At 40.1% G+C, this 135,755-nt stretch overlaps 1 long non-coding RNA gene across 1 annotated transcript; it reads left to right on the top strand.

The window, feature by feature from the left end:
• The first annotated feature begins 24,080 nt into the window (after positions 1-24,080).
• Positions 24,081-84,590, top strand: LOC132380315 (uncharacterized). The gene is made up of 3 exons (XR_009507731.1): positions 24,081-24,171; positions 79,096-79,148; positions 83,626-84,590. It is a non-coding gene; the product is annotated as an uncharacterized LOC132380315 (long non-coding RNA).
• Positions 84,591-135,755: the final 51,165 nt, after the last annotated feature.

Genomic DNA, 135,755 nt, shown 5'->3' with positions numbered 1-135,755 from the left:
AGATGAGAATTCAGGGAAGCTTAGATGAGTACAACTGGAGAAACACGAAATTTGAAAGGCGCGGGATTGCCGGATATGACAACTAAAGGGAGGAGAAATTTGAAATTGAGTGGGAATTTTAAAATGGAGACATTACTAGACTGGATATCAATGTAGGCCAGTGAGCATGGCTGACAGGTGAATAGGGCTTGGTGAAGTCAATGCAACGTTATATGACCGTATGCTTCCGTAGCACAGAACACAGGCAGGCACAAGTAGAATGCTGGGTTGGACTCGTTACATCTCATGAACATGACAAGCAACAGAAAAACAGAGCAGGTTTTAACCACACACTGAAAATGTTAGATACCTTGGAAAACTGCAATGTATACAAAAACTGGTTAGCTAGCATTTTTGTAGACTGTCTTTCTCATGCACTATGTACACTGAGTGTGAGATATTAATCTTGATACCCGTTGCTTCTTTTAGCATTTCAATGTACTGAAAAGCTGATGTCAAAATCAGATTTGGACATCATCTGAAATACCAATGTTTTCCTTGTTAATTATGGTATTTTTCTGTCGAGTGGGTGAGTATTTATTCTTTTCCATTTGAGTAGCTATTTCTGACACTGAACATATAGTGCAGAGGCATTCTAAACAGATAGTGTTTGTACACAGGATGAAGTATTTGCTGTGGAATTCAGTACTAATTACCAGATCCAGAGAGATTCAGGTATCTGCAATCAGTTTGTTGTTATTAATGTTTGAGAAATTAATATATTGCTAAACAGAATTTCCTTTCTGGAAGTGATTTTTAAATATTAAAACTTACACACAACTGGATCTCTCAGTGGCAGGCTGTCCATGGTTAAACTAACCTTCAGAGATACAAATTTTTTTATTGGTTTGTTTAGCCTCAGGATCAAGCAAAATATTTTTCTAGGACTGTTTCCCCAGTTGTTAACAGGTAAGCACATTTAAATCTGGGACCTGCCCTTGTCCAAAGATAACTTTGATTCTGTATTAAGGTCTGTATTCCTCAAGTGGGATGAACAAGAAATCTTTTTAGAACTTGGTCATCCAAGTATTGTGTGAGAGATGCATTTATATAATACTGTTAACAAATGCAAGGCATCTCACAGTGATAATTAGCTAATGAAGTAATTTAAAAAGAACATTTGGACACAGTAATATTGTTAAAGATTTGGCAGCATTTTTAAGCAGAAGTTTGCACAGGAAGCATTTTAACACTGTCAAGACAAGGGTCTAGAAACTGCCCTGTGCCTCAAAAGCTGTGTTATAGCATTCACGTGTTTTATGCACAGACCCTTCACAGCATTATTCAAAGGCCAAAAACTGTCCCATTGTAGGTTAGCCAAGGAACTCAGATAAGGCTGAAGTAACACATTACGATTTACAGATTTACAGTCGACGGAAATATTGTTGAGGATGTGGAATGCAGGGCAGGCAGGGAGGTATAGTGTCTTTTGGCAAGAATTGTGACTGAAAGAATTGGATCAGGATGTCGACAGGAAAGAAAAGTTGTTAGCAACTGAATTAAAGTTGCAATACTGTGGTACTGGTCACAGCTCAGCTTGGGATCTGATGACAGGGGACCACAAGAATATCTGCATCATTAGCTGGAATGCGCAGCACAAATCTTAAAGCAATCAACCTTCAGGAGGATCACTGTATGTTGGAAACCATGGCCTCAAGCCAGGTTAGGCTGCTCCCTTTTAAATAATACTGAACTAGACTTCACATCGCTTACAAAGGCCTGATTCAATATGAGTAGACTGTATTTCTTGTACAGGGGATTCAGAATGAATTTATCTTTCCACACAAATTGACCAGCAAGTACCCATTGTGTTTTTGATTAAATTGCTTAACGTTGCACACCTAAATGTTCCACTGTGCAAAAGTTAATCATCTAGATCTATTTGCTTTATGTGATGTTGTTAGAGCGATCAATAATAATCAGATCATCAGAACAATTCACCTCCCCTACTTCAAAATAGGGCTGAGAGCAAGTGTGGACTCCATTTAATCTGTAATATGATATTTTGTAGCAAAGCATTCCCTCAGTACCACACTAGTATGTCAACACACAGACTGTGAATCACAACTGTCTGATTCAGGCCTTGTGAGAGACAGAGCTGACACTTCAATCTGATGTATTCCTGTTTTAAACAGGGCCAAATGTACAATATCATATTACTTCATTAGTATTCCTTTGTTGTGTTTGACAGACCTTTCTTGATTACTAAATGAGGTTGTAATGTAAAAGTTTGAATGTTATAATTGAGAATATAACTTGATGGGAATGGTACATTAAATCGGATTGTGCCCCTGGTGAAACTGAGGAATGCCACATAAATGTCTTAGTATTCAATCAAATTTAATTGCATCATAATTGAATAAGCAAATATGTCATAAAAGAATTTAAATATTCATGGAATATACAATTAAATAATTTTTGTCAGCTCCTCCTATATGATTTCAGTGTCCTCAAAACAGTTGTCTAGAAGGTCATTCAGTGCATGGAGCCTGAAACTTCTGCCATTTCATGAGATTGTTTTGACATGATATGCCAGTGTTTCAAGCCGAGAGACATAGTTTATTTCACCGTGCAAGATTCTGTGTGGTACCTTTTTCAATATAGAGAATACTTCCGAGGGAAAAAATATATGGTTAATGACAGAGGCAAGAGATGAAAGATTGTTAGGGCCTTGAAAATCATCTTCATGTCCTCTCTAGCCACAAGAGATTTCCTGGAGGGCTGGTAAGTAGTTAATGTTGTTCCATTATTTAATCCTGGAAATTATGGACCAGTAAATCTCACGTCAGTAGTAGGTTAGTTACTGGAGAAATTCTTAAGGATAGGATTTATGAGCAGTTGGAAAACCATGATCTAATTAGGGACAGTCAGCATGCCATTGTGTGGGGAAGGTAATTTCTTATTAGCTTGATTGAGGTATAGAGGTTTCAAAGAGATGATGAAGGCAATTGATGAAGGTAGAGCAGTGGGTGTTGTCTACATTGATTTTAGTAATATGTTTCATAAAATCTCTCAAGATTAAGTTGCTTGGAATCCACTGGGAATTAGCTGTTTGGATTCAGAATTGGCTTGCCAATAGAAGACAGAAAGTAGGGCACTTATTCTGAATGGAGGTCTGTGACTAGTGCTGTTCCACAGGGATCTGTCCTGAGACCTCTGCTGCTGTTTGCTGTTTGTGGTGTGTATGTATATATATATATATATATATATATATCTATATATAACTTAGATGAAATCACAGAGGGGTGGATTAGTAAGTTTGCAGATGATACAAAGGTTGATGGAGTTGTGGATAGCATAGAAAACTGGCAAATTATACAGCAAGATATAGATCAATTGTATATATGTGTAGACAAATAAAAGATGGAGTTTAATTCTGCCAAGTGTGAAGTATTCCACTACAGGAGATCAAATATAAAGAGACAGGAAACTGTTCGTCGCTGACCTTTAACGGTGTTGATGAGCAGAAGAATCATATGGTGCAAGTTCATAGCATCCAAAAAGTCACTACATAGGCTGATAGAGTGGTGAAGAAGGTATATTTCATGTTTGCTTTTATTAGTCAAGGAAATGAAATCATGAGTCAAGAAGTCATGTTGACATATGTAGTCACGACATATCCAGAGTATTGCATTCATCACTGGAGAGACATAGAGGCGTTGGAAAGGATGCAGAAGACGTTTATCAGAATGCTGCCTGGAATAGAGGGCATGAGCTATTAGGAGAGGTGAGACTGATTTGGGGGTGGGTAGATTCGATAGACGTTCATAAGATTGAGAGGAATAATCTAGGCAGCCAGTATCTTTTTCCCCGGTTTAAGATTACTAATACTGGAGGGCATTTAAGATGAGAGGCAGTAAATTTAAAGTAAATGTGTGGGAAAGTTTTTTTTTTACACAGTATGGTGGGTGCCTAGAATGAACTCCCAGGCTGCTGGTAAAAAGCAAACTTGATAAAGGAGTTCAAGAAATTCCTAGATCAGCTTATGAAAGTGCCTGAAATGGAAGGATGTGAGCATGATGTAGGCAGAATGGGTTTGTTTTGCTGGGCATTTGATTACTAATTTAATTAGTCTGGCAAAACATTTTGGGCCAAAGGGCTGTTTCCAGTGTGTACTGTTCTATGACAGAATTGGGATAGGTTTAACGGTGGAATGACCTATGGCCACTCTGAAAGCAGAGGAAGAGCCCGCTCTGTATGGGAGGTGAGGGGGGAGGAGTGCCAAGTATATACAGGGCTCCCACAAAGCCAGTCTAATGGGAACAATATGGTGATAGGTACTGAGCAGATACTGTTGAAGGAACATAACAATAACAAGTCCCATGCTAACATTGGAGCACTGAAAACAAAACTGAAATCCACTGTCTCTGAGTAAGAAGGATCTGTGAGGAGAAAGTAACAACCAAAAGAGCTGCAGGTGTTGAAAATCTGAAATTAAATGAAGAAAATGAAAATATTGGAAGCACTCGACAGCTCCAGCGGCATCTGTGTAAGGACATAGTTTTTAACTCTATTTCTCTTTTTGTAGATACTCCCTGACCTGCTGTGTGTCTTCAGCACTTACTTGGAGAAGAATTACAGAAAGAGAGGAATAGTTATATACTTTTTTTCCAATATGGTTTGATCTGTAATTTTTAATCACTTTTTAAATGTCCATAGCATTAGTGACATGATTGCTAAGTACACTTGAAGAATAATGAAGAGTTGCAGTTTACTTTGAGTTCAGATCCACATAGAGTTTTAGAGGAACCTTTTTTTTAGTGTTAGCTTGGGACTTAATGTATGTTTGGAACATTTTATCTAATGATGTATTTGAATGAATATGAGCCACTCTACTGATATATTCTTATTACTGACTTATGCTAGTAGCACCTTCCTTTATCACATGAACAGCCATGTCATAATTACCTAGATACTTACCTTGAAGTCGTATAATAGAAGTGTCTGAATAGAATATCTGAAGGATGGTGTCCACACATATTTACCCCCTTTCTGTTTAATTACAGTTATAAGTTCTATTATTATTCCTTGTGATATGTTAAGTGTACTGATTGCAGTTTTTCATGTGCTGCAGGGTATTTCCTCTGCGGCCTGTTAAGTGACTCACCTTTGCATAATTTTTCATAGATACCAGTTATTATAATTATGATTCAAGCATTAAAACATCCTGACTCCAGGTAAAGTGTAACAGGATATGTTCGTACAGACTGAAGGTAACATAATTTTTCCGTTGTATTATTGCTGCAGTATTGTCAGTAATCACTGTTAAAATTACAAATGCATTTCTACACCAGCTTTTGGCATGGTAACAAATTGGTGAGAGGGAACATTTTCCTTCGTTGTTTCTGCAGCTTCATTCAGAGCGAGTCATTCACCAGAGGATCTGGATCAAGCTTCCTCATTGAGGGGATGGAGGCAAGATTGGCAAGGTCTCACTTTCTGGCCTGATGTAGTTGCCCTCAAACTTTGTGTTGATGACGTACCAGATGGTGATTCTGTTGAAGTGCATCATATTCCTAGAGGCTGATCACAACTATTTGGTATGCCAGAGGGCAATTGAAATCTGACCTCCAAACTCTGAATTTTCCAAGAAATCTCCAATTATTTCTACAGTTGTGGGTGCTGTGGAATGAATTATTCAAAGTGCTCTGTTGTGATTAGTGAAGAATTGTATGAGCAGCAAATTAAAATTCTCTATTTCTGGTAATTTGTCCTCCTCCTTTCTTTTCCAAACCTCTTTCTGAGTCCACTCTTCTCCCTTCCCTTCTCCTCATCTGCTCATCATCTCCTTCTGGTGGCCCTCCAACTTCCCTTTCCCCATGGTCCACTCTCCTCTCCTATCATATTCCTCCTCCTTCACCCTTTATTTTTTCTAACTGTTGCCTCCCAGCTTCCCACTTCATTCCCCTCCCCACTCGCCTGGCTTCACCTATCAACTGACAGCTTATACTCCTTCCACCCATCCTCCTGCTTATTCTGGCTTCTGCCCCCTTCCTTTCCAGTCCTGATGATGGGTCTTGGCTTGAAGCATCAATTGTTTACTCCCCTCCATAGATGCTGCCTAAATTGGTGAGTTCCAGCATTCGCAGAATCATTTGTGTTTATGTTTTAAGTGTATTATCGATGAGAGGGGAGGGTAGGAATTGTAGTTCCACCCTCAACTTTTACTTTCAAAAGCCAAAACATTTGGTGGAGGTGGCATTTTGTCCATATTACACTGATTTTGAATTTCTATTTGAACTTTGAATCTGTTAGGCACTTCAACATCCAGAAGACCCAAATGTCATGATTATTATTTGGGACAAAAGAGACTACAGATGTTGGAAACCATGGAAAATACTGGAAAAGTTGGCACAAGTATGTCCCACTCCAACATGTCTGCCCATGGCCAAGATTGAGACAAGATACATATTAAAGTAGTAGCACTTCTTATTGGTCTCCAGTCTGACAGCAGGAGCATCAATTTCTCCAAATTCCAATAACCAGCCTCACCCCGCCCACCACTGCCATCACCCATTCTCTTTCCTCTCAGACAATCTCTGAATTTGCCCATCACCCACACATTTCCCCTCCAGTTCCTCTTTACTTCCGTCCTTCATGTCCCATGGTCCACTCACTGTTAAATTACATCTTCTTCAGTCCTTTGTTACTTCCACCTATCACTTCTCAGATTCTTATATCATTCCCCTCTCCCTCCCTCATCTACCTCTCACAGTCCCCTTCACCTGGATCCACCAATTACCTGCAGCTCTTACTCCACGCCTTCTCCCCACCACTTTAAAATGGCTATCTCCCTTCTTTCAGTCAGCCCAAGATGTTGACTGTCCTTTTCCCTCTATGCAAGCATCAGACCTGCTGAGTTCCTCCAGCAGTTTTGGTGTTATGATTATCAGCATTCCCCTTACCTTTTCCTCTTCCCCTTACCCCTCTTCCAGCAGCTGGTTTGCAAGCAGCCCGAGGACTTTCCGAATCAGCAAAATGCCGAAGTTCTCAGTGAAGTAATGCTGTAGATATGGCCCTGGGGTGTAGCTGAGAACAGCATGATCCCATCTCACAAGCATTGATGAGCCCATGGTCTTTCAGAGCAACCTGCTGACTCCATGGTCAGTTCTTTTCATTGCTTTTTTTTTCATGGATTTTAATCTAAGTTGAAACTCTTGAACTGCCATGTTAAAAACTTAAACAACACTCACAAAATGCTGGTGCAACACAGCAGGCCAGGCAGCATCTATAAGGAGAAGTACTGTCGACGTTTCGGGCCGAGACCCTTCGTCAGGACCAACAACGTCGACAGTGCTTCTCCTTATAGATGCTGCCTGGACTGTTGTGTTGCACCAGCATTTTGTGTGTGCTGTTTGAATTTCCAGCATCTGCAGATTTCCTCGTGTTTGCATGTTAAAAACTTAACCTGGTTATGACCAATCGAGTTGTGATGATACTGGGTTTGCTGACCATGAAGTTCCATACTGAAACAAGGTCCTTAAAGCCCTGTCAAATACAGGTATAATCACTAAAAGGAGGTTATATTGCAACAACCTACTATGGGAAGCAATGTTGAAACTTGATAAAGCACAGGTGAAGCCTCACTTGGAATAATGTGAGCAGGTTTGGGTCCCTTATCTTAGAAAGGATGTGCTCAAACTAGAGAGGTTTCAAAGGAGGTGCACGAAAATGATACCAGGATTGAACGGCTCGTCATATGAAGAGCGTCTGATGGTTCTGGGCCTGTACTCACTGGCATTCAGAAGAATGAGGGGTAACCTCCTTGAAACCTATTGAATGGTGAAAGGCCTTGACAGAGTGGATGTGGAGAGAATGTTTCCAATGGTGAGAGAGTATAAGACTAGAGGAGACAGATCAGAATAGAGTGGCATCTTTTTAGATGAGCATTCTTTTAGACGGAGATGAGGAGGAATTGCTTTAGCCAGAGATTAGGGAATCTGGAATTCTTTGCCACAGGTAGCTGTGGAGGCCAAGTCTTTATGTATGTTTAAGGCAGAGTTTGATGAATTCTTGATTGGTCAATGAATGAAAGGAAATGGGAATAAGGCAGGAGATTGGGGCTGAGAGGAAAATTGGATCAGCCATGATGAATTGGCAGAGCATACTCAACGGGCCAAATGGCCTAATTTTGCTCCTATGTCTCATGGCCTTATAGTCTTCAAAAATTAGTTCACTTCCCTCTTAATCTTCCACACGAGTTCGGTTGCCTATACCTACTTTTTGAGCAGTGGGTGCCCACTCGCTACCAAGTAGATACTTCCAGCTATCAAATGTAGTTTAAATACAGTTCATTTATTTTTAGTGATAAATGTTTAAATACTGACAAACTTAAAGCACATTTAAAATTCACAGAGGATATTCTATCTTTAAACAAAATTCCAAATTAAAAACTTCTAAATTGCAAAAGGTTCCCAAAACACAGGCATAATTCCTATAAGCTGAAAAGACATATCAACAATACAAACAAATTGTTTGTCACGGAAACTGAAGCCAGAGGAATGGATTCTAGTCACCCCATCTTTCTATCATTCCTCTTGCTGTTCCTTAACCAGTCCTAATAAGTAAGAAGTGTTCCCTACATATGTATTTCTGCCACTTGGGTGATTTCACACATAAGTCATATTTCCTCAGACACCCTTTTGACACAAACAGTTTAAATGCTTCTTGGAGACATAGTTCCCAGGCACTGAAGCTAACTTCGCTGAGTACATAAAAGTTCCAACTTATTAATAGATCAGTCTATTGAGATGCCAAGTGATATGCAAGCTAGTATGCAAGTTTGAACTAAATAGTCAGTCTTGTGTGTTTGAAACAGGCCAAATTAAATAATTTATTTATACCGAACATCTTGAGCAACAGTAAGCCCGGTTCTATGACCCAGCATCCTGTTTTCTGTAGACAATACCTTTGTTTGCAAAGCTGCCCTTTCAATTTCAAACAGGTTATTGCTTTCCAATTACCGGACAAACTGAAGACTGGCTCCCAGTTATGGCAAGAAGTGAAACAAAGAATATTAATTGGAGGTTTATCTTACTCAAAAACAACCCTTTGATCTCCAAAAGTGTCAGCTGCTGAGTTTAGAAAGCCGAACTTGGCAGAAAAGAAGAGGCCCCCTGGCTCAGGAAGAGAATATCCATCAGTAAGTAACCACTATACCACCCTATCGTGTTTTATGTGCAATCAATCAATGACAATACCTTTTTTTCACTACAAAATAGTAATTTTGAGCCCTTTGTTCTGACTTTCGGTCTCACGTTAGATCTTTCTGATGCAGAAAACAGTATCTTATGAACTGAGTTCAATGCATAAGCCATTTATTATTGATGAGCTCCTGTAGAATTAACACAGTACCTTGGAAATGAAGTTGGGAAATAATCATTTGAGAAGTTTATGTTTGGGAAATACAATCAATTCAGTTAATTGGAGCAGCCGCTGATTTGGGACAGCTCTTAAAGAAGAAAATCTAATTGAGGAAATAGCCAGGATTCCCTTCACTTACTTGTGGCACAATGCTGCTTAATCGGGACAGGAGACTGCTGCCGAACAGTGTCTAATTATCATCGGGCGGCTGCACTTGTGAGGCCATTAAACACTGCAGAGCAAACAGATGTGTGTGTTTGTGTTATGTTATCCATTTGGGTTGATGGACAATTCAAAAAGAATTGATTTTTGATCACTTTTTAATATTTTAGTTCTACGCAGGAAGGCAATGAGGCAGTCCATTAATTGCACTAGGTGTCTGTTTTCATTTTGTTCATTTATAGTCGATCAAAGAAACATGGCAATCTACATGCTGGGTATATTCCTCCTTTGATAACTAATACACAGTTTTATAGTACTGTAGTAGTATTGGTATTTTTTTAAAAAATTGTTCTGTATTTCATTTAAATTATTAATTTGTTTTTCATATGAATGGTAGTTAAATTTCCATCTTATTGGGGTGGCTGCTGAATTGGGCCAAAATGTACTGGTCCTGCTGTGACCCAATTACTGCAATCCACTATAATTGTTTTCTTTAAATATACTTAGATGGTTCAAATAATCAAAGGGCATTGGGGTAAGGTGAGAGGAGGAAGTACGAAGAGGATCCGATAGGTAAATATTTCACATAAAGAGTACTTGTTACCTGGAATGAGCTGCAAGAGGAATTGGTGGAGGCAGGAATGGCAGCAATTTTTAAAGGGCTTCAGGACGGGTCAGAGAATAGAGGGATATGACATTATTGCAATTAAGTGAGATTAGCATAATGGTCAGCATTGATGCAATGGGCTGAAGGGTTTGCTTCTAAACTGACACTTCTCTGAGTCTATTTGTAACAGCCATGTGGTTGCCGCTTTAGGATAATGCAGCTTTGACAAATTTGATTGGGAATTGATTTGTTTAAAGACCTCTTGTTATTTCTGCTAAAATTGCTGAAAAGTAACTCTCTAAAAACTCAATTAATTTGGTCAAATTTATTCAGTTGTTGTATCAGTGCATCAGAGATTAGAGTACAGGCTATAATTAGACTGGGAACGTGTTGTAAAACAAAATGAGATTGCTTTATCACTAAGGAAGAGCCTCTATATAATTAATGATAGAAGGACCATAGATTAAAAAATGAGTGTCTTATGAAACAGACCAGCGTTTTTTGAAAAGGAACTTAAAACACTAATATATATTCTTCATTTACAAAACATGTGTATTATATTCAAAATAATAAGCAATTTAATTGGGATGTTTATTGTTAGTTCTACAGCCAGCTGGCCATCTCATCCCCCACAATAATTAGCAGGAAGCACATACACCAGATTCTTATCTAAGCTTTCATCCTGAATGGTACCATTGCCAGACCACAGGTCTCTGATCTCCAGCCCATGGCGCAGACTCTATTGGCCCATGGTTCAATACTCTATACACCTCCTTCTCATTCATCCAACTTCATAATTCTAAAATGTTTACTTCCACCTACTCCTCCTCCCAAAATTCAGCTGCACTTTCTCTCCTTTAGGCTGTTGGATCTGACTGCTTAGATTGCTAAATTGATATTTTCTTTGCAGTTTAACAATGATCTGTTTCCATACTGGATGCAGTGACTCTGATTGATGGGTTCACTAAACACTGTCAGGGTAGGACTGTCAAGTCCCCTGGAATATCTCACAATTAAGTTCCATCCACTTAGATCACTTGGACAATACAAACACCTATTTCAGGATGCTGTTCATTGACGACAGCTTAGTGTTTGACACCATCGTACCAACAGTCCTGATCGATAAGCTACAGACCCTGAGCCTCTGTACCTCCCTTTGCAATTGAATCCTCGAACTTCTAATCGGAAGACAACGATCTGTGGAGACTGGTGATAATATCTCTGCCTCACTGACGATCAACACTGGTGCACCTCACGGGTGTGTGCTTAACCCACTGCTCTGCTCTCTCTATACCCATGACTGTGTGGCTAGGCTAAGTATAGCCCAAATACCACCTATAAATTTACTGATGATGCAACCATCTTTGATAGAATCTCAGATAGAGGTGAGAGACCTTACAGAAGTGAGAAATATTAGCCAGCTGAGTGGTGTTGCTGCACTCAATGTCAGTAAGACGAAGGAGCTGTTTTTAGACTTCAGGAAGGCTAAGACAAGGAAACAGAAACCAATTCTCATAGAGGGATCAGAAATGCAGAGAGTGAACAATTTCAAGTTCCTGGATGTCAAGATCTCTGAGGACCTAACCTGGTTCCAACATATTGATGCAGCCAAAAAGAAGGAAAGATAGCAGCTATATTTCATTAGGAATATGAAGAGATTTAGATTGTCACCTAAATCACTCAAAAACTTCTGCAGATATACTGTGGAGAGCATTTTGACAGGCTGCATCACTGCCTGGTATGGGTTGGGGTTGGGGGGATGCTCTGCACTGGACTGAAAGAAGCTACAGAAAGTTATCAGCTCCATCTTGGGTAGTAGCTGCTATAGTATCCAAAACATCTTCAAGGAGCAGTGCCTCTGAAAGATGACATCCATTATTGAGGATCCTCATTACCCAGGGCATGCCCACTTCTCATTGTTACCACCAGGAAGGAGGTACTGAAGCTTGAAGGCACACTGTCAACGATTCAGGACCAACTTCTTCCGCTGTGCTAAATGATTCCTAAATGGACATTGAACCCATGAACGCTCCTTCAATTTTCAATATATTTCTGTTTTTCACTATTTAAATATGTTTCTGTTTTTCACTATTTAAATATGTTATATATGTATATATACTTACTGTAATTGATTTATTATTTTTTTCTTTCTGTATTATCATGGATTGTATTGTTGCTGCTAAGCTAACAAATTTCACAACATATACCAGAAATAATAAACGTGATTCTGATTTTAAATAGTTCTTATAATCCATGTAACAGTTTAATATGCTTCCTAGTGGACACAGTATGTATATGCAAATTCAGTGTGTCTCCTAATGGTTTTATTTGTATAATCCTGAAAGCTTCTCTTGGTGGTTGTATAATTTAAATTTTGGCTGACTCTTATCTTCAAATTCGAATGAAATTTTTCTTAACTATGTAGGATGAAGGAGTTGCGCCATGAGGCAGTGCTATCTTAGTTCTTTTGACTCTCACTTCACTTAGCAGATCTCTTTGCTATTAACTCTTAATAAAATAATTGTGAAACAAGTTTTGTGCCTCTTTCCTAACTTCTGAAAGATCTTTGGTAAAAGCATTAGAATCCAATAAGGCTCAATCCCAAGTGACACTGGTAGATCTCTTCAAATTTATTTTGTATTCTTTACCCAAAAGAGTTTTTGTGTCCAATACGATAAGCCACTTTCTGATATTTTGGGGTTTTCTCAGGGTTATGAACAGTGGAATTAGATGAGACTCTTGTTATTCTTGGTGTCATCCAGTTGTATAAAATATGACACTCAATAAAGATATTGCAACATTTCCTAGTGCCGACATTTGTAGCCCAATCTCTCCTGAAGGGCAATCCTGTTTATTTGTCTAGTACATATTTGTCGCAGTAGTAGCTGACATCCTAGCTTGAATCAGTTTGATGTTCCGCTATTGAACGTTCACAAAGTTCCTGTTTCTTAGCCAAAGCCTTCTACAATACTGTCCCACTCAATATCAAATATAAATTGTTTTGTATCTAAAATCTTCACCAAAATTTATTGCTGTTAGGTTATGTGCATTCAGATTTTGAGGCACATGAGAACACAAGATCATCTCTCCCTTCTGTTTGTTCACAACCTCAAATAATGGTAGTAAAAGCTATAACCAACTAGGTACAACACTCATTTAGTGCATTAGAATGTCTAAATTGGCTATGTGTGGTACCAATACCTAGCACTAGTGCCCAGTTGTGAAGATAAAAATCAAGAAAGTGGCAGAAGCACTGCTGGGGATAAAGAGGCCTCAGTAACTTCATAAATTCAAGAGATTCTCCAGAAGCTGTAAATCCAGAGCAACACACTCAAAATGCTGGAGGAACTCAGCAGCTTATGCAGTATCTGTGGACAGGAATAAACAGTTGATAATAAAGGGTCTCAGTCTGAAATGTCAGCTGTTTATTCTTCTACATCAGGGCTTCCCAAACTGTGGTCCACAGACCCCTCGGTTAATGGTAGGGGTCTATAGCATAAAAAAGGTTGGAAACCCCTGCTTTACACAGATGCTACCTGACCTGCTGAGTTCCTCCAGCATTTTGAGTGTGTTCTTCAGTCTGAGTCATGCTTTAAAGCATTTAGTGCCATTGTTACACCATTGCTGCTGTGGAGGCTGCAGAAACTGTAGCAGAGATTGCACTGAAGATTGAAAGAAAATGCAGGGGGGGGGGGGCATTTGGTTGCTTTCAGTGAGTTTGATCAACTTGGCTTTCATAGTTGTGTACACAGGTCCAAATATGTGTAATCAGTGACCTTGGGTCACTGCAAGGCAAAGGTTCAGCATGCTGGCACAGTCACATGCAGGCTGTGCCTGTGCTATGGATTACGTAGTTAATTTTGGTATGCCAACAATATTGTAGAATTTATATTGATAAATAAAAACCTAGGCAGACAGATGCAAAGAACAATACCCTAATGGGAACCTTGAATGAATTTATCCTTAACAATCTTCCTTAGTGTTTTCTTCTTAATTGCCTGTGAGTTATAACTGGACATTCACACTCGGCAGCCACTTTATTAGGTTTATTCAATTGCCTAATGAGAGAAGCAGAGGAAAGTGGGCAGACTGGTACCTCCTGTACCTGATTTTATGTTCATGCTCTTCTGCACACCACTACTGTAAAATGTGGTTACTTGACTTACTGTAATCTTCCTGTCAGCTTGAACCAGTATAGCCATTCTCCCCTGCCTCTCTCATTAACAAGGAGTTTTTGCTCACAAAACTGCGGCTCACTGAATTTTTTTTTCACGTTATTCTCTATTCACTCTAGAGACTGTAGTGTGTGGAAGTTTCTGATACACTCAAACCACCCCATCTGGCACCAATAATAATTCCATGGTCGAAGTCACTTAGTTCAGAGTTCATTCCCTTTCTGATGTTTGCTCTGAAGAACAACTGAACTTCTTGACCGTCTCTATATTCTTTAATATATTAAGTCACTGTCACATGATTGGCTAATTAAATATCTACATTAATGAGCAGGTGTATCCAAAAAAAATGGCAACCAAATGTAGCAAACAATTTCTCTCAGAAGGCAAGGAAATAATTGAATCAGAATCAGAAATAGGTTTGATTTCACTAGAATGTGTCATGAATTTGTTAACTTTGTGGCAGCAATACAACCCAAAACATGATAAATATAGAAAAAAAATTATAGTAAATATATATAATTAAGGTAAGATATGTAGTACACATACAGAAATTTAAAAAGCAATCATGAGGTAGTGTTCATGGGTTAACTCCTTGTTAATAAGAGAGGCGGGGAGACTGGCTATACTGGTTCGAGCTGACAGGAAGATTACAATAACTCAAATAACCATGTGTTCATAGTCCATTTAGAAGGCAGATGGTAGAGCTGTAAAGGTTGTTCTGAATCATTGAGTGTGTGCCTTCAGACTTCTGTACCTCCTACCAGAGGGTAACAATGAGAACAAGGCATGTCGCGGGTGGTAGGGGTCCTTATTGATGGACACCGCCTTCCTGGAGCACCGCTCCTTGAAGATCTCTTGGACACTGCTGATCTGAGACGTTGCTAGATAATGCTAGAAACACTCAGCAGGTCAGCCCATATGAAAGGAAAACAAAATAGTTACCATTTTAAAACACTTTTACAGACAAAGGGTTCTTATGAAGTATTTCAAACCTGAAGCATTAACGCTAATTCTCAATCCACAGATGCTGACCGACTTGCTGAGCATCTCCAGCATTTTCTGTTTTTGTTCCCGATCTCCACTGTCTAGCTTTTTGGCTTCCATGGATTCAGGTTTGACCAGGGCAAGTATCAGACATATGGTGAGCAATCAATCAGAAGATGTCAGTTTTCACAATAATTGCTAAATCAAGTAGAAATAATTATGAGGTCAAGCTTTTCTAAGAAAGTTTTCTAATACAATCTGTGTATTAACTGAAATAGGTCCAATTTCTAGGCATTTTTCCCTTTTCTTTCAACAAAAATCTATCAGTTACAGTTTTGTGATTTTCAATAAGTGACCTAGCCTCTATGTAGAAGCCTACTTTATGTATTTTATTTTGAGTTACAACGTGGAATAGGCTCTTCTGGCCATTTGAGCTGCATTGCCAGCAACCCCTGACAATCCCTGATTTAACCCTAACCTAATCACGGGACAATTTACAATGATCAATTAACCTACCAACCAGTGCATCTTTGGACTGTGGGAGGAAACCATTGAACCTGGAGAAAGCTCATGCATTCCACAGGGAAAATGTGCAAACTCCTTACAGAGGACGCCAGGATTGAACTCTGAATTCTGACTCCACAAGCTGTAATAGCATCACACTAACTACTACGCTGCTGCGGATTACTAATATAGTATGTTACTAATCAGTTTTGTCTTCTAGTTGTTCTATGTGATAAAGAATATGTAAATTGCAAATAACTACATGATAATTAATGTATTCATTTGTAATTTATGGAGGACCTGCTGAGTTCCTCCAGCATCTTGTGTGTTGCTCTCGATTTCCAGCATCTGCAGAATCTCGAGTTTGTGATCAAAATTAAATATTATTTTCAAGACAAAAGCCTGAAATTCTGACCTGTGGATTGAAAATCCAAATGGTATACTTTTTTAGTGTATGTTCAGCATCATTAATTGTGTTTATTACATGAAAAGGCATCTTGAAGATGATAGCAATTTGTGACCTCTGCACTATATTGAGCATTTAATTCCACATCTTGTAATTATTAATACTGGCCAGGAACAAGCCTCCTCACCTCTACTTTATTACACTTTCCAAATGTATGGTGAATTTGATATAGCAGGCTGAAGAGGCAATTAATGGATGCATGCTGTTTTAGGGAAAGCTCTTATTGCTTCAGAAGAGGATTGATTTGACACAGGGGTGGCTGTGTGGCATAATAATAGAGTTGATGCCTCACAGCTTCCATGGCTCAGGTCCAATCCGAACATGTCTGTGTGCATATTCACTCTGTGACTCCTTAGGTTTCCTCTAATGCTGCAGTTTCCTCCTGCATCCCATGTGCAGTTTACTAGGTTAACTAGTTGCTGTAAATTCTCCCTAGTGTATAGAAAAATGGAAACATTTTGGGAATATAGACAGAATAGAATAGATTAGAGGTGGGTTGGATGTTATATCTCAATATGTTAAGTCCAGAAATATTTATATGAACAGTGCACTAATTTCCCCAAAACTTCTGGTTGTGTTTCTTGAAGTCAGAAGCCTATGACTGCGGAGAAATATATTGGCGAGTAAACCTACACCATCTTAAGCTCAGAGTGCTGCAATGGTAAGAGTATAGTGGTCTTATAGTTGAAATGGAAGGGTATATTCTATAACTTTACAAGAGACTCTTAATGTACGTCAGCTTATCTACAACTAGTCCTGTGGGTTTTGTTGAAAAACACAGATGCAGCTCCTCTGTAACAAGAACAATTGGGCCATAGACAAAAATTACAAAAGAGCATTAACTCCATTTTGGATCAGAAGGTCATGTTGAAACTTTAATCTAATTAATTTTTTTATTGAGGTGCAGCGTGGCATCCTTCTGGCTGTTCAAGCTGCAATGCCCAGCAATCCCTGATTTAACCCTAGCGCTAATCATGGGCAAGTTACAATGACCAATTAATCTACCATCTAGTACATGATTGGACTGTGGGAGGAAACCAGAGCTCCCAAAGGAAACCACACAGTCTCAGAGAGAATGTACAAACTCTTTATGGACAGTGATGGGAATTGTACCCTCAGTAGATTGCTGGCACTGTAAAACACTGTGCTAACCACTATGCTACCATGCTGCCACAATTTTAACTGTGCCTTATTGACTTGCAAGCAAAGTATGCTTTGTGAAGTGCTGAATAGATCATGATTCAGTTAAATAAAGTTTGGTATCCAACAGTAGTCTGTACAGGTGACTGCTTTTGGCAAAACGTCTGACAGCTGATGGAAAGTATGCTGAATGGTGTGTCGTGTGTATTGGAACCAAGACTGCAACCCTCCAGATCATCTTGACATCTTTGGGAATAGAAGATTAATCTCTGGAACGCTATTGCAAGAAATCAAGGACATTAATTAAAGGGACAATATTTTACTTGAGAAGTTTCATTTTTATAACCAGTATTTAAGATTCTTTCTTTTTTATGCTGAAAGAAAAAAATGTATTTTGTATATTTAAGATGAATTGTCATGTGATAACTCCTCAAAATGTTACCATTCGTATTTGGCAAGCATTATTTGGGCACTGAATGAAAGAAGCCATTTGGAATAAGAATACATGGGAACTTTTCCAATGGTAACAAAGCCAAAAATTATCTACTGGTTCAGTTTCCAAGTGTGTAGCCTCATACATATCTTCATGTCCATGCAAAAATTAATGATACAAGAATGTGCCACAAGCACATTCTCATACTCACAAATCTCAGAATGTCTCTCCAAGGCCTGAACTAAACAATTACCACCAGCATATAATCAAAATAATAGCCTTTTGTATCTGGTAGATCATTATATGAGAAGAAAAAGCTATAGAGATATTTTTAATATTAAATATCTGAGTAATTGTAATTATGTTTTGATTAATGCATAGCTTTGTTTTGTATGACCACCTGCTAATCTTCTATTACTTTACATCACTCAAAGTTCTCCCTGTCACAGACATACACTCAGTTGCCATTTTATTAGGTACTTCCTGTACCTAATAAAGTGGCCACTTGGTGTATTGTATGTTCATGGTCTTCTGCTGCAGTAGCCCATCGGCTTCAAAGTTTACAGTGTTGTGCATTCAGAAATGCTTTTCTGCACACCACTGTTGTAACTTGTGATTAGTTGAGTTATTGTTGTCTTCCTGTCAGCTTGAACCAGTCTGACCGTTCTCCTCTGACCTCTCTCATTAATGAGGCATTTTTAGCCACTGAACTGCAGCTTGCTGGTTTTTTTAAATTGTTTTTGAAACCATTTTCTCTAAATTTTAGAGACTGTTGTGCATGAAAATACCAGGAGATTGGCATTTTCTGAGATACTCAAACCACCCCATCTGGCACCAACAAGTACTTCATGGTCAAAATCACTTAGATCACATTTCATTCCCATTCTGTGCATTGCCTGAATAACAGCTGACTCTCTTGACCACGTCTGCAAGCCTAATGCATTGGATTATTGCCACATGAATGGCTGTTTAGATATCTGCATTAACAAGCAGGGATACCTAAAAAAAAAAGTGGCCACTGAGTGTATGTCAAACAAAGCCCCTGTTGTTCCCACTAAGAATCTTATAAATTACAAATACACATCTACACATCCCCATCTGTAAACTTACTCATCAGAACCTTAAAGAACTTTTGTAATTTTGTCAAATAAAACTTAGCTTCCATAAAATCTTGCACACCATTTACACTACATTAAGCTTCTCAACAATTTGCCAACAAGCTATCGTTATTACTTCTGTCTTTTTGTTGTCCTGTTTTTTTGAAGAATGGAGACATGTTTGCAGTTTCCTAATGTGCTGGTATCTTCCATAATTGTACAAGTTTTGCAAAATTTCAGCCGATGGCTCCATTTTCTCTGTCGTTGGTTCCCTTAAACCCCTTGGTGATAGATTATGCTCTGGCATCTTGTGTGCCTTTTGTGACATTAGTTTTTCCAATACCTTGTAAATTGAGACAGTGTTTATTGCATTTTTGTCCCTTTTTGTTTGAAGCTATTTCATTATAAATCTCCAATATATTTGCTATGTCCTCAATTGTGAAAATTGTGTAAATTATTTCTCTAATTTCAGTTTGATTGACTGTAAATGAACAAAATTAAAACAGAAACCTAATGCAGATAAGAGACTGCCTTCGTACAATCTTCCATCCTCCAAATCTTCATTTTCATTGTAACATTCAAATAATTGGCGATACCTTCAAAATTTTCATAGGACTGACTTGTTGAAGTCAGGAAATTATTTTGTGCACATGTCTGGCTGTTCCTGGCATTTCCAAGCCTGAATGCTTGAAACCACAGAGAGCAAAACAAATCAGAGCACCACACCCAAAATTCTGGAGGAACTCATCAGGTCAGGCAGCATCTCTGGAAATGAATGAACAGTTGATGTTTAGGGTCAGGACCCTTCATCAGGACTAATGATATCCTGAAGGACTGAACGCGGCTGAGTTCCCTAAGCGTTTTGTGTTTGGTGCTCTGTATTACAGGCATCGGCAGAATTTCTTCTGTTTAAAAAAATCTTAGTTGTTTTACTGCTTATTTCTCACCAAATATAATGACAAAAATCATTTCTTTCCAGACACCAACACATGCAACTGATGCCATTTAAAAATTGTTAGATCTAAGCACGCTGTAGTGTCTAACAGCGACACAAGTTCACACAACTGATGCTATCAAGAAACTGCTCAGAAACAGTCTGCTGTCCCAATTAAACAGCATAGTGCCCTAAATAAACAAAGGGAATTGCAGCTATTTTCTTGATTAGCATTTGTTCTTTAAGAGTTGTCCCAAATAAATGATTGCCCCAATTAAATAATGGACCAATTAACTGGAAATCACTTACTTATTAAGTTCATCCAACATTTCTTTGTTCCCTACAACGACCTCTCCAGAATCATTTTCCAGCAGTCCGATGTCCACTCTCTCTTCTGTTTTATTCTGAATCAGAATCATGTCTATTATCACCGGCGTATGAGGTGAAGTTTGTTAACATAGCAGCAGCAGCAGTTCAATGCAATACATAATCTAGCAGAGAGAGAAAAAATAAATTAAATGAAGCATAATAATAAACAAGTAAATCAATTACATATTTTGAATAGATTAAAAAACATGCAAAAACAGAAATACTGCATATTAAAAAAAGGGAGGTAGTGTCCAAAGTCTTAATGCCCATTTGGGAATCATATGGCAGAGGGGAAGAAGTTGTTCCTGAATCGCTGAGTGTGTGCCTGTACCTCCTACCTGGTGATAACAGTGAGAAAAGGGCAAGCCCCGGGTGCCGGAGTTCCTTAATAACGGATGCTGCCTTTCTCGGATAGATTCTTTATATATCTGAAAAAAACTTCTGATCTCCTCTTTTATATTATTGATTAGCTTACCATTATATTTCATCTTTTCTCTTGTTATAGTTTTTTAGTTGCCTTCTGCTGGTTTTTAAAAAACTTCCCACTAATATTTGCTATATCATATGCCCTCTCTTTTGCTTTTATGCTGTTGTCAGCCATTATTGCATCATCTTCCCTTCTTTTTCTTTGGAACATACCTATCCTGCACCTTCCAAGTTGCTCCCTGAAACTCAAGCCATTGCTGTTCTTGCATCATTCCTGCTAGTGTCCCTTTCCTATCAAATTTGGCCAACTCCTCTCACGTTCATGTCTTCCTTAACACCACCTTAATACTGATACATCTGACTTTAGATTCTCTCTCTCAAACTGTAGTGTGAATCTTATCATATTATAATCACTGTGTCCTATGGGTTCCTTGATCTTAAACTCACTAATCACACCTGGTTTATTTCACATAATCTAGAATTGTCTTTTCCTTAGTGGGCTCAATAACAAGCTGCGCTAAAAATTGATCTCATAGTCACTCTATAAATTCCCTCTCTTGGAATCCAGCACTACCCTATTTTTTCCATTCTACCTTCATATTGAAATCACCTATGACCATCGTAACATTGTCCTTTTCAAGATTCAAGATTCAAGATTCAAAAACTTTATTGTCATTCCAACCATACATCAGCTCTGCAGGGCAGAATGAGACAGTGTTTCCCAGGGGCAAGTGCAATCATAACATAACAAACGCAACAAATAGTAAACACAACAATAAATAGTAAAACACAACAGCCACATGTCGATTAAAATCAAGTTATAAGTGTCCAGTGCAAGTTAAAAATGTCCCAAGCAGAGTCAGGTAGAGCAGCTATTTAGCAGTCTGACTGCCTGTGGGAGGAAGCTGTTTAGTAGCCTTGTGGTTTTAGTTTTGATGCTCCTGTAATGTTTACCTGATGGCAGAAGAACAAACAGTTTATGGAGAGGGTGTGAGAGGTCTTTAATGATGTACCGTGTCATCTGGAGGCATCAACTCTGAAAGAGGTCTTGGACAGAAGGTAGGGAGACCACAATAACCTTTTTGCATGCCTTTTCTATCTCCCATTGTTATTTGTATCCCACATCATGGCTACTGTCTGGAAGCCTGTAAAAAAACTCTCATCAGGCGCTTTGTGTCAAAAATTATGGAGAGAAGGGTGAAGAATGAGGTTGAGACAGATAATAGATCAACCGTGATGGAATAACAGAGCAGACTCAATGGACTGAATGGCCTCATTCAGTTACTATGCCTTAGGGTGTATTCAGCACAATAATAATTCATTCCTTTCTTTACAATAATACCCCACCTCCTTTCCCCTTTTGCCTATTCTTATGGAACCTAAAATAACTTGGAATATTGATGTCTCTGACCTCATCAGCCAATAGCCATGTTTCTATAAGAGTTATTAGATTTTGCTCACGTTACCTTTTGTACCATCACCAGCTCATCCACTTTGTTATGTGCATTCAGATAAAGAGCAGTAAGCTTTGATTTATTGTACTTTGTATTTTATTTGGGTTCTGTTGCACACCTTTTTTACATTTTCTGGTCTTTCATGTGATGCTTTGATTTTCATTTTCTCCCTCACTATGTTATTGCAGTATTCCCTTGTTTCTTTCTGATTTATTAAACCTCATCACTCAAAGGTGTGAAAAGTCACATAAAAATCAACAACCTCAGTTTCAGCATGGCATTCCTTACTGCAAGTTCATACAGCTGTTAGCATTTAACCTCACTGGTGAGAATTTTTACAATCTGGTCTTAAAGGGATACAGCACAAAGCAAGCAATGTTACAGGGGGATATCATTGCTGAATGATGGGAAGTGGATGGGGAATCATTCTCAGGGGATGTGGGGAACTGGACAGGGTGGTGAAGAGCAGTACGTCACAGGAGAAAGATTTCTTGACGTGTGCCAAGAAACCCAGAAGAATGCTCAAAATCGCTCTCCTCTGGGTTAAACAAATTTTCAAATATCAATATCTTTTTCTTTGTAAATTTGAAAAATAAATGTAAGCTCTTTAATTGGAATTGGCAACAATCATTAGCATTGAAAAATAGATCAGCAACAATATTCATAAAGTCTTGTAATATCTGTCCAGGCCTTCGCTGAGCTAAGAATGCTTGACATATATAAAGTCCTCCATGCAAATTGGCTTCCCATAATATTATTAGATTCAAAAGTATGTACATACATTTGTTCATACAAGCAAGTTTCCTCCCTCTCTCCAGTTTTAGCAAGTTTTCCTTCTTATCAATCTTATGTGAGCTCGATGCTATTTATTACAATACCATGGCGGTATAGCTTTTGTGTATTTTCCAATTTATGGGCAAAATCGACTCATGGATGTCTGTAAAAATGGAATCCATTCATTACCAGAGACAGCCTATAATTCTGATATTGCCTGCTTTGTAGTACTTGCAGCAGAAAGATTTTTGAGAAGTATGATAAAGTGCCATCTGGATCTTTTCACGAAAACATGTTCTTTCAGTTTACTTCCTAAACTCTCCAATTTCTCTGCAGTACCCGATGACAATTGATCACATTTCACCTTTATCGACAGACATTATAATGGGTTTGCACCTTCTCAAGAAAGTTTAATCTGTATGTTGATAAATTAATTCATCGGTATTAAATGTACACTCCTCAGAGCTTTGCAGTCATTCAAATAGGGATTTGTGGAATTGTTATGATGCAACATTTAATAAAGATTTTTTGTTCAAATGCAGTGCCTCTTGCTACATTTGAGAGTAGGAAGGCAAAAATTTAGATTTACCCATGCTGTTCTAAACCGAGATAGTTCTTGGTGACTGGTTTAAAATGAGAATCAAGAACTGAGAACTGTGACACCAAATACAAAATTGTAGTTTTTTTTTCAGGAAAATATGATCAATTTTGTTTTGAACTGTTTTTTTGTGATAAATGTTAAAACAAAAATAGTCTGCAAACAAATGCAACAAAACATAGTTATTTATCAGTATATTTGTGACATTAAATTAGTTGAATGGTATGAGTGTTTTGTATATTTCCTGTGTGGCTTTACCAGCAGTAGTTATTCAAAATACATTTTTAAAACCATACATGCTTCACAGTGAATCAAACATAAAGTTAAAATCCTAAGAGTATTTTGCCCTGAAGCTGGAGCCTGCTTTAAATATTCTGATTAACATTGTATTGCTATCAAGGGACTTGGATTGAGAAATACAGTAAACTGGGGCAAAGTGCTGGTGAATAATGCAGTTAAGAATTAGTTTGAGGCAAAAGACCTTGCCTCAAGCTATAGATGTTTCCCTAGTGCTTTAGTTAAACAGAAAGCCCTGTATCTCTTCAGGGAAGCATTTTCCTTTCCTGTTTTATTTGAGAGAACAATTATGATGAATAAAAACAGAAGTGCAGAACTGACCAGTCTTCGAATTCATTACATACTGAAGGTAAAATTATATAATCTCTTCACATATTGCTATTCACCTTGGTTTAAGCTGATCTCTCTTTTTGTTTATTTGTGGATATATTATAATCATTGAAAGTGCTGTTCCATGACTGAAAGAACATTTTAAATTCAGAAGGGCTATCAAAGGAAACATTAAACATTTATGAAGCTACTATAATAATTATAAACTCAGGTCTTATTAACCTTTTTATTTTGCAACTATTTTAATTGCAATACTTTATATTCATATTGGCGAAGCTTAAATGCCCAATAAATTGAAACTGTAACTCGAGATGTTTCCAGCTTCTTAAGTATACGGACATCATGGATGTTACATGATCATGGCTGTGTAACTTTTTATTTGAGCGCATGTATGTGTGTATATGCACGCAAAGCGAGATGGTGATCTGGTTGAATCTGATGAGGGCCAAGATTTTTTTGGGCACTATTGATTTTCACCAGGTAGGTAATGATCTTTCCTTCATCCTTTGTCTGTACAAAGCCCTCAAGATGGCCAGAGTGGGGTCTTGAAATAGATTATTGGTTTAACCCACCTGCAGTCCAAGTTACCACGTTGTCAAGATTTCATGGATATAACAGGAAAGGCCAGTTTGAGGACTGCTGAGACTCTGCTTGGCAACACAATGCCTATTGGTGTTCATTAAAGAGGCACCTACTTCAATTCTCAGTCTTAGGCGGAATTTATTGCTGAATGTGTGCTGTACTGCCGCACTTTATTGAAGACCTCCCAGAGAACAGGATATACTTTTCCATAGGGATCTTGAGAAGGCTTATTGAACCTATAATGGATCCTAGCAGAACAAGCTGAGGCTCAATTGCCATCTCTTTCTCATAAACAAGAAAATTATGCTCTCTCATGTGTCTGTATAATCCTCTTTTGAAGAAAAAAATTATCAATTCTGCTTTCATCAGCTCAGAGGCACTGAATTCCAGGTTCAAATAAACTACCTTTTCTTCACACTTCCCATATATCTTTTACCCCAAGTTTTAAATCTGTGATCCCATGAACTACAATAGAGGAGGCCACACCCTTGTTTACCATATATATTGGTCTAAATACTCCTACCAAATCTCCAATCAACCTTCTTTCTTCCAGGAAGGTGGCCTTAATTTCTCCAGTTTATCTCACAGTTGATATCAGTCATCTCTTGAACAATTTTCGTGCAGCTCTTCTGAACCTCTTCTAGACCTTCACACCTTCTAAAACATCTGCTGATCAGAATAGTGTGCAATGTACCAGCTGAGACCTAATCGTCTCTTGACACGGACTCAACATAGATTCCCTGCTTTTGTACTGTATGCCTTGTTTGCATTTCTCAGGATCCCATGAGTTTTATTGTCCAGTTTCTCAACATTCCCTGGCAAATTTGAGGATTTATACCCTTACACTGTTGTTCACCCCTTTGACCTTCTATTCCTATTCACCATTTGGATTTGTGCCACTTGGTCTATGTTACATCTGCTTGTTCTTTCTCAAAATGAATATTAAGTTCTCTCTATTAAATTTCATCTGCCACCTATCTGCTTATTCTGCCGACCTGTTTCTGTTTTCCAGCATGATAATGCCTCCTCCTAATTATTTACCATATTTCCCAGGTTTTTTGACATCTACAGATTTAGTCTTTTTACCCTGAACACCATCAGAAAAAGCTGTGATCCTTAGGGAACTGCACTGTCTACCATCGTCCAATCTGAAGAACAACCAGTTAATGTTACTCCCTGCTTCCGTCTTGAAGCTAATTTTCTGTCCCGTATGGATCCACTAATTATATGGACCTCATTTGCTTTCTAGCCTTTTTGCTGGACTTCATCAAATGCCTTCTAAAAATGCATGTAGACAAGATCTACTCCAAGCCCTTCATCATGACCCCTTACAATGATTTGCTTTTTATAAATCCCTAACTAGTTCCACCCTCTTTCATAGTATGCCTAAAGAAGATATTTTGATTCCATTTTATGCTAACTGTTATTCACCCCTTTGACCTTCTTCTTACTTTCCTGTCCAGTTTTATTGTTTACAAAGGAGCTGAAATATATTATATACCCTCCTTTTTAGTGTTATCAATTTTTCTATGCCCTTTAGCATCCAAGGAGCTCCAACTAGCCAACTTAGCCAAGTTCACTCTCATCCCATTGAAGTTAACTCATTCTCTAATTAGGAATTCCATTTTGGATTTCATCTTGTCTCTATCCATTATTAAACTGAACCAAATAATCAATGATTACTGCACCCTGAGTATTCTTCCTTATACACGTGGTCTACTTCACCCATTTTATTTCCTAAAACCATACAATATTTCTTCTTCATTCTTTGTTTGCTGAGTAATTTTCACCAGTTAAGTCTACCATTCACTACAGACTTATATCATCCTGGCTTCCGAACACTTTACTGATAGATCTTCTTTTGTTTAGTAAAAAGCTTTATTCAGAAAAAGCTACCAACGTCTACCAATTCATAAACATTTATCTATGAATATAGATTGAAAGTATTCGATTCTCCTTATTGGCCCACACAACCTCTGCTTTATCTTTTAAGTAGAATACTTACCCATATACATATTTTTGTAAGAACCAAGATGGTTGACCTCCACATTATTAATGAATATAAATGGCGGATTTCAGATAGCTTCTGCTAGAGAAAAAGTTCAGCCTGAGTGGTCGCTTTATGCATGAGAAGGAGGATTGTTATGTCCAGCTTGGTCAGTTGTGTCATCTGCCAAGGCTCTACCTTTATGGATCAACTCCCTCCCTTCATTGTTGTTTTAGCCTAACAATGCTATAATGGTATCTGGAGCCTTGATTTCTTTGGCTTGTTGGATGACGGCTTAAACATCTTGAGAGGGTTTGATATAGGAGATGTTTTGGTACCTTCTGATTATGGATGGAGTAAGTGTGTGTGTGTGTATTAGTGTTTGAATCTAGGTAAAGTGTTGTTAGGCACTACGTTTAGTGATCTATGGCTCACTTTCAGAGGAAATGAAATTTCTTGCAACATTCTTCAACTCTGCAGTCATTCTCAATCCTGGAAGGGATAACCCAACCTACCTTTAAACAATCTTCTCTTAGTTGGCTGTTGTGTGCCTCATAGCATCAGCTCCACTGAAAGGGGTGAACATCATGGGAGAGCAAATGAGATCAGCTCACTCTTGCCTCTGATCCTGATATCCCACCTCTTCAGTCTATCTGGGTCAGTGTTTAAATTGTCCAAATAGCAGATCATACCTTGCATTAAGACCCAGGCCCTGGTGCAGCAAAATACACTGGACCTAGACCATGCAATTCAGTCCGGGTGTAGATTTCGCCGCCCGCATAGAAGCTGTTCTCGACCTCTCTAAATCAGCTCAGCACTAAGAGCGATTCAACTTCACACGTGGGTTAGTTGGATGGGCAGCGAAACTTCTCCTCCCTGAATCGCTCACTCCATCTGCGTTGATTTTGCAATGCATCAGCATGACTCAACTCTTGCATTTGCTTTGCCTTTGCTCATCACTTCATTGTTTGTGGTGAGAGTTTGCCACAATATACTTCAGAAAAGGTGTTATTAGTCAAATTACTTGCCTTTCAAACCGCCAGTAAGCTGTCGTCTTCACTAACCCATCTTAAATGAGAAGATGGCTGCCAACAATGTCTCAAACCCATATAACCCCCACTGTCCTCAATGTTTTTGTGTACCAAAAGAAATAGAATCAATTTCTAGGCATCATTTGTTAGTCCTGTGATCACTTGTTTAAATTTATTAATAACATTTTCATACACACTGAAGTCCTTTGTAATTGTTCCAGTTCTGTTGTCACAATTAGTAGTATCATAGAAGCATCTATCCATTTTTACCTATGCTTTCTCTTCCCTGTCTGAAGTGCATTAACTTTCATAAATCTGGCATGAAGTCCACTGGCTACACTTCAGTCTATTCAGTTAATTAGTCTTATTTTTGTACACTTTTAGTTTCCCTTGCAATAATTATCTCCCTGTGCAGTTTTGTTAAGGGAGAAGCTAGATAAGGAACTTTAATAGGCGTAAATCATTTAAGTACCTGAGAGAAAATAATAGTTTAATGTCAACAATACTGCTAGAAGAGTTTAGATCAGAACATATTTATTAAGTTCCATGTACTTAACAGAGAAATATGATTGCGTCAACATTTGGCCAAAGCAGAGAGCAAACCAATCTATCAAACTGTTTCCTGGACACACTTATACAGTATATTCTACCTCATTCGTTTGCATAATTAACTGAATTGCAAACAAAAAATATATGAAACTCCAGTTAATCTATCTAATTAAAATTTCTTGATCAGATGGTAAATATTACAGTTCAGGATTCGCCATCATTATTGATGATAAGTGATCTTTTGATCTGTTTCACTCTCTGACCTTCCATTGGGAGATTTGCACTCTGGTATTACATGATCTGGTTGTGTGATGGTATTAGGTTTGCTGATCACTAAACTCAATAAAAGCCCTATCAGATATAAATAGCAGGCAACTGTCAATCCCAGGGGGTAATGAGTTTGCGCCTCTGGTGGACTGTGTCCTCTCCAGGGTGCAAGCCTGGGTGGGAAGATTTGAAGAATCGGCTGTTGCCCATGCAGTGGGTTCATCCTCTCCATGTCACCGATATATAGTCCAAGGGAAGGGCAAGCGTCGATACAGCTTGTCACCAGTGTCATCGCAGAGGTTGCCAGAGTGAAGTTGTAAACTGTCTTAGGGACCCAGCTCCGGATTTCTTTCTCGGAGTTTACTCGGCTGCAAGACAGTGGAGGTTTAAAGTCAGAGTTTTCCTTCTCCCAGGTGGACTGCCATCCAAGGCTGACAGGCCCCACCTTCTTGAATAGATATAAATAGCCATGAGTAATCTCACTAAAGGGATGTAACTACCCAATATTTAAAGACTAGTCTACCTCTCTATTTATTTTTCATGGTGAGTTTAGCTGTCACTAACCACTATACCCACTATATACCCACTGGCTGGTGGTGTAGTGCCATCAGCGCTCCCGAGTTCGAATCTGGCTGGCTTCCTTGCGTGCTCTCCATCCATGCCTGGGTTGAGTGCCGAGCTGGCAACTTGACCTCCTAAAAACCTGGTGAGGGATGGACTCCGCCAGGTTTCAGGTGCCCAAGACACGCCACAGGATGAGCAATCACCAAAAAAGATCGGTGCAAACACAGTTACTGTAATTTATCTTCAGTGATATGCATTTAAATCCAAACAACACTCTTAACATACATTTAAAATTCACAGAGTATTACTATCTTAAACATTCTAAATTGCAAACCATTTCCTAAACATAAAGCATTTCTTAAATATAAAGCACACAGGATTTTCCAAACACCAGTACAATTCCTGAAAACTAAAAGGACATACCAAAGATGTTGACAATTAATCATCCATCACAGAAACTGAAGCGAAAGGAATGGATTCGAGTTCATTCTGTGTTTCTTCTTGACTTTCTTTACCCCTTTCCCAATAAGCTTAACTGCACTTTCCATTTGTACCTGCTTTCTCCCACCTGGGTGACTTCACATGCATATGATATTTCCTCAGATATATTTTAACCCAACATTATAAAAGTGTTTTTTTTTTGGGAGACATAGATCACAGCTCCCACAATCAATGCTGTGAAGCTAATTTCCTTGAGTATATCAAATTCCCAACTATAAACACATCAGTTATTGATATGTTAATTGACATGACCCATTGGTCAGCATGCTTCCTTGAACTAAGCCACTTAGAGTCAGATTGTCTGTTTTGAAACAAGCCAAATTAAACAATCCATTGTCTTATACTGACCCCTCAACAGCAATAAAGCAGGTGTAGTTAATTACTAGAGACAGAGCGTCTGTAAAATTCAGAGCTGCTTTGCAAAGCTGTGCTTTTAACTTCAAACTGATTACTGCTTTCCATTTATGTTTTAAGAGCTGAAAACTGACTTCCTTTTACGACCAGAAACTAAATAAACTGTCAGTTGGAAGTTTACCTACATCTGTTTTTGATCCTACGAGTAGCATATATTGGGTTTAGAAAGCCGACATTAGCAAACAACCATGGAGTGAATATTCATCAAAGTGGCACAGTTGTTGGATCATGTAAAATCCCAGTGGGTCATATTAGTAATAAAGGAAAACTACCAGGCTTTGCAACCACTACAGGTTGATCACCCTTTATGCAAAATGCTTGGGGCCAGCAGGGTTTAAGATTTTTCCATAGTTTGGAATACTTGCATATAAATAATGAGCCTGGGGATGGAACCCAAATGTAAGCATTAAATCCATTTACATTACATATACAGCTTATACTGTACAGATATCCTGAAGGTCATTTTATATATTATTTTTAATGATTTTGTGCATGAAACAATAATAAGTACATTGAACCTTCAGAAATGTAAGCTGTCAATACCTTGGTTGCTCAGGTGCACAGCCAATGACTGTTTGGCATCACCATCATTCCTGACTCTGAATCTATGTGCTACTGGTACACACAAATGTACTGATGCAGCTGTTCAGTGTGTTAGATCGTCATCGGCGATGATCTTGGCAAATTATCAATCAATTTCTCTGCTGCTTCATGATCATCATCATCATCATAAGTCTTTAAATAATTCATTCCATGCTTTTTCTTAAATTTCTGCAACCAGCCTGCTGAATATTCACAATTACTTTCAATTTACAGTTTCTTGTGAAAGATCTTTGCTTGTTTCATGATCAGCATTCTGTTAAGTGGTATATGTTCACTATGATACTGATGAATCATAGTGTATTCTTTCAATACACGTTGAGATCTTCAGTTTTTGTTTTATGCAATGTTTTTCTATTTTTCATTAACTTCTGGTCATTACTTTCAGCACAGAACAGTTTGTCCTTCCTCTTTCTTCAGGTTATAGTTGATAGTCATTGCAACACCATACTCTTCTGTCAGATGCTTCACACTTACACCACTGTGAAGATTTTCCAACAACTGGACTTTCTATGTTATATATCAACATATAGGTGTAATGCTTACGCTATCGGCTGCTGTATGTCTAGGGGAAGATTCGTCCACCCGCCAAACTGCACCTCATCGAAGTGTGACAAAGGAGTAGGCAGGGCGTCATCAAAAGCCCCAAGAGGGTCCACTGCTCGCTGCAGCCTCCCCTTTCCCTCGGCCTTCACGGTGATAGCAAACTGACACATGGTTTTCACTCCGGGGCAGGAATGCTCTCCCACTCCTCCTCTGTCTCCGGTTCCCCATGCTCCCGACATGACAAAGCGTCCGTATCAACATTCCTGCTTCCCGGCTGGTACTTCAGGCTGGAAACGTATACCGACAAAGCTGCCAACCACCGATGCCCTGTGGCATCCAGTTTTGCCGCAGTCAGGATATAAGTGAGAGGATTGTTATCCGTTCTCACCTCAAACTTGGTCCTGTATAGGTAGTCGCTCAACGTGTCCACCACCGCCCATTTCAGCGCCAGGAACTCCAACTTGTGAGTGGGATAGATTCTCTCAGAGGGCGACAAACTTCGGCTGACTAACGCCATGGGCCTCAATGTGTTGCCCTGCTCCTGGTACAGGACAGCCCCTAGACCCTCTGAGCTGGCATTAGTGTGCAGCACATAGGGCTTCTGGGGATCGGCAAAAGCCAATGCCGGGGCCTGAGTCAGCACCCTTTTCAGAAATTGGAATGCTTCCTCACGTTTATCATCCCATCTCAATCCAAAAGGCTCTGCCAGGTTCCAGTATCCTCCTGTTTCCTGGCCTCGGTCCTCCTTCTTTTTCTTCCCCACAGGTGGATAGCCACACAATAGCTGGTTCAACGGGTGACTCATTTTAGCATGTCCTTCCACGAATCACCAGTACTACCCACAAAACCCCAAAAACGAGCGTAGGGCACTCACCTTCTGGGGTCTCGGCCAGGTGTGTCTACCTTAGCCAGATCAGTAGCCACTCCCTCTCACGAAATTATGTGGCCAACATAGCCGACCAACGGCTTACAGAACTGGCATTTGTCCAGGGAAAGTTTCAACCCTTTCTCCTTAGACTGGCTTAACACCAGCAGCCTCTCCTCATGTTCCTCGAAAGTAGATCCAAGCACTATCAGATCATCCAGGTACACCAGCACCTCGAGCAGGTTCATATCCCCCACAGTCCTCTCCATGAGCCTCTGGAAGGTGGCTGGGGCCCCTGATACGCCTTGGGGCATTCGTTCAAATTGAAAGAACCCCAGTGGGCAGATAAAGGCCGTCTTCTCTTTATCAGCCTCACTCATCAGGATCTGGTAATATCCACTCCTTAAGTCCAGCACACTGAACCACTTCGCTCCGCTTAGACAGGTCAGCACGTCTTCAACCAGTTCAAGGTCCTATAGTCCACACACATGCTTACCCTTCCGTTCTTCTTCCGGGCCACTACTATTGGGGACGCATACGGGTTTCGGGACTCCGTGATGATCCAGCTTCCTTTAACTTGCACAAGTGCTGCCGCACGTCTTCCACATCTGCAGGGGCCAGTCACCATGACCCCTCTCTGAACGAGGTGTCCTCAGTCACTCGGATGGTATGGCAAGTGCTCTTGGAGCAACCCACATCAAACTCGCCAAGAGAAAAGACATCTTCCAGCTTCAACATCTTCTCCATCAGCTTGCGTTTCCACTCCGGTGGCACAGGAGAATCCCCAAAATTAAAAGCCTCAGCAGTCAGCTTTCCTCTGCTTTCCAATCCTTCCCCCTTAGTGGGCCTCACAGGGGCGCTGGACATTACCATCACCGGGAACAAATGCGCCAGCGGCATCCCTCTCTTAAAGGTGATTTCTCTCTCCGTCGTGTTCCTCACACTCACGGCTATCCGCCTCGCATGTACCACCGCTGGCCTCTGCACTTCGGGCCTCACCAGCACCCCCGCAGGAAATCGTTTCTTCCCTTCGAGATCCTCCAGGGAATCTGGGCATCCCCATCACGAGTGCCACCTCCCCTGGGTGTAACACTTTAGGCCTCGCATGCGTACACCACGCCGTCCCTCGCTTGCACTCAGGATCCAGCCCTTCTTCGAACACCGCCCGAAACACTGGGTGTACCAAGAGAGTCTCCAGAAAGTTCTCCCCTGCCTTCTCCTTACAGGCTCCCAGGAGCCATGGCACAAGAGGGGAGTTACTCCCCACCAGAAGGGCAGTGCCACCTGTTTCCACCAGGCCCAGACAAACCAACACCAACGTCTCAATAACTTCAGACACTCTCACATCGCCCTCCGAGAATTCCAGTCTCACTGACAGGTACCCATCATGTGGATAATCACCCTCACTCACACCCCAAATCTCCAGTGTGTCAAATGGGGTTACTGGCAAGTGCTTTAGATACTTGTTGTAGAATGACCGGTGCAATAAGGTAACCTGCGATCCTGTGCTGAGAATGGCTTTTGCATAAACCCCCTCTATCCATAGGCACACGCTGGAACGGGGCCCCACCAGCCCAGCTGGAATAAAGGCTTGGGCTTTCGGTGGTCCCCTGGCTGATTTCTGGGAACATGTTCCTCCAGAGACTCCAGTCCGTTCCCTCACTGAGTCTCTCCTAAGTTTCCCGACACCTCTCCCTTCTTAGTTGCCGGGGGCTTGCCCTCCATGTGATGCCTTGTCTCTCACATTCCCACTGGAAATGCCCCTCTTTCCCACAGTTAAAGCACATGCTACCTGCCGCCCCTCCTCTCCCGGGACGCCTGCCACTCCCATCAGGGAGTTAAGGGTAGCTGCCAGCTTGGAGGCCTCCCCTCTAGCTGCGGGGGCAGGGCCTGGCCAAGCATTCCCACTCTGACCCCCTCTTACTGGTTACTGGCACCTCCCCTGGGGTCAACTCTAGTTCCTCCTCCAGTGTCTCCTCACCTTCTTCCTCCAGGAGGGAGTGGAGGCCCCACGGCCCCGCCTCCCCCAGGACGCTTACCGTTGCTGGCAATTCCAATGTCATGACGTCAGCACTCATATGAACCAACACCCAGCTAGCCTCCACCTCTTTACCACACCTTCTTGCCACCAGTTCTATCTGCCCCATACCTTTGACCAAACTCAACCCTCGCACTAACACACCTTCTGAAATGCGGAAATCCACCCTGCTTAACACACATGCATAATTCATTGGTGCATCCTCTAACTCGCACCAGTTTACAATCTTATCTCGATCCACCTCTGCACTACTGAACGTGCGCGATTTACACAGCTTACCGAAAATTCAATCTGGGACGAGCACCCCACAAGTGTAACACTTACACGATCGGCTGGGGTGTGTCTAGGGTCAGATTCGTCCACCCGCCAAACCGCGCTTCCCGTATATGTGAATGCTGTGAAATGCACACTAATACAAACTCGCACACCATGTACATTTACAGAATACACTTTATAAATCTTACAAGAACTAAGTGATTAATAGTGATACAATATATATGAAAGAAAAGAAAAGAAAGAAAAGGCATCAGAACTTATCAGGGTTCAGTCAATTAGTGCACATCATTGGAGCTCAACCATTGATCCACTGTCTCGGTCCACGATTCAATCGTCTCCAACCTCCACGACCCGCGCAGCTGGGGCCACCCTCAGTGATTGACCAGCAGCGCCTCCAGCACCTGTCCGCCTTCCTTGCGATCTTCTCCCCGACTCTCCCAAAAATCTGTGTAACAACAGCTCTCAGACCCACAAGAAAGAATAACGTCTATCCCAATTGGTTAACAAATGAATACAATTCTCATTGTCAGTAATTATAACCCAAACAAGCTGCAAGAGAAAGCACTCTCTCACCAGTTAGCAAAACAAAGAAACATTTTTACTTTTAACAAACGTTCCACCTGCAGGGTGTTTGTACATTCTACCCTTGACCGCATTGGTTTCCTCCCACATTGCCAAGATGTACCGGTTGGTAGATTTGTTGGTCATTGTAAGTTGCCCTATGATTAGGCATTGCTAAATATGTGTGTTGCTGGGCAGCGTGACTCACTGGGCTGAAATAGCCCGTTCCATGCTGTATCTCTGCATAAACAAAGAAGCCATTTTGATTAACATATGCAGTACATATGCTTCCTCTTTTTCTTTTATCTATCACCCATAGTAGTAACTGCAGGCTTTTTTGACAATTTTAACAATATCTCCACAGCTTATTGCAGAGAATAAACTCAAAACACATGGTAATCACTCTGAATAATACATGAAGGCTTGGCTCTGATGACTTCTGAAAACACACTGGCGCCAACAGGGCCTCACTCTCAGCATGTGAGGTCACCTCGCAGTACTCTCTGTGGTGCACAGTGACCTGTGCATTACTTGGGAACCTTCCCAGTGTCTTGTGGGATCTTCCATTTGTGGCGTCATATCAATGCTCAAAAGGTTGAATTTTGGTGGTTTTCAGATTTCGGATTTTCAGATGAGGGGAGCTCAACTTGTACTATGAAACTGAATGCAAGTTTGGAATTTTTCACATGCTTTGTTTAACGCAAAAGTCCCAAAGTTGTTGCTAATGAATCTACATTTCCCCAAAGGCCCAGCTATTGCAGCTTTCTCCAATACAATCAAAGAAAATCACAGAGCTGATGAGTGTAAACTATTTATGAACTAGTCCTGCTGTTAAATTCCACAGACAATCCTTATACTGAGCTACAGAGGCACGTGAGGTTTTAATATTGTACTGTGCCATAATTACTGTTTAGCAAAGTATCTGGCATCTAAGAAAACTAATTTTATCTATACTTATTGTAATTTTTCCATGTGCTTCTTAAATAAAAGTTATTTTGAATCTGAAATTCAATGGTTCTTTGTGTTATTTTAGCAGATACTTTGATGTTTATTTAATGCACTTAAAATGTACATTTTGGTTCTAGGTTTTTAAAGTTGTTGAATGCATTTAATGTAATCAGCTATGCATTCAGCTTGAGGACATTGTAGCTTATGGCTACTAGGGATCCTTTAATCTAGCACGTGAAAGGAGTGGGTTTGAAAAGGGGAAGATCTTATCAGAAAGATCACTAGCTCAAGAGTGGGGTTTTTTCTATTGACACAAATGTGCAAGTGATTTGCTTCATGACTGCTAATATGTAACTGGAAGAGAATCCAGCTCAAATCTATTTGGAAAAGATGAATGATGAACTTAGTATATATTTATTTAGAGATACAGTGTAGTACAGGCCCTTCTGACTCAACGAGCACACCACCCAGCAGCCCATCTATTTGAACCTAGCCTAATCACAGGACAATTTACAATGAGCTATTAACCTACTAATCAATACATCTTTGGAATGTGGAAGGAAACCAGAGCACCCAGAGGGCATAAAAACTCCTCTCAAATGACATTGGATTTGAACTCCGAACTCTGACAACCCAAGCTGCAATGGTGTGACACTAACCACTATGCTATTGTGGTGGTGCTCAATGGCATTACCAAGCACAAATATAAATGATAGATAAATAACTCCCCTCAGGGGCTGTTTTTCTATGTATTAGAATGGCTTAGTTGGTGGAAAAATAGTCATTTCTTCACTCTGAATGGAAATTATACACTCAACTTGGTAACCAAAGGTTCTACCTTCTTTTGATCAACTAGTTTGTAATCTCAGTACCACTTTTAATTGGTGATTTGGATTGAAATAAAGTGCATTTAGGAAAACTCTAATCATGAAGAATGACATTCACAACACATTGGATTAACCATAACAATTACTTATGAATTACATCGAGTGATGCTTTAAAGGGCCAGCAATTTGTCTCTATTTCTGCAGATTCTTTATAATTACTCTTGTTATACTTGTTATTTTTATAATTGCACTTTGTATTAGTAATTCTAGATAATATCAGGACTGCCACATTTAATAATATATGAGGGCTTAATGAGGGATATATAATTTATGAATCTTGAGAGTTTGCCAAACTCACTGAGCTCCCTGTGCCATTCAGCAATAGTCTAGGTGGCTGGTGGTGATTACAGTGATGCTAATTCAGCAATCTCTGCCTCATCAATGGATCCATGTGGTAATTGCTTGTTCAATTTTTTGACAAGTATCTGGGGTGGCAATTACCCAATGGAATTGTGGCATGATATAAATAAAAACATGCTCCATTCACAATAAATTATTAAAATTTCTGCACCATATTAATGCTACCTGTCACAGACATACCATTATTACAGTGTAAGTTTGATATCTATTCTCTCCTATCAATCTAGCACTGTGGATTGTGTCATTGGAAAAATGTCAAGTGAGGACCTCCCTACCCTAACATGACATGATGTTATCACAACATACCACAGTTACCACTGCCTTTTGTTGCCCTATAAATTAACTACCTTAGTTTTTTTTTGCTTTTTCCCCAGGATTTATTCCTTATTTTTCTTAAGAATAACTTTTCGCATTTCATCCTACGTATCATTTATCATCTCAGAAAGCTCCTCTCAGCAATGTGATTTCTTCCCCGGGCCAGTCTCCGAGTTTAAAGAGGGTGAAAGGTAATAGTGGCAAGGGATGCAAGAAGTGAGGCTGGAGAACATTTTGTCTGTGATTCTACTCCTCAGGCAGAAAGCTCCCAATGCTCATTTTCCAACATCTGTTGCCACTAATTTATCCCATCTCTTTTTAACCTCATGGAAGAAAACAAAATCTCCTTATTGCTCAGAACTTCACTTTCCATTTCCTAAATGAGAGCCTTTGACTTTCAAATGCAGCCACAGATGTTGATCTTTCTCAACTAAAATACCCAATAAACCTCCATCTTTATTTTCCTCATTCAAATGGTCCTCATTGTGAATGTGAGACAAAGCTGTTTATCCCTAGATCTGCTTAGATATCATCAAGCTCCGTCATTTCTCAACTCTTCAGTCAAAGGCAGACATATTTCTTGATCATACCAAAAGAATTCCTTTCCCCATAGCCCACAATCTTATTGAGACGTACAAAAAAGCTGGATGAATTCAGCAGGTCGGGCAGCATCCGTTGAAAGAAGCAGTCAACGTTTCGGGTCAAGACCCTTCGTCAGGACTAAAGAAGGAGGGGGCAAGAAGCATTAGGTAGCTCTGTTTTTCCTTTCCATTCTCACCTGAATGTGCACAGAGAGCTCATGGTCTTTTATTTTAATCATTAAACTGGAGGCCATCTGATAGCCTATTGCTTTCACTGCCCCCTCCCCCACTAAATTGCATCTTTTCTCTCATTTCATGACCAGAATGAACTGAGTCATTCATTCTTCATTTTCCATGCATAAAGTACCTAACAACATAGACAGCAATATGAGATAAATCTCTCAGGTCCTCATATAGCACCTGTCTATGTCTGCTGCCTCCTGACTTATCTAGTGCCTATTTTGACAGAGTATTGCACAACTTATTTATTTGTTCATTTATTATTTTGGTCAGAATCTGGATGTTGCTGGAGGTAAAATTGCAAGCAGGGTTTTCCTTGTATCTGTTCCCTTTGTTCTTCTCGGTGGGGAATGTTCTGGGTATGATGCTACACATTTGCCACTGCATCAGTGATAGACAGAATAAAAGTTTAGAGTAGTGGATGGATGCCAATTAAAACAGAATGCTTTTTACCTAGATGGTGTTAAGCCTCTTGAGCACTGGGAAGCACATTGGGAAGGCTAGCACTTACTGACCAACCTTGGGTGCCTGTCAGTTAACAGCTGGTGAACCACCATCTTGAATTGCTGCATTGTTGTTAGTTAGGCATTCCTTGGAGTTTGGACCATTCTTCAACCTCCTCAAAATTTACCACATCCATAACTTTGCTTGTGCATGCTTTCTTACTCAGTCATTTTCCCTTTCTTATTCATCTATATCCTTTCCATTGCAGAGATTTTAAAATATTCCCTTGTTTAAATGATCTTATTTTTGTGCCACATTTGTCAAGATGTTCCCACCAACAACCATCCCTTGTCAAACTTTAACTTGTTTTTACTTTATATGGGTTCTTTATATTGTCTGGTGGCGTAGCGGCATCAGCGCTGGAATTCGGGGCAAAAGGTCCGAGTTCGAATCCAGCTGACTCCCGTTAAGAGCTGGTGATTGCTTAAAAAATCTCAGCTGGCAGAAGGAAATTGCTGTTGTAACTTGTCTAGTACACATTACTAGAGCGGCGTGGAAGGAAATCGACCGCTACCTGGAAATAATTCCTCATGCAACATACCTAAACTTATACTTCATAGGAAAAGATGTCTTGTGTGCATCCCTTCTCAGTCCAACTGATGCCAAAAGAAGTCTATCTAGTTTTTGAACTGGTTTGTTCTATTAAGAATTTCTTAGTGGATTATATGCTTGCTTCTAAGATTCACTGACAAAAATTGAAATTCTTGGATAAGAATTCTGATGGAGAATGTAATGGAATATTTGATCTAAATATCTCTTCTGGTGGGGGACCATATTGTAAGCTTTCCATCAGAGTCTATTTCCACCATGTAGCAGGCCACAATGAGAGCTGAGTCAGCTGCCAGCAGAATACTTGGGCTTGATAGTGTAGAAGTCCCACTAAACCCATCCCCACTCCCCCTTGCTACAATGACTCTAGCTAATCTCTACTAAAGGTTTGACAGTCTGGCTGCATAGGAAGATTTCTGTTACCAAGACATCATGGAGCATAATCTACCAGAAGCAAAATTCAGATGGAACAAATGATTTGCTTCATAGAAAAAAATCGGTTACACAACCATCAAGTGGCATGTACAGTATTTTCTCATTTGCTTTCCACTTAGAGGAATAAAGTCAAAACTACTTAGACATGTCTAGTTAACAGTGTTACATCTATAATGTCTCAGTATTATGTATTTTTATATTTGTACATGATACTTAGCATTATTAATGTATCATTATTTCATGATGTGTCAATATATCATACATTTCATCATATATTTGTGAAGCATCTTAGTTGCCTTGCTTCCCAGTGGAAAGGCACTAAGTAGGACCAAGTAGAACATGAATAAACCTGACTCCAAATTGGATTCAGAACATGTACTGTAATACAGTGTGTCTAACCTAATTGCATAATATCAGGGCTGAAAAATGTTGCGTAACCAACCAGATCTATTAATAATGCTAATAAGATTTCACGATGGAACTGGAAAAGTGGAGTCTGAACTGGTGACATTTCAGACAAATTGAAGTGTTAATATATATTTTCTTTCTGACACATTGTAGTCCAGCACCATATGGAAGGATCAGGTAATATGTAAATCAATCAGGATGATAAATGTGGGACTAGGGTAATAAACTCAAATTACTGAAAAATATCAACACAGTGAACTGGGCTGCTGAATGGAGCATATTTTTAAACATTTCTTGCGAACTAAAATTATTAAATTTTGAGAATTGAAATGTCGCTGGATTATCGAAGACTCCGGTGGCTCTTTTTCAAAATATCTTAAAGAGAAAACTCAACTAAGTTGTGGGCCAGTTCAAATATACAAAGATTGCAAAGAATCGGTATGTGAAAAGAAAATCCATTAATTAATTTTGGCATTTAGTGTTAGCATCTTTGTAAGCATCAGATTATTGTTGATTCTACTTAAGATTTCAGCACATTGGGAAGGCTAGCACTTATTGACCAGCCCTAGGTGCCCGTCAGTTACAGGTGGTGAACCACCATCTTGAATTGCTGCAGTGTTGTTAGTCAGGCGTTTCTTGGAGTTTGGATGAAGAAAGACCAGCAAACTGCTTCCAAATCAGGGTAGCATACACTTTGGAGAGAAACCTGCAGGGTTGCTGGCTTTCTACAAGTAGGGTATGCTCCACCTTGTGCTTGACAAGCATATTATATATTTTTGAACTAGCCTACAACTTAGCTGAAATTTCTCTTCAAGATATTTTGGGAAGTGTCAATAGAATCCTGGATAATTTAATGACAAGCACATGATGGAACACTCCCTACTAGTGGTTCTGCAAATTGCTATAAGCTCAGAACCATTCAGGAGAAAACAGACTGCTTAATTGTCATTCCAATAACCAGTGATTGCAGTGGACACCATCCACAAGATATGATGTAGTTGCTCAGACTGGACTTTCTGAATCCTTGACTTCTGTCAGCAAATCAAGAGTATCAGGTGCATGGAAACCCAGTGACCTGCAGTTTCATCTCCAAAGGGACCTGATTTGGAAGCAGATTGTTGTAAAATGGATGAATAGCTTTAAGGTATCAGAAGGTAAGTAACTTCAGTCATATTGGTCAGGTTATTAAAAAAAATCCATCAAAATGTGTGAATGGCAGTGTGATAAAGTAAGATTACAATTAACCTTCTGCTTTAGTCTTGGTAAAAGACTGTAGCTTTTTCTCATGTATCTCTCAGAGGATCCATATATTTGCCATTTTACTACTGATATAATTTCCCACACAATGGATAAGCATTCTTAGTTATACTGCCAGCAAGCTACTCTTCCAAAAGGAAAAGTGTGCAAGTTTTATTAAAATTTCCCATTTATTGCCTGAATAAAATTTTCATTCTTTCATGCATCAGCTCATAGTAGCTCAAAGTACAGTAAATATTTTCTGGCCCTCAACTTGAGCCTGTTGTGGATCTCTTAAATGTTGGAATGAAAGTAGACTAATTAATCGACCTTGGGAATTTCTTACACACTTCTAGAGTTTCTGGAACACAACCTGTTAAAAATAACCTGTTAACAAATCATCCATCATGGTCTTAAAAACTACTGGTTACCCTTGACAAGTTTGGTGAAAGCTTTCAAGAAATTATGCAATTGTAGCTGCTATATTATGTAAGTTTGGAGAAGATGGTTTATGTAGTGGCATTTTACAGACTTGCTATGAGAATTAAAAGAAGTGGTTGAATTTAACTCAAACTGCTGAGTGAAAACTGAGCAAGTATCCATTTAAAATTCCACTAGTTACTTATCCAGCCCGGGGCCACCAAGCTAGTCTAAGTTTTAATCTACATAATTAAACCGGTATTTTAAAAAATGCAGTTGATGTGGATGGCATTCGGTTTTTTTCAAGCATGTGTAACAGGTCTCACTGACATCATTAGGAGTTGACTGCAGCATAATAGGAAATTACAGAGACAATCATGCCAAGCCACCTATTTGGTAAAATGACAGGGACTGATGTTTAAATGCACTTGCACTCTACTAAGCCTTAACTTTTGCTTAACAACCTCAGAACTCTGCCAAAATTTTGATTTTATGTGCATGAAGTCTGTTGCCCTCAGGTATTTATTTTAAAATTCCATGTTTTAAAAATGATTTTATATGATATTTTAAAGTTCTGATACTTTATGTTCCAATATAATCTCATGAATGTGTCACAGTCATAAACTTGTTCTCTTGATATTTGTCTAAAGCTAATTCACAATGTTTTCAGATTCCTGGTTTTATGCCTGTGAAAATCTTTCACCACCAATAACAGATTGATGGTTAGACAACTAATAGGTACTAGAAATTCCCAGTGAACCTTGTGCAAAGAAATGGGCAAAGGAGCAATGAGGAAGGAATCAAGTCTCTTTGGTAAGTGCTCACATAAGCCAAATGTAAACAGTGGAACCCCTGCACCACATAAAGTATTATTTGCACATTCCAAGAGTGTGCTTGCAGATCTCAGCAATATCAGAACCCTCAGAGCTTTGATATCTGGAGTGGAAGTTGGTCAGTCTGGGCCCTGACAGATGACCTTGGAAGAAGAGCTGTGGTAAACTGAAGAAATATTACTTAATGATACTGGTGGCCTGTGATGGTAAGCGATGTCAGGACAGGGCAAACACATGGCTCTGAGAACATTTTTATTCCATACTAAAAGAAAACAATTTTATTTCACTGATAAGTATAAAACCTAAAGCATTGTACGTGATAAGGAACTCTCCTGACAACTTGGCTTCTGTATTCTCTCTATGCATGGCTTTATTAGATAAATATAATGACGAATTAGGGAAAAAAGTTTGGAAGTATGGCCAAACTTGCTTTAGAATGTGTCTACCCCTAAGTTCATTTTGGGTGCGTAGCTAAAGATGGGACTGGAATTAATATCATCTCAGCTTTTGTCGGAAGAATGGAATTAACTTTAATTCTGCCCATCTGATGTTACAATAAAGGAGTTGTTGGCTCAAGAAACAAAACCCAAAACAAATAGACAATGTACTTTCAGTCATAAGCTGTAATATTAGGGGAATTGAAGATACTTTATTTTACATAGAGGGCAGAGAGTTGGAACAAGTCAGGCTGGTGGGTATAATCAATGGAGTGTCCCAAGGCAATCCAAGATCCTGAATTATTTATGATTCATGTTATTGACTTAGAAGAAGGGGCAGAGTTTAGAGTACCCAAGTTTGCTGAGTACATGAAAAGGAGCTATTACATTGATGATATTAGGACACTGCAGATGGATATAGACAGTTTGAGTAAGTGGGCCTAAATTGGTCAATATGGGAAAGAGATTGTTACGAAGAATCTAAAGGATGATCATTATCCAACCGAAGAAAGTTTGTATCACAAGCAGGAGAAAACCTGCAGATGCTGGAATTACAAGCAACACACACAAAGTGTTGGAGAAACTCAACAGGCCAGGCTGCATCTATGGAAGAGAACAGTCAACGTTTCGGCCTCTACCCTTCATTTGGACCAAGGAGATAAATGCAGAGAGCCTTAAGATTTCTTCTGTACACATCACCTGCAGCAAGTGGCTAGAAAAGAAAACGGTATATTGATTTTATTTTTTTACTAAGAGATATAGCACAGTCCAGTCCAATGAGCTACACTGCCCAGCAAACCACTATTTTAACCGTAGCCTAATCACAGGACAATTTACAATGACCAATCAACCTACTAAACAGTATGCCTTTGGAATGTGAGAGAAACTGGGCACCAAGAGGAAACACACACACTGCTGGAGAAAATGTACAAACTCCATACAGAAGGCATCTGAACTGAAATCCTAATAGTCCTAAGCTGTAATATTTTCACACTAACTACTATGCTATAGTGGCACCCCATCAGGACTATTCTATAATGGTAGAGGATTATCATATGAGGACAATATTTTTACAATTTATAATGTACCAATAAGGCCACACTTGGACCTGTAAACAACTTTGGTCTCCTTTTTTATCAATGGATATGCTGACAATCCAGACTGGAAGAGACTAATTCCTAGGATTGTTCTATTGTGATTGGCTAAGGAACTTAAATGTATACTCTCTTGAATTTAGAAGAACGAGAGGTGATTTTATAAAAAGACATTAGATTTTAAGGGTGCAAAACAAGATAGGTGTGGAGTTATTTTCATTTATGGGAGAACATTGAACATTGAAGTTTGGATGTGGCTATTCAGAATTGAGGGCATATGAACTTCTGAGAGTGGGTGGTGTATCTCTGGAGGATTGATTATTGGCGGTAGAAATTGTTTTTGAAAGACCAGGGAACTGTGGTCTTTGCAGAAACTGGTATATAAGAGAAGCTGAGGCCTGGGATCAACCGACTATGATCATATTGAATGGAAGACAGAGTAGGCCTGAGTGACTTAGCGGCCTACTCTGCTATCTTCCTATTTAGAATTCCTTAAGGATGGCTTGGAAGAGTTGAGGAAAGGACATTTATAATATAAATATGGAAATGATTGAAAATCTCAGATGTGATTGTGACAATAGTAGTGAAGGAATGATAAAGTCTTGGAAAACCCTGCCATGGAAGACTTAATAGCACAAGAATATAAACTGAATTAGATTAGACATACAATTAGAGTATGATCTTCTGTGTCTGCTGGCACAGACAGTATGTCATTACTACAGTCGCAAAGGAGAGCATGTAATATAAACAATAATCTATCAACATTACTTAATTATCTTAAGTATTGTTCATGTACCTAAAAAATCACAAGTCACTTCAGCTGAAGTGGAGCAGAAAGGAAATATTGCAGTGCAGGAGGTAAGGGAGTGATAGTTCAGTTCCTGCTGAGCATCTTTGTGCCTAACACTCTTTGATCTAAGAACAAATGAACTAACATACCCCACAATACAAGAATGGGTGATTAATATAATTCTTGGCATTTCACAGCACTGGCAACATCTCCTATTGGCAAGAAGTGCAGTTGACAGAAGCAATGGGATCATGAGGATGATGAGGTCAGAGTGGTTCAAGTCGGGCCCTGCAGAAGAACAGTTGAATGTAATTACTAGGGCTTCCCTGTAGCATCTCTTCCACAAGGACACTGTACCATTGAACCTATTCAAGTAGGCACTGTAGTTAAATATTTGTTGGACCTTAATAAATCTTGTGCTGAGTTCCTTTACTGGCTTCTGGTGCCCTGCAGCCTTTTTTGACTGGTAAAAAGGCTTCCTAAGAACTTCATAGTTTTTCAATAACCCAAACCTGATCATATTGTTTAAAATAACTCAATGTGCCTCAATTAAGCCCAGCGTTATTGCTTTCAGAGATTTTCTATTATGTCCTTCAAGATGTATTCTGCCAGTAGATGCATTCAGTCAGTGATCATTCCTAGCACACGAATTGTTGGTCACCTTTTTATTAACAATAATAGGAAAAACTAGGCAAATCTGCTCAAAGGGAAGGTGCACATTATCTTTTTTTTTGCAGGTGTGAGACACTGAGGTTCAACGAGTGGACATGTTTTCTTGTGGCTAGTACAACTAAACAGCATTTTAGTTTATAATGTTGTACCTTGTAATAAACTTGCGAAAATTTGAATTGTACTGGGATCAGTGCTTACAGTACAGTTTGTCATGTTGATACAATTTAGTGCGCTGACTAACTTTACATAGTAACATTCTTTGCATCATTACGGCTTAGTCAAAGATAATTTGCCAATGTAGGGATGATAACATTAATTTATTAGCTAATACCAGAGTACTTGTTTGGACGTCTGGATGAAGAACCCCTTCTTTAATTATCTGCAATATAAACCTGTCCTGTGATTGGCCACAAGCAGCAAGTCTCTGTCAGTAATAATGCTAGATGGAGTCATTGGTGCTTTGATCTGGTGGCACATCATAAATTTAGATTTTTGCTTGGTAAGAGTATCAGTTAAACAAATCCCTAGTGGGTAAATGGTGTGGTAGAGATCAGTCATGGTCTAACTGAGTGGGAGAGGATCAATGAGAATGTTTTAATGCCCCTATTAAATATTGCATTTTAGATGGAATATTTGCAATATTTTACAGTTTTACATTTCAAGTCTTTGTTGCTTATGCTTACTGTCTCACAATTAAATTTATTGTAATCAGTGTGAAACAAAAAACTACAGCTAAATAATTATTACTATTTCCAGTACCCAATTAAATCTCTCAGGAATTAAGTACACAGGGCTGGAGAGAAATGAGAATTTTATGAAATATTTGCAGCAAAATAAAAGAGCACACGTTTTGTCATTTGTGACTGGACAATGTTTTGTTAGCCGTCCTTCAAGTGAGCTTCATCAGAAATGTTTGGAGCAAGATGCTCATTTGTAGAATGGAACAGAACCAAATTTATAACTGCACGTTAGATAACAAGCTGCTAATTCCAAGTTAGACAGATTACAGCTGCATTTCTTTAAAACTAAACATGGTGATGCAGACTGCTTCTGACAGCAGCCTGGGGCAGATTTGGGATTGCCAGGAATCGATGCTGAAGCAGTTGCTTGAAATAAACATAGATTTTGCAGTACATGGTATCCTTATTTTTTAAACCAATCATTTGTACTTTTGTCACTTACATTTGAGACTTACAATGCATGTTTATTTTAAAGCCTTTTGACTTTCTTGCTTCATTTTGGTTCATTTAAAATGAAAAGGATCTATTATGGCAGAAACTGGATGTATATCTTATGCTATGAATTAGGTCCCATGCAATTATAGCGAGAACTGCAAGTTCAAGGATTACTGAATTTTAATATCTCCCGCTGGCAGTTCATAGTGTTATTGTTGGCAGTAGTAAGGAAGTCTAAGGCTCCAGAACATCTTGTGATCTTGGATGAAGCAGTTTGCATATTTGGTGAATTGTAACAGAAACAATACTGGGGAGGGTTGGTAGTGGTGGTGTGGTAGGGAATTGCTTAAATACATGTTTAAGGTTGAGGTAAATATTTAATAAAATTTCTTTGACATTTCTTTCCACAGCTGTATTCAAATTATTTTAGTAAATATGGCCTGTGTAAAAAAATATAAAAATTGTGATGGAAATGGCAACTGAGTCCTAATTTGTCTCCTTGTTGATGTAATGTCACCATGTTATTGAAAAGCTATGAACATGACGGTGGGAAAAGATAGACAAAACTGATGCTTGAAGTATAAGGCTCTGTGAGGAATGCATAAAACAGAACAGAATCTCTTTTTCATAGAAAACAAAAAGCTGATGCTGATTTATTAGAGGTCTTTAAAGCTATGCTAAAAATTGTCAGATTGGACAGGGAAAAGGTAGTTTTCCTTTTGAGAAAGTCAAGTGGGAGGCCACCTTTTGAAATCAAATGAGGAATTCAGAACAAAACTCAACCTAACGATTAGTGGGAAAGTGGAGTTTATTTCAACAGGGAGTCATTAAGGTGAACCATATCAATGTATGTAAGGGTAGCTAGATGAACGTTTAAGGGAATAACATGTAAGCTGAAGAGTGTTAAGACCTGTTTTTATGATATAAACTGTTTGAGCATAATTTTAATTCGCACTGTGATTTGTATGGTTTGAAGCAAAATTGATTTTTACTTTATGATGAGATCTTTTCCAATCATATACCTCATTTAAGTATATTTGGTACAATAAAAAGGATCAGATTCAAATCTGATCTAGAAATATCTGTTTGACACAACACAATAGTTGAACTAAATTCTGTGATATGTTACTCTTGTACTTCAGAGGTGAAAGAAAGGAAGTGATGGAAGTGCCTTCCAAATATGATCAGACTGCCCACAGCTACCATTGGTTGGTTTTGGACTTAAACACCTCTCAGAATTTTACATCACAGAAGCCAGCTAGTTAGTCCTACAGTATTAGTCCTGTAGACTCATGTTTCTCCCCAAAAGAAGTTTGCTTTCTCTTACAAGTTTACCTACAGAGGGTTATCTTACTGTAAAGGAAGTGATTATTTCATCCCTCCAAATCCTTGCATGCTACCTCAAGGGAGACATGCACCACATCAATTTTCAATGATAGGAAGTTGGACTGCTGAGAGGATGATTGGGGTCTCTCTTCCTCCATCTGAGATAATTATCAGGAGCACTGCATATGCTGGGCCCTTAGTATTGTGAAGGATCCCTCTCATCCATCCTACAATCTCTGACCCTCCCACCATCAGGCAGGAGGTATGAATATAAAGGGATGATTAATAAGCATGCAGATGACCCAAACTAATGATCTAACTGTGAAAGTAAGTCAAAGAGTGGTCACAAGAGTTTGGCTTGAACAAATTTGAAGTGTTGCATTCAGGGAGATTAGGGCCCTAGAGACCCAGGGCTACAAGGGCATGGTTCCCTAAAAGTGGCAACATTGGTAGTCATGATGGTGAAGAAGGCAGCTGGAATGCTTCCTTTGATTGGCATTGAGTGACCGACATGTCATGTTACAATTGTACACTGGTGAGACAATGTTTGGAGTACTGTGGCAGTTCTAGTTGTCTGGTTGTAAGAAGGATGTCATTTGAGCTGGAAAGGGTGCAGAAAAAAATCACAAAGCTGTTGCTGAGACTATATTGTGTAAATTATATAAATCTTAGGGAGCATAGATGAAGTAAACGGTCACAGTCTTTTTCCCAGGGTAAAAGTTAGTGCAATGAAACAGTTATATTTTGAAAAAACACCTTTTTTGGACAGTTATGTGGTTAGGAAAGATTTAGGGATTGGGGCTAAATTCAAGCATGTGAGATTAGCTCAGTTGGATGCCATGACTGGCATGATCAAGGTGGATGGAAGAGCTTGCTTCATGCTGTTGTGGTTCACGTGACTAATGAGAATAGTCTTATGCTGTAGGAAAATATTGCTTGGTTGGTAAAATGGACGAAGTGATATCTGAGTATAAAAGAACAGCCAGACTTTGAACATCTAAGGATCCCTAATGGAACCTGCATGATGAACAACATAGCGAAGGAAGAATGGGATACTAGCCTTGGATTGGATTAAGTAGGTTATGACACAGGTGTATAAAACATTGGTTACGTCACAAGCTGGAATACTGTTTGTAGTTCTGGCTGGCATATTATAGGGAGGATGTGATTGTACTGAATAGGGCACAGAGGAGTTTGAACAGGACATTGCCGGGATAGGATATTTCATTTAAGACTGGATAAGCAGGTTTTACTGTTTCTTGGAGCAGAGGGGGTTAAAGGGAATCCTGATTGAGGAGCGTGGAAAGAATAGCTAACTGTAACTTCTCCCCATTGCAGAAATGCTTGAAAACTTGTGTTTGTGGGTTTATAGGGGAATTTGAGGAAGAATAGTTTCGCCAGAAGAGCATTGGAATCTGAAGCAAATTGCTAAGCTGGCGGTGGAAGTACTCATTCACAAGATTTGCAGAGTATCTAAGTGAATACTTGACAAGTCATTGAAGCAATGGGCCGAGCGTTAGTAAGGGGGATTAGTATAGACAGGCACTTGAAGGTTGACATGAACAAAGTGAGACTCAAAATACGGTATAATTCAATGACTGCATATTGTACCTTTGGGCACTTCTCAGCTCACCTCTGTCAATCACCTACAATCAACTTAGAGATTAAAAATCGATCTCTAAATAATTAAATAATTTTAAAAGCCACCCAAGCATGGCTGTACTTGATAACTCCTCGCCAAGCTTATGTTGCATGTGAGTGGGAATGTCAGCAACTAAGTGAAAAAGTAAAGGGGTTGATCCGGCTACACATCCTGAAATTTGTTCAGTTTTGTAACTCCAGAAAATAATTGGAAGAGAAACATGGGAGCAAGGAATGACCTTGATCTTTCTTTACTTTAGTGTGGCATGCACATGTGATGTGGAGGCGTAAAAGCATATGTCACCTACATATTTTGACAGATAACCCCATAATGAATTACATAACTAAAGAATGCTTAATTAAACCAATTATTTACAATATTACTCAAATATTGCTGATTACTGAAATATTAAATCCACAACACTCCTTCCTGCTTGGGTATAAACTCCAACTCAATGTAGAATGCACCTCAACTCAAATATGTAACGTATTTCTCTCTTGTCTATATATATATATATATATCTCCACATGAATAGGAGGATTTCTTACTTTTGTGGGATAACATCTTTCCTGGGGCATCACTCTGCTTGGCAGGTGAGACATGTGGCCTCCACTGTAGTGGTTGTAGGAGTTCACTCTGGGACTGCAGGAAATGGTTCCTGAGAGCTCTGGAATCCTTTCTTCTCTAACAATTGACTCTGTTCTTCTCAACTAATCAATATCTCATCTTGAAATGACATCAGATGCAACCTCCACCATATAGGTGAGTGGTCCAGTTCTGTCCTCAATCTTTGTAAGTACCCACTTCTGATCACTTCTGTAGTCTCTTGCCAGGGAACCTTTTTTGAGGAGCCTTCAATTTGTATCAGCTGTTTGTCCTGGATACTCCTTGAGCGATTGGGCTTGAGGAGATCCAGATGTGGGTGCAAGGGATGACCCAGAAACACTACAACTTGTGGGTGGCTTGTTGAGGAGTGCGCAGTACTGTGATATGCAAAGAGAAAATTGGCAAACGTCTGATTCAGTGTCAATGTCGTGTGTGTGTTCTGCTGACATTGCTCACAGTGCATTCTTTAGACTCTGGAAAAGAATCTTGTCACCATGCCATTTGTGGAACGGTGCAGATGCACTCTAATATGTCTTATTCCATTCATTTTCAGTAAAGGCTGAAACAGTTCCACAACAATTTGTGGTCCATTGCCACTGACTAAATGTTTTGGAAAACAAGTTCTTCAGATGAGACTTCTCAGCACATCGGCAGTGTTCAAGGATGCAGTGGAGGCTATCGGGAGCACTTCAAACCATTGTGTAGCTGCATCCACTACTTGTTTGTGGTGGAGACAAATCTCAGGGCTGTATACATAATATGTCATTTGATAATAAATGTACTTTGATCTTTGAATCCTTAGTGGAAATCACATTACTTGGTCTTGTTAGTTTTAACATTGTAAATCTCAAAGCTGCTCAGTCCTGTGTCACTCGTCAGTATCAGATTTTTCACCAACAACATGCAGGCTCTTTTTTGAAAATGCAACTTGACTTCTTATCTTTTTCTCTTCCCCGTGAAGTCCATTTATTTTTGTCAGCCCAGCATGCTCTTTGTATGTGTCCTATTTTATTATATTTTCGCCTCTAAACCTGCGTTGGTCTGGTGTACGTGAGCCCCTGTCACAACAGTAACACAACTTGTTCAGCCAGGCAACTTTCTACTTGCTACAATTTTGTTCACACTCACTTTCATTCCTGATTGTGTTAATGTTGTCTGTCTGCTGCTTCCACTGATACAGCTATTTCAGCTGTTCTTTAAAATATTTAAAGGGCTGGGCCTATTCTGTGCTGTAATGTTCTAAGGTTCTATAAGTCATGCTTCAGTTAAGAGCCATTATTGAATGTCTTCGATTCTACTTATGAAACCTAAAGTGTTCTCCTATCATCAATGATTTTTTGATTTTACATTTTCCTGCATTCATGATATCATAAAAGCTAATTTCTACTGGTTTGGTTGGAACTGTTAACAAACTGAATGCTTTTTCATCTATTGCACTCAGTAACACTGGTACTTGCTTTGCATTGGAAACTTAATTTGTTTCAAAATACTGCTCAATTTAATCACAATACATCAGCCAGTTATCTGTTGTGTAATCAAATGCATCTATGTTTCCAATTTAACCAGCTTTTCTACCTATTTATTATTATTATCACCTAGCTCACTGTTTATGAATCCATGAATTTCCTCAATTTTGAGCCTTTTTTTTAAATTTGACCATCTCTCTCCTCTTGGGAAGAGACATGTGCAGGGCTCTTTTTAAAACTCGAATGTCTCTCTCTCCTTGCAAAGAAGAAGAGCTGCACTTCCACAGGTAGATAGTCATTTTGGCTTTGCTGTCACCAGAACTCCAGAAACTAAATGGATGAAAAGAAGATAACTGACAATTTTTTAATCAACAATTTTGCACATCGAAGGAGCATTTAGCTGCATTACAAAGCTTACAACAGTACAGGCATTCATATTTGCAGGGGCATACCCACGTGTGTGGTTTTCACAAGGAGTCTGCATCCTACACTGATCTTCAAAAGCCATCCTCTGGTTCCTGGCACCCAGTCACAATATTATTGCATGTAGTCATTCCTTGCCAGTTGTGCTGTGTTGTAACTAGGATCTTTTTGTATTGGAAATAGTGCAATGAAATTTCATTACTTGTGGAGTATTAAGGACGTTTCTAATCTCATGCTAATGCAGGAGAAACCAAACATGAATGGATTTCCAGGCCTTATAATGGATGAGTGAAGATAATTCCTTACTTCAAGACAGCTACAATAATGGGGTGCAAAGTTTGACTGAAGAGGTGAGGAGTGAATTCCAGTCCATGCTCATACTCAGATGTTAATTCTACAGAAAGTCGGGTGAAGCCTGGAATTCTTTGTCATCCTTGTATACATAAAATATGCTCCAAGCTATAGCATGGAGGTTTTGATATTAATTTTGCACTTTTTGAGTATTTTTCTGGAGGATCCCCAAGTCTCATGGAAGTTCAATGGGAACCAGAGTGATAGGGCTGAGGAAGGGGAAACATAAATAAATCAAAGAGATGATAGAAAGGACAGACAGGAGATGAAGCATAATCACAGCCAGTGGGATGAGTTACAGGGCAATAGAGACGTGGTGCAGTTAAAACAGAAAGCAGCAAACACTTCACTGAAGGTCTTATATTTGAATGCACGCAGCATAAGAAATAAAATAGATGATTTTGAAATTCAGCTACAGATTAGCAAGTTCGATGTTGTGGCCATCTCTGAAACTTGGCTAAAGGATGGCTGCCATTGGGAGCTGAACATCCAAGCATATATGGTGTATTGGAAAGAGGGGGTGGTGTGGCCCTGTGTATAATAATTAATATTAAATTATTAGAAAGAGATGATATAGGATCGGAAGGTGTAGAACCCCTATGGGTTGAGTTAAGAAATGTCAAGGGTAAAAGGACCCTAATGGCAGTTGTATACAGACCTCCAAACAGTGGCCAGGATGTGGATTACAAATTACAACAGGAGATAGAAAAGGCGTGTCAGAAGGGCAATGTCATGATGTTCACTGGGGGGTTTAATATGTAAGTAGATTGGGAAAACCAAGCAGGTTTTTCCTGGACCTCAAGATAGAGAATTTGTAGAATGTCTAAGGGATGGCTTTTTAGAACAGCTTGCTGTTGAGACCACTGGGGGAATCAGCTGTGCTGGATTGGGTGTTGTGCAATGATCCAGAGGTGATAAGAAAGCTTAGGTTAAGGAACCCCTAGGGAACAGTGATCACAATATGATTGAATTCTTTTTGAAATTTGAGAAGAAGAAACTAAATTCCATTGTGTTGGTATTTCAGTGGGATAAAAGAAATTACAATGGCATGAGAGGGGAAATGGCCAAGGTTGACTGGAAAGGGACACTGGCAGGAAGGACAGCAGAGAAGAAATGACTGGAGTTTCTGCAAAAAAGTGCAAGACAGATATATTCCAAATAAGAAGAAATTTTCGAATGGAAGAAGGACACTACTGTGGCTGACAAGTGAAGTCAGAGCCAAATTAAAAGCAAAAGAAAGGGCATACAATGAAGCCAAAGCTAGTGGGAAGATAGAGGATTTAGAAGCTATTAAAAATTTGCAGAAGGAAAAGATGGATTATGAAAGGAACCTGGTGACTAATATACAAAAAGGATACTAAAAGCTTTTTTAAGCATATAAAGGGCAAAAGAGATTTGAGGGAAGATATAGGACCAGTAGAACATGACGCTGGAGATATTGCAATGAAAGATGCAGAGATGGCAGAGGAACTGAATGTGTATTTTACATCAGTCTTCACAGTGGGAAACATCTGCAGTATACTGGACATTCAAGAATGTCCCGGAGATGAAGTTTGTGCAGTGAAAATTATGATTGAGAAGGTGCTCAGGAAGCTTAATGGTGTGAGGGTGGATAAATCTCCTGGACCTGGTGGAATGCACCCTTGGGTTCTGAAGGAAGTAGCCGGAGAGACTGTAGTGGCATTAAAAATGATCTTTCAAGAATTGATAGATTCTGGCATTGTGCTGGATGACTGGAAAATTGCAAAGGTTACTCCACTATTTAAGAAGGGTGGGAGGCAGCAGAAAGGAGATTTTATAGTACCTGGAAGCACATGACAAGATAGGCCAAAGCCAGCATGGTTCCTTCAAATGAAAATCTTGCCTAACTAACCTACTGCAATTTTTTGAGGAAATTACAAGCAGGGTAGACAAAGCAAATGCAGTGGATGTGGTATACTTGGATTTTCAGAAGACCTTTGACAAGGTGCTGCACAGGAGGCTGCTCAGCAAGCTAAGAGCCCGTGGAATTACAGGAAAGTTACTAGCATGAGTGCATCATTGGTTGATCGGCAGACAGCAGAGAATAGGAATAAAGGGATCCTATTTTGACTGACTGCCAGCTACCAGTGCAGTTCCATAGGGGTCGGTGATGGACTAATGCTTTTTATGATGTATATCAATGATTTGGACTATGGGTTTAATGGTTTTGTGGCTAAATTAGCCAGTGATACAAAGATAGGTGGAGGAGTGGATAGTGTTGAGGAAACGAAGAGCTGACAGAGAGACTTAGATAGTTTAGGGGAATGGGTAAAGAAATGGCAAATGAAATATAATGTTGTAAAGTGTACGGTCATGCACTTTGGAGGAAGAGATAAATGAACAGTCTACTATTCAGATGGAGGGAGAATTCAAAATGCAGAGATACAAAGGGACTTGGAAGTCCTTGTGCAAGATACCCTAAAGGTTAACCTCCAGGTTGAGTCGGTGGTGAAGAAGGTGGGCATTCATTTCTAGAAGTATTGAATATAAAAGCAGGGATGTGATGTTGAGGCTCTATGAGGTACTCGTGAGAACACACCTGGAGTATCGTGTGTAGTTTTGGGCTCCTTATTTTAAAAAGGATACACCGACATTGGAGAGGGTTCAGAGAAGATTCACTAGAATGTTTCCAGGAATGAAACGGTTACCGTATGAGGAACGTCTGGCAACTCTGTATTCCCTTAAATTCAGGAGAATGAGGGGGGATCTCATAGAAACATTCTGAATGTTAAAAGGCCTCAACAGATTGGATATGGCAAAGTTCTTTCCTATGTTAGGGGAATCTAGGACAAGAAGGCATGACTTCAGGATTGAAGGATATCAATTTAGAACAGAGATGTGGAGAAATTACTTTAGTCAGAGGGTGGTAAAACTGTGAAATTTGTTGCCATGAGCGACTGTGGAGGCCAAGTCATTGGGTGTATTTAAGGCAGAGATAAATAGGTTCTTGATTAGCCAGGGCATCAAAGGGTATGGGGAGAAGGCAGGGGAATTGGGATGACTGGAAGAATTGGATCAGCCTTGACTGAATGGTGGAGAAGACTTGATGGGCTGTATGGCCTACTTCTGCTCCTATATCTTATGGTCTCACTGCTTGTCCATCCTTTCTGACTTCACACTTTTTAATAGGCTCTCTATCTTAACAACTTCCAGTTCTAAGTGAATGATCTTGCATTAGCTTACATCTCACACTTCTAATAATTCATTTAAACTATTAATATCTGCATCTTTTCAACTGTTATTTAAAAACCTTATGTACTTCCTGTGCCTAATAAAGTGGCCATGAGTGTACGCTCGTGGTCTTCTGCTGCTGTAGCCCATCCACTTCAAGGTTCAACATGTTGTACGTTCAAAGATTCTCTCCTTCACACCATTGTTGTAACATGTGTTTATTTGAATTACTATTGCTTTCCTTTCAGCTTGAACCAGTCTGGCCATTCTCCTCTGACCTCTCTCCATAACAAGGCACTTTTGCCTACAGAACAGCTGCTCACTGAATTACTTTTGTTTCTCACACCACTCTCCAGAGACCATTGTGCATGAAAATCCCAGGAAACCAGCAGTTTCTGAGGTACTCAAACCTCCCCATCTGACACCAACAATCACTGTCAATGTCAATGCCAAGGTCAATGTCACTTAGATCACATTTCTTGCCCATTCTGATGTTTGGTCTGAACAACTGCTGAATGTCTTCGGCATGTCTGCATGTTCTATGCATTGAGTTGACCATCTTCACTTTATTCTTTCTAACTCTAGTTATGCCATTGACCATGAATTTGGGACCTACACCTGCTTTTACTGCAAGAAGAAGTAAATGAAAATCAAAGAGCACAATATTTCCAATTTAAAACACTGCATTGATAAGAGGTCAAATAAAAAAGGCACAGTTATGTTTGCTCATTGCAAGTGATCACTGCTGCAAAGATATTGCCTTTAACCCTCCATTCACAGTTTTGCAAATCAAATAAAAGACACAGATAATGGGAATCTGAAACCAGACTAGAAAACACTGGAGTCACCTGGTAGGTCAAGTTCCATCAGTGGAAAGAGAAACCAGAGTTAATATTTCAGATTGCTGGCCAATTTTGAGAGTAATCTGCAGTTCTGGAACTGGCATGCCTCTGGTTCAAACCACTGTAAAATTTCTATAATCAGCAAGACGGCTCTGTGAGGTGACAGAGCACCTGCCACATTGTTTGCTATGGTAGTGCCGATGAAAGCAAGCTGGTGTCGGTTGCTAGTCTCTTCTTGGTCCTGAAAATATTCCCAGTGCTCCCTGACTGTAAAAACTTTGGAATAAAATTTGGCAGCCTGTGTACATCCAGGCTATTTACCAAGTGGGAATGAGCACATTCACCTTTCCAGAGGCAGCTCACTTCCATTAGCACCACTTCTTATTTGCTTTAATACACAAATACACAGCGTGGTGGTCGGGTTTCAATTCCCACCACCCTCCATAAGGAGTTTATACCTTTTCTCCATGACAGTATGGGTTTTCTTTGAGTACTCTCATATGCTTTGACATTCCAAAGATGTATGAATTAGGGTTAGTAAGCTGTGCATGTGCTACGTTGGTTCTGGAAGCATGGTGATACTTGTGGGCTACCCTAGAACATCCCTGAATGGTGTTGTTCTTTGATGCAAGAAATGATGCATTTCACAGTATATTTTGATATACATGTTACCAATAAAGCTAATTTTTTAAAATTTTAATCAATTCACTCACTCTTTTATTCAGCAAAGACTTCAGGCTTTGCCACAGATATTCTAGCCCTACCCTTTGGCTGCCTGCTGTTTGCCCTGCACGAATGGATAGGCAGTTCTTTAGCATTTTGATAGATATTACCAAGGACATGACATGAAACCAAAAGATCCTGAAAGGAAGTTCATCATTAATAACTGATGAACTGTTCAAGTAAAATCCTGCTTGCATTATAATCAATTCCGATGATTGAAAGTGTACATAAATTATCAGTGAGGTTACATATATCACCTGTGAACACTTTCGAGCTGGCTACTTTCAAATGGCAATTGATGCATTGGAAAAACTTTGCAAACTAATTCTTAAAGGAGTGCCAATACTGGCTTTAAATATTGATTAGACTTCAGCAACTAAACTTGTTTCTGCTGAGTGAAAGATTAGGGAGGAATTAAATGTTGAGAGGTTTAGGTAACGTAGATGAATACAATTAATTATCTTGTACTGCAGAAATATGTAGAACTAGGAAAGGAGACAAAATTAACAATTGTGCAGCAAGATGATAGAATTCCCTTTATCCAATATACTGGCCTTTTCAGACTATGAGAATCCTGTAACTTTGTTATTGCCAATTTGATGCAGCGAGAACTAATGGTGATAGAATATGCATTTATTCCCACAAGCATTTTCTTCAGTAGTTTAATAAAGATTTAACAAAAATCAGAATAATTTGCTTTCTTCCCTATAGATTTTTAAAGACGTATATTATAGAAAAGATATTTTAAACCAGCTAGGGATTTGTCAAATGCTTTGCTACATGGAGAGCACTCAACATAAATAGAAGATAACTTGAAAATGGAGAACTCTTTGAAATGGTTATAAGGCAGTAATTTGAAACTCTAGTTTGTAATTGTTTTCTGTATTATCGAATTATGATCATTATTTTGAAGCCACTTCTGGGTGGTGACTTTTACAGTTCTGCATAAGAATTGAATGGAATGCAAAGCAACAGCTTTCAGGGCCTTTCACATCATTCTAGAAGTCCAGACAATATTTTGCAAACCTTGCTCACACTGCGGACGGATATCAAACCCAGAGATGCCATTTTTCATTTAATACCGTTTTTTTGATTTTGCTGGGTGAAATTCATCCAAACTCTGATGCACTCCTGTCACTGAACACATGTAAACCAAGCAGATTCTCAGAAATCCTGCAGGAAGCTAGGACTCTTCAGAATCAGAATCAGAATCAGAATCAGGTTTATTATCACCAGCATGTGTTGTGAACTTTGTTAATTTAGCAGCAGCAGTTCAATGCAATACATAATCTAGCAGAGAGATTTAAACTACAATATCACCTGAAGACAAGTAGTTTGATTAATGGAAAAGCAGAAACTTTATAAACTATTTAGAATAGTGATATAAAACACTCCACTTATTTTACAGACACCTTGTGGAATGTGCAGTGGGTTAAAAAATTAACATTGATATGGTAATGGCTTAGATGCCAGGAATAATTTACAACATGACAGGACTTGCTTTGGTCATGTTTATAAATGTCATTGATGGAGAGTACTTATTTGGATTAAATTAAAAGAGGTGTGAAGCATCATACCAACTGAGATCTGTATAAATTTGCTGTTTCCAGGCTTATAGAAAAACAAGAGAAATGTGAGAATGTTTATTCTCTCTTAAGAACTGTTACTTTCCTGGATTGACTGGGCAGACATTACTTCAAACTGTAGTTGTAGCCAACATATCAAGAACTATAGAAGACAATGAAAATAGCCTGTTGATATTTATACCTAGTCATATTTATATGTTGATATTTATACCTGTGTGTTAGACAGAGTGGTCAGCAGCACTGGGGCTCCACAGGGGACTGTCCTATCTCCCTTTCTCTTCACTATCTACACCTCGAACTTCAACTACAACACAGAGTCTTGCCATCTTCAGAAGTTTCCTGATGACTCTGCCATAGTTGGATGCATCAGCAAGGGAGATGAGGCTGAGTTCAGGGCTACGGTGGGAAACTTTGTCACATGGTGCGAGCAGAATCATCTGCAGCTTAATGTGAAAAAGATTAAGGAGCTGGTGGTGGACCTGAGGAGAGCTAAGGCACCGGTGACGCCTGTTTCCATCCAAGGGGTCAGTTTGGATATGGTGAAGGATTACAAATATCTGGGGATACGAATGGACAATAAACTGGACTGGTCAAAGAACACTGAGGCTGTCTACAAGAAGGGTCAGAGCCGTCTCTATTTCCTGAGGAGACTGAGGTCCTTTAACATCTGCCGGACGATGCTGTGGATGTTCTACGAGACTGTGGTGGCCAGTGCTATCATGTTTGCTGTTGTGTGCTGGGGCAGCAGGCTGAGGATAGCAGACACCAACAGATTCAACAAACTCATTCGTAAGGCCAGTGATGTTGTTGGGGTGGAACTGGACTCTCTGACGGTGGTGTCTGAAAAGAGGATGCTGTCCAAGTTGCATGCCATCTTGGACAATGACTCCCATCCACTCCATAATGTACTGGTTAGGCACAGGAGTACATTCAACCAGAGACTAATTCCACTGAGATGTAACATTGAGCATCATAGGAAGTCATTCCTACCTGTGGCCATCAAACTTCACAACTCCTCTCTCGGAGTGTCAGACACCCTGAGCCAATAGGCCAGTCCTGGACTTATTTACACTGGGCATGATTAACTTGTTATTATTTAATTATTTATGGTTTTATATTGCTATATTTCTTCACTATTCTTGGTTGGTGTGACTGTAACGAAACCCAATTTCCCTCAGGATCGATAAAGTATGTCTGTCTGTCTGTTATTCTACTGTTGCTTTGAGAACTGCTGAGAGAACAGCAGGATGCCATAAAGGATATGAGAATTAGCTGCTGATGATTCAAATCAGAGTTTTTTGTAGGGAGACATGCTGTTTAAATCAAATACCAAATTCATACGTCTGTGTAAGCTGATTCTTAATTATAACTAAAACTGCACTTCTCCATGAAGATGGCTGGCCTCTTTTCACTGTCTTCTGGAAGAAACATCAATGCAATATTTGCTACAACCTGCAAGCAGGAGCCAAATCTAAACATGTAACCAATGGATCAGATTGAACTTCAGCAGTCCTACCACAACCTGAAATGAATAGTTGTAGCAGGTATAAGGGGAAGTTTCAAGAACATCCCTAACCTTGACAGTGCTGGACCGAGCACACTAGTGGAAAAGACAAGAGGGCAATATTCATAACCATGCTCAACAAAAATGTGCAAAGTGGACAAATCACCTTGGCTTTTTGCTAAGGACCTTGTCAACAGAAAATATGATCAATATGAAAGTGTTGTCAAGAAATGGTTGAGCACACTGGATATATCAAAGGCTATATCCCAGCTGTAGTACTGATGAGAATGGCTCTGGACTAGCTAATTCAGCTGCTTCAGCAAACACAAATACCACACTGGCATCTGCTCCAAATTGTGAAAAAAATTCCTTGGATATATCGTATTTACAAAAATAACCACAATAAATGCAATCGAGCTAATAAACAAGATGCTGAGGGAAATCATTGGGTCAGACAGCATATATGGCAAGAAATAGACAACCAACATTTCGAGTCAAAGCCTTTTATTCTGCATCTCAACTCATATATGATGCTCTCTACTCATCAAACACACACACACACACACGATACAACTACTATATTGATGTTGATACCATAGTAAATTTTAGATTGTCCAATTCAGGTCAAAAGACTTAATCACTGTGGAGGATATCCTACTCTTGTAGGATAACGTCTTTTCAGACAAGAGGGATTACTCTGCTTGACAGATGGGATTTATGTTGTGAAACAATCTCAGGTTCTGGGGCCTCCTCTGTGATGGTTGTCAGAGTTGACAATGGGCCTGCAGGAAGTGGTTCTGACAGCACTGAACACCTTTCATTTCTTTTCTTTTCTAAGAATCTCTTGACATCTTCTGAATGTGCTGGCATCTCAAACAGTGCATGACAAGCTGCTCGATCTGCTGATCTACCCCAGGCCACTGGATGAAGCTTTGAGCCAATGCTTCATTTTGACCATGCCTAGATGACTAGCATTCAGCCTTTCCAATTCTTCAGCATAGCACTTAAGACCATACGATATAGGAGCAGAATTAGGCCAATTGGCTCCAACATTTCATCATGGCTGATCCATTTTCCCTCTCAGCCCCAATCTCCTGCCTTCTCTCCATATTCCTTCATGCCCTGACCAATCAAGAATCTATCAAACTCTGCCTTAAATATACGTAAAGACTTGGCCTCCACAGCTGCCTGTGGTAATGAATTCCACAGATTCACCACTCTCTGCCTAAAGAAATTCCTCCTTATCTCCATTCTAAAATGATGTTCCTCTGTTCTAAGGCTGTGTCCTCTGGTCTTAGACTCTCCGATCATAGGAAACATCCTCTCCACATCCACTCTATCAAGGCCTTTCAATATTCAATAGGTTTCAATTAGCTCACCACTCATTCTGAATTCTAATGAATACGGGCCCAAAACCATCAAACACTCTTCATATGACAAGCCGTTCAATCCTGGAACCATATTCATGAACCAACTATGAACCGTCTCCAGTTTCAGCACGTCCTTTCTAAGATAAGAGGCCCAAAACTACATCCTGAACTCCAAGTGAGGCCTCACCAAAACTGTAACTGTACTACAAGTTCATCTGCCTTATTCTATGCACCACATGCATTCAATATAACACCTTCCGTCCTGTATTCACCTTTCTCTATTTTCTCTGCCTTTTACATTGCAACTCATCCTGCTCATTGCAATTTTACCCTTTCATTCTCCTCTCCATGCTAGGAATCTCACTACACATTGGCTGAGTTTGTAAACCAATTACCTCATCCTCAGCACTATTACTTCAGTTCCCACCCCCCTGCCAAATTAGTTCAAACCATCCCCACTTGCTCTCGCAAGGATATGTGTCCCCCCGCAACCCTTTTGACTTAAGGGCTAAAAGTGTGGCCTTCCACACTGAGGCATTCTCCCTCTCCACCTGCCCATTTCCCCGGGGATTATAACTCGTGGTCCAACTAGTAGCAATGCCCCTAGCTAGCAGGTACCGGCACAGCTCGTCACTAATAAAGGAGGGCCCTCTGTCACTGTGGATATAGCAGGGATATCCGAGCAGAGTGAAGAGCTGGCGCAGGGCTTTTATGACGTTCGTGGTAGTGGTGTCGGGGCAGGGAATGGCAAAGGGGAACCGCGAGTACTCGTCAATAACAGTGAGAAAATAGACATTGCGATCGGTGGAGGGAAGGGGGGGCCTTAAAGTCAACACTCAGTTGCTCAAAGGGGCGGGTGGCCTTGACAAGTTGCGCTGTTTCAGGACGGTAGAAGTGCGGTTTGCACTCAGCGCAGATTTGGCAGTCCCTGGTCATCGTCCTGATGTCCTCCAGGGAGTACGGCAGGTTCCAGGTTTTCACGAAATGGTAAAATCAGGTGACCCCCGGATGGCAAAGATGTGCATGAAGGGCGTATAGCTGGTCGAGCTGTGCGCTAGCACACGTTCCCCGGGATAGGGCATCAGGGGGCTCATTGAGTCTGCCAGGCCGGTACAGGATATCATAATTGTAGGTGGAGAGTTCTATCATCCACCGCAAAATCGTATCATTTTTGATTTTGCCCCGCTGTTGGCTGTTGAACATGAACACAACCGAGCGCTGGTTGGTCAGCAAGGTGAACCTTTTGCCGGCGAGATAGTGCTTCCAGTGCCTAATAGCTTCCACTATGGCCTGGGCTTCTTTCTCCACCGCGGAGTGCCAAAGTTCAGAGCCTTGAAGGGTACGAGAAAAGAATGCGACTGGCCTGCCTTCCTGATTGAGGGTAGCAGCCAGCGCAAAGTCGGCATCACTCTCTACTTGGAAGGGAATGGTCTCGTCCACCGCATGCATTGTTGCTTTGGCAATGTCCCCTTTAATGCAGCTGAAGGCCGCACAGGCCTCAGCAGAGAGGGGAAAAGTGGTAGACATGACCAGGGGGCGGGCCTTGTCTACGTAATGGGGGACCCATTGGGCGTAATAGGAAAAAAACCCAGGCACCGTCTGAGGGCTTTGATAGTGGTGGGAAGAGGGAGTTCTAACAAGGGGCGCCTACGGTCGGGATCAGGGCCAATGACCCTGTTTTCCACGACATACCCAAGGATAGCAAGTCGGGTGGTTCTGAACACACACTTGTCCCTGTTATGTATGTCCACCAATGCCACCCCTCATGAACGCCTATTCTCTTTTCCCAGGAAGTCTGTCACTGGGACCACCCTACCAGTTTGGTTGATGTCCCCAGGGCCAGTGCTGCTCTGGAGACATGTGAGGAGTACTAAATGCTCCCCACTGGTCAAGAGGGTTCACCTTATACATGCGAACCCCCAGTATGCCTACGTGGTCTTACCTGATGGGCGGGAGGACACGGTCTCCGTCCGCGATCTGGCGCCCACAGGAGCAGCAGACCACTACCCTGAACACTCCACGGTAACTATGAACCCTGTACCCGAGGTGACACCGCACACACCAGGCCCTACACAGACTCCTCACGACACTCATATACCGGGCATTTCATACGCGTATATACCAGGCGCCTCACACATGCGTGAGGGATCACTGACGCCTAGTGGGCTGACACCTCCAGTTAGGCTGGAATCAGCAGAACCTCCGTCTCCGGTGCAAGCACCACCGGCACCTGTGCAATCACCACCACCGGCACCTGTGCAATCACCACCACCGGCATCTGTGCAATCACCGCTGGTGCTATGTAGATCGCAGCGACAGATTCGACCACCTGATAGACTTAACCTGTAAGAAACTTCACCACATGGGGACTCTTTTTAAAACAAAGGGGGGGGGGTGAATGTGATGAACTACATATACCTGTCTGGACACTCCCCCTGCTGACTGCTCCTGTGGCTCCTCCCACAGACCCCGGTATAAAGGCGATCAAGGCCTGAGCCCGGCCTCTCAGTCTCCAGGATGTCGTATGGTGGTCACTCACTGCTTGTTCCTTCTTCCAGTCAATAAAAGCCGATATCTCGCCTTCACGTCTCAGAGTGAGTTATTGATGGTGCATCACTACACATTGGCAGAGTTTGTAAACCAATTACCTCATCCTCAGCACTATTACTCCAGTTCCCATCCCCCTGCCAAATTAGTTCAAACCATCCCCACTTGCTCTCGCAAGGATATGTGTCCCCCCTCAGGTTCAGGTGTAACTCGTCCCTTTTGTACAGCTCGTATTTCCCATAAATTTTAACCCCTGCCCCCTGCACCAGTTCCTCAGCCATGTACTTACCTGTCACATCATCCTATTCTTACCCTCACTGGCACGTGGCATAGGTAGCAGTCCAGAGATTACTGCTCTGGAGGACTTGGGTAGTACAACCCTCAATCCCCACATAAGGCAACTCCTGTCAAGGGTAAGTTCATCTTGGCACTGATAAAAATAGGGTAACTAGAATTTCGGCTGCATACTCCAGGTAGCTATGTAGACCTGAGACAGCGTGGGGTATTTTCTGGTTTCTCATTGGATCATCTCTGCTATAACAGGGAGACTTCATTTAAGAATACATTAAGAGGAGTGTCCGCTTCTGTAGATTTTTCAACTATTTCCTTTTCCAAGGGTAATCAGCATTTTCGCAATCAGTTGTGCTCTGAAATTTGATCTTGTAATTATTTCTTCCAAGAAACAGAGCCCATCTCTGCATTTGTGCTGCCACTTTCAGTGGATCATCCTTCTAAGTATTGAAAATGGACACTATTGGTTGAAGGTCAGTAATGAGAGTAAACTGGTTGCAACATTTTATACTCCAAACCAGGCTCAAGGATGTCACAACCACGGATTCGGCAGCGCAGTAGATACAGCCCTTGTGGATTTGCATGTGTCAGCTAATTACTATTTACTTGTGATAGTATCTAACTCCATACTTATCGTTGTAGTGCTTGTCGAGACTTGGACAGAGCATAACAACGCTTGGCTGCTGTTTTGCATTTGGCCTTCCCTGAGATATTGGACTTTCAAGTTAACTGACTTTGAAGACTAGTGGTATTCGCTTATTGTTTAGATGTTCTTTTCAGCCACAGTTTAGGCTTTGTTTTCCTTTTGAGAGTTTTAGTTAATGGGCCATTTGGCCTAGCGTTTATTGCTTAATTTTCCCTTTGATACTGTTCGCATTAAAGTCTGTGAACTTGTAGCGTTCTCGCTCGGGTGTAATGAAACGCCGAATTAAACGCCGAGATAAACCGTCGTCAATGAAACAAGGTCGCAGTAAGATTAACCATTTACTGTTCACTCTTCACATTAACGTATGGTGAAAACTGTTGATAAAACAGTAGAAGATTGATACAGTATTTGTTCCCTTCTTGATATCACATTTACATTGTAAATACTTGTAAAAGTAAACAACTACATTGCATTAAAGTGCAGCATACAGTCAGAATCTACCTACGCCATGGACCACTTTAAATACACTTCAACACAAACTATCCGCAACTCTTTAACTAACGAAAACATAAATCTCATCGGCTGTCGTTACTTTTAACGGAATCGGCGTTAACATTTTAATTCAACATATCGATTATCTATTAACTTACAGCTTTGCTCTCACTGTGATTTCTAATGCTTACAAACAACTTCTTGCGCGGGTCTGCCTCGTGCGAGCCCCCGCCCTTGTGTTGATCCGAAACTGGTATTTTCCCACAAGACGTGGCGAAACCGGATGTGACGTCATCGCATGCCGATATATTTTACAGGCAATGAATATACTTTAAACAATTCTAATTCTAACTAGAAAATACTAACAAATGAATTACTAAGCAGAAATATTATAAACTAAATAACTGCCATAAAGGCAACACAGAACTATCAACCTGTCTCAGTGTCTCTCACTCCACAAGGGGATGAGTGGAAAATGGCATGCAACACCTCTAATGGCCACTATGAATACCTGATGATGTCTTTTGGTCTGGCCTACGATCTGCTCAGGGACAAGTTGAACCAGTTTGTGTTTGTGTATTCAAATGACATCCTTATCTATTCCTGCTGTCATCAGGAGCACGTCCAGCATGTCCAGAGGGTACTCAGGTGCCTTCTTGAAAATGACCTGTATGCCATGCCCGAAAAATGTGAATTCCATAAAGACCAGGTGTTGTTTTTGGGCTCTATACTTACCCCATCCAGTGTTCAAATGGACCCGAGTGAAGTTCAGGCAGTTGCAGAGTGGCCCAGACTGTCTACTGTCAAACTGGTGCGGCGCCTCATGGAGTTTGCGAACTTTATCGCCGCTTCATCTGGAATTTCAGCTCTATCTCGGCTCCAATCAATGCACTCACCAAGGAGACTTTGGCAGGATTCCATTGGACGGACGGTGCTGACCAAGCATTTTCCGAGCTAAAGCGACATTTCACCGCTGCCCCGCTGCTGCAACACCCAGACCCGTCTCAGCCAGTCATTGTCGAGGTGGATGCATCCGATGTAGGCGTTGGATCTGTCCTCTCTCAGTGCTCATCCGCAGATAGCCGGCTGCACCCTTGTGCCTTTCTTTCCCATCACTTGACTCCGGCCAAGAGGAATTATGACATTGGGAACCGGGAGCTTCTGGCAGTCATGCAGGCCCTGGAGGAATGGTAATGCTGGCTGGAGGGGGCACAGCATCCATTCTTGGTCTGGACAGATCACAAGAACCTCTCATATTTTCAGGATGCTGTGAGACTCAACTCCTGTCAAGCCCGGTGGCCTCTCTTCTTCACACAGTTCAATTTCATCCTCTCTTATCGTCCCAGCAGCAAGAATACAAAGGCCGATGCTCTTTCCCGGCAGTTTGACGGATCTGAGGACAAAGCTGATCCAGAGCCCATTCTTCCTCGCTCGTGTATCACTGCTCCGGGGATCTGGGGAATATAAACAGAGGTGAGGGCCGCCCAACAATCAGACGCAGACCCAGATGCGGGACCTCCTAACCCGCTGTTTGTCCCTGCTGCGGTGAATTCCAAAGTGTTGGAATGGGGTCACTCCTCCTGTCTGGCTGGATATCCGGGAATTCAACGGACTCAGGAGTTTATAAAGAGACAATTTTGGTGGCCATCTATGTCCCAGGATGTCCACGACTTTGCATCTGCCTGTCCCACCTCCGATCAGAACAAGACATCGTGGCAGCATCCTACCGATCTGTTATGTCTACTGCCTGTGTCCCACTGCCCCCAGTCCCACCTCTCAGTAGATTTCATCACTGGTCTACCCTGGTCCAATGTAAAGACCACCATTTTGGTTGTTGTGGATCTATTTTCCAAGGCTGCCCACTTCATTACCCTCCCCAAGCTCCCATCTTGGGAGACTGCCAAACTCATGGTTCAACATGTGTTGAGCCTCCGTGGCTTTCCTCAAGACAGAGTATCTGATCATGGATCACAGTTCACTTCCTGGTTTCGGAAGGCTTTCTGCTGTCTTGTAGGAGCCACAGCCAGCCTCTCGTCTGGCTTCCACACCAAATCTAATGGCCAGACTGAGAGAATGAACCAGGGGTTGGAGACTACCCTGCACTGTCTTGCCTCTTCCAACCCCGCATCGTGGAGCTCCCAATTGGTTTGGGCAGAGATCGCCCACAATAACCTCCAGTTGTTCTCCACCAGTACGTCTCCCTTTGAATGCCAGAAGGGATCCCAGCCCCTGCTCTTCGCTGATCGGGAGATCGACGTAGGAGTTCCTGCTACTGAACAGCTGATCCAGAGCTACAAGCACATCTGGAAACAAGCCAGGGCTTCTCTGCTGAGTGCCCAGAAACAGCATTCCCGGCAGGCTGATCCGCTCCATCAACAGGTAAGGCTGTTCAAGCTAGGAGAGGAGGTCTGGTTGGCTTCAAGGGATCTTCCCCTGAAATTCAATAACTGGAAATTTTAACTGCGCTACATGGGACCATTTGTAGTGGAAAAGGCTGTCAACAAGGTATGCTACAGATTGAGTCTGCCAGCATCACTGAAGATCCACCCAGTTTTCCACATTTCTCAGTTCAAACCGGTTACTGTCTCACCCCTGGCCCCAGTTACCCCACACCACCACCCCCCCCCCCCCCCCCCCCCGCCTGGTAGATGGTTCCCTTGTCTATACAGTGCGGCGCCTCCTGGCAGGAGCCTATTATAGTAATTGACAAATCCTGAAAAGCATCACAACTGTGACATATCCTTTAGCTTCAGGACATCCACCACAGCTTGATTTTGTGTGTCAATAGTGTTACCTCAGTAAGTGATGCTTGGTTTTACCATTCACATTTTTTGCACTATACTCTGAACCCATAATCTTCTAACAATTTTAACACTGCCCTGTGATTTTGGAGGTGTTCCTTGTCATTCTTACAGGTAACAATATCATTCAGGTAACACTGAGTATCTGACAGCTTTGCAACACCTATTTCATTGGTTTCTAACAGAGTACAGTGCAGATGTACTCCAAAAATAAACCTATTATAGTGATAAATCAATTTGAGAGTGCTTATGGTGAGAAACAGATTGGTCTCTTCTACTTCCATCTGTAGGTATGCCTGAACTAAATTCATTTTGCTGGTATTTTCCTCCAGAAAGGTTTGCAAAGATATCATTTATCTTGGGCAGAGGGTACTTACCTACTCTCCATACTAAGTTGATAGTGATTTTAACTAGAGGGCCTGAAGGTAGATAAGTCCCCTGGTCCTGATGGGATGCATCCCAGGGTGCTGAGGGAATTGGCGGAGGTTATGGTAGACACATTGGTAATTATTTACCAAAATTGTCTAGACTCTGAGCAGGTTCTGACAGAATGGAAGACAGCAATGTCACGCCACTTTTTAAAAAAGGACACAGGCAAAAGTTGGGCAACTGTAGGCCAGTTAGCTTAACATCTGTAGTTGGAAAAATGCTTGAAGCTGTCAGTAAGGAAGAAATCACAAAACACTTAGAAAGGGGTACTTCCATTAGACAGACACAGCATGAATTCAGAAAGGGCAGGTCCTGTTTGACAAACTTACTGGAGTTCTTTGAGGATATAATGTGTACATTGGATAGAGGGGAACAGGTGGATGTCATATACTTGGATTTCCAGAAGGCGTTCAATAAGGTGTCACACAAGAGACTTATAAATAAGATACGGATGCATGGAGTTGGAGGAATTGTATTCACATGGATAGTAGATTGGTTAACCAATAGAAGGCAGAGAGTTGGTATAAGCAGGTGCTTCTCCGGTTGGCAGTCAGTCGTGAATGGGGTGCTGCAGGGGTCAGCGCTGGGCCCACAGTTGTTTACCATTTACATTGATGACTTGGAAGAGGGGACTGAGTGTAGTGTGGCAAAATTTGTTAATGACACTGAACTGAGTGGAAATGCAAATTGTACAGAGGATGTGGAGAGTCTGCAGAGGATATAGATAGGTTAAGTGAGTGGGCTAAGATCTGGCAGATGGAATACAATGTTGGTAAATGCAAGATCATCCACTTTGGAAGGAATAATAGAAAGCAGATTATTATTTAAATAATTATTATTTAAATGGTGAAAGATTGCAGCATGCTGTTGTGCAGAGGGACTTGGGAGTGCTTGTGCATGAATCGCAAAAAGTTGGCTTGCAGGTACAACAGGTTATTAAGAAGGAAATGGAATGTTGGCCCTCATTGTTAGAGGGATTGAATTCAAGAGCAGGGAGGTCATGCTGCAACTATACAGGGTATCGGTGAGGCCGCACCAGGAGTACTGTGCGAAGTTCAGGTCTCCATAGTTGAGGAAGGATTGTCATGGTCCCAATTGTTAATCCCCTATTTTCCCCTAATCTCCTTTGATTACGCCTTGATTCCAATTGTTAGTTTCCCATTTACTGCTAATTCACTTGATGACAGCACACCTGGTCTCAATCAAGAACTGCAGTACAAACACCTTGGCGTCACAACTACTGGTTGTCAGTTTGTTGATCTGTTCCTGTGTGATAACTTTGTTTCCTGACTGCTTAGAACCGGTAGTTCTAAATTCAGCTCCAGATTCAAGTTATTCCATGAAAACCCATCTCCATGACAAGACTCCTCCTGTTTGCTGTTCAACATTCCTGTCTGTGCCAGCATCCTCAACTGAATCTCTGTGCCTGTGTCCTGCACTTGAGTTCTCCTCTGTTGCTCTGTGCAACAAGGATCTACTGGCTTTGGAGACAGTGCAGAGGAGGTTCACCAGGTTGATTCCAGAGATGAAGGGGTTAACCTATGAGGAACGATTGAGTCACCTGGGACTATACTCTCTGGAATTCAGAAGAATGAGAGGTGATCTTATAGAAACATACAACATTTCAAAAGGGATAGATAAGATAGAAGTAAGAAAGTTGTTTCCATTGGTAGGTGAGACAAGAACTACGGAATATTGCCTCAAGATTCAGGGGAGAAGATTTAGGATTAGAATTAGGTGCATCCCCGTCCAGGGAAGCAGCTGAGGCTTCTTCACTAAATGTATTTAAGATACAGTTAGATAGACTTTTACATAAGGGAATTAAGGGTTATGGGGAAAAGGCAAGTAAATGGAATGGAGTTTACAGACAGATCAGCCATGATCTTATTGAGTGGTGGGGCAGACTCGATGGGCCAGATGGTCTATTCCTGCTACTATTTCTTGTGTTCTTAAAATCTCCAAAAATCCTGACAGACCTTTCCTTGACTGCTGGGACCACTGGCATTGGCTTTTGTTTCCACACAACCTTGGAGAGAATTCCTTTCCCCTTTGTGATCTGACTCACTGGCTACTTTATCACAGATTGGCTTTGTAAAACTTTGCTGTGGTATTTTCATTTAATACTATTTCACCCTTGATATGTTTGAGTCTTCCAATGCCACCCCCGACATTGCTTTCTTAATTCATTTTCCTTTGAATCTATTGCAGGGATGTGCCATGCAAGTGGTGGGTGGATCTCCAATCAAGTTGTTTCTCAGTCAATCATGGCTCCATTATGCTGACCCTCCTGTTTTTTTTCACCACATACAAGCCTAATATGTCTTGTTAGTTGTTGTACTTCACTGTTACAGAAGTCATTCCCACACGAGCTATATTTTCTCCAGTATAAGTTCTTAATTGGCTTATGTTCAGTATCATTGAAATACTGTTCAAACTAATTTTGTAGAAGTTGTGAAATAGCCGAGCCAATGTTCAATTCCATTTTAATTAGTTCACTTCTGGTGTAAGTCATATTTGTCTATTGTTAGTTTTCACACTGTAAATTTCGAGGCTACTCAGCCCTGTGTCACTCTCATCATTATCAGATATTTTTTTTCATCAACATCATACAGATTAGTGCTCTTTTTGGGGTGCATCTTAACTTTTTATCTTTTACTTTCATCCCTGGCTGTAACTCAATTTCATCTCCTGCTGCTGTTTCCAATGATATAGCAATTCCAAGTGTTCTTTTAAGTGTGAGTTGAGCTTCATTTAGGACCCATTTTTGAATGCCTTCATGTAAGATTCCACAAACTAAATGTTCTCTCAGTGCATCACTTAGCCCATCACTGCACTGGTTATTCTCGGACAATTTCTTCAATTCAGCCACGTACATATAAATTGATCCCCCCCTTCCTTTTGATCTTCTTTTGAAACATAAAGCCTTCTGCTATTATCAATGATTTTGGTTCTAAACATTCCTGCATGGCTTTCATAATATCAGTAAAGCTCATTTAAGCTGGTTTGGTTAGAGCAGTTAATATCTCAGCAAACTATATGCTCTTCCACCAATTTCACTCAGCAAAACTGGCACTTGTTTCTCAATGGCTATTTCATTTGCTTCAAAATACTGCTCAATACATTCAGTATGCAATATCAAGTAATCTATTGTGCAGTCAAATGTGTCTGCCTTTCTGATGTAGCCAGCCACTTCTGTATTTATTTATTAATATCACCATGTACCCACATTTTATGAACTCATGAATTTCATCCATTTTTTGCTTCCTTTGTAACTCGGATGTCTCTTTTTCTCCCTCTCTCTGCAAAGAAAATATAATTTTTTCAAATATCTTGCTGCACTTCAACGGGTAGATTGTTGTCTCAGGTTCATTTTTAAGCTACCTCATTGTCACTGTTATGTTCTGTAACTCCAAAAGTAATCTAAATAAAAACACAGGAGTCTGGGATAACATATATACTTTGTTTTACTTTAAATAAGGCACTTCCATATGATGTGGTGGTGTCATGATACAGGGCATTCACGTACTTTTGCATATGAATTTTAATGTATAATGCAGGCAAACAAAGAATGTTTAATCAAACAATATTTACAATATTACTCAAATGGTTGGTTGGCATCCATCTGTCTTGAAGGACAATGGGTGATGATGGTCATCATCGCAAGCCTGGGAGGAAGGTATGGAGATCCTGAGATGCCCAGTTGTCAAGATCCCCCTCTTGGCCTCCCCAGTTTAGTCCAAAGGAAAGCTTATGAAGCAATACCTTTGGCACCAGCTTGGCTGCCGGAGCTGCTGGAAGGATGTTCAATGACATCCTGCACCTTAAGGACTTCACTCTGGATTTGCTGTCTCAGTTTACTCCTGCTGCCTTCATCTCTGCTGAAGCTGTCTACAAGGCAGTGGGGCTATTTATCCATATCTGGGGGTCTGGTTCACAAGCACCAGGGTGTGTCCACAAAACAGTGGGCCTGCGTGTCAGGGCCAGATCTCCTCTCTAGTTCAGCCTGAGTCCGAAAGGAGTTCAGTTTCCATTTGTTACCAGTGTTCAAGAGGCTTGCTTTTGGAGAGACTATTACTCAAATATTACTGATATTTTAAATACATAATATCTGGCTCTTGATCTTTTCAGACCATTGGTCCAATCATGGATTAAGAGATTGAATTTCAGAGGCAGTATTTGACTAGATGGAGCTCTGGTAAAACTGAGGTCATTAGACTTAAAAGGGGATACACTTTACTGATTAGTATCATAACTTGTACAAAAAAAGATGGCTTCTGAAAGTTGGAGTTCAATCATCCCAGCTCAAGGACATTCCAGCAGAATTCTGTAGGACAGACTGCTTCTTCGATCTAGAGAAGCTATGATGATTGTTCAATGCCATCTCCTCCTCCTCAAAATAACCAGGGATGTACTGAGAACTCGAGTGCATTCATTAAAGGGTCAAAGTAACAAATAGCATTCGCAACACAAAAGTGCCTGGGAATGATCATCTCCATCAAGAGAAGGTCTGCCCACAGCACCATTCCTGGGGTTTCCCACCTCAACATCCTGGTAAACACTATTGACTGGAAGTTTAGTTGGAACTGAAGACAATGACTACAAGAACAGCTCAGAAACTGGTTATCCTGTGATAAGTCATTACCTCCTTATGTCCCAAATCCATTCCATTACCTACAAGGTACAAGTCAAGAGTTTGCTGGAGTCATTGCCACTAGCTCTGAAAACTGCACCTCCAAGAAGTCTTAAGAAACTTGACAACATACATGAGAGAATAGGCAAAGTGATTGACACACCACTCATCACTTACACATTCCTCCATTCCTCACGTATTCAGTGCAGTGGCTGCAGTGTGTACCTTCAACCAAATACAATAGGTACTCACCCAGGCAATTTGAAAAGCAAATCTCTAACCCATGACCCATGGTATCAAGATCGAGGACAGTTTAGGAACACCATTACTTAGAAGTCACCTTCCAAATTCCCCTCCAATTCATGCATAGACATCACTTTCCTACATTATATTTCTTTATAGCTGCTGGCTCTAAATCTTGAAAATCCCCATTCACCAGCTCTGAGGGAGTATCTTCACAAGATGGAGTAAACCAGTTTGTGTGGGTAAGTCATATCATCTCTCAAGGGCAAATAAAGATGGACAACATACAGCATTCTTGATTTGTCAACAGCGCTCAGAAATCAAATGAATAAATAAAAAAGGGTATGTGCCCACAGCATAGCAAAAACATCAGAGCACAGAGAATGAGATTAAATTAATTATTATAGAAATATATTTTCATTTAATAATCAGGCATTTGTATACAAACATATTTTGGATGCCCTTAAAATGTCAAATTTGAGTAAGTCAAAAAATCTAGTTTAAAAACTTACTTTAAATTAATATAAACAATCTTAATCATTATGATTTTATTCAATTTAGTAACAATTGAGTTAAGATGTTAATTTGCAGAAGTGGAGTCAAAAAGAACTACATTATTTCTGAATTTCAAAAATTGAATAATTGAAGTGCATGTGAAACATTATTAATATTGAGACCAATTAAACATATTGAAGCTTAAACCAATTGATTAAATGGAGAATAATGTTTAATTGAGAATGATGACAATGATGATTTTGATCACTGCATTGAAATTTCTCTCCAGTATATATTTATAATTTATGGTGTAGTTGGATTTCATTTGAAGATTTTAATCTGACTATTTTTAAGTTTCAGTTACCAATACTTCAAACACAGCTGTCAGCGCACTCCATGTCGCTAACATAAAATGCTCTTCAGAAAACAGCTTTGGTTTTTGTGACATTATATTTTAGCAAAGAACTATTTCCAATTAGTAAATCCTGTATTCACATGGCAATTAATACCAGAGGCATTTATGTATTAAATTATCTTTTGACGTCAATTTATTTCCAAAAACTCTTCCTTACCTACGTCTTATGAAAAAATTATGTCTGTGTTCATTAGGCATTAAATATCATTTTGTTTGATTTATCTATTTATTTTTGTTTCATGACTACTGTTACGATTCTGAGCTCCGAGAAGCAAGAGGTGTAGGAGATGGAGGGATGGTGTTAGGCATGTTGAATTGGTGAGACTTGTACCCAATTAGGTCATCTCCTCAATTAAACTTAGAGGCATGTTACCTGTAGTGAATAACTCATTATCGGCAAATCACCAGTCAAGAGTCCGGAGCTTCTTTACTGGTCCAACTTAATAACAGATTATGGACAAAAATTGATCCAATAATTATAAAATCACTGGTCTCAGTTTTGTTTAATGGGACCAACTATTTCTTGTGTTGCAATACTGATTGGGAACTGGAGGAGGCTGTTGAGTTAAGCAAAACAGTAATGATATAGTGTTTTTTGAGCAATATTAGATAGTTAGGCAGTACTATGCCTTTATTCAGTAAAGAGCTAATGAGTATCATGGCAATTTCTGACCACTTAATTCCATATTGAGAGTAGCAAAGCTTCTTAAAACAATAACTACAGAGAAAACTAAAAGCTACTTGGACAAGCAGGGACTAATAAAAGAAAGCACAGGTTTGTCAAGGGCAAACAGTATTTTTAATAAGGTGATGTTAGAAAAAATCTCGTAAAGATGGCATTGTTATATTGGGTAGATAGATTTAGAAAATATTTTGTTTAAGTAGAATATGTTAGGAAGATTATGATTTTAAAAAAGTAAGGATATAAGGCAAAATAGCAATACAGATACAAAATTGTTTCAGAAATAAAAACTGAGAAACTGTAGTAAGTTGTCATTAGATTTTAGAATGGAATGAAAGATGGTGTCAATGCATCATGCAAATACTTTCATCTCATTCACGAAGCTTCTCATTGGAGTGAGATAATCCACACAATGAGAGAAAAACTGCTCTCAATGAAGGGAAACATTTCTGCATCCACTCTAAAACTAAAGATCTTCGCAAATATTGTTACAATGTGTCTCATGTATGCCCAAGCATGGAATAAGCATCAGTGATTTATTTAATTAAGTGTTCAAGGGACTTTGCATTAAATATCCAGCAACGCAGTATGAGAGGTGACCTGATAGAGGTGTCTAAGACGATCAGGGGCAATGATCATGTGGATAGCCAGAGACTTTTTCCCAGGGCTGAAATGGCTAACACAAGAGGGCATAGTTTAGAGGTGCATGGAAATAGGTACCAAAGGGATGTCAGGGGTAAGTTTTTCACACAGAGAGTGGTGGGGGCGTGGAATGCACTGCCAGCGGCGGCGGTGGAAGCGGTTTCAATAGGGTATTTTAAGAGTTTCTTAGATAGGTACACAGAGCTGAGAAAAATAGAGGGAAATTCTAGGCAGTCTCTAGAGTAGGTTACATGGTTGGCACAACATTGTGGGCTGAAGGGCCTGTAATGTGCTGTAAGTTTCTACATTTTATATAACACTAGCTGGGGACCTGGATCACTACAACAGGACACAATCAAGATTCACAGAAGGTCATAGAAAATATACAGCATTTTGTCTACATTCCTTCATGTAGACAGAAATACAGGTCCACAATCCCTTATCTGAAATTCTGAAATCCAAAAAGCTCCGAAAACCGTTTTTTTTCACCAACAACTGACGTCACTCAGGTGTGACGTGGCAGCACTAGCAGAGGCCGCCAGACGTCAATTGTGGCTCAGCGCTCGTACTGGTTACACGTGCATTTTGCTGTTCACTGATATTTTGTGTTCACCATTGACTTTGTGTTTAATTTCACTGTGAAAATGTCAAAAAGAGCTGCAGATACCCCTATGGGTAACAATGAGAAAAAGAGAAGGAAGCATCTATCATTATCAATAATGCAGAAAGTGGAGTTATTGCAGAAGCTTGATCGTGGTGCATCTGTGCGGTGTCTTACTGAAAATTATAGTGTCGGAACTACTACTGTATATGATTTAAAGAACAGAAAGACAAGTTACTGAAGTTTTATAGTGACAGTGATGTTCTACATTTATTCCAATAAGTCATTTACCATGTGTTTGATTTGGTTTGTTTGAAGCTGTATATTTTTATGTTTTATTGAATGTTTTTGTTGGAAATAAAATATTTTTCTTGTCATTATTCCCTAAATAATACAGTTTAACAACTATTTACATAGCATTTACATTGTATTAGGTATTATAAGTAATCTAGAGATGATTTAAAGTATACGGGAGGATGTGCGTAGATCTGGAGCTCCACTGGGTCCGAAAGTCCACCCGCATTTAGGCAGGTTAATCAAGGGACTTGAGCATACATGTTCTTTGGTATCAACGGGGTGTCCCAGAACCAATAAGGAGGGATTCTGAAATCCAAAAAATTCTGAATTCCGAAATGCAACTGGACCCAAGGATTTCGGATAAGGGATTGTGGACCTGTACTGATAAAAATTTGCCATAGCCACCAGTTTATCCGGACAGCCTTTGGTTAATTGTCGTAGAAAGTTTTTGAAGATCAAATTCTAAAACCCAGCACTAAGTTTAGAAAAGGGTGCAGCTAGACCAGTTTTCCCTCGAGTGGAGGAGATTCAGAAGGGATGTGACTGAGTTATATATCATGATAACCAATGAGAACATTAGGAAAAAGCTTTTGTAGAAGAGATCAGAATATGCAATGTGACAGCTGAATATATTCAACAGTAGCCTGCAAAAGGAAGGTTAAATACCTAAAGCAAGAATTATCAAAATATGGTAAAGTATGGAGTACTGGGACTAACTAGGTGTTTTTTTAACAACAGAATGCTTGAATGGCCTCCTTCTGTATCATACAGTTATTTTATGCACAACTTTACCAACCTGGTTTCTTACCTCACATGAAGGTATTATATATTTCATATGAGGAGATTATTTGCCACACTCACTATAACCTTTCCATGTTAGTGTTCTTCATGTGTCAGCCCAGTTGGGTAATGTTAAAAGCAAACAGAGTCATGACCATTTCAACTTTGAGCCAATGCTTCCTGCTGGATATTAAGGCAAAGAACAGTGATGTACCTAGCTGGCATACCATGGATAAGAAAAATGACATTAAAGCCATCTTACTGTAATTCAGTTAGATGTTAAGATCGAGGCTGTGATCATTCCCCAAATGACCTCTTTGATTATTTGTCCAAGAAAGAATATAATTTACATAATTGTGTACTTTGATGTTTGATTTTAAACAGATCAAATGCTGAAGTACAGTAATAGATCAGTCATATTCTGTTGACCTGATATAGTATTAAAATTATAAAGCTAGAGAGCACAGTAGCTTTCTGTAGCTTTCCATGCCTTGGTGAGTAAGCCTCTTGTCCCGATGATAGTTAAATTTTGAAATTACCTGTCTCTGCCACCTTCTCAAACATCTGGGTGGTAAAAGTGCTTTCTTAGTTTCCCCCTTAAACTTTTTACGCTTCATCTTAAATCTATCACATTTGGTTAGAGACACCTCTGCCATGGAGAAAAGTTTCTAACAATCTAATCTATCTATGCTAATTTTGCAAGCCTGTACATGGTGCCCTCTCAGTCTTCTCTGCTCAAACTCTACCTATCCAGTCTGTTTTCATAACGGAAGCATTCCATCCAAGACAGTATGCTGGTGAATCATCTCTGCACCTTGTTCAGTGCAACCTAATTCTTCTTAGAGTGTGGTGACCAGAACTGCACACATATCCTAGTTATGTTGAATCTAATCAATGCTTTATTAAGTTGCACTATGGCCTTCCTATCCCTGTATTCTAATTCTTGACTGATGAAGACAAGAACGCTGTGTCTACACTATATTCCAGGCTGTCATCTTCAGATATACTTGGAGTTGTACAACAAGGTACCACCAAATTCCATCTGCCAGTCCTCTGCTCATCTTCTCAGCTTTTCAATATCATTCTGTAGCCTGACTACCACATTTACTATCATCAACACCACCAATTTAAGTATTATCTAAACACTTATTAATCTTACCTCCTACACTCATATCTAAGGGTCTAATGTCATTGATGTTTGATTTACTTGCTTTGGTTATCATAAACAAAACAAATTGTTGTCTTTTCTACCACAGGAACCAATTGATACTTATTTCATTTATACCTAAAGTGATATTTCAAGCCTCAGGTAAGGAATCGTAGGAGGTAAGAAGTATTTTTTTAATGAAATTAATGATTTCCTCAGGAACTAAACATTCTCCTGACTGCCTTAATTTTCTGTTATTTTAAGTTACCAAGTAAAGTACATGCAAATCATGAGCTATAAAATGATATTCTGGTCCTAATGCAATGACAAATAAAAAGAAAAGAAGCAATATATCAAAATGATACAATATGACAAAAATAGACTTTATACCTTTCTGCCATAGAGTCATAGAACACTATCGCACAGAAAAGTCCCTCTGGCCATCAGGTCCATGCCAAACTATTATTCTGCCTAGTCCCATTGACCTGCACCTGGACCTTAGCCCTTCATATGGCTCCCAACCAAGTACTGATCCAAAACGTTCTTTAATGTTCTAACTTATCCATCACTTCTGCTGGCAACTCGTACTACACTTGCACCATCCTTTGAGTGAACAAGTTCTGCCTCTGGTCCCCATAAATGATTCACCTTTCAAACATAACCTATGATCTTTGGTTCTGTCTTACTTAAGAATTTCCCACCGAGAATAATTATTTTCCACTTTTTCCCTCAATGGGAAAAGCCTGAACCCAATCTATCCCACTCATAATTTTGTATACTTCTATCAAATTCCTCCTTGTTCTCCTGCAATTCAGTCCTAATTTATTCAATTTTTCCCTATTACTTACAAACTCAAGTCCTAGTAAGTTTTCTCTGTACTCTTTCAATCTTGTTAATATCTTTCCGGTAGGTAGGTGATAAGAACTGAACACGTTACTCCAGGTTTGGCCTCACAGATGTTTTATACAACTTCAGGATAACATCTCAATTTCTGTACTCAGTACTCTTATTTTGCCTGGAAATTCCTTTACAAGAATTTTAAAAATGAATTTTGATACTACGTTTCAGTACCACCAGCAGCATGATGTAGGTTATATTTTTCCTACATACCTGCACTACTTGCTTTTTACTTATGAACATATGGCTGCTCCAATGTCATATTTAAGTTTGCTGATAACACCACTGTCACTGACCGAATCAAAGGTGGTGGCGAATCAGCATATAGGAGGGAGATTGAGCATCTGTCTGAGCCACAACAACAACATGTCACTCAACATTAGCAAGACCAAGGAGCTGAATATTGACTTCAGGAGAAGGAAACCAGAGGTCCATGAGTCTGTGGAGAGGGCCAGCAACTTTAAGTTCCTTGGTGTTCTCATTTCAGAGTATCTGTCCTGTGTCTATTGAGAAATATACCTGACATAATCACTATATATACCTGAAATATAACCACTATGTACCAGCTATTTACTACACTACGTAATCACTCCTATGTACTGAATATTACTATGTATTATTTTACTAGACACATTTTGCTGTGTATTGTTTTACTAGATACCTTGTATTCTCTTAGCTACATACTGTGGCAGTTAAAGAACACCTGTTTAGCTAGCAGCACTAGTTAGCTGAAATGTACTCCATGTATTATACTCAGCCCTTGTTCATTAAGAGAACGGTGGCAGACAGGGTGGTACGAGCAGAAGATGTAATGTGAGGGAGGTTAAGGAGGCTGACTGAGAAACAACCTTGGCCAGGAATAAGGCCCAAGATGTAACTGGAAAGAAATACTGGTGGCGCACCGAGAGCTAGGCAAGAGTGTTTGATTAGTTAATGTATAGATGAAATGCAACTAAAAATTGATTGGGTATGCTGATAAAACCGAAATGTAACTGAGATAAGAAATTACTATAAAGAATGCTGTACACCGGAGCTCGGTGGGCTTTCGGTGACAAGTTCATTGATTGCCTCAGATTTTGTTTGCAAATAAAAGTTTAAACTTCTCGAAGAATTGTCTGTGTCTCCAGGTCATTTCAAATAACCATGACAAAATTGGCATCATGAACAGGATCGGGAAGAGACCCGTGAAAAGGATACGGCGGGTTGAGGCCGCTTCCCGGTCCCTCGGGAGCCCTGATAGAGCTAACAGAATTACTGGTGCACCCAGAAAAAAGGTAAGCGCATTTTGCGACAATTTGGACTACAATTCTGTTGGTTTTGGGGGTCTCGGGGACTTAGAGGTGTGTAGCAACTGCCGAAGGTTCTCTCCGATCCAAAGAATCTGGCAGAATTGAGCATTTGACAGGAGGCTCAGAAGATTGATCGAGAACACTGTGGGTAAGTATGAATAAAGTAATAAGAAGTTGAGTAAAAGAAAATTCCATGTGGTGTTGGTAAGTCCCTGTGGTACCGCTTCACACGAAGCGAAGGACTGAACGGGCAGGGAGAGTGAAGAGAAAGTTTTGTGAGTACTGCCCTAGGTTGAGCGCTGCTCGGACAGAACGGAACAGAAGGTAAGAAGAATTTGATAAATTGCTTGAACACTGGTAGAATAAACTATAGGGCTAGGTCTAAAGATAGGATCGGGGAAGTATTTGAACTATGAGACTTTTTAAGAAATAATACCTAAGAGAAGAAGAAAATAATATGGCGGAAGAAAAGGGAACAGCAGTAGACTACTGTGCAAGAAATCCCCCGTAAGTAGAGGGGAGATTACTGCAATTTCAGAGAAATGGGAAAAAAGAACCAAAAACCTGCACACAAAATGGCCAAAAGAAGGGACATTCCATGTAAGCTTGTGTGAAGAGATGGAAGCACTAATTAAAAAACATAAACCAAACGATAAGTCCAAGAAAAGGGAGGAAAGGAGAGAACAGGAGATGGAAGTATTGAAACTTTTTAGGATGGAGGGAGAGAGATTGAGAAAGACAGGCAGGATATTGATAATAAACGAAAAAGACACAAGGGAACAGTAAAAACAGTCGGGTGGGGGAGAGGAAAAGCCTAACAGAAACCCGACTTCAGCACCATACCTGGATCTGAAAGAAGTAGAAAGACCCCCTCCCTATCATGAGCAGGAAACACCCAAGCAGTGCCCCGTGATATCAGGAACAGTAAGCCTGCAGGGGGAAGTAGAGGTCTGGGACCCTGAGGAGGAAAGAAGGAAATATGAGAGGGTGAGAGAGATGCTGAGGAACGAGATAGAGGGAGAAAAGATGAGGTTAGAACAGGATAGAAGGGAGATGGAAAGAGAAGTGGAAAGGTTACAGCAGCTGAGAGAGAAGAGGGATTATGAGGAGTATCAGTTATACTGTAGAGACAGACAGACTAGAAGAGAACAGGAATCATCTAGGCGGCAAGAATGGAGTGAGTTGAGAAGAAGTTGGAGGAAGGTAGGAGACAAGAGTTTGGAGGAAGCATGAGAGAGAACAAAGAGACAGATATTGGAGATGGAAGAGGGGACTAGAGTGGAGAAGGAGCAAGGAAGAAGGTATACCCCAGGAGGGTATGAGTGGCAGCCAGTAGTACTAGGGCCAGCAATAGATGAAGAACCAAGTGAGGAAGGAAGCTTGATTACATGGAACGGGGAGAAGGAAATGCTGCCACTGCTGGTAAAGGGATCAGGACAAGTACAGTATATCCCTTGGGGATCCCAGGACCTTGAAGGGCTGAAAAATACTCTGCCTAGTCTGCACGAGGGGGCAGGAAAGTGGATTAGAGCCTTTGAGGAGGAAACAACAGGACGATTGTTGGCTATGGGAGATTTGAAGGCACTGCTGATAAGGTTGATGGGAACTTCCAAGCTAAAAGAACTGATGGAAATGGCTGGCTTACAGAATGTGGACAGCCCACAGACTGATGGGGCCAATTTTGATCCAGTGAGGCAGAGGGTATGGCAGGCCCTCAGGAAGCTTTATCCACCCAGAGTAGACCCCAACGCCTTAAAGGGGGAACCACTGGGAGACACTGAAAACCCAGCAGCCTACGTAGAAAACCAGTTGAGAAGGTGGAGATTGGAGACTGAGCAAGAGGTGGAAAATAGCTTGTTTCAGAACTCACTGTTCCGACAAAGCATTCTGGATGCGATGCCTCCGCAGGTCAAATCTAAATTGGAGGAAGTGGTTGGGCTGTCGTCGCTGACCCCACAAGCATTCAGCGATCACGCAGTCCACGTGGTGGAGAAATATCGGAGAGACAAACGAAAGCTGGCTGAGCAGCAAGAAGAGGTGCAGCGAAAGCTATTGCAAATGCAGCTCGAAGAACTGAAAAAGAAGGAAAAAGAAGAAAGCAAAAGGATGCTGCCAGCCACCACTAGTGTGAGTACAGCCGTTAAAGTGAATGAAGCACCACTAGATGGAGGAACCGGTCATTCTATCAGTCAAGGGCCAGAAAACCCCATGCCAACAATGAATGTCTTCGGAGGAGCATTTCCACAGATGCCCTATCAGGGACAGAGTAGATTTAAGCAACAGCCCAGACAGGACTGGAAGTCCCAAGGAGGGGGGCAGAGGAGTTATGGGCAGACTGGTTAGAAAGCAGACTAGAGGGATGGGGTGCGTGGCTGACCAAAATGGCAATGGCTGCAGGTATTGTGCTGATAAGTTGTGCATTTATTCTGTGCTGTTTTCTTCCATGTCTCAAGACTTTGATAGTGCGTGCGACAGCAAAACGATTCCCGATGCTCCTGGAAATTGATGAATCTGACCCCGGACAAGGAGAAAAACCAATGATGTACTGTTACAGTCTGCGCGATGCATCAAATGGACTGGAGGGTGTTAATGATGTGGACACTAGTCTGTAAAGGTGTCTGAGTCTTTTTCCCTGTCTCAGCTACGGAGGGACAGGTTTTTGGCTCAGCAGGGTAACAGAGAGAGATCATTTTGAGCTCCGAGTATGGAAATTGTAGTTGAACCAAATTTCGGATTAAAATGCTGGACTTTATTTTGGCTTTGGTGCACGGCCTCTGAGTGTTCTCTTTCTGTGTGAAACCCTGTGGGTCTCAAAGGGGGGATTATATTGAGAAATATACCTGACATAATCACTATATATACCTGAAATATAACCACTATGTACTAGCTATTTACTACACTATGTAATCACTCCTATGTACTGAATATTACTATGTATTATTTTACTAGGCACTTTTTGCTATGTATTGTTTTACTAGATACCTTGTATTCTCTTAGCTGCATACTGTGGCAGTTAAAGAACACCTGTTTAGCTAGCAGCACGAGTTAGCTGAAATGTACTCCATGTATTATACTCAGCCCTTGTTCATTAAGAGATAACGATGGCAGACAGGGTGGTACAAGCAGAAGATGTAATGTGAGGGAGGTTAAGGAGGCTGACTGAGAAACAACCTTGACCAGGAATAAGGCCCAAGATGTGAACTGGAAAGAAATACTGGTGACGCACCGAGAGCTAGGCAAGAGTGTTTGATTAGTTAATGTATAGATGAAATGCAACTAAAAATTGATTGGGTATGCTGATAAAACCGAAACGTAACTGAGATAAGAAATTACTATAAAGAATGCTGTACACCGGAGCTTGGTGGGCTTTTGGTGACAAGTTCATTGATTGCCTCAGCCTTTGTTTGCAAATAAAGGTTTAAACTTCTCAAAGAATTGTCTGTGTCTCCAGGTCATTTCAAGTAACCATGACATGTCTAGCACATAAGTGCCATTACAAATAAAGTCAGCCAGTGCCCGTAGTTTCTTAGCAGTTTGTGAAGATTTGGCCTATCACCTAAAACTTTGACAAATGTCTATAGGTATGTGGTAGAGAGCATATTGAATGGTTGCATCACAGCCTAATGTGGAAATACTAATGCCATTGAATGGAAAATACTACAAAAGTAGTGAATAAAGCTCAGCTCATCACAGGAAAAGCCCTCGACACTATTGAGCATATCTACATGGAGCGCTGTTGCAGAAAAACAGTAACCATTGTCACAGACCCCCACCATCCAGGCCATCTCCCTGCTGCCATCAAGGAGAAGGTACAGGAACCTTAGGGCCCACAGCACTAGGTTCAGGAGCAACAATTACCCTCTAACATCAGGCTCTTGAACCGGAGTGGATTACTTCACTTAACTTCACTCAACTTCATTTGTCGCATCACTGAACTGTTCCTAAAACTTATGGACTCACTTTCATGGACTCTTCGTCTCATGTCCTCAATGTTTATTGATTATTTATTTATTTGTTGTCTTCTTCTTCTTCTTCTTCTATTATTATTATTTTTTTTCTATATTTTTATTTGTCCATCTTTCTGGGTGTAGTCTTTCATTAATTCTATTATGTTTCTTGTATTTACTGCAAATGCCCAGAAGAAAATGAATCCCAGGGTTGTATATGTGACATATACAATATTTACTTATAGAGCCTCCCTAAATGCTGTTGGAAAGATGGTGATGAGTCACCTTTTGAGCTGTTGTAGCCTGTGTGTGGGAAGGAGCTCCCATTGTGTTGTGAAGAACATGCTCGAGGATTTAAATTCAGTGAGGTCTATGCATTTCCAAGTCAGAATGGTATGTGACTTAGATGTGATTTTTCGATGCATCTGCAGAACATGTGGTAGAGGTTTGTGATGCTGTTGATGAAATTTTGGCAAGAATTCACAGTGTGTCTTGCAGAAGATGCAGACTGTGACCGTTGTGTGCTTGTGAGGGGGGAAGTAAATGTTGAAGACAGTGAGTATAGTGTCAATCAAGGTGGTTGATTTGCCTTGGATGATGTTGGACTTCTTGACTGATTTTACAGTTGAACTAATCCAGCCAGCTATGAGTGTTTCATTACACTTCTGACTCGTGCCTCTTTAGCCAATTGGGAGGTTTTCAGTGGCTGGGAAGTGAGCCACTCTCCAGAAAACAGCTGACCTCTCAGCTGCTCCTGCAATAGCAACAATTTAACAAGCTATCCTCCATAAGACAATAAAGCAAAGGAGGAGAATTAGACCATTTGGCCCATTGTGTTTGCTCTGCCATTCCATCATGGCTGATCTATTATCATTCTCAATCCCATTCTCCTACCTTCTCCTCATAATCTTTGATACCCTAGATAATATGAAACTTAACAATCTCTACTTTAAATATACTGTACTCAATGATTTGGCATTCACAGCCATCTATGACAAAAAAAAATCCATAGATTCACTACCCTCTGGCTAAAGAAATTCCTCCTGATCTCTGTTCTGATTGGATATCACTCTATTCTGAGCCTGTGCCCTCTGGTCCTAGATTGCCCACTAGAGGAAAGATCCTCTCCATATCCATTCTATCTAGGACTTTCAATATTCGATATATTTTAATGAGATCCCATCTCATTCTTCTAAACTCCAGTGACCATCAAGCACTTCTCACATGTTAACGTTTCCATTCCTGGAATAATTCTCGTGAGCCCCCTCTGGACCTTCTCTAATGCCAGCACATCTTTTCTTAAATTAGGGGCACAGAACTGCTCACAATACTCCAAGTGCTGTCTGCCCAATGAATATAAAGCCTCAGCTTGGCATCCTTGCTCTTATATTCTAATCCTCTTGAAATGAATGCTAACATTGCATTTGCCTTCCTTACCACCAAATCAACCTGCAAGTTAATAGTTTGATAGCCTTCAGTGGAATTCTTCTAAACACCATCGAGTACAGGCCCAAAGCCTTCAAATACACCTTTTAATTCTCAATTCACTTCTCTCTAGATTTCGTTTTTCACTTACATCTCCCTCTCCACCTAACAAATGCCCGAGTTCAAACTTTATTCTGTTAAATAAACAAAAATCTTTGATCTGAACATTTTCTCTCTCTTCCAGCTGCAACTGCCTCCTGGCCCCTGAGTACTTCAGGAATTGTTGTTTCATTTCACATTCCCAGCATGTGTGTTTTTTGTTTGTTCTTCCACCTGTGTCTATTTTTGCCCAGACATTCAGTGAGCTCAAAATTGGTGAATGCATTTTGGAGTCCCGTCTCTCTAACTGCACCACTGGCTCCTGTCACTGCTTCAATTCACCACAGCTCCAACAAATTCCATCAGCTAGGGCATATTCTTAACACTCATGTGTTTTACTGTATCTTTCCATAGTTCACATTGCTGCTTCTCTCGGTGTCTTACAAACAATGCCTGCTATCCAAACCCTTCCAGATTCATCACTCAAAGCCTACCATACATGATTAGTCCGTAAGACAATAAGGCATAGAAGCAGAATTAGGTTACTCGACCAATTTAGTCTACTCCACAGTTCTATCATGGCTGATTTATTATCCCCCTAAACTTCATTCTCCTGCCTTCTCCCTGTAATCTTTGACGCCCCTACTAATCAAGAACCTATCAACCTCCGCTTAAATATGCCCCATGACTTGAACTCCACAGCTGTCCGTGGCAATGAATTCCAGAGATTCACCACCTTCTGTCTAAAGAAACTCCTCTGTCTAGTTGGGGGATGCCTTGCAAGTAAAGGAGCGGCCAACTGAGAGTAGAAGGAGTGAACCAAGGACAGTAGGCAATTCTGTATATCCCAGGTCCTTGAAGGACATGGTTTTAACTATTACTGGTAATGCCCTTTGTTGGGTCTGTTACCAGTGTTGGGACTTAATCATAAAAATTATGCCTCAGTTGCTCCTCATCCCAGAGCCTCTCCATACTTACAAGATGTCAATAGTCTGAGCATTCACTCTGCCCTACTTCTCCCTATCCATCCACTCAACCACAATGTTATGTATGCTCTCTTACTCTGCACTACTCTACAAATGTATCCTGGTCAAGTAATGGCCAAACTAGTCATGACAATGACAGAGCATTACTTAGTTTATACTTCCAGGCACCGGTTCACATAGCAGCAGGATGCATCATGCAGAGGCTGGATCACCACATGGTGAGACATTGGAAGGCAAGGATGCACATGCTTACCTACAAAGAACTCTGATAAAAATCTAATAACCAGGCTACAAAAGACATCTGAGAGATGAACGCAGTGTATGCTCGGTCCATTCGGAAGCTAACCAACAGCTTGAGTTCAGTAGCGGCAGCCAGTTTCAATGAATAAAACTGGCAACAAGGTTTGGCACTGAACTTAGCATCCCTCACTTCTTCCAGAGGTAAGATGACAAGGTCCAAAATTCAAAGTAAATTTATTACCAAAGTATATTCATGTCACCATATACAACACGGTAAAATCAATAAAAATCACAAAAAGAAAAACAATAATAACAACAAAGAAGCAATATTGAGATTATGAGTTGTAGAGTCCTTGAAAGTGAGTCTATAGGTTGTGATATCAACGCAATGTTGAGGTGAGTGAAGTTTTCCACTCTAGTTGAAGAACCTGGTGGTTGAGGGGTAATAACTGTTCCTGAGCCTGTTGTTGTGGGACCTAAGGCTCCTGTACCTTCTTCCTGATAGTAGCAGAAGAGAAGAGAGCATGGCCTGGATGGTTGGCGGCCCTTGACGATGGATGTTGCTTTTCTGTGATGTGCTCCATTGTGGAAAGAGCTTCTTCTGCTTTGGACTGTGCTTTTCGTAGGCTTGTAATGTTTGCTTCATCACGAGCAGAAGGCATCCAATGTCTGTGTGGCATGAGGAAGATAAAACTTCATCAAAGCTCATTTTGCTGCTTATGTGGCAATGGATTCCAATGCATTAAAGTTTTAATTAAGTGCACTAGTAACTCTGCTTAGTTCTATTAACCTTTTGAACTGAATTTCCAAATGAGAAGAGAGTAGACTGTGGTGAGAGTAAGGATGAGTGATGAAATGCACTTAATTTGGACAATTATATTTAATGCTTTAATTCTGGTGTAACTAATATTATTTGGGAATGCATTAAACAAGAGTAATTGTAAAAAAAAGAATGCATTAATAAATTTTATTACACATCATGAAAAACTAAAAGCATTGTGCAAAGCTATATTTGCTAGCGAATCAGATCTGTAGTCAAACTGTTGGATGCAGATAACACGTCTGTTCATGCATGCATACAGGCCAAGTTACAGGGCTTCATCAACTCATGCAACAAATCATTGAGTGGATGGGCTACATATTCAATATCAGTGGGACCAAGGTTCTCTGCAAACCTGTATCTGTTGCATCACAATACCCACTGACAATAAAGGTTCAGGCTTTATCACGATTTGGCAGATACTGGAAATCCAAATTATCTAAACAGCATCTTTGGAGAAGAATAAACAGTCATTGTTTCAGGCTGAGATCCTGATGAAGGGTTTTGGTCTGAAACATCAATTCTTTACTTGTTTCCATAGATGCTGCTTGTCTTGCTGGGTTCCTCCAGCATTTTGTGTGCATTATTCCAGTTCAAGAAAAACCCTGTTTAACATGGGCAACTTATTGTTTCTCAGGAGCCAGATCTTAGTGAAGGTAGCCATCAATGATAAAAATACATCATTATTCAAGATCAATACACCACCACAGCCTTTGGCTGATGGAGAAAAAGTTATTTGTAGATGAAGACCTCAAGTGTGACACAAAATTCATGATTCCCTGAGCAGCAGTGACCCTAGCCCTCTATATTTTGAAACCTGGATTACCGACAGCAGGTTTTTCAAAGCTTAATAAGGTATGCCATCAATGCTGCCTCCACAGAACCTTCAAATTTACTGGAAAGATGTGAGATGACATCAGGGTCCTCTCCCAGGCCAGCAACTCCATCGTTGAAACCCTAGATACACTTAGTCTGCTCTATTGGGCTACCCATGCCTGACAACAGAATCCCAAAGCAGACACGGTATTATGTTGAGAGAGTGTGGTGAACTACATATACCTGTCTGGACACACCGCCCCCGCTGACTGCTCCTGTGGCTCCTCCCACGGACCCCGGTATAAAGGCGATTGGAGAGACTGCCCCGGCCTCAGTCTCCAGGATGTAGTGTGGTGGTCAATTGCTGCTTGTTCTTTCTTCCAGCCAGTAAAGCCTATACCTTGCCTCACGTCTCCGAGAGTTATTGATGGTGCATCAGAGAGGAGATGAAGACAGGGATTAGGCAGACAAAGGAAGATTCAAAGGTGTTCTCAAAGCTGCCTTGAAGTATTATATTACCACCTGGGAATCTCTGTGCCGCAGAGCGGAGAAAGACCATACAGGATGGTGCTGAGAACCTCCGATCCAAATACTGGGAGCAACCAGAACCTGTGTAGGTGACAGATGGAATACACCACCTCACAAATCATCCAGCTATCCAGTGTCTCAGTCACCTCCTACGCCATTAGTGGAGGAATCCACAATTCTAATATTGGCTCTGTAGCCACCCAGATAATATAGAATCATCCTCAATCATGAGACATTATCTGAGAAGTGATATTGGTTTCAAAATTTTTCATGTCTTTTACTTAATTAGTTGGATAAACCATTTTACATAGATGTTAATTACCATATATACTATAGCAAACACATTCCCTCTTACTAATTTCCTTGTTAACAATTAAGAAGCATTCTCTATAGATTATAAGAAAGTAATTAAATATTTATGTATGAATGGCTTACATCCATGCCCAAAAGCATAAATATGCTTTTTTTTTCTGAAAGACCAACAAGGCTTAAAATTGGTGTAAAATTGTAATGTAATATATTGGTCCAACTTAATCCCAAAGTAAACACTTTTGATCAGCTATATTTTTGGAAGCAGTCTTCATTCTATTTTCATCATTTCCTCTTTCAAAATAAAACTCTTGAGTTAGAAAGTGGACCTGTTGCTTCTGCTTGAAGGGGGTTCTGGAGAGTCCAGTGTTGTATGTGGGGCAAATTTTAATGCAATCTTGACTAAATTAATCCCAGTGACTAAAAGTAGTCACCATTATACGTGTTTCATATCTCTTTGCTGACGGGGTCAACTGAGCATTGCATGTATCAATTTATTCAGCCATATTACTACACACAAACTTTAAAAGTACAGCTGGAGCAAACAGCAGAATTTGAAACCAGGAAAAGGAGAAGCTGTTTCTGACTCCCTGTTCATGTCGCAGGGAGGAAACTTTGTGCATTTGCTTCTTCCTGCTTGCCTCACACATCCACCACCCCATCCATCCTCACCCCAGAACATTCAGATGTCCTGGTGTCCCAGCTGATAAATCCTACTCCTCATCACCAACCATAGCAACTGGTGAGTCGCCTCTCATACTTGGACTACTTCTGGTACCTGCAACTGAAAGCTAATATACTAATGCAGTCAGAAGACTGGTTCATAATGGCCTCTTGCAGGAAGAATATATACCCTGTTCAACTTGTGATAGATATATTTAATAACCAGGCATTTTCCAGGAAGTTACAGTATGTTTAAGAACATTTCACTTAGAATATTGTTACATTTCATTTGTTTTATTTGTTAGTTTAGTGGAGGTAATAATATCTCTTTTGAACCAACTGCATGTTTTAAATGCCTACTTAAAAAGTAAACATTCACTCCTAACTCACTCACTTAGAAATTGGGGCCAGTTCATTTTCGGTAAAAAAAATAGGCTTGTGGCTCAACAGTAAATAGAGTACTCTTAAAATAACTGTACATTGACTATTATAGAAATGTTGCTTCTATAAGAAAATATTTCTACCCATTTTGCATTGGAAAAGGACCTGTCAGTTGTGTAGCAACATGTATACAAAGTATACCAGTTTGAAAGTTTTTATTCTAATTTAAAAAGTACAAAATTCATTTTGAAAATATATATGTGTTTTATATCCTATTTCCATGCTGCAGCTAAGCAGTGTGCCTATTGCTATCAGGAAAATAACAAGCCATTGTGCCATTCTCACTGGTTGCATGCAGGTAAGAATTGGTCCCTCCAGTTTCTTGTAGCATTGTAAAAAGGTTTTTTTTTGCTGAATGATCTGTGAGAGAAGTTATAATATATCAAAGAACAGCCCTGGAATTGTAGATATAAGTTCTGAGTTTCTAGAGGCTACAAACTCCACATTTCTTTCCGCAGCTGTCAAGAGATGGTTATGTCCTGACTGATTCATTTGGACTTTGCACAAAAAGCCCTCTAACAGAGTTCCACGACAATCTTTGGGCACGTCTTGAGCTTTAGGCTTTGCAGCCAGGAGCAAAATGGATCCAACATAAAAACACAAAAGCAGAAGAGCAATATAGGAATATTAGAAGAGAAGTATAGGATTGGAAAACTTTTAATAAAGAACAGGGGCAACTAAAAGAGCAAGGAGGGGAGAAAAGTTGAACTATGAATGGAAGTGATTTAATAATACAAAAGAGGGCAACAAAAGCTTTTACTGATATATAAAGAGAAAAAAGAATGCAAGAGTGGATATTGAACTGCTGGCAAATGACATTGGAGAAATTGTACTGGGGAACAGAGAAATGGCAGATAAAATGAGTAAGTATTTTATCTCAAACTTCACTGTGGAAGATAACAGTAATGTGTCAGAAATCCAAAAGTGTCAAGGCACAGATTGAATGTAGTTGTGACTGCTAAGAAGAAGGTGCTTGTGAAGCTGAAAGGTCTGAGGGTAGATGTTGTAAGTCATCCGGATCTGATGGACTACACACCAGGGATCTGAAAGAGGTAGCTGAAGAGATTATCAAGGCATTAGCAGCAATATTTTGAGAAGGACTAGAGTCAGAAATGATTCTAAGGATTGGAAAGTTGCAAATGTCACTTCACTCTTTAAGAAGGAAGTATGGCAAAAGGCAGGAAATTATAGGTCACTTAACCTAAATTTAGTTGTTGATAAGGTGTTAGAGTCCATTACTAAGGTTGAGGTTTTGGAGTATTTCAAAGCACCATGATAAAACAGGCTGAAGTTAGAATGGTTTCCTTATGGGGAGATCTTGCCTGATAAATCTGTTGGAATTCTTTGAGGAAGTAACAGGCAGAATAAACAAAGGGAAGTTAGTGGATGTTGTTTATTTGGATTTTCAAGAAGCCTTTGCCAAGGTAACACTCATGAGGCAGCTAAATAAAACAGGTGCCCATTGTATTACAGGAAAGATGCTAGCATGGGCAGAATATTGCCTTCTGCCAGTCGGCCAAAGTGTGGGAATAAAGGGGACCATTTCTGGTTGGCTGCCAGTGCCTTGTGGTGTTCCACAGGTATGAGTAGAGTGTCTACTCCTCTTCATGTTATTTGTTAATCACCTGGAGGATGGAATTGATGGTTTTGTGGTCAAGCTTATGGATAATATAAAGACAGCTGGAGTGACAGGTAGTGCTGAGGAAGCAGAGAGTCTGCAGAAGTACTTGGACAGATTATGAGAATATTCAAAGAAATGGACCATGAAAGACAGCATCGCGAAGTGTAAGGTCAGGCACTTTGATAGAAAAAAGAAAGGCGGAGACTATTTTCTAAATGGGGAAAGAATTCAGTGATTGGAGGTGTAAAAGAACTTGAGAGTCCTTGTGAAGGATTCCCTAAAAGGTTAACTTGCATGTTAAGTTGGTATAGGGAAAGCAGATACAATGTTAGCGTTCATTTCCAGGGCACTAGAAAATGAAAACAAAGATGGAGTGTTGAGGCTTTATAACACATTGGTCATGTCACACTTGGGGAATTGTGAGCAGTTCTGGATCTTATTTTCAAGGAAAGTTGTTCTGGCAGACAAAAGGATTCCAAAGGACATTTGTGGGAATGATCCCAAGCATGAAAGGGTTAATGTATGGGGAGCATGTCATGACTCTGGACCTGTAGGTTCAAGGAGGATGTGGGGGTAAGTTTTTTACTCAGAGAGTGGTGGATGCCTGGGATGTGCAGCCTGGTAGGGTGGCAGAGGCAAATACATTGGTGGCTTTTAAGAGACGTTTGGATAGGCACATGGAGGAAGATGGAGGGATATAGACATGGTATAGGAAGGAGGGATTAGTGTTTGATTTGTTTTTTAGTTGGTTCAGCACAACAATGTGGGCCGAATGGACTACTCCTGTTCTATGTTCAATGTACTTGTTGGAGTTTAGAATGATGAAGGAGCATCTCATTGAACACTGCCAGGTATTAAAAGCCCCAGACAGAGTGGATGTGGAAAGGACTTTTTACAACAGTGGCATAAGAGCCTAGCCTCAGAATAAAAGGATTTCCATTTAGAACAGAGATGTGGAGAAATTTCTTTAGCCAAACACTGGTGTTTCTATGGACTTCATTGCTACAGACAGCTGGGTATATTTAAGATGGAAGTTGATCGGTTCTTGATTACTAAGGGTGTCAAAGATATGGGTAGAAGGCAGGAGATGGGATGGAGTGGGAAAAATACAACAGCCGTGATTGAATGGTGGAGCAGCCTAGGTGAGCTGAAAGGCCTAATATTCCCCTATTTCTTATGGTCTCGTGGACTCCAGTTACTGGCCCCATAACCCTTTTATGTTCAACTTTTTATGTTCCACCGTTCTAAATCTCTTGATAATGTCCAAGGCTCAAGGTGCAACATTACATTTAACGGAAACTATTCCTTTGAATGTTAAATTGTGAAAAGTAGATACGGTAGAAGAGCAAAAGCAAATTCAAACTGCAGAAGAAGGGGTGGAATCTGAAAATTGTAATGGTAAGAAACATCAGCTGATTTTTGCCATTTTAGAAATGTGACTGATGCGGTGGGAACTGCAATACTGATAGATGCACGATAGAAAACTCAGACTTGGAGAGTGTTAATTTTACAATAAAAGGAGAATCTTCAGTCTAATTATATGGATGCATTTTAAGCAAGGAGAAGGGTTAATTGGTTATTTGGGAGAGTCAGTTAATGAAAGAGGCATTGGTTGAGAATAAATACTGACATGGACTGTTTGGGCTGAATGAAACATTTAGGTGTAATTTTATTAACTGTAGGGAAGCTGAGATATTGGAGGATTAATCAAGTAATACTGAGCAGGCACAGTGCTATTGTGGCATTGGCATGGGCAGCATTTATCTTGAACTTCACTATATGCTACCATTTCACTTGTCATGTACAAATTACATTTTAGATGTGAGTTTTATTTTAAAGATGGAATAGTTCCATGATCATTTTGAAGCACTTAAGTACTATAGACACTCAATATCTGCATGATTTACTGCAGGGCTGGGACTATCTGCATCCCAGTGCAATGAGCTGCAGCATGGAGAGTTCTCTACTTTTGTTCATCTTTGTACCTTTCTGGCACCATCTTCTAATCTGGCCAGTGCTGATGGGGCCAAAGGCTTGAGTCTCACTTCACTTTCCAGGATTGAGCTAAACCGAAACCTGGTGGTAGATTATTATAGGGTATGTTCTGGGTTGTGGAGATCTGTGATGAGGTACATTGCAAAAGTGCATTTACTGTAGAAGCTGCTTTTCAAAATGTCTTCTTTAATACCAGTGTAAATTTATGATGATTTTCCTCTTTCCTGGTTTCATTGCACTGCTGATTACAGAAGCAAATTGCTTAAATTGTATTTTGCAAACAATTAGAATATTTTTGAGATTAGAAATCTTGAATGACTTTAAGTTCTTTGGGAGCAGCTAGAACGATATTTAATTCTAATGACATGAAATCGCCAAATATAAAGAAAAGGATCTTGAAATTGCATGGCAGAAAGCTTTAATTTTCACTTTGGGCATGCCATATAGGACTTCCTACATCAGGTGTACATGTGATAACTTTGTATCCAGTGCAAAGTCCCCTTAGAGCATCATAGTCCTGTTGTACCATTACAGCATTGGGATCCCTGTCAAACCCTTATTGATCTGGACACAAACACCAACACAGCTACACATTTACTTCCTGAATCTCTGATCCCCTCCATCAATCATTGTCCACTCCATGGCCACTCCCAAACCAGGCACTAAACGTTATTGGAAATCCTTTTCCAGGTCTTAATCCTTTTGGGTTATATGCTTACCCAGTAAATACTAAATTCTCGCAACCTAGAACTCCTCCCCAACTCTCAGATACTTGTCTTCCTTTCCAATCTGACCACTGTCCATAGTCCTCACCTTCCTTCAGCCGACCCTTCTTTCCCTCTTTTCTTTCTGCTGGATTCATCCTTGATAATGGGCAACGTCAAAGAAAAGTGCAGCACCTTTCAGTAGCACCTGAACAGTCACTGCTACGCCACTCTAATGCCAATCCCACACACCATTGAAGGACAGCAGAATTCCCGATCCACACTACCCTTTCACTTGCTTGTTAATGTTGTGCTAACTTAATATTATCAATTCTACTTCTAAATACTACAATTAAAGATGGAAAGCAAAATGTATTGGTGTGAAGGTATACATCGAACATAGACATTACGGCAAAGTTCCGGGCCTTTTGGCTTACAATGTTGTATAACCTGCTCTGAGATCAATCTAACCCTTCCTTCCTACATAGCCCTACATTTTCCCATTAAACATGTGCTTATCTTAGAATTTCTTATATGTAGCCAATGCAACTGCCTCTATACCACCCCGGTAGAGCATTTCACGCATCTACCATTCTCTGTGTAAAACATACTTCTGACATACCCAACTACACTTTCTTCCAGTCCCTTTAAAATTATATCTCCATGTACTAGATATTTCCACCCTGGGAAGAAGCCTCTGGTTATCTGCTCAGTCTATGCCTCATCATCTTGAACACAAATTTTTCTTCTGTCACTGTCAGGGAAGTCCCTTCCAGCAGTCTGCCTGCAGCCTTGTTCAGTTTGTTCTCCTTTTCATCACTTGCTTTCTTTTGGACTTTGCTGTCAGCTGTGGAACCTTCCTATTGATATTGATTAATTTTGGCAACAGGCCGCCCATCTCAGTGATTTGTCAAATAATATACTGAGAGTAACTGATCTTGATTTTACGGATAAAATGTAAACCCTTCAAGCACTCTGGAAGGGTTTCCATGTACAGACTTCATCTTATAAAGTGCAGGTTTCAAAATGATCAGTTTATAATCGGATTCCTGACAAGAATGAAGCAGGTTACAATCAATCTGTACCTTCCCAGTGTAAAAGGAAATTGAATATAAATAAAACAAGTGTGACGTCTAATTTTAAAATAAAATGATCTTGGAAAGAAAAATGGGAAGTTAACTGGGTAGTAAGCAGTAAGATGAGGAAAAAAAATATGAAGGAGAAATCATGCTGGATAGAATAGAGAAATTTGAAGACTGAGTGCTTCTGGCCACCACACTATAGGAACAGGCCAGTGGCATAGTGGCATCAACACTGGACTTTGGTCCCAGGTTAGAATCCAGCTGGCCCCTTTCTGGTGCTGGGTTCAGCGTCAAAACCCCGCCTCTGTAAAAAAAGACAGACAAGTGTTAGGAAACGGCAAAAATGCCACTCAAAGTGTCACAAGGCGCAAAAAGGACCAGCAACATTATAGGAAGGATGTGATTAAGTTGGAACGGGTGCAGAAAATACTCACAAGGATGAAACCTGGATTGGAGGAGTTGAGTAATAAGGCAAAATTGGATAGACTGGGTCTGTGTTCCCTGGACTGAAGGAGACTGAGAAGCGACATTCATTTATACAAAATAGGATAAATATCCAGTGTCTGATTCCTTTAGCAGGGGTGGCTAAAGCTAGAGCATGTAGGTTTAAAGTGAGAGAACAGAGTTCTAAAGTGGGTATGAGGGATGTTTTTTTTGTTTTTGCACAAAGAATAGTTGGTCTGCAGAGTGAGCTACCAGAGGAGGTGGTATAGGCAGGAGCAGTGATACCTAAGGCATATCTGCACAGGTATTTGAATAAGTAAAGGAATTTGAAAATAATGCAAGCAAGTGGGATTATTATCAATAGGCCTGACACAGTGGGCTGAAGGGCCTGTTTCTAGGCTACGCAACTCTATTAAAACAAACAAGCAGTATGGCAGCAAAGATCGGGCAAAAGTATTTGCAATCTGATCTGTATGTGGATGTTTCTTATAGGGAAGTGACTTCTTCACAGCTCGTGAACAGTCATGTTTTATAGAATATGAATCCATTCACTCTTTGCTGTAAGGGTATTTCTTCCACAAGCAATGAGCAATTTGTCCTCCTGAAACCTATCAGTTAAATTCTTTTTAATAAGGCGACCTTGCAAAATGAAGCACAACATGAAAAGATGGAAAAATGAGTCATTATTATTTTTTCCCTCAACATTGATACAAGTTTCCATCTCTTAAAAAGTACCACCCCAGGGAAGATGCTTTTATAGGAATATCTCTCTAGTCCATCAATTCTAACTTACTCCATCACCTCCCAGCAGGACAGGCTTAAACAGTGGCCTTTCAAGAACAGGCTCCTCAATTATCATACAAAGGAACATGGGGAAAAAATGTGATCTTATTATCGCTGTACCTAGAACCCCTTTAAAATCTGAGGTGTCTCCTTAAAGGAACTTTGTGGAGGTGAGCTGCTACCAGGCACTGACCATTACGGAGTTGACCTCGCAGAATGGCAACATGTGCAAAACACATTCCTGGCCTCAGAACAGGGTCTTTAGGTGAAGACGTCTGGGAAAAATGTTTTCTTTTTCCTTTGCTAATTACAGTCAAATTCTGGAAAAAGGAGCATGCATGAATGTGTTTATAAATTTGGCATAATGTGACATGCCAATTATCTGTGCAAGGGGCCTCAGCTTTTCCAATATTTGTAATTGACTTGGATGAAAGTAGTGCAGGCAACGTCACTGCATTTGCTAATGACGCAACAATATGCAGGGAAGTCAGTTCTGAAGAGGACATGAAGAAACTACCAAGCAATGTGAATAGATTAAGTCAGTGGACAAAAATTTGGCGGGCAGTATATAATATGGAAGATGTGATATCACCCACTTTGGTGGTGAAAGAAGCATATCATCTAAATGGTGAGAGACTGCAGAGCTCCAAGATGTGGAAGGAATTGCACGCCCTTATGCATGATTCACCAAAGGTTGCTGTGTGGGTAGAACAAGTAATTATGGAATTTAACAGAATATTGTTGTTTAAGCTGAATCACTTGAATACAAAAATAGGGTGGTTATGCATTTATAGGGAAATGTGAGACCACAACTGGAGTATTTAGATTTTCCTTATTTAAGGAAGGTTATGAATGTGTTGTAAACAGTTCAGAGAAGGTTTACTAGATGGATATCTTGAATTGGCAAAGTTCAAAGTAAATTTTTTATCAAAAGTGGATACATCAGCATATACCACCCTGAGATTCATTTTCCTGTGGGTATCACAGTAGAACAAAGAAGAGGAATAACAGCAATGAAAAACGAGACAAAAACAAAGGCTGATAAGCAACCAAATTGGAAAAGAAGACAAACTGTGCAAATGCAATAAAAATAATAATAAAATAAATAATTAAACAAACAAACAAATGAATAATACTGAGAATATGAGTGGTAAAATCTTTGAAAGTGAGTCTAAACATTGTGTTCAGTTCAGAGTTGCAGTGAGTGGAGTTATCCATGCTAGTTCAGCAGCCTGATAGTTGAAGGATAGTAAATGTTCCTGAACCTGGTGGTATGGGATCTAAGGTTCCTTACCTCCTTCCTGATGGCAGCAGCAAGAAGAAACCATGGCCTAGATAGTGGGATTTTGATGATGGATGCTGCTTTCTTGTGGCAGACTTCCTCAGAGACGTGCTCAATGGTGGTGAGGGCTTTTTCTCTGATGGGCTGGGCTGTATCTACCTGGACAGGTTATCTTATGAACAAACGTTATACAAGCAAAATGTGTATCTTCTAGAGTTTAGAAGACTGGAAAGGAACTGGTTTAAAACAGATGAGATCTTGTGGGGTCTTGGCTGATTAGCTGTGCTGAGGATTCTTTCCAAGATGTTTAAAAAAATCTCCATTGAGACGGTTCCAAAGGTTCGGATTGAAATCACTTTGCTGGAGCTGCCAGGCAGAAGCTCTGCCAGATATATCGCTGTCCCTTCATTCCGGAGTATTGCCTTTAATAATAAAAGGTGCTCAGATAGTACTTCATAAATTGGTGAAACAGAGTAGGTTTATGTATGCCAAATATACTTAGCCTTTCCGAGAGAAGTGTTTTATTTCTATTCGTAGCAAATTCAACAAAGCTGAATGTAAAGATTCAATCTGTGATAATGACTTTCACACCAGAGGATTATGAGGAAGCTCTAGCATATTGTTTTACTAAAGCTGTAACTGCATAAACACTGCATTCAGACAAGTTTCCATTTTTAGGGCAAAGGGTGCAAAAGAGGAAAACCAAATGATTGTTTTGGGGTGCACGCACAGAAAGTTTGCATATTTTGTTTTGGATAATTAGCCAGAATACTACAGAAGCTTATAAAAACTGCCCTGTTTAGTAAACAGAATAACCTATTTTTAGATTTAGAACAGAATAGAAAGGTTTGTTGATTACTTCACAGAGGCAGAGCAATAAAAACTCTACGTCAAGGACCAGAGGGCAATTTTGAACCATAGAATTCATTTATCAATTCATCCATTATAGAAATGCAAGTATCAACATTTTCTGACAACAGTTTATTGGAAAAAGAAATGATATCAGTTATCTACATGGATTTTAAATAAATATGTTAAAATTAAGCTTCATTTATTGATGATATATGGGTTTCATTGGCTAAGGCAGCAATTTTGATCCATCTTTAAGTACTCTCTCTCAATGTACAGTAAAGCAGCTCCCACAATGTTGCTAAATAAGGTATTTCAGAAATTTGACACAGAGATAATTAAATAAAATCAGTGTATTATGAAATCAAGATGAAGCAAGCCAATGAGGGAACCTGCAGATAGTGATGTTCTTTATATACCTGTAGGTCATGCTTTGGTGTGAAGACCATGGAGCTCGGACATGCAGTTAAAGCAGCCGGGACAAAAGCAGCCAAAATAATCAAGCACTCTACTCACACCAATCATTTTCTTTTGTCACCTCCCCCACCAGCCATAAGATACCCAGCCTGAGATCGTAACCAGGCAGTTGGAGAAGGTTGGGACTGGGATGTTGTCCAGAAAAACTCCTGCAGTGATGTCATGGAGATTAGTTGCTTTTGACAACCACACCAGCAACCTTCATGCTCGAAATGATTGCATTCTATGGAGAATTTCTCATCCTCCCCACCAATGCCCATTAACCAATTTTACTAGCAATCCCTCATTGTCAGCTACCTTTTAAAGTTCATATTCATATTGATTTTTGACAGAATAGCCATGTTGTATTAATCAATGATAATTGCCTTTGTGATACCAATAAAGACTCTTCCTCATAGCTGCCGTCCTTGTGAGATTGCTCCCATTTAGACCCACCTAAATTTTGTGAAGAGCATTATATTTCCAGGTTGCAATGGTGTGACACATGAAAATGGTGGAGATTCCAAGCACCTGCTACCCTTGATGTTAATGAGAGGAGTTCCTGTTTGGGAAGTGTTATTAGTAGCACGTGCAAGGAGCTACAGTACATTTTGAAGATAGTACACATTGCCGCCACTGTGGTGGGAGTGGATGTTTAGGGTGGTAGAAGATGTTTGGGATGGATTCAACCTTATTGAGTATTATTGGAGCTGTCATCATCCAACCGAGCAGGAAGTATCCCATTACTTGTGTCCTGTGTGTGTTAGTGGAGTTAACAGGTGGATCTCTCACTGCAAGATATAGTGTAGCCATGATATTTATATGGCTGGACCAAATTGAGTTTGTAGGTAATGCTAATCTTATTGAATGTCAACAGTAGGTGCTTAGGCTCTCTCTTGTTGGAGATAGATCTGGCATTTATCTAAGGTGCATGTCATTTGCTACTTATCAGCTCATTCTGAATGCAGGAAAGGCCTGATTCACTTCTTGAGCAGTAATGAATGAAAGTAAATCTGGGCAATTTACAGCTATATTGAGCAGGTACTAAGTAGTATTTAGACCTGAAGCAGAAGCAGTTCTATGACATTTGATCTAGTGCACTTCTCACTGCTCTTAAGGTAACTATTGAATTTATCTTCTTCCCTGTTAAACACTAATTAAAAAGTGCATTGAATGTTGAGAAGGGATAAAGAATTGATTCTGGGTAGGGGATTCAATGTGCATCACTGACAGTGGCTTGAAAGCATCACCATCTAACCGATGGATAATCATCTCCACCAGACTAGGCTGCAATTGGGCTGGGAGGACCAAAAATAAGAAGAAAGAAGATGTTTGCAGATGCTTCAGCATGTTCTTTTACATTCATGTGCTTGGGCTCTGCTGCAAAACTGGAAGGTTCATGGAGTCATCTCCTCTAGATCACTACTTATTGCTTAAGCAGAGCTTTGGTTCGTTGGTAATTGAAGCACTAAGCTCGGACTGTTGGGGCTGCTCCTACTCATTAATATATTTAACTTGCATAAAGCCCTGAGTGATACCTTTAGCAGGTTAGCACCTCATTTCCAGAGAACGTAATTCTGCCATTGGCATGTAGGATTTTACATTTCTCATTCAATCAGGGCTGATCTCCTGGTTTGAGAATAATGGTTCTTTAAGGGGTGGGCAGCATCAGGAGGTTGAAAATTGTGATTTGAGTTCATCTGCTTCAAAGTACTACATGAATGAATGATTTGAGATGTTAGAGTGGTTCAGAATCTAACATATTAATTAGTGCTACCACAATGGAAAATTTCTGCAGCATGAAGCTGTGGAGAAGTTACTCCCTACCTAAAACTGCATCTGCACCTTGTAGATTGGGAAGCATGAAATCAAGCTGCTCTTCTCAGTCCATGTTTCAGGGCTATTTGAATAACCATGGCCTTTGATGGTAATGTCAAGATAATCCCTGCGGTGCACATGGAATCCATTACCCAGGCTTTGGTAGTTTCATGATCACCAGTACCAATCTTATATTTTTTCACTCCAGCCTTTGGCCGTGGGCTCTCTGTTTGTATTCACACCATGACCACAGCTAAATATTGTGACTATGTAGCTCCCAGCATGAGCTGGAGTTGCTGCCACAACGCTTGCACTGTCCACAGATGACCAGGCACAATAACACAAATAACTTACAACTATCAAAAAATTGGGATTACACAAACACAAAACTGTTGATAATGAATTAAAATCATAAACTTTCATTGAAATAAAGATGGGCAATGAAGCAAGAGAATTCAGGTTCTTGGAAACAGCTGCAAGAACTTAACTATTTGTAGGCCACAAAATGTTTTCTTTGCACTCACTGTTTGTACATTGTTTTAATGTTGACATCCTATTTGAAATTAATCTGATCATATTGGTTATTTAAGTACATAAGTATCTTACAGCTTCTGGCTAATTCTATTACATCTGACCAGAGTAGTGTATATGGACAAGACTAATCCTTCCCCTGTCAAACTGCAACAGAGTGGGAATAATACTTAGAAGGAGCAATCACTTTAAAAAGCACTCAACATGGCACGTTGATATATGCTATTTATGTCTGTTGATGTAAATACTGTGGTTATAAGAGCCATGATAAAATCTAAAATATTTTCTTATCTAAACAATAGATTTTTAAAAACATTAAGCATAAATCCATCTATTATTTGCTGTGGGTCTGCTGCCATAACCACAATAAAATTTGGAGAGAACTTTTCATTGTATACCCTTGTCATGTCAATACCGCAAGTGATAGAAATCTTGACACCAACGCCAGTAATTCCCAGAATTAACCAGTGGGAATATTGCTTACTGTAATGGACGCAGTTGGCGAAATCTGATCAGTGTTTGATGGGGATCAATTATCAATTTGTTTGTCCAGTGGTTCCAGATCAGTGTCACCTTTGTGACATGTGTTGGACTAGGAAACACAATCATTGCAAAGTGTGCTGCTTTAATTCCTCCTGTTTGTTCTTGCAGTGAGGAAATTTTCATTCACTCCAAACTACTTGCAACAGACCAGTCTGGAAATGGCAACTGAAGATGAGTCTACGACAGCATAGCTATACTAACTAAGGTGAGTTCTGATACTCCTTTGACTGATCATTATTAGAGATGTCTTTTAAATCAAACAATACTTCACAGTCAAATGTTACATAAAAAAAAATTTCAGTGTATATTTTACTTGCATATGGTACAGTTTCTTATACAGCTTACTTAAATATCTGGTTATATTGCTAGTTATAATGAATAATTAAACATGCACACAGTTTTTATAGATTTAATTTTACATGATGGTTACAGTTCATATCAAGTCATTTTTAGATTAGTACCATTTCTTAGAGCCTCACCATAGCATTTTGACATTGTTGCTTGAATATAGAATTGCCAGTAGGTTCATCTAAGGGTTAAAGTAGCATCCAAAATCATGAGATATAAATTATGCATTATATATGTATTGACTTAATGAGTTTATTATCCTACTATGTGCAGGGTTTCTTGCTGGGGACTGTCTTTGTTAGTGATTGGGTGCAATAACTTTGCTGCCATCTTTGAGGAAGCTAAGCACTGAGAAGATTTATACAAAGTTTAAGGGAAGTCAGAATTTGACTCATATTATAACAGCTTTCTGTAAAAGACTTTGAGGTTGCATTCCTGAAGATTAAAAGGGGCGTGTTTGTGCTTATGCCATAATTTGTTCAAACTCACAAATCAGAATAATTACTTTGTAAAATATAATTATTATATAATGATGTAAGATGAGCAGCATACTTCACTAATATTGACTGTGCAGAATGTATTGAATGGTGTCGATATAAGGGCAATGTAAAATATATTTTATTTATTTATGAAATATATATTTATCAATGAGGAATTAAATAAATTCAATAAGTTTCTTATAAATAGATTTATGTTTATGTTTGGGGACATTAAAAGGCATTTTAAGCTCACTATACACAAGAATATCGCCAAAATATTTAGTTTCCTATGCCAGACACTTAAGAATATTTGATGTTATACTTTCATCCAGGAATATCCCACAAATAAAATATATTGCTTTTGTGTAGCTAAATATTTAATATTAACTGATTCAAAGAATTCTGCAATGTAGTGACATTAGGAAGTGTGTTATTTAAGCAGCAAAAAGTAAAAAAACCTTTCAGATTCAGAAAATTAGTCCAAGTTAATTGCAAGATATGTCATCAGAAAATGATCATTTTACTGTTCAAGAGATTAGAGATGACTGCAAAAAAAAGTTAGTGAAATGATGATCTCAGTTTGGTTTTGGGAAACATTAGTTGGATTTTTCAGTCACTTACATTTCAGAAAGAGAGCAAATTTAAAAATAGCTGCTTTACTGCTATCTGTCAAATTGCCAACACATATTATGAATTCAGTAACGAATTGACAAAGTACCAAACTGCAAAGTGATGCAAATTGTTTCATATTTATTAGTTTTCTGTTTAATCACCATCTAATTTGTGTTTTTCTTCATTTTGGAATTAGACAATTCTTTATGAATGAAGTATTTAATACGTTTCCTCCAAGTATAAACCTTTTTACAATATAGTACTGACTTAATTATGGCATGATTGTGTTTTGCTCAGATTTTTTAAGTGCCTCATATCTATAATTTATTGCATATAATTGAGATTGTAATTTGAATGAAAATTGATCTATTTTATCTTTAACAGCTTTGAGATCACTGTTTTCTTAAGCTCGTTTACCACTTTCCAATAATGATGCCATTGAGATAATTATCAAATTAGTGCTAACATACATATCCACGTTTGTAATTTAATTTAAGAAAAAAGTAGCTTTGTATTGTTTGCATTAACGATCTTTTATTGCTTGGCGTTATACTGTTTATAAAATGGCTGCTGCATCCCTCCTCATTTCTATCTTGACAGAATGAGACAGATGGCATCATGTCTCATTTCGCTATGTGCACAATCATTAACAGTATCTGCTTGCCTTTAGGTTAGGCACATAGGATTGCCAGGTTTGTACTGTAACTTCCAGTGGGAGAAACAAAAGAGACCCCTCTCATTCATTTACAAAGTGGTGCTTTGTAGCTTCATACGATTAATTAACATACTACTCAGCACAGTACAAGGCTGACATAGTTCAGGTGCACAAATATGCTGCAGTGTAGAACGGAATACGCACAAACATTTTTTCACAGAAGCATAATTCGTCACTGCTGGGAGTAATCAATTCTCAAACGTAAATAAGGCGATTGCTAATTTGCAAGTAAACAACCGTTTCGTAGCAAAGTTAGGCAAATTTCCAACGCTCATAGCGGGAAACTGGATTTCCTTCAAAATAGTCCCGTTGGTAACAAAAAGCTTAAGGAGGCACAGTCTGACCTATTATGCACAAAATTAAAACCGTGTTGAAATGGCCAGCATCGTTAGTATTTTCGCAAGTGTGTTTCATCGAATATTTTGATGGTGTGAAGTAGGGATGTGTGCTGTAGCCGCGTCAGCCTGTTTGAGTGTGATGTATTCATTTTGCAGTTGGCTGTTGCAGCCTGTATTGCAGAGCTTATGACCTGCTTTCACATGCAGCAGATTCTCCCATAAATTCTGATTCATATCCAGCAGCTGAATCCTGGGTCTTGCTGGATATTTCTTATTCGCTTTGTTTCGAATTTGTCGCCTTCAGCTGAATAAACTTCACGAAGCTGATGCCTGGCCGATCTGTGAGGTAATTTAGCGCTCATTAATTAGTGATGGTTTCAGAGTGTGCAGGAATTTCAGTCTGGCCTCTCTTTTTTTTTTGTTTTTGTTTAGTCCACTTTTTTTTGTACAGTATTTTGCATTTGTACCTCACTTGGTCATTGCTAAATTCCTTCCCGCGCTGAGAGCAAGTCGAAGATTCAGGAAGAATGCGAAAGTGCGGGCTTCAACAGTCTGCGCGTGCTTTCTCTTCTAATTTTCGCACCCTTTGTTAATTGTTTCACCGTTTTGATAGAGACAGTTTTTTTGCAGTGTTCAGCTGTTTTCACGTTTTCACCTCAAGGCCCTATGTTTGGCTATTCAGTCGTGTAGGAGGCACATTGCCAAGTTTGCACAATGAAGAACAGCAGTATGCAGATTTGCCTTGTCTTCATTAATGGCAGCTGTGAAAAAAATAGTTCAAGAGCTGATTACTTAGAATAAGACCGTGGGAAAATCGCTGTCTGGTTAACGTATCCTACTGTGTTTGCCATAAGCCTTGCATCCAACATGGCTGACAAGGTTACACTGCTCAGATGATCTCGATGCCGCTCTTTAACCAGATTCTGCGCTGAGGCTTTTTGACGGTTTAGTATTTGAGATCCATTAAGTAGGAGCCCGATTGCCTTCTCCATTACAGTACACTGTTGAATAGCTGCACGCCTTAGTGAGGCGAGCTGCTGGTGTGCTCTCCAGTAGCCTGTTTTGCATGTCTAATGCGACTGCGCTTAATGACTGTGAGTAATTATGCCAATCAAAGTTTGTCTGGCCTGTGATTTTTTTGAAAGTTAGCCAGTGCCGGGGTTAAGTTGGCACAGCAACTGTTGTTAGGGGAGAAGTGAGCCTCTCACAGCAGCAGCCAGCTGAATTGTAATAAGAGAGTTGGCATCATTCCAGATTCCACAGCATTCAGAGGTATGGTATATTGTGCAGGGGAAGCTGGCTAATTAATCTTCCAGCAGGGAAGAGAGTAGTTCAGACAATTACAAGGCTGAAAGAAAGATTAGAATAGAAACAGCCTGCCAGAGGAACACTGAAGATTTCTTATGATAAAACTGGCACGTATAATGTTTTAGTTAGGAATCATGTTGTGCTCATTTAATGTACCAGTTCTGATGTGTTTCTGTCTATTGATAATTTCTATTTTATTATTTTCTATTTGCAGCAATTAAAGAGCCAAACGGACTCTAAACCACGTGTACCGTCTTTTAACGCAGCTTACATGATTAGGTTGTTCTAAAATGCAACGCAGTATAATAGGACCACTACAGGGTCTGTAGGTGGTGTTCTTGGTGCAGACAGTGTACAATAACTTGAGCTACAATATATTCTGGGGAACTTTCTTGTTTAATTAAATAGCAAACACTAACTATAGTTATTACATGATAACTGGGTTCGGTTTATAAGTGCAATTCTGGATTTTTACAATATTCTGTGCCTGTACAAAATGAAAGGTTTTTTTTTTGAAGTCTTTTTGTCAAACAATATAATACAGGGGCAATGTGCAGGGAGAAAATGCAGCAGACATTCTCATAATGCCTCATTCAATATTTATAATATTTGTTTGAAATGCAGAGATTATCTGTTCTGCTGGCATAAGGCAGCAATAATAAAGTAGTACAGTAAGGGAAGCCTGAATAGAACATTCGTATTTGGGAATTCAATCAGTTTGCCATACGAGGCCCAGCAACATGGACAGTCTGCTCCACGTACAATGGAATGAGTTAATTAGCCTGACTTTAACTTCCAAATATACAAGTACATCAGCCTGATTCTGCAGCATATTTTTATTTGAAGTACATTGAACTTACATGTGATTAATAATTACCCTGCCAGAAACATAGCCAAGGGTCTGTGCTGTTGTAGAAATTATTTTGCATATGCAATTGTGCCCATTAGTTTTATCCTGAAGGTTTTTGAAAAATAATATATTTTTTGTCAAAGCTAAGCTAACCTTTCTGGACCATGATTGACAGACTGCAGAGGCCCCAGGATTGCAGGCTCCAATGTCAGGAAGCAATACTTAGTTTGGTCTTCTTCTTTAGTAATTACTTTTAATCCTTTTACATCATTGCATCAAACCAACCACGTTGCTTCAGCTTTAGCCATTATTCACTTAAGAAATGGTGAGTGCAGACCCACCCTTGTCTCTTTGTCTATAATAGGGATGAGTATAAAATTGCCATCTTCAGCATGTGCCAGATTAAATGTGCATGATGAAATTATTGGTTTTTCCCCTTCTATATTATGAAGAACCTTATAACATTTTGAAAGTGAACTTTTGAAGTACAATAAATGATGCAACAAATGAAGCAGCGACTGAGAATGATTGATTCATGATAAGTAGAAAGTTTATTCAATATTGGAACTGAAAGATCCACAATGCAAGTTAAATATTTTAGAATATAGATCTGAGGCTATATATTTTTCACTCAAGAAGTGATCTTTTTTATTTGTTTAATTTCTTGAAGTGAATATAATTAAAGCAAAATTTAATTCAATGATGAAGATCAGCGATAATTTCCATGAGATGGCAGATGCTAATTATAAAAAGAATATGAATAAATGAGATGCATTAATGAATAAGCAGCACTGCAGGTAGTATTTACATGGCACAGCTATTGTACTCAAGAAAATGAACTTATTTGGCTTTGGAAATATTTCAATTTGAGCATGCAAATCTTCAGTCGGCCCCTGCTTGACTCACAAAGTAAATTTTAAGGCTTGTGCTGACCTCATAATGTTTGCTTTTCTCTTGTACTCACAAGAAATTAGCAAACACAATAACAAGGGTCAGTGTTGGAATTCCTTCTCATTGCTGAAGAGGTGTGGCGGAATGCCAATTTAGGAGGAGGCAGACCTCATATCATTTTGTATCTGATATCTCTGATGTTATCCCAAAATAAGGATTTGCTCATTTATTCTAACACTGGCTTGAGATACCTTCTTTGGGAATTAGTCAAAACTTACCTTTCACTTCCTCACACTCATTTACCTGGTTTTATAGGCAGGTTAATCAAAATGTAGTAAAGGTTTCCAAGAGATTACTGAAGACTAAGTTAAAGTTTATTAAGCTTACCTTTTCATTTGGAGTATCAGAAGCGGAGATTAAATTCTCTTCCTTTTATCATGTACTCATTTATCGAATCCTACCATCATCAAAAAAAACCTCATTTTCTACTCTGTGCCCATCTTCAGCAATGGGGTATCTGTGGGCTTCATGTTCTCTATAATGAATTGAAAGCTTGGTAGTACTGCCTTGTTACTTTTACTATACCTCACAGAATATTTTCTGACATTAATTTCTTTCCCTCTGCACTTGTTCCAGCTGTTTTTTAACCGACTGTTACATTGAAGGTAGTGATTAATTTTTTCCTAAAAAAGTAAGCAAGCCTTGGACCATTTCTGCTGGAGCATCGTAGGTAAAGTGGTAACCTGATAGAAGTAAAGAAGATTAAGAGAGGCATAAATAGGGTAGACAGTAAGAATTCTTTCTCAGGATGGAAATGTCAAAAATTGAAGGGCATAACTTTAATGAGAGAGGGGGAAAGCTTAAAGGAGATTTATGAGACATGGGAAATGGTAGTTGTCTGGAACACAGGGAAACGGTGGAAGCAGATGTATAAACAATATCTAAGAGACATTTAGACAGATGTGTGAACAGGCAAGGAATAAAGGATCGTGGTCTTATGTAGGCAGATGGTATTAGTTTAATGTAACATCTTGATTGGTATAGGTGCAGTGGGCTGGGCCAAAGGGCCAGTCTGTGTGTTGTACAGTTCTTACTTGCATTTATCTGATGCCATTCATGTCTATTCTATGACTTCTCAAAGCATTTGGAGCCAATGAAACATTTTAAAATTGTAGTAATATAGGAGGTATGCCATTTAATATAACCATCGTAAGAGCCATCAAACAGAAAAATGATAAAGAGAGGATAAATAACTGGAATTTGATTAATTTTTCCCAAGCAAATTAACAATTTTTTTAAATAACTGAGATTAGCATCACAGAAGCCACAGTAATTCCAGAACAGGAGGACCAAACAATTTGTCGTAATTGCATTAATAATTTTCCCTGCCCACACATTCTCCTACTATATCAACTTACATGCAATGGATGTTTGAATCTTACGATATAGATTGGAGCTCACAATTTCAGGAAACTACAAAGAAAGAGTAAGACAGTTTTCATCGAGGCGCTGTTGAAAGTTGGGACATTTCACAATGCATTTTCACAACTCTTGGAACCCACTGATGTTTATTCAAAGGGACTGGTCTGGGCCTAAGTTAGCATCATGCGCATTTTGGAGGAAGTGATTGGTCATCATACAGACAGAAAATTTGAAGCTTGGTGCGACAGGTGACTCCTTGAGGAGAACTGACTCTTATGAGGAAGCTTAATAATCATAATTGTAAAGAGCCTCATCCCGACAGCATTTTCTTAACTCCTGGTGTCTGGCTGCATTGACAATTATGCCATCAAAGGCTGAAGCATGCTGTATGGCAAAGTAATGGAAGTTGCACTAAACTGATACTACTTCCTTAGAACCCCTGCAAGCCCTTCGTCAGTGCATCTTTGTGGGTAAATGTGATTCCAAGTTATTGCATACTTGCTTCAAAAAATTGATTGTTGAGAAATTGATGAGAAATAAATGTTGTCAGAAAATTAGGAATAACTCCTGACCTGTTCTTTGAAATGTTCTCTGTGGATCTATTAAATCAGCCTGGTTTATTGTCCTATCCAAAGGTGGCTTCTCAGATAGTGCATTGCATTCCAGCGATGTGTATGCTGAGTTCTTAAACTTCATTACATGAACAGTCATTGTTATTAAGCACCAAGCAGTAGAAGGAAGCTGACGATCTGGGACCATTTATTTTGGATCTAATTCTGTTGAAGTGCCAAGGACCCTGTTGTCTGTGATTAACAACCAATGTCTTCTGTCCATTGCCCAACTTCCAACATACAGCAAGCTGTAGAAAAATGTCATTTATGATTAGATGTTGCAGGATATAAATCAGAGCCAATCCATGTTGTTTCTGCCAGGTGTCTAGGTCTGAATTTTTTTCTGAAAGTTGTGTATTCTTTGGATTTAAAGGTGATCTCTTAAATATAAAGAAATCAAAGCTTGGACCTCAAGTTAGAAAGAACTATTCAGTACGCAGAATTGGAAATCAAATCATCTGAATGTGGAGAGCAAATGTTCCTGCTTCTTTCATAACCAGTGGATCAACTTTAACATTGTTAATCATAAAAATTGATCCTGCTTTGATCTTGAATCAAATAAACAGGGTAGGAGAGCTACATGGAACAAAATTCAAAATGGAAATATTTAATATTTACATTCCATGGTGGGATCTTTAAAGTTTGATGTACCCTGAGGTATTGTATGCATATTAGATTTTTTTTCTCTGCATCAATGCATCTATTTTGTGTCAATGCCAATTTGGCATTTGGCCTAATTAATTATTCTGTAACAAATAAGCAGGCCATTCTTGCTCAACCTATATATTGCAGATTCTCAGGACTGCCACAAAGTTGCAGAAAATTTCCAACCCCACTGGTTTTCCCTAATGACTTTTATGACATGGTTATATTTTCTGGAAGCAAAGTCACTTCTCCAATGGACTGAATGCCAAAACTGTGATCTCGGTATTACTTGTTCAGCATGGGTTAATTAGCTCTAGTCACAGCAAAGACTCCACAATAGCCACACCAAATAAATGATGCTTACTTACTAAAAGCTAATCTATAACAGATTGACTTACAGTAGTTCGGATTTTCTCCTTTGGAATTGTGCACAATTCTGAAAAGGTGGAACTTGTTGCTATTAATTTTTGTAACAGGCTATCGGTGAATCATTGCAGTTCAAGTGGCAATGATGATCCTGTGAAACAGAACTGGGATGATAATGAAGGAACAATGATAAATCTACTATTGTGATAGAGGATCTGAAGAAGAAGACTTGGGGAGAAATGTGACTTTAGTCACCAAATGCATAGAAAACTATTATATAATATTTGTGTTTGTGTTTTTGCAGCTTTGAATAGATGTCTATGAATGGGAGGAACTTATGGCTGTTGTCCGTAGCGCGGTAGTTGTTATGCCATGGATCATTAACTGAGGGGTCTGTAGACCCCAGGTTGAGAAGCCCTGGTCTTGTGTGTTTGGCATCAAAAAACAAGGACTATTTGTTATCACTTGATTTTCCCAAAATGTTCTCTCCCTTTGAATTCCCAGTTGTAAAACAGGATATCCTAACAAAATAATCATGTTGATCAAATGCATTAAAGCTTCTTCTGGTGGTGGAAATAATTATGATTGGGTCCAATTGCTTTGAGGTTCACAAATCAAATTGCTTTGGCCTGCTGATATTTTTGTGTGGTCGTCCCAACCATCTAGTTAAATAAAAGACCATTCTGTCACATTCTTCTTGATCTTTAAGATGGCAAGGCTTTGAAAGAAGCTACTCAAGAGTGAGTAGCCAGACTCCCTTTGTTGGATTTGCACTCATGGTATGATTATCCTGTCTCTGTATTTTGGTCAAAGGTGAGAATCACGATCAAAATTGGGTTTTATTTGGAGATTCTGCATTGTGAACATTCACAGCTGGCTTGATGTGATTCAGAATTAAGCACTGACTCTGACCAGCTGCTTCAGGTTGAGGGATTCAGAAAAAAGTCCAATTATTGAAGTTCTGTCTTAATTAATCCTGAATCCACAGATGCGAACAGATTCTTACTCTAAGGAAAAGACATTTTAGCAATCGGTGACTACTCCAGTATACTTGAGTGACAGAATTTGTATTATGGGATCTGATGGGCATGTGAGAGATAAGGTAGGATGTCCTTCACGGACAAGAGTGAACCAATTGGGATTTTATGCTAGTTTGACAGATTTCATGTTTATTTTGTGGTGTTACAAATAATTTGAAGTTCTTACAAATAAAATGAAATACAAACTTGGACAAAATAAACCATATTTGTACTTGCTTGAGATGCACTATATGTGTGTATTCTTTATGATGAGGACTGGGTCATTAAAAGTTTTGGAATTGGGAATAGTATGTATGGCAATAAGGCTTCCAATACAAATACTCTGGACACTTTATAAAAAGAACTGAGAAGTAGAACAGAAACATTTTGGTGGGACTTCCTTTCAAATCAACTACTTCTGGGGTCTTAGCGTGTACAAATTACTTAACTAGCGATGTGTGAATGATAAAACCCTTAGCAATTTGCCAGATAAATTGTGCTTACCATTAACACAATAGTCTTCATTCCATTAAAAGAGAAATGGTGATCATCCACTTGGTGACGTTTTCATATTTTATTCTGCTCTGCTTCGGCGCTTCAATCCTTTGCTACCTATTTGGGTTTATATAAACAATGGCTCAAAATAGTGGTGAGGGTAATGATTCAAGTTTGATGGGCACCACGGTGGTGTTGCGGTTAACGCAATACTATTACAGATTGGGGCGTTGGTGTACAGAGTTCAGTTACAGTGTCCTCTATAAGGGGTCTCTGGATATCTTCCCTGTTGAATGAGCTGGTTTCCCCTGCTGCTCCGGTTTCCTCCCATGGTCCGAGGATGTACCGATTAGGTTAATTGGTCATTGTGAATTGTCCTGTGATTAGGTTGGCGTTAAATCAGGATTGTCGTGGGGTTGCTGGGGTAATGCAGCTCAAAGGGCCAGAAGGACCCACTCCACTCTGTATTTCTAAATAAACATCATATAAACTAGTTGACACCCTCCAGTAATTGGACATATATTTACAGCTGGAGTTGCCCAATGTATTGCCATAAGCAACTGGCACAAACGTGCCTTGATATTTCTATGTACAAATACAGTATTATTAGGCACCTTCTGAACCTAATAAAGTGTACATTCACAGTCTTCAGCTACTGTAGCCCATCCCCTTCAAGGTCCATTCAGCTGCACACCAATACAGTGATATGTGGTTATATAAATTACTGTCACCTTCCTATCAGCTTGAACCTGTCTAGCCATTCTCTTCTAACCTCTCTCATTAACAAGCAACACACACAAATTGATGAAGGAACTCAGCAGGCCAGGCAGCACCTATAGAAAAGAGTAAACAGTCAATGTTTCAGACTGAGACCCTGCATCAGTCCTATGAGGAAGTACTCTTCTCCATTGATGCTGCTTGACCTGCTGAGTTCCTCCAGCATTTTGCTTGGATTTCCAGCACCTGCAGATTTTCTCATCTCTCATTAACAAGGTGTTTTCACCCACAGAACTGTTGCTCACTGGATGTCTATTCTCTCTTGCACCATTCTCTGTAAACTCTTAAAACTGTTGTGCATGAAAATCCCAGGAGATCAGCAGTTTCTGAGATACTCCAACCACCCCATCTGGCACCAACAATCATTCCACAGTTAAAGGCACTTAGTTCATATTCCTTTCCCAATGTGATGTTTATTTTTCTCTGAACAACACCTGAACCTCTTAATCATGCCGGCATGCTCTTATGCATTGAGTTGCTGCCACATTATTGGTTGATCAGGTGTTTGCATTAGCTAGTGGGTGGCAGGTGTACCTAATAAAGTGGTCACTGAGTGTATATATACTCATATGCATATGTACACATCTTTACGTATAGAGATGAGCAGAAATTCTGGCTATAAGCCATAAGACCATAAGATATAGGAGCAGAATTAGCCCATTTGGTCCATCAAGTCTGTTCTGCCATTTCATCACGGCTGATCCAAATTTCCTCTCAGCCCCAATCTCCTGCATCCTCCCCATATCCCTTCATGCCCTGAATAATCAACATCTGCCTTAAATATACCCAATGACTTGACTTCCACAGCTGCCTGTGGCAAAGAATTCCACAGATTTGCCACTCACTGGCTAAAGAAATTCTTCCTCATCAACATTCTAAAAGAATGCCCCTTTATTCTGAGGCTGAGGCTCTCCCAACATAGGGAACATCCTCTCCACAACCACTCCATCCAGGCCTTTCACTACTCTATTGGTTCCAATGAGGTCATCCTTCATTCTTCCAAACTCTAGTGAACACAGGCCCAAAACATCAAATGCTCTTTATGTGACAAGCCATTCAATCTTGAAATAATTTTCATGAACCTCTTTTGAACCCTGTCCAATTTCAGCACATCCTTTCTAAGATATGGAGCCTAAAAATGCTCACAATACTCCAGGTGTGGCCTCACTAGTGCTTTATAAAGTCTGAACATTACATCCTTGCTTTTATATTCTAATCCTCTTGAAATGAATGCAAACATCACACTTGCCTTCCTTACCACAGACACAACCTGCAAATTAACCTTTAGAGCATGCCTGAGAGCATTGAGCTTCTAGAGGTTTTGAGCACCTGTATTTACTAATCAATATCTGAACTTGAGTTGTTAAGCCCTTGAGTTTTTAGTTTAATCTTGTCATGTTAATTGTAGCTACATGTTTCCCTGATTCTATGATTATTTCAAGAGGTTTCCCAGTCAGTGCCTTAGTGGGGGTCATTGTGCCAGAGAGGATAAATTACCTTGTGGTGTTGCTCATTTGCTCCTCTGAGGCTCTGATTCTGATGTTAAACATCTTGTTTCTGTCTCTTACTGGGAACCCTGCCATTCCTCTGCACCTGGGTCCAGTTCTTCATGTGTGCACCATGACAGGGAATCCTGCACGAGAACTCCCTTTGCACCTCAGATTCTTGTATTTTCTCTCCATTTAGAAAATAGTCAACCCCTTCATTTCTTCTACCAAAGTGCATGACCATACACTTCCAGACACTGTATTCAAATCTTCCACTTCTTTGTCCATTCTCGTGATCTGTCTAAGTCCTTTCTGCCCCTCCACCTATCTTCAAATCATCTGCAAATTTTGGAACAAAGCCATCAATTCCATCATCCAAATCACTGGCATATAGCGTAAAAAGAATATGTCCCAACACAGACCGTTGTGGAACACATCTAGTCACCAGCAGTCAACCTGAAATGGCTCCATTTATTCCCACTCTTTGCTTCCTGCCAATGAGCCACTGCTTTATCCATGCTAGAATCATTCTTGTAATACTATGGGTTTGAAGCTTGTTAAGCAGCCTCATGTGTGGTACCTTGTCAAAGGCCTTCTGAAAATCCAAGTACACAACATCAACTGATTCTCCTTTGTCTATCCTGCTTGTTATTTCTTCAAAGAATTCCAAAAGATTTGTCAGGCAAGACTTTCCCTTAAGGAAACCATGCTGACTACGGTCTATTTTATCATGTGCCTCCAAGTGCCCTGAGACCTCATCCTTAATAATCAACTCCAACATCTTCCCAACCACTGAGGTCAGACTAACTGGCCTATAGTTTCCTTTCTTCTGCCTCTCTCCCTTCTTGAAGAATGGAGTGACATTTGCAATTTTTCAGTCTTCTGGAACCATTCCAGAATCTAGAGATTCTTGAAAGATCATTACTAATGCCTCCACAATTTCTTGAGCCACCTTTTTCAGAACCCTGGGGTGTACACCATCTGGTCCAGGTTACTTATCTACCTTCAGAACTTTCAGTCTCCAAGAACCTACTCCATAGTAATGGTGACTTCACACACTTCATAAGCCCTGACAGCTGAAATATTTACCATATTGCTAGTGTCTTCCACAGTATAGACTGATGCAAAATGCTTATTCAGTTTGTTTGCTATTTTTGTCCCCTTTTACTACCTCTCCAGTATCGTTTCCCAGCAGTCCAACATCCACGCTCATCTCTCTTTTACACTTTAGATATCTGAAGAAACTTTTGGTAACCTCTTTAATATTATTGGTTAGTTTACTTTTGTATTCCATCTTTACCTTCTTAATGACATTTTAGTTGCATTTTGTTTGTTTTAAAAGCTTCCTAATGCTCTAACCTTGCACTATTTTTTTGCAATATTGTATCCCCCTTGTTTGGCTTTTATGTTGACTTTGACTTTTCTTGTTAGTCATGGTTGTGTTATCTTGCCTTTAGAATACTTCTTCCTCTCCGGGATGTATATATCCTTCCAAATTGCTTCCAGAAATTCCAGCCATTGCTGCTCTGCTGACATCCCTGCCACTGTTCTTTCCCCATCATTTTTGTCCCGCTCCTCTCTCATGCCCCTGTAATTCCCTTTACTCCGCTGTAATACCAATAGTCTCTGGCTTGTTTGGCCTTGAAATGCAAGGAACATTTTCCACCGCTTTGTTTTGCCAAAACATTTCCTTCTCTTTGAAGGAAGTAGTCACACAAGTTGATAGTCTGGTGAAGAAGGAGGCATATGGCATGTTTGCCTTTATTGGTCATGGGGAATGTACTCTGTATTAGCCGCAGGAGTTTTGCACTGATTCTGATTTGAATCAGGCCTTCTCATTTTAGAAAGGATTCTGAAGCTTAGGAGAGGGAGCCGAAGAGATTTACTCACAAACTGCTTGGATTAGAATGCATTTTCTATAAGGATAGGTTGGATCGAGGCAAGTGGTGGTGGAGGCAGTGGCACAGGCAAGGCATGGTCTTGGCATGTGGAAACAGGTTCGAATCAGAGTCGAGGCAGAGTCATGGAGGACGAGAGATGTCCCAATGTCTGATCGATTTAAGTGCCGGGCCAAATGGTGGCAAGGTCCAGGCCACAGAGCAGTCTGAGAGTGAGGAATGACCCAGTGCTTGGACAATTTAGATTGAAAAGGTCAGGGTGTCATGATTGGTGGCAAGGGCCATTTCTGCTCACCGCTCCATGATGTTTACTCAGCTCTGCATTGAAGCGAGGCTGCGGCCTGCTCCAACTGCAATGATGCCTGGCTTCGTGTCTTCCAGAAAACTCCAGTTCTGAAAGTTATTTTCCTAATTCTGTTGTTTGCACAAATTGTTTTCTTGTTCTCTCTCTCTCTCTGCATTAGGTGTATGACAATCTTTTTTTAATGGGTTCTTCTGAGATTTCTCTGTTTTATGGCTGCCTGTGAGGGGGCAAATCTCAAGGTTGTATAATGTATACATACTTTGATAATAAATGTACTTTGACCTTCGACAAACCTGGACTGTTTTCTTTGGAAAGACAGAAGCTGAGGAGAGACCTGATCAAGTTTTATAAAATTATGAAAGGCAAAGACAGAATAGACAGTGGCATTTTTTTCTCCTGGGTTGAAATGTTTAATACTAGAGGGCATGTATTTAAATTGATTTCTATGTGTGTGTGTGTGTGTGTGTGTGTGTGTGTGTGTGTGTAGGCAGAGGCAAAGAACAAAGCTAGTGGTGTGTGGCAGAGTATCCAATGTTAAATATTAGCCAGCACACACTACAAACTGGAGGAAGTCAGCAGATCAGGTAGCAGTTATAGAGGAGAATAAGTAGTCAATGTTTTGGGCTGAGAGTCATCATCAGGACTGGAATGGAAGGGGAAAGATGTCAGAATAAGAAGGTGGGGCAGGGCAAGGAGTACAGGCTGGCAAGTAATAGGTGAAACCAGGCAAAAGGAAGGGTGGGTGGATTGAGGAGATAGGATGAAGCGAAAAGAGGCAAGGTGATAAGCAGAAGAGGCAAAAGGCTAAAGGAGAGGAATCTGATAGGTCAGGAGAGCGGACCATGGGGGAAAAGGAAGGAGGGCAGTCAGCAGAGGGAGGTGATAGGCAGGTGAGAGGAAGAGAAGGGGTAAGGGGGAAGCCAGAAATGAGTATGGAAAAAGAAAGAAGTGTGGTGTAGAAATGATTGTAAATTAGAGAACTTGATGTTCATGCCATCAGGTTGGAGACTATCTATATGGAATATGAGGTGTTGTCCTCCGACCTGAGCATACCCTCAGAGTAGAGGCCACTGCCTGACCTGCAGCATTTTTTATGTATTGCACTAGATTTCCAGCATCCATAGAATATCTTGCATTTAAATATTAATTGATAATGTCCAAATGTCAGTTCCTAACCCAAAACCCTTTTCATATGAAAACAGAATGTAAAGCATTGAACTGCAAAATCATCTGCACGTCATTTGAAAAAATTCAGGAACATTTTCCATTCTCTGATTATGCAGTTGATCCCTGAAATCAAAATCTAAACCAGAAAAACGAATACTCCCTGTCCTGTCTGTGACTCATGTTTTCTTAATAGTTTGGAACACAGTGAGAATTTTCTGTAGGGACTGTAGACAGGTAGAAAACTGCAATGTAAAATATCAATCCAGATATTGGTTTGAATTCTCTCAGTTTTATTTTAATGTAGTGTCATTCCTTCAGGTGAGGGTGCCAAAGTCAAACCTCATAACTTGAAAATATTGCCCCAATTATAAAGACAAGAGAGATATTAAGGCCCACAAAACTATAAACAGCTCAGAGGATCATAAGGCACTGTTGGACATTGATAATGTAAGATGCTGCAGGCCTGTTTCCCTTGTTTGGTGGCGTGACAGATGGCAAGGCAGCAGCATAGCATCGGTTATAGTTAGAGCAAGGCCTCAAACCGTAGGCTTGCCTGCTGCTGCAGTACAGGTAAGGAGACACCGGAGGCAGTGTAGCATGGCATCTGGGCTTGGTTGGAGGCTGACCTCTCCCATCAGTACTGCCCTCCAGTGTTCATTCAGAGGAATGACAGGCTGGAATGCCCAGAACTGTACCGTCAACTTACAGGACATGTTGCTCAGGGTCTTGGACTATATATGTGTGTGTTTTTTTTTTGCTTGACTATGGTTTTTTTTCCTCGCTATTTTGAATATGCTGTCACAATCAAGAGAAAATCTGCAGATGCTGGAAATCCAAGCAACAAACACAAAATACAGGAGGAACTCAGCAGGGTAGGCAGCATCTATGCAAAAGAGTAAATAGTTGATGTTTCGGGCCGAGACCCTTCATCAGGACTGGGGAAAAATGATGATGTCAACATTGATGAGTAGGAAAGTGGGGAGAGGGAATGAAGGAATACAAGTTGGTAGGTGATAGGTGAAACCAGAAGAGGAGACGGGTGAAGTAAAGAGCTGGAAAGTTGATTGGTGGAGGAGGAACAGAGCTGGAGAAGGGGGTATCTAATAGGAGAGTACAGAAGGCCATGGAAGAAAGGAAAGGGGAGGAGCAGCAGAGGGAGGCGAAGGACAGGTAAAGAAATAAGGTGAGAGAGGGAAATGGGAATGGGGAATGGTGAAGAATGGTGGGAGGAGGGGCATTACCAGAAGTTTGATAAATCGATGATCATGCCATCAGGTTGGAGGCTACCCAGATGGAATATGAGGTGTTGCTCCTCCAATCTGAGTGTGGCCTCATTGTGGCGGTAAAGGAGACCATGGACTGATATGTTAGAATGGGAATGGGAAGTGGAATTGAAATAGGTGGCCACTGGGAGATCCTCTTCTTCCCTCGGACGAAGCATAAGTGCTCAGCAAAATGGTCTCTCAGTCTACTTTGGGTCTCACCGATATACCGGGAGGCTACGCCAGGAGCACCAGACTCAGTATATGATGCTAACAGACTCACAGATGAAGTGTTGCCTCACCTAGAAGGACTGTATGGGGCCCTGAATGGTAGTGAGAGAGGAGGTGTAGGGGCATGTGTGGCACTTGTTTCAGTTGCAAGGATAAGTGCCAGGAAGAAGATCAGTGGGGAGGGATGAAGGAACAAGGGAATCACATAGGGAGTGATCCGTGCAGAAAGCAGAAAGTGGAGCGGAGGAAAGATATGCTTGGTGGTGGGATCCCATTGGAGGTCGTTGAAGTTATGGAGAATTATGTGCCGGTTGCCGAGGCTGGTGAGGTGGTAGGTGAAGACACGAGGAACTATATCGCTGGCGGGATGGCGGGAGGTTGGAACAAGTACAGGTGTGAACAAAATGGAAGAGATGCAGGTGAAGGCAGTGTGGGTGGTGGAAGAAGGGAAGCCCTTTCCTTTGAAGAAGGAGGACATCTTAGTTCTGGAATAAAAAACCTCACCCTGAGAGCAGATGCAGTGGAGATGGAGGAATTGATGGAAGGGGATCGCATTTTTACAAGTAACAGGGTGGGAAGAGGTATAGTCCATGTAGCTGTGAGAATCAGTGAGTTTATTAAAGATATCAGGAGATAAGCTGTCATCAGAGATAGAGACAGAGAGATCGAGTAAGGGGAGGGAGGTGTCCCAAATGGGCAAGGTAAATTTGAGGGCAGGATGGAAGTTCGAGGCAAAATTGATGATATTGACAAGATCTGCATGCATCTGTTGAGGTCATCTACTGTATCTGTTCCTCCTGGTGTGATCTCTTGTACAAGACCTAACATAGATTGAGAAACCATTCTGCAGAGCTCCTATGGTCTGTCTACCTGAAAAAGCGGGATCTCCCAGTTGCCACTCACTTTAATTTCATTCCCATTCTCATTCCTACATGTCAGTCCATGGTCTCCTCTACCGCCATGATGAGGCCACACTCAGGTCGGAGGAGCAACCCCTTATATTCCATCTGGGTAGGATCCAACCTGACGGCATGAATATTGATTTGTTGAACTTCTGCTAATGTCCACCCCCCTCACCATTCCTCATTCCCATTTCCCTCTTTCACATTATCTCCTTACCTGCCCATCACCCCCCTCCCCAGTACTCACCCCCCTTTCCTTTTTTTTCCATGGCCTTCTGTCCTCTTCTATCAGATTCCCCCTTCTCCAGCCCTTTTTCTCTTTCACCAATTGACTTCCAAGCTCCTTACTTCACCTCACCCACTCTCCTGGTTTCACCTTTCACCAACTACTTTGTCTTCCTTCTTTCCCTCCCCCCCACCTTCCTACCTCTGGCTTCTCATCATTTTTCTCCAGTCCTGATGAAGGGTCGTGGTCCAAAATGTCGACTGTTTACTCTTTTCCATAGATGCTGCCAGGCCTGCTGAGTCTGGCCAGCATATTGTGTCTGTTGCTTGAAAGTGCTGCCTATGTTTTGCACCTTGGCCCCAGAGGAACACTGCTTCCTTCAGCTGTATCCACGTATGGTTGAATGGTAATCAAACTAGATTTGAAATGATGTGTCTGAACATTTAAAAAAATGTCAGAGTTAGATGTTGGAATGGGGAAGGGATTATAATAATAAAACTTAAATCTTGGCTCTAGGGATGGATGCTTTGAGCAAACAGTCAGTTTAATGTTGACCTGCAAGGTGGCAGCAACAGCAAATGGAGATCAGAAAGCAAGAGGATATGGAGGAAAGGGATAGGCAATCTCTAAGGCTGTTCAGCAGAATACAAGGGCGCTATGATAAATGCACTTACTGCAATTCTTGGACCTGCAGAAGGTTTGAGTTTAATAGTGTTTTCCATTTGTCCCATTTGCTGGGTACATCAGCAGAAGTTTGTATTGCTGTTACAAATAAAAGAGGTATATTGGGCCCACACCAGGGTGAGTTCAGGAAAACAAGGTTTAAGTTTTACTCTAACTGTCAATGATTACTACCACGGGGCACCAAAAGGCAAATGTAAACACCACTGGCTCTACCTGGATCCAAGAAAAGGAATGATGTTTCCATCAAACTATATTAGACCCATTAGACATTGCTAGGTGCCATTTCTGCATCACCATATTGCATATACTTTTATCCGCAATATCTTCTAATCTGCACATGCAACTATTCTCCTCTTAGTGTTTCTATTTTCCCAGCTGAATTCACTTCTTCTGTGAATGGCATAGAAGTGGATCCTTTGGCCCACTTACTCTGGACTGACCATCTCACATTCGTTTATGCTTTCCCTACACTAAACCATTTTATTTCCCCCACGTTTTCATCATCTCCTCCCAGAAGCTGCCATTCGTCTATCCAATAGGTCCGAGACCCTTCATCAGGAGAGGCCTTGGCTCGGAACGACAACTCCTCATTCCTTTCCACAGATACAGCCTGACCTGCTGAGTTCTTCCAGCATTTTGTGTGTGTCACAGTGGATTTCCAGCATCTACAAAATATCTTGTGATTGTGACAGCACCAGAAGTCATGATTGAGCCCGTGTCTTTGGGAGCAGTGAGAAAGAAGCTCCACTGGCTGCACTACTGTGCTGCCTTTATTTGCATCTTATGCAGCTTCTGTTCTAGCTGTGTGAAATGTTTGAGTGCTTCTAATGCCAAGTTTAGTGCAGTGGTTTTTATTTTCTCTCTGCTGGCTCCTGGAGGTTCTCACGATATGCTGGTATGACATAGGACGTTGACTCCAATGCCATATGTCTGTCTGACTTCTATTCTGATCCATGCCTGCTGCTTCTTAATGTAGATTCAATAAAACTAACCATTATTGACAATTATCTACTATTATCTTTAAAAAAAATACTGGTCTAGGTTCTGGTACTTGACCAGAATATATGGAAACATATTAATTATTGTTGAGGGCACATAACTTACAAAATAACATTTCTTTTGTATTATCTCTATTAATGAAAACAATTATAAGCTATTTTAATGATCAATGAATAGATAATTGGGTAGTCTTGGGGTCAAAAGGCTGTTTTGAAATTAAAAATACAGCCTTGAAAATATTGATTGGAATTCATTTAATGTTATAAATTATAACTTCCTTTGTACTACACAAAATGAATTGCATGAATTGTAGCTAAAATAAACCAATTTTATAAACTATCTTGTTCACCACTTCATGATATCTGTCACTGGCTGAGCATTTATTGACACTAGTTTTAATGGCACAATAATTAATGAAAGCAGATACGCTCAGAAGACATTGTGAAGCATTTAATCACAAAACCCAATTAAAATCAATCAAATGTTCTACTCTCATTTAGAAAGTTTTCTATATTTGATTCAGCTGAATTTATTTTTAAATCATCCATTAAAAGTGGTTCAGAAGGATAGCAAAACTGTATTCTTTGTTGGGTAACTTTGAATAAATACTTTTTCCATGCAGAGCTCAAATGCTTTGGGCTTAACCAATTTACAATTCATAAAAGGAAAATTTGATCTGTTTGATGTTGCAAATTTGCAAGAACACCTTTATTTCTGGTTTCTTTCTCGTCTGACCTGAAAGACTTTTAACAGCTTCATTAACTCATGAGGAGGGGAGGGATTCCCTCATTCCTTGCTTATATAGACCAAGGTATATTCTCATTAAATGTTGACTTGAAGCATATGTAAAACTGTTAGCTACTTAACTCAAGGGAATACATCCCACGTTGATTAAATCCGAACAAACAGAACTTCACTTGCTCCATCATTGAACTGTTCCCACAATCTATGGACTCACTTTCAAGGACTCCTTGTATAATTTTTTGATACTTCTTGCTTTTTTTCCTTTTTGTATTTGCACAGTTTGCTTTTTGCACACTGGTTGTCCACCCTGTTGGCGTGGTCTTTTATTGATCCTATTATGGTTACCTGATTTGTTGAGAATGCCTGCAAGAAAATGCATCTCAGGGTTGTACAGTGTGACATACAGTATATGTACTTTGATAATAAATGTATTTTGAACTTTGAATTTCAAAATAGCGTGTGAATTCACCAATAAATTCAGCACAGTGAGACTGACAGATTTAGAAACTTAGTGGTCTCTTTCGATGCTGAAAATTCTTTTGTCCTTGTGGAATATGGCTTTGTGTTTGCTGAACTGGATAAATTAAGCCTGGAAGACATATTGCAGAATGTTTACAGAATCAGGAGACCGCGATAGCAAACTGAACAAAATATTCAAATCTTGTTCACTTTGCTTGGGGCTAATCTGTGTCTGTAAATACAAGCATTGAAATTGGTATGCATCACACCCTTTATACTGGAATGAGGTGGTACAGTGCTTGCTGTCTTAGCTCAGGTCCCATTGATCTACTGGTGGAGCCATTTTCTAGGTGCACCTCAGCTTGATCATGGCATCTCAGACCTCACTGTGTTATAGCTGCTTGATTATCTCAGTGAGTTAAATGAGCCAATTTTTCAGAATTTAAAACTATTGAATCAGAAATGCAAAACAAAATCACAAAACATGCAGCAAGTCAGGCTGTAAATGAGGAAAGAAAGACAGAATTGGCAATTCAGGATAATAACCTTTCTGTTCTTGGTCTGTCGACGGCATAAATCCTGCTTTGAATGGCTGCCTGACATGACCAGAAGAAATAAACAGTGAATGCTAAAAATTCAGAAATGAAAATACTGGAATCACTGATTTTCTGAAATTGATGTTGAATCCAAAATAAACAATACTACTTTATATGCACTCAGAATTCTGGATTTATGGTGTCAGAGGACTGGAGCTTTAACACAGGACAGCGAAGATGGGTTTAAGAGATTAAGCAGGATTTGGTGAATGATAGGACACAGACAGGAGAGTTTGGATGAGCAGAGGTTCATAAAGTTGGGATTATGGAAAACTCAGGGAGAGAATACTTAAGACCCGCAGTTTAGTCTTGACATGCAAGTTACATCAAGGGGGATATAATGGCAATGCAGCCAAGGAACTGGGGAGTAGGCTATGAATTAAACCGAAGAAAGTGGTCCCACAGCGGATTATAATACAGATAATAGTAAACAAAAATCAATTTGTAACCATTAATTTCAAATCTACTATTAACCTTTGATGACGATTAGCTGATACTCTATATGTACTTTAGACTGATCGCAAAAGCCATTCTTGTTTGCCGATTTGCCAGCTGGCTCTGAACAGCTTTACTGATAATACAGTTTTTGTTTTAATGGAGATGACTTAATTTGAAAATTAAAATTCATTAGCATGAATAAATCATGTAACTGATGAAAGATGTCTAAAAAATTACATGAGCATCAAGGAATTTGCATATGTGGACTGCTGGTCTAAATTGAATTAAGTTGTAGGGAAGCTGTAGTCTTAAAAGGTTTCCCTCTTTTCTTCAAATAGAATTTGTTGTAGCAATCAAATCATTTCATTTGAACACCATGTATGTTATTATTTTTTGATTGCTTCCTGTATTCATAATTTGAGCACTTAAAGGCTTTCTATCGTTCTTGTAAGTGCCATGTTTTGATCTGAGCTTGGAAAGATATTAGAACAACTGCATCTGATCTATACCCACCAAACCGCACCCCACCCAACTCCATTGTAAGGGGAATACAATAGAAACACAGAGAGTCCATATTTCTTCAAATTAAAAATCCTAGTCTGTGGTTTTAACGGTGATACTGAAATGTAAATAATTCAAACAAGGTCTCACACTCCAGGAGGTCATAACATTTCACATTATTATACTGTACGCTTCGATTTCGATGCCTTCCGTGAACAAAGCAATCAGTGTCTGCAGACATATCGAGCTGGGGAGAAAAAACAAATTTGATGCAGATTGTTCCAGCAGGAGCCATTGATGATTGAGGTCTGTTAGGAAAGACAGAACTATTCCAGAATATAATTATTTATCATTCTGAACCAAACATAAAGAGTAAAAGCATTGTCCCCTTAATAGGTTTACTCTTCGTCCGGAAGTGTTGATTCCTGTAGGGAGTACTCATAGGGTCAAGTTAGTGTTAATGTATCTAAAGTTCATGAATATTGACACAGAACTATGAGCTCAAATACTCTGATAGTTGGGAATTTGAATTTGAGTGATTAAATTGATAAAGGTTTTGTTAGTATGTAATCGGTAAACAGCACATTCATCCCGCTGACTGCCCTTTGGGGAAGCTCACCTGCCATTCTGGCCTATTGTGCCTCTAGAAACACAGAAATGCTATCTCTTAAATGCATTCATAAACTGCTCCATTCTGAAGGAAACAATCATGGTTGCACAACAAGTTTGGGCCTTGTAGTTTTGCCCATGTACCGCAAATGGACGAATAAATAAACATTGGTTCAATGTTCCCTCTTGAAGTACTCTGCATAAAATTTGATGCCCGGTGAGGTGGTATGTGTGATCACAGCAAGTAGCCTACAGAAAACCTAAAAAAAAGTCAATATAGTTAGTAAAGCATCTATACATAAAAGGAAAATAAAGCTAAACAGTGACTTCTTCTGGATACTTTTTTTTAAAAAGAGAAATGCATTGAGTACACAATTCTTACATATTAAATAAGTATCTAACATGAATGACAGCAGTTGTAGACATCATAATGATAACTTCAATTTGATATAGGAAGCGGCCATTTGGCCCATTATATCTATGCCAACTCACAGAACAAACACATTTTCCATTAATTTTCCCGGTAAACGATTTTCTTTACATTTCCATCAACTTATCCCAGATTCTACTATACCCATACCACCAGAGTGGGCAGTGGAAGGTTACAGTGCACAATTAACTTTTCAACCAGTATATTTTTTGTACATGAGGAAAAACTGGAGCACTAGGGCTGGGTCACAAGGAGAGTGTGCAAAAATCTCACAGAAAAGAAAGGAAGACTAAAACAGCTCCAGGAATGAATCCCAGTTGCTGGAAGTGAGGGGGCAGCAGCTCTGCCACTCTGCCACCCGTGGGCATTGGTGAAACACTGGCTGACTGCAGCGTTGCTCTAAATGTAGTATCAAAACTAGAGCCCTTCAGATCACGGAGTGACATGGTAGCATCACGGTTAGCACAACGCTTTATGCCACCAGCGACCAGAGTTCAATTCCCTCTGCTGCCTGTGAGGAGTTTGTAGTCTCTCCTCTTGACTTGGTGGGTTTCCTCCCACAGTCCAAAGATGTACTGGTTGGTTAGTTGGTCATTGTAATGGTCCCATGATTAGACTAGGTCTAAATTGAGGAACTTCTGGGCGGCATAGCTTGAAGGCCCAGAACGCCTACTCTGCGCCGTGTGTCAATATATAAATAAATTTTTATTAATAAAAATCACTGGGGTTTGCCCTTCACCACCCCCAGTTACCTTTGTGTGCTTCAAATTCCTGTCTCTGAACCAATGGCACCGAATGCCGGTCTCTGATTCGACACCTTAACCACAATATCACTGACATTTAAGTGTCAAGTGGCTATTTGACTCAGGAAGACATGGATTAACTCCCACAAAACCTCTAATTTAGTAAGATTCTCCAGATGGTTGGCGATTTATTTTATTGAATATCTTCTCTGTGCTGTCAAGGAGCTCAGAGCAACATTGATAATGTTGTCCAGTTCATCTCTGACTCCCACATAATGCTCAAGCTGAAGTTTGTCTTGTTTGAAGGTATTCTGTGTTGATAAACAAAAAGCAAACGTATTCCCACAGTATATGTCCGATAGGTAAACTTGCCCATTTAATTTCTGCACCTGAATTTTCTCCTATGTTTTCTCTGATGAAATCCCATGACTAACAGCAATGTTAGCCATTAATGAACAAGACTGGACATATCACCCTGCACCGGCACCAATTGCAGGTAGGTGTCTCTGGAATAGCAGTGCAGTGATTATCATTTGTATCACATTCTGTTTCCATCAAGGGGTCCTTCCTATTTACAGAGCTGATTTGATATTGATATAGTCCACGGTGCAGAACGCAGTCCTACACCAAATGTCGCAGAGATGTCAACTTATTAAATAATGCCTTTTCCTTGAGCCCCAGGGCATTTGATGAATTTGCAGTTATATTCATAAATTCTACACCCAGCAAGGCATCTAATTAAAATCTAAATGTCAAACCAGATTTGTTTTGATTTGAGATATTTCACAAAAAAATGGAGAAAAATGTCTGTCTACTTTAATATGCAGTATTTAAATTTTTTCACCATAGGTCACATGATCCCTACGGCAATCCTTTCACTCAGGCAGGATTTGTTTCATATAAATAGCCTTTGTTCGAAAGTCACTACAGACCAATGGAATTCTTTTGCTTTCATCGACAAAGGACAAGGATTGATAATATACTATAAAGGGATCCTCTTTTGCGATAGCAAGGATTTCTCGGTGGCTAAAAATAGTGAGAGAAGCATTGTCCTCTACATCAGTACAATCGTTTACTAAGTTCTTGTCTGATTTCAGTCCCAGAGGAGCAATTACCAGATGGAGAACGAGCCCAGCAGTAGGGCTGCAAGGTCTCGGAAGCTCTGACAAATTAATGTGAACAGGGAGCTGGAGAGAGAAAGAGAGAGAGGGCCAATAGCAAGAGATATAGGTGAATATTTGAAGAAAGTTTTGCCTCATTGACCCTCCTTTTAAGTGGATAAGGAATGGGCCAGGGTCAAGCGGGCTTTCATCTGCCTAGCATCTCATTCATGCTGAAACACTGGCTAACAAGCAGACAATTGTTTCGATGAAGTCTCACTGTTCGTCAGACTGAATTTTCAAATGGCCTGAAAATAGGTACCTGGAACTCAGAACACTTTACCTAATTACATAAGTTGACACCCTCCTCTTACTGTCAATGGAATTACCAGTTGACCTTAAAGGGACACTGCAGATCTCTGCAAACATGTTGCTTCCACTGATTTTGTGTGGGGCTGGGATTTCTCAGTGCGTCTCTGAACAGATGTAAAAAATATCTTACAATTGCCACCCTCTAGTAACTTCACCCCTATCACCTCTTTGAGGCTTAACTTTTCATTTAAACTGCTTGCTGAGGGTGACTTTATTCACGCTAGAAAGCAAAATAACTGCATGTGGAAATTTGCGTTCCCTCCGGTGCAAAGTGGCTTCCTGATGGTCTCATATAGCAAGCAAGCAGGCCGCACTAGATGTACACAGCTCAATCCACTCTCTCTGCATCAGTGAAAGATGAAGAGTCTAGATGCATTGCCCGTGGCTTAAAGTGAGCAACACACCTTCTAACATATAAGATTCTCGAGGCCTTCTCTGTAAGATTGGCTTTAAGATAAACTGCCTATCATGAGTCATAAAGCATGAAAATGGGCCCTTCAATAATACCAAGTCCACTCTGACCATCGAACTCTCATTTGCACTGCTCGAATTCAGTTTTACCCTTTTCATATTTGCATCAACACCTACTGTCCAGATTCCACTGTTCAATGATGCACTAGGGGTAATTTACTGTCCTCTTTAAGATGCAGGATTGCAGAGCCATTGAATCACTCAGTTTTACCCTGTTAGTTTAACATAATAAAATGTTATCTTGTTAGGCTACAAAATATTTTTAAAAATGCTGAATTGAAATTAACTTCAAAGGTTTCAAAGTTACAATTTAATGTCGGAGAAATGTATACATTATACCTCCTGAAATACTTTTTCTTTACAACCATCCACAAAAACAGAGGAGTGCCCCAAAGAATGAATGACAGTCAAATGTTCGAACCCTAAAGTCCCCCCCCCAGCTCTCCTCTCTCCCGCGCGTAAGTGGCAGCGAGCAGCACCCCCCCCCCCCCCACCGACAGAAAAAGGCATCGGCACCCGCCTCCGAGCACTCAAGTGTGAGTAAAGCAACAGCAAAGACGCAGACTTGCAGTTGCTCCAAAGACTTCACGTTTCACCCAGTATTCAACATACCACCTAATAAGGAAGAAAGAGATGTCTCCGTTTTCACAGCGAGCGGGGAGACACAACAAACAACTCGCTGGTTTACGATGTTAAAAATCCGCCACATCGCTTTTTTTTAGCTCTGCGCCCAAAGATCACAAGTCTCCGGACACGCGGCCGCAGATATTCCGACTCCCCCAACGTCACACAGGTCTCCTGTCAGTCACACAGGTCTCCTGTCATGACACTGACCCTCAATCTGCCTGTCTACAGAGCCCCGAGATCCTAGGCTTCCAAAGCCGAGCCGGATAGTTAGGCCGAGCCCTCAGCGTGCTGAACAACAACGGCCGGTTATGAAAGCATGACTGCGGGTCCCATTCCCACAAGGAACCGTAGTCAGTGTGTAGAGGTCAGAGTCTTCAAAAGAACCCTGAGAAGGAAAAATAAAGATATTAAAGATGGGTTGTTTCCGAAGGTGCAAGCAAAGGGGTCACCATTTAGCGCCACCACCACTCTGCTCCACCTTCTTCTTTTCCACAACTTCTTTGTTCCCTAACTTCTATCAGAAAAGTTACCTAAGATACAGTGTTTTGTTTGCTTTACGATGCTTCCTGATTTCCCAAGCTGCTTTTGTTTCATCTGATATTTACATTATGAGCAGTAATTTCTTTTTCCCTTCACTCTTCCTTGTCGGTTTGCAAGGGGAAAATTCTTTTCAATCCCTTCTGAACTACTGGGAGTGTGTCCATTGCCTGTGTGTTGACTACAAATTTGCCATTCACCTGCACTGACCAACTGATTCCAGACGCAAGGGGAAGGGTTTGCATCTTTCTGCCCAGGTATAATACTGTCATTTCAGATCAGCCATCTCCTTAGCAAAACAAATGATTATCCATTTGTTTCTCCATCTGTTCTGTCTGGGAAAAAAAAGCAACAACAGAGATCTGTTCACTAACCACCCCCTCCCCCAGCTCTTCCTCAACAAGCAAGTAGTAATTCTGCTCAATACCCTTTGCTTGCTTTTCCGCACAGATGGTGTTGGTACTATTCTAAAACTGTTAATGCAACAAGGGAATAATAAGTAGGCCAACATCAGTGGATATAATCAATGAGTGCCTTAACAAGCACCCTGTCAAAAGAAGAATGATGAGATCTTTTTGCAACAGACAGCCTTGAAGTCAAGGGTCCATCATGAAGGACCATCATCATCCTGGTTCATTTCTTGATGGTACCAGCAGGAACAAGGTACAGGAGCCCCAGGTCCGACATCACCAGGTACAGAAACAGTTATTACCCTTCAACCATCAGGCTGTTGAACCAGACTGGATAACTTCACTCATATAAACACTGAACTGATTCCACAACCTATGGACTTCTTTTCAAAGACTCTACAATAATTCCTCAATATTATTTATTTACTAACTCACTTACTGATTTGGTATTTTCACAGTTTGTCTTCTTTTGCACATTGGTTGTTTTTCAGTCTTTGCTTGTGTGTAGCTTTTCACTGATTCTATTGTCTTTCCTTGTTTTACTGTGAAGGCCTGCAAGACAACATATGTCAATATGGCATATAGTGACATATACGTACTTTGATAATAAGATTGTTTTGAACTTTAGGAGAAATGGTGGATTGTACAGAAAACTGGTTTGATTTGACAAACTGAAAGTGACAACCTCTGGATTCCAGAACAGAATTAGGGACATGTCAGAAAAAAAACATAAGTGTGAATATCCTTTCAGTGCTTCAGCCATTTTCAGTGTTCACTTGTAATTACTTGGCCTGCTCCTAATCCTGTGAGTTACCTTCAGCACTTTCTTGTTGCCTTGACTTAGATAGTGAATGAATCTGAAGAAGATCCAAAAAGAAAATCAAATCAATGTTATGCTACTCTGTTCGGTTATCTCAGAAGATGAATTGATAGTGTTTTGCTGTATAGATCAGCAAATGCTATTGATATTCAGTATTTAATTTCAGTGATAAATTATTTCTGTGCCTCTGTTGTTACTTATTAATTATTTCCCAAAATATTTACAGTATACCTGCACCGATATTGAATCAAATAACAGGCCAGGCTGGTCAATTGGAGCTTTGAGGATGGTGATCAATAGGGTTTAGTTGGCTAAAAATGTCAAGGATAGAGAACAACAAGCATTAATTTGTGTTGCATTGCAGATTAACTAAATAGAATGGCAACCTAATGTAAAACTGAAAACCCTACACATTGATGTTGACATTTATTGTCCATCCTTAATTTTTCCTAAATGCAAACCAAGTTGATGGGTCTGGAGAAGATGGCTCAGCAAAAAAAGGTGACCAAAGTGATATCCTTCAGTCAGTTCATGAAGCTACTTCTTCTTCTTTCAAATGTGATTCTGCTACAACTGGAACCTGTGATGTACATTTTAATAGTGTCTTTTCAGGCCAGTTGAGCGATCAGGTGCTTTGCTATCTCTGAGGGAGTTTGGTGGAGTATGCAGCCTATAGGCCAAGAAGCCTAGAGATGGGCTGAAAGCACATGATCAACTTCACTTCTGACCAATCTCGCTGACTGAAGTGTTGATTAAGATTGAAATCGACAAAGACAGGAGCATAAAGCCAGCGGGTGTTCAGTGTTGTCTGCCTGAGACTGGACTGACTCTCTCTCTCTCTCTCTCTCTCTCTCTCTCTCTCCTCTCTCTCTCTCTCTCTCTCTCTCTCTCTCTCTCCCTCTCTCCCTCTCTCTCCCTCTCTCTCTCTCTCTCTCTCTCTCTCTCTCTCTCTCCCTCTCTCTCCCTCTCTCTCCCTCTCTCTCTCCCTTTCTCTCTCTCTCTCTCTCTCTCTCTCTCTCTCTCTCTCTCTCTCTCTCTCTCTCTCTCTCTCTCTCTCTCTCTCTCTCTCTCTCTCTCTCTCTCTCTCTCTCTCTCTCTCTCTCTCTCTCTCTCTTCCCCCCCCCCTCCCCCGGAAGAAGGAGCTTGCATTTGACCAGTCTCTGGCTCTCTCTTCCTCAATGCTGCCGGAGGATGGTATCAGATCTTTGGGTCTTGGGCAAGGTTTAATCGATGTAGTTTGTGTATTAGACTCTGTAGTTTATTTTATGATGTGTTTCTGATTACTCATTTTTTATTGCCATTTTGTGCGTCTTCTATCAGGCCAGACTGGCTCTGCAGACTGTAGTCATCGAATGATACAGCACTAAACTGAACTGAACAAAGCTGAACATTGTTTCAATGGCTCGGTAGTTTGTTGTTTTATAGGCTGTGTTTTTCACCCATTGTTTGCCATTTGTGCAATTTGTTCTTTCTCTGCACGTTGGCTGTTTGATGTTTTCTTTGAATGGGGTCGATAGTGTTTCTTTGTTTTGTGGCTGCCTGTAGGAGGATGAATCTCAGGGTTGTTTACTGCATACATACTTGTGTGGCGCATGGACAAGTGGATAAGGCATCGGTCTAGCGATTTGAAGGTCGCTAGTTCAAGCCTAGCTGAGGCAGTGTGTTGTGTCGTTGAGCTAGGCACATGTATCCTTAACCACACATTGCTCTGTAATGACACAATTTGTAGGGTGCCAAGTTGTATGGAGAGGGGAGACTTGCAGCATGGGCAACTGCAGGTCTTCCATTCAAACTTGCCCAGGCCTCAGTCATCGTCGAAAATCAATGAAGAAGAAGACATACTTGATGACAAATGCACTTTGAAGTTTGAATATGTAGGGTAGGTATAATAAGGATGACTGTGGACTATTAGTAAGTCAGAAAAAATTACAATAACTCAGTGGACTCATAGTTACCATTAAAAAACAAGCTTTACTTAATTACTGCCACTGTGGGATTTGAACTCATGTAACGGTGGACATCCTATAGCAATGTTGTTTAAACCATGCTGAGCTGATATCGCTTACTCTGACTAGTATCACAAAACTATTGAGTGGTAAAAATGAGTTTGAAACCAGGTATAAGTGAGATCTAAGTGTCAAAATAGATTTGCTTTATGTCTCATGTACACAGAAACGTCAAAACATACATTTGTGTCAAATCAAATCAGCAAGGTTTGTGTCAGGGGCAGCACCCAAATGGCGCCATCCTTCTGCTGCCAACATAACATGCCCACAACTTACTAACCCTAACCATGCATCTTTAGAATGTAGAGAGAAACCAGAGCACCCAGAGGAAACTGCCATGGTCACAGGGAGATGGTGCAAACTCCTTATGGACAGTAGTGGGAATTAAACCCCAATCGGTGATTGCTGGCATTCTGGAGCAGTTGCACTAATCACTATGCTGCCTTAAAATATATTATATTATTATAAAATAATATTCAGAATGGCTATAAAAATCAATGAAGCAAAGTCCTAAAAATGTGCTCTGCTTGAAAATATCCATCCCAAAAAATAGTGAACTATGCATTCCCACAGGTGAGTAGAAACTCTGCAAAAACATGTAATGATTCAACATCAGCAAATTTCATTTTCCACTGCCTGTAGCTAAAGAAAGAAGATCCTAAATACTGAAGCAGCGCACTTTGATTCAGAAAGGGGTCACTTTACCTTAGCATCACCGTGGGTTGGAGTGAAGTCTTGGTCGCAGAACAAGTGACAAACACCTTGATAAGGAATTAATATCTGAGGTACATTTTTACAATTTTGTGCATGTTGCCGTGAGATCAGACAGGAAGATCATTCTGAATTTCCTGTTAAATAAGATTCTCAATAGCTTTTTATTAACTTAAAGGCAAAAGTGAACGTATAAAAATGTAATTACCTACATATTGGTCTAAATTGTTTCAGACAAACCTTAATCTTTTGTTTAAGCGTTCTCTGCAGGTATTCACATGAAGCATATGGAGTTGGGTTGTACTTTATGTGGGGTTATCACAGGAGGAGAGCTTAAGCAGTCTATTTCTCTGTTTCAGAAGAGAATGAGAGATGCCGCTTTGAAATATACAAAGTTCTTAAAATTTAATAGAGAAGTTGTTGGCCTAAATTTCCCTTATCTGCCACGTCTAGAAGCAGGAATCAGAGCCACCATACAGGGGTTTAGCAACTCTGGACAAAAAGGTCTTCATTTGGTGAATCTTTGGTATTTTCTACTCAAGGGAGTTGTGGGCTCAATGGCTGAGTACATTTCAGAGAGGGATTGATATT

This window comes from Hypanus sabinus, chromosome 23 (assembly GCF_030144855.1).
Source record: "Hypanus sabinus isolate sHypSab1 chromosome 23, sHypSab1.hap1, whole genome shotgun sequence".
In the NCBI taxonomy this organism is placed as follows: Eukaryota; Metazoa; Chordata; class Chondrichthyes; order Myliobatiformes; family Dasyatidae; genus Hypanus; species Hypanus sabinus.
This window is presented reverse-complemented; position numbering and strand designations above follow the sequence as displayed.